The following is a 144,179-nucleotide window of genomic DNA, read 5'->3' on the forward strand; positions in this document are numbered from 1 at the left end:
AGCTTCTCACTGAATGTAGAAAACTTTAGGCAGCAAGATGAGCAAGTCAAACTGACCATTGCTTAGTGTTTCTCTGAATATTCTAAGTTACCTTATCCCAGTGGTGGGATTCAGCCAGTTCGCACCACTTCAGGAGAACCGGTTGTTAACATTCTGAGCAGTTTGGAGAACTGGTTGTTGGAAGAAATCATTAGGGCAGAGAACCGGTTGTTAAATTATTTGAATCCCACCACTTATCTAGACTGTAACTTTATCTCAATGCTATCTATTCTAACAGCTTTTCATTAAGACCTTAGGCACTGGCTTTTAAAGTATCTGTTTATTTGGATTAGGGAATTTAGGAAATGAATCTATGGCTTTCTGCAGATAAAGCACATGCTTGACTACTGAGATATGGTCTGTCTCTCTCCCCCCCCCCCCCCGGTGATATTGATACTATGATCAAACTTGTTTAAGCCTCCAGAAGGAAATCTCTGTTGCCATAGGAACTTTATATATATATATATATCTATTTTTCTGGGTTTGTAACACTTTCTTCCTCTACAATTATTTATACAAGTAATAAAGCTATTTTTTAAAAATGATGCATTATTCTTTATAGTAATTAAAATCTAAATGTAAGGTTTTGGGATGGGATTAATTTTGATTTTTAGTGCGTTTAGCCGAATAGTCAAGAGGTGAATGAGAAAAAACAATGCCCTGGTTGCTAAAATACCTTGTGTCACGAGGAAATAAATCCCAGCTTTTCTTAGGGTAAGAAAACAAAATAAGTTTTGAAGCTCTGAGGAACCCCCATAAATAGCCATGCACAACAGCAGATATTTCATGGCATATATTTGTTTTGAGAATAGATTAGCACTTAGCAATAGCAGTTAGACTTATATACCAATTCACAGTGCTTTACAGCCCTCTTTAAGTGCTTTACAGAGTCAGCATATTGCCCCCAACAATCTGGATCCTCATTTTACTGACCTCTGAAGGATGGAAGGCTGAGTCAACCTTGAGCCAGACAGAATCGGACTCCTGGAGTGAGCAGTGAGTTAGTCTGTAGTACTACATTCTAACTACTGTGCCACCATGACTTCATTCAGATTCAAATATTTCTAATCAATTCATAAAACAAGAGTGGAAAGGAAAAATTTGTACATCAAAGTTTCTTTTAACTAATTTTCCCAAAACAATTACTTGGAGTTTGATGATACAAAAGTAAAGAGATAAAATAAAGTTTCTTCTCTGTGGCACTGCCTAAAAGAAAGGCAATCTTTGATCACTTTACTGTATGTGACATCACTCTCCTTGTATTCAAGTCAAACAGTTATTTATCCAGTAACCTTTCCTACTTCAGGATCCAATCTGCACCAGTCACCAGAACCAGAGGTTCAGTCTTCTGAGCTTCCAGACTCATACGGGAGCCCATCCTCAGGGAACTTCTCTCTCTCACCAGAATCTCTCATGTGTTCTGTTGAGAGAGAGAAGTTCCCTGAGGATGGGCTTCAGCACAAGTCTGAAAGCTCTGGACCTGGTGAATGGCCCAAATCTTGACAACAAATCTATTATAAACAGAACGTTGTGGATTATGAAATAAATGCAGGTTAAGTTAAAGATGTCTCACCTTGAATTATCCATTCTGCACTATTCTTTACAGCCATAGATACAAATCATCCTAATTTTGGAATCATCCCATGTACTTTTCTGGTACATGAATTTCATATCCTGCCACCTATCTACCTTAAATAATTAAATGTGTTGGCATGCTACACATTGACATTTAAACTTGACTGGTTCCATCTTGATCCCAGGGTAATATTTTCCAAAGACTTTTTTTTTTCCGTTTCAGGAGATTTTATCCTGATATATAGATTCACCAGTCCAATAACCATGTTAATGAAGTCAGAATTCTTTTATTAATGCTTGATAATCCTACTTTAAAAATTTTAACAATAAACTCAAAGATGATGAGACTACCGGTTGATGTCATGGTGAGAATGGCTGGAAAATAGCAGAGCTCTGCTGGGCTCCATGAAATGCAGTCAGTAACTGCTTGCTGGGAGATCCTATGGGGTTAAGCCACCCTGGCGGGGTGGTGAAGAAAGGAGAGGCACTTCATTGATCGCAAGGAAACTGCAATTTCCTCATTAATCTGAAGAAAGCTCTCCTGAATGGCAGCAGGGGCGACGGCCATTTTTGGTCGGTCACAAGCTGGGACAACTGGACACTAAGATCTTGTGCTGGAGCAGTGCATGGACAGAGCCATGAAACTGGGTGAGAAAACTTCCAACTGGGTGAGAAAACTTACCTTAGAGATTTAACCTAAGTTAAAAGTTCCAAAAAATGATCTCCAAACATTAAAAAAGTGGCAATTGGATTTATGGAGAAAGATTAAAGACTAAAAACTAAAGAGAAAGATTGAAGATTTAGAAGTAAAAGAAAAACCTAAAGGATGATTTAAAATATAGAAAGCCTGAAAAAGCCAAACAACATTGTGAAAAGTGATTATTGGGAGAAATTGCTTTTCCAAACTCTCTCTCTAACTTCCTTGACTGGATGACAATCAGCTGCTTCTGACTTTTACATTCTGTGGAATGCTGGAATTGGGAGCAGGGAAGCCATCTACTGGAGGAAGAAGATTACTGCAATGTGTAAAATTCAAAGGAAAGTGATGAGAGAAGTAAACAACATCTGGAAAGCTACTTGATCTTAGTAGGTGATTTGGATGCTGGGAAATATTTACTGAACTTTTTGAAGATTCAGAAGGCAAATTAAATTAAACACTAAAATTCTATTGCAACTGTACACTGAAAAACGGATTTGAAATATTTGAAGAAACCTGGTGGTTATTAACATTATGTGATAGATCAGCTTATGAAGCAAAAGAAGAAAAGTGAGAAGAGGGAAAAGAAAAAGAAGAAAAGATAAACAAGACTTTAAAATCTGTACAATTGGGAAGGTGTAAATTGGAAATTATAAAGACTGAAAAGCACAAATTTATAGACATTTTGGGGACTTAGAGAAATAACTTTGGGAGTGATCAAATCTTGCTAATAATTTATATAAATTTTTTGGAGTTTTTAGATATCAGGATACTGGGATATTAGAGGGATATTAATTTGTTACAAAATGACCCAGCAGGAGACAATAAAGTTTTATGAAGAAATGCTAGAAATAATGACAAAGAATTATAAGAAGTTGATGGGAATATTTAAAGATAAAGCCGTGAAAGTATAACATTCTCAACAAATGGTAGGAAAGATGAATATAACACACAGAAGACAGCTGAGAAATCAGAAGGAGTGGTGGAGGGGACAAAGCAAAATAAATTACAAAAAGATAAAAACAAGTTAAAAGCAGATAAAAATACTGAAAAGGCAGCAATAATAAATACTAAAAATCGAACAAACTATCCCTTAAGAGCTTATAATAGAATAGAGGAAAAAAGAAGATCTTCCAAAAATAATGAAAGGGTTATGGATGGATATTCAAAAGATGCAGCAGAAGGAGATAATGGATAAAACAGAGGGAACAATCAGTTTGTGTAAAAATGCCAGAAAGACATGTATGATTCCAAGAGAGAAACATAAAAGAATTACCAAAAAAAAAATAAACGATGAAATTCTAAAAAGGCTGAGAGATGATGAGATATAATTTTTTTTTTTGCAATATAGTAACAATGTTGAAAACCAATAGAAATAAGTGGAAAGTTTACATGTAATAACAGCTGCAAGGATTGTTTATGCACAACATTGGAAAGCAGAGAAAATACCTTTGGAAGGAGGAGTAATTAAAATTTTTTTAGATTGTGCAGAAATGAATAGATTGACTTTGATGATTAAAGAAAGAGAAGATTCAGAATACTTTAAGATATGGAATCAATTCTACTATTGGTTAGAAAAGAGATACAAATAAGTAAATTAATAGTTACATATAAAAATGCTATAACCAGAATATTTTGTTAGTGATGAATTGTAATTGATTGGATGAGAATGAAGACAGAAGAAATAACAAAAAGAAGAGTAATAGGAGACAACACCGAGATGTCACATGGAAGGAATGACTGATGTATTAAATGTTTGTTTGTTTAAAAAATAAAAAACTTTTTTTTAAAAAAAAAAGAAATAAGTGGAAAGTTTAAATTGGGAAAATAGTAGCACATATATGGACCAACAGTCCCTACTCACAGTCACTCATGCCTTAGTCACTTCCCGTCTTCACTACTGCAACACGCTCTACCTGAATTCTATAAATTCAGGGGATTTAGAGATATGATCATGGGACTGATTAAATCTGACTGATAACTGGTTTTATTGGTGTTTATAGAAAGCTGAGATATTGAAAATGTGTGGAACACTGAGTGGTATTTATAATATTAAAATGTTAGGAGTTAACAAGTATATTGTATAAAGAAAGGTTATTTGTTTACATATACTTTTGGAGAAAGTGATAAAAAAATCTCAAAGAGAGAATAGTATTGTTTAAAGATAATGAGGTAAGAACTCCAACAAATGGGAAAAATAAATAAGTATAAATTGGGAAAAATAGTATAATATAGATTGATACATAAAAGAATATATAATTATAATGAGCATATTAAGGTTAGAAGTTGAAAGATAAAAATCCTGTATATATAATTGTATTATCAATTAATAATTGTATTAATTATTATTATTAACTGTATCATGGAGACCTGGTTGGGGCAGGAGGGGGGAATCCCTCTCTCTGATTTATGCCCCCTGGGCTTTCGTGTGCTGCACCAGCCGCGACACCAGGGAAGGGGCGGGGGGGTGGCAGTGGTTGTTAGAGAAGGTCTTAGTCCTAAGGAGGTCACTGTCCCTCAGATAGGCGGGTGTGAGTCTCTTCTATTGAAGTGGGACCCTGGAGTTCAGTCGGGGTTCTTGGTCACATACCTATCTCCCAGCTATGTTGCCACAGCCCTGCCTACACTGCTTGATGTCTTGACTGAAGTGGCACTTGAACTCCCCAACCTTTTGGTTGTGGGAGATTTCAATCTGTCTTCGATTAGCGAGTCATCTGAGACAGTCCGGGAATTCATGGCCTCCATGGCAGCCATGGACCTGACTCAGGTTATTCAGGGCCCAACTCATAGGGGAGGACACACACTCGACCTGGTTTTTCTCTCTGGGCAGTGGATAAATGGTCGTGGTAGGGGGGAACTTTCCATCGCCCCCCTGTCATGGACCGATCATTCCCTCCTTAGACTGGACTTTCAATCTGCCAACCCTTGCCGCTGGGAGGCGGGACCCATAAAATGGTTCCGCCCCAGGTGCCTGATGGACCCAGAGAGGTTCTTGATGGAGCTTGGAACATTCCCCACCTCTCAATCCTGAGATTCAGCTGAGGCTCTGGTGGCATCCTGGGAACGGGCAGCTACCGACACCTTGGACCGAATTGCACCTTTGCAGCCTCTGACCTGACGCAGATCCCGGGTCGCTCCTTGGTTTTCCATGGAGCTCCGGGAAATGAAACGTCGGAAAAGATGCCTAGAGGAGAGTTGGAGGTCCTCCCGGTCTGAATCTGATCGAACACAGTTAAGAACCCATATTAGGTCTTATCTAGTGGCGATGGAAGCGGCGAAGTAAGATTACTTCGCCGCCCTCATTGCATCTGCAGAAAACTGCCCAGCGGCCCTGTTTCGTGTGACCCGCTCCCTCCTCAATCAGGGAGCAAGGGAAGACCCTTTACAGGGCAGAGCTGAGGATTTTGTACAGTTTCTGCATGATAAAATCGCTCAGATCCGGATCGGATTGGACTCTGACTGGGCAGAACCCAAGGGGGAGACTAGGGTAGGTCTTGAGACTAATATCTGGGTTGAGTTTGACCCTGTGGACAGGATTATGGGTAAACTTGGTTCCTCCACTTGCTTATTGGATCCTTGTCCCTCCTGGTTGGTTTCGGCTGCCAGGGAGGTGACTAGAGACTGGATCCAGGCAATTGTCAACACTTCGTTGAAGGAGTGGGTCTTCCCCGCCTCTCTTAAGGAGACGGTGGTTCGACCTCTCCTCAAAAAGCCTTCTCTGGATCCAGACTCACTTAATAACTATCGTCCCATCTCCAACTTTCGCTTCATTGCGAAGGTTGTTGAGACTGTGCTGGTGCAACAGCTCCCACAGTTCCTGGAGGAAACGGAATACCTAGACCCGTATCAATCGGGCTTCCGATGCGAGCATAGCACGGAAACAGCATTGGTCGCTCTGGTGAATGATCTCTGGCGGGCTTGGGATGGTGGTTGTTCCTCCATCCTGGTCCTACTTGACCTCTCAACGGCTTTTGATACCATCGACCATGGTATCCTACTGCAGCGACTTGTGGGGTTGGGGGTGGGAGGCACTGTTTTACAGTGGTTCTCCTCCTACCTCTCAGGTCACTTGCAGTTTGTATGGGCGGGGGAGCAAAGGTCCACACCGAGGCCCCTAAATTGTGGGGTGCCTCAGGGGTCAGTTCTCTCCCCCCTGCTCTTTAACATCTATATGAAGCCGCTGGGTGAGATCATTCGTGGCTTCGGGGTGAGATATCATCAATATGCTGATGATACCCAGTTATACATCTCCACCCCAGACCATCCCAGAGATGCCCTTTCCATGATGTCCCATTGCCTGGAGGCGGTGCGGGCCTGGATGGGTAGAAACAGACTCAAACTCAACCCCTCCAAGACTGTGTGGCTGTGGATCCTGGCATCTCGGGTTTCAGAGGCCCCATCACTTTTGATGGGTGGGGAAAAACTTGCCCCCGTTGATAGGGCTTGCAACTTGGGTGTCCTCCTGGATGCTCGGCTGTCCCTAGAAGACTACCTGACGGCAGTGACCAGGGGGGGCCTTCGCACAGGTTCACCTGGTGCGCCAGTTGCGCCCTTTCCTGAACCGGGATAACCTTTGCACTGTCACTCATGCCCTGGTTACTTCCCGCTTGGATTACTGCAATTCCCTCTACATGGGCCTGCCCCTGAGATGCACCCGGAGTCTCTAGCTGATCCAGAATGCAGCCACACGGGTTGTTATGGGAGCCCCTCGTTACTCCCATATAACACCTCTCCTGCGTGAGCTGCACTAGTTACCAGTGGTTCTCCGGGTCCGCTTCAAGGTGCTGATTCTCATCTATAAGGCCCTACATGACTTAGGTCTGGGATATTTGCAGGACCTTCTCCTGCCTGCCTCCCACCATCCTGTTCGCTCACATAGGGCTGCTCTCCTCAGGGTTCCGACGGCAAGCCAATGTCGTCTGGCGGCGCCCAGGGGTAGGGCGTTCTCTGTGGGTGCTCCCACCCTCTGGAATGAGTTGCCTACTGAGCTCCAGACAGCTCCTGATCTCCGCTCCTTCCATCGGGACCTGAAGACTTGGCTGTTCAAGCTGACTCTGATTCTGGGTTTTATTATTTATTATTTATTAGTTAATTTGGTTTAAAATGGGATTTTGTTGTACATGTTTTTAACTTGTGTTCACCGCCCTGAGTCCTTCTGGAGAAGGGCGGCATATAAATACATGAAATAAATAAATAAATAAATTTGAGCACTGTGTGAAAAACATGTTAACCAAGTCATTACACTGTCCACAAAAAATGTTGGTTGTTAAAGAAAAACTGCAAATAAAACATATACAACCCCCCCCCCAAAGATGACTTCCAGACTAAATGCGGGCTGTATATAATGATTGAATACAATGAGGGCTGTTTGTGAAAAGTCAGGTATTATTTCTGCCAAAAAGCACCTTTCCTCAAAAAGGTGCAGAGGTTTGTCAGTCCATGGCTCTAATTGGGGAGAGGAGGGGAAATAGAATTCTTACTCACTCCTATATTTAATAAAGCTCAGCAAAATGGGGATTAATAAAGGGGTTAACAATTCTAGCAGCAGGTTTTCCATTCAATCTGCCATGGGAAGAAATGAATGCAAAGCCAGACAAAGGAGGATTTTGTTTTACTTGCTTCTATACTTAGCATAGTGAATGAGGTTAAAGGCAGAGGTAGCCTACCTTTCTGTCAACTGGGCCTGAATGTGAGGGCAGCCTTGTGAATCTGACATCCACATCTCATGCCCTTCCGCTCCCCCAACATAAAGTCACATCTTCAGATAATGAGGAGTTGTGTCCTTCAGAAAAGCAATCATTGGAATGAAACATGATCCAAAGTCACCCTTGCTAAATTATCCATTGAGTAGCCAACATTTCTTTTTCAAAACTAGAATATCAAGTTTAACCAATTTCAGTCTTCATCTGAGAAAACTGTTGGTTTATTTGGTTGATGTCCTAAATGAGAATTGCTTCGATCCCTATGTTGGGAGCATTTATAAAGCATTGAGGGCTGTGAAAATATTTACAGACCCCTCACATCCTGGACATAAACTGTTTCAACTCCTACCCCAAAAATGACACTATAGAGCACTACACACCAGAACAACTAGACACAAGAACAGTTTTTTCCCAAACGCCATCACTTTGCTAAACAAATAATTCCCTCAACACTGACAAACTATTTACTAAGTCTGCACTACTATTAATCTTCTCATTGTTCCTATCACCCATATCCTCCCACTTATGACTGTATGACTGTAAACTTGTTGCTGGTATCCTTAAGATTTGTATTGATTGTTTCCCTATGACTATCATTAAGTGTTGTACCTTATGATTCTTGATGAATGTATCTTTTCTTTTATGTCCACCGAGAGCGTATGCACCAAGACAAATTCCTTGTGTGTCCAATCACACTTGGCCAATAAAGAATTCTATTCTATTCTATTCTATTCTCATTGGGGAGGTGTATTCACTCTTACCTTTGAGGAAGACATTGGAAACTGGAAGTCTTGGAAAGCTAATTTTCCTTTGTTTGTCCATTTAAATTTATTGGGAGGAATGAGCTGCAATTTTGCAGAAGAAAGGCAGAGAGGCGAAGCCAGTACTGTGCCTTGAAGATACTGATGATCAGAAATGGATATTAGATGAAGTGGGACAAAACACACCATGCATTTTCAAATAAAAATATCATGGTCATTAAGCAAAAGGATTCTTTGTCAGATTACTTCCACATGGACATCATAACATTTTATCTGACCTTCATAGGAAATCAAAATTAAAAAAAAAATTAGACTTTAAATTTAGGGGTTAGCTCCCTACAGGAGGTAAGCTTATTGTTGAATTGCACCACATACAGTTCATTTGCCTGACCTATCTTGAGGTCTTCTGATCCCTTGTGTAGACTGCACAATAACCAATAAGGGCCTCTGGTGAAAGACTGAGACATCTAGAGTTTTATGATTCATCCTTCAGACTAAATTAATTTTAACAAGAATAGTATTGCCTTTCAATTATTTTTAGCCTCTTACATAAGAGGCTTCCTAGTTCTTGTATAAAATAGAAACATGTCCATTGAGTTTCTGAATCCAAGGCTTAAAACAAGCACTGCCAAAGAAACACATTAAGAATAATAGTTCTAGGTGTGCAATAAAGAAGAACTGCAATTAGGTACAATTCAGGTTTTAGTCTAGTATCTCAGCCAACTTTTTGAAGGAATCCAGTTGCAAAAGGCTGCTATTGAGAATTTAAGTAATCTTTCAAGAAGATAAGGAAAGGCAAAGTTTTGGAGAGGCAGTTAAGAAAAAGATGCAATGATCCCTACTTACTTGTAAGTCAATGCCATTGAATTCAATTGAGCTCATTATAGATTTTACCAAAGGAATTGATTCTTCTCTTTTCCTCTATAAACATTGGTGGGATGATCTTTGGAGTGGACCCGGGGACACAGAGGAAAAAACTGAAGAAGAGACCAAGAAGAGGAGTCTCATTGTGAATAGCAATGTACTTAGAATCTGTATTTTCAATAATTTTTATATGCACAATTAAAGGAAAGATTTAATAAAGACAGGATGGCAAGTGGAATTGAAAAACATAAAATGGGATTTGAAAAGGAGTTATGTACAAATAATGAGCATGAAATTGCAAAAAGTTTGTTAAGATTTGGAACGGAAGTTCAGGATTGTATGATAAAATGGACCATCAATTTTGAATATAATATATGGGAAAGAATGTGGGTAAATGGGATAAAATTTATATTGAGTTGTAATTTTAAAGAATTTAAAAATCTAATTTAATTTAAAAGAATGTTTTCGTAAAATGAGATATTGTTGGTACACGCCACCAAAGAAACTGTCAAAAATGTATTAAGGTATCTCAAATCAACATTTGAAATATGAAAAACTTGAATGGACATTTTATCACGTGTGACATATCTGTTGAAAAGCCAAGACATTTTGGATGCAAATATATATATAATGAATAATAAAGATTAATATTGCAGAAACCAGAACTTTTTATTAGGGCTTATGGTACTGAATTAGAAAAGATTAATGGAAATTTAATTTTGTAAGTAATAACTGAAGCAATTTCCTTTCTGAAGGAGGAGACAAGTGGTGCAAAAATGTGAAAAATAAATAAAGTAAAAATTATATGCACAAAGATGGAAGAGTATTGAAATACCCACAGTGGAGGAGTGTTTGTAAAATTGTCAGAATTAGCAGAAACAGCAAAACTGACCTATTTTGTCAGGGAGAAAGCAACAAGTTTTTTAAAAAGTTAAACTTTTTTTAAAAAAAGACTGGAAAACTTTTGAACTTTATGAACTTTTTGCTAATAGAAGAAAATAGAAGAAAAAAGTTTGAAGTGATTGTGAAAATACTGTGAAATGATGATTTTTGGATTTAATGTTTGAAAAGGATGAGAATTTTATATGAGGTTGATGGAATTTCTGGAAGAAATATCCGGAAGAGGCTGAGTTTGTAAATATCCAATGAAGAGAAAGTAGGAAGTTATTATTTTTCAGAACTTTAGCTTTCTTTTTTTCTCTTTTTTCTTTTCTTGCACCTTTAGATTTGACATTTATTTTACTTTAAATTTGTAATAAATATAAATAAGTGAGTATCAGTCTTCTTTAATAATCATAATCATATGCAGGGGAATAAATGTTTCTCCCAAGTGCCTTGCATTACAGGTAGTCCTCAATTTACAACAGTTTGTTTAGTGACCATTCAAAGTTACAACGATACTGAAAAATATGATTTATGACCGTTTTTCACAGTTATGACCTTTGCAGCAGCTCCATGATCTTGTGATCAAAATTCAGATGCTTGGCAATTGGTTCATATTTATGGCCGTAGCTGGGTCCCAAGGTCACATGATCCCCTTTTGCAACCTTCTGATAAGCAAAGTCAATGGGGAAGTCAGATTCACTTAACAACCAGGTTACTAACTTATCAACTGCAGTGATTCACTTAACAACTGTGGCAAGAAAGGTTGTAAAATGGGACAAAACTCACCTAACTAATGTCTCACTTAACAAGAGATTTTGGGCTCAATTTTGATCATAAATCGAGGAGTACCTGTACGCTGTATGTTACTCCTGTCTTTTAAGCAACTCTTTCATGCCAGCAATAATTGCCCTGCTCATGTTATAGCAATAGCACTTAGACTTATATACCGCTTCACAGTGCTTTACAACCCACTCTAAGCGGTTTACAGAGCATATTTCCCCCAACAATTTGGGTCCTCATTTTACCCACCTCGGAAGGATGGAAGGATGAGTCAACCTTAAACCTGGTGAGATTCAAACTGCCAAATTGCAGGCAGCCGGCAGGCAGCAGCAGAAGTCTGCAGTACTGCGCTCTAACCACTGCGCCACAGTAGCTGCAACCATTCACTTCACAGCCACATAAATCCTAAACCTCTAATACTGGAGTGATATAAGTCAGAGCCTGCTGAATGGAATTACTTATGAGGACACAACAGGGGGGAAATGACAAAAGGAGCATGTTGCAGGGATGAAATGCTCCCAGTTCGGACCGGTTTGGCCGAATTGGTAGTGATGACGGCCGGTGGTTTGGAGAACTGGTAGTGATGGTGGCACGAGCCTCCGCCGACCCGCCCGGTCATCGTTACTTCCTGGTTTTAACCAGGAAGTAACCTGTTTTTTACCCTCTGCGCATGCGCAGAAGGGTTTGCATGTGCGCAGAGGGTCTGTGCACCCATGTGACACGTGTGGGGGGCGCATGCACTTCTGAACCGGTTGGGAAGGTAAGTAGATTTCATCCCTGGCATGTTGGGAACCTAATCTGCCTCTGTGGTGTTTCAGAACATCAGGTATATGTCTTCCTCACAAAGTCTCTCCTTCCACTAAATAGCGTAACTTTGTCTTTTAAAATGAGAAGGAAGTTGGGAACCAAGGCCAGAAAAAGCAGCCTCGGAATTATCTGACTGGTGGCTTCTGGGATCACCTGCAGGTGGGATCCAGGAATAGTCAAGGCTGAGGGAAATCAGGCTCTCAATTATCTTAAAAAGAATAAATTAAAAGCTATAACTAGCTATGACTATATTACTCAGGAGAAATTTACATTTTCTTTTCCTTGTGGTGCCAAGTCTAATTTATGTCTCTGAGATTTATTTTATTTTTCTTTAAATTTGTATTGTTTTTATGTATGTTGTTTATCTTCAATAAAAACATTTTTTTACAAAAATGAAGAAGTCCAAGTTGCCTCTCAAATTCAAATTCAAGTGGGTTGGAAAGCATGAACTGGTGTCACCTACGTTGTTATGCATGTGTATGAAAGTAGGAATCTGTAAGCTAAAGAATTTTGCATTTTATATTTGAATGAATTGGGAAAACCAGAGATGAGAAATACAAACACTCTGCTAGAGAGAAGTTCCCTGAAGGTTGGAGTCTAGCATGAATCTGAAAAGCTTTGAAGACAAAACCTCTGGTCGCAGTGACAGACCCAGACTGGATCCTAGAAATTTAAAAGGTGCAGAGGCTTGCAGAAAAAAAGTGGATACGGTGTGGTATGATCTGTTGCAAGTAGTAAACTGATTAATGCGGTGGGAATTTTTATTTTTTTAAATCCCATTTTTATTATGTTTATAAGTAACTCAAGACAAATGAACATACCTAATTCTCCTTCCTCCTCCTGTTTTCCCCACAAGAACAACCTTGATTGGTTGAGTCACCCTACTAGCTCTGTGATTAAGGCAGGACTAGAACTCACAGTCGCCCGATTTCTAGCCTGGTGCCTTCTGCACTAGACCAAATTGGTCTTTTGGATACATAAGAGGTCTGTGGGTTAGAACAAGGAGATAGAATCAAGAATTGAATAGGTGATGGATGAAAATGGACAAAGTACAAAAATTAAGAGTTCAGTATTAAAGTATAAAAGGTGATTTATTCTTATAGAGACAATAATAAAGGTTGAATAGAAAAGCAACATGAAAGAAGAGAAAATAGGTTGAGAGTAAAGGAAAGATTCTTCTGAGCCATGGTGGCGCAGTGGTTAAAATGCAGTACTGCAGGCAGTTCGAATGTCACCAGCTCAAGGTTGACTCAATCTTTCATCCTTCTAAGCAGGGGTGGGTTCTACTTACCTTTACTACCAGTTTGCAACGGAATCACCTCTGCGCATACGCAGATCACTGATGATGACATCTGGGGTGGTGGGCGGGGCCTCCTGCCGGTTTTACTACCGGTTCTTACGAACCAGTCCGAACCGGGGGCAACCCACCACTGCTTCCAAGGTTGGTAAAAAGAGGACTCAGATTGTTGGGGGCAATATGCTGACTCTGTAAACAGAGAGGACTGTAAAGCACTGTGAAGCAGTGTATAGGTGCTATTGCTATTGCTTCTTGCATGAAGTTGCAAACTTAAAGAGAAATGAGAGGGATGTGACAAATTTAAAGGACAAAAGGGAATACATGTCTCTATATAGGGATGTGGTAAAAATAAAGATAAGAATAGAAAACTAAGCAAAGACTGAGTGAATGGCATTAGCATAACTTAATTTAAGCTCTATCTCAGAATAACAGAAAACAGAGTTGGAAGGCACGTTAGAGGTCTTCTAATCCAATCACCTGCTCAGGTAGGAAACCCTATGCCATTTCAGACAAATGGTTGTCCAATCTCTTCTTAAAAACCTCCAGTGTTGGAGCACCCAGAACTTCTGGAGGCAAGTTGTTCCACTGATTAAGTGTTCTCACTGACATAAAATTTCTCCTTGCTTCTAGATTGGTTCTCTCCTTAGTTTCCATCCACTGCTTCTTGTTCTACCTTCAGGTGCTTTGGAAAATAGGTGGATCCCCTCTTCTTTATGGCAGTCCATAGATATTGGAACACTGCTATCATATCACCCTTAGTCCTTCTTTTCATTAAACTAGACTCAATTCTTGCCGCTGTTATGTTTTAGCTTCCAGTCCTCTAATCACCTTTGTTGCTCTTCTTTGCACTTTTTCTAGAGTCTCAACATCTTTTTTAAATTGTGGCGACCAAAACTGAATGCAATAATCCAAGTGTGGTTTTACCAAGGCATTATAAATAGGTGTATATCCTCTTTTCTCCTGCCCTTAACTCTTTGCCTTAATGTTTCTTACCCCTTTTCTGCACTCTGCAGGGGGTTCTTTAACCCATAGTGTGATGGGTATGTAGAGCCTGTATGCAGGAGCCTGGAGGCGCAGCAGACTAATAGCCTGTTATTAACATTCAGCTGCCTGCAATTACTGCAAGTTCGAATCTCCCCAGGCTCAAGGTTGACTCAGCCTTCCATCCTTTCTAAGGTAGATAAATTGAGGACCCAGTTTGTGGGGGCAATAAGCTGACTTTGTATAAATATACAAAAGTATGAAGGCTATTGCTTAACGCATTGTAAACCGCCCTGAGTCTCCGGAGAAGGGTGGCATATAAATAATAATAATAAAAAAATGTAGATACAAGAAAGCCTCAGACAAATTGAGAGTTCTCTGTCAAACCAGAAGCATAAAGCATAATGTTATATGTTATTATTACATGCAAGATTATTGCATCCAAGCACTGAATTTGTGGGCAGGTTTTTTTTTCCTATTTGGAACATTGATGTTTAAAAGGATTGTTACTATGGAAAGGAGTTCTTCCTCATTATGAAAAACATTGCAGATGATATCTGGAACAGTTTCCTTTTCCATCTCCATCCTCAGAAACCAAACTCTGCAATACACAAGAGATCACAAGAGACTATTCCAGGAGGATCTGATAGTTTCCAGCACCTTTGACTGTTTTTCTTTTTTTTTTTCATATCATGTGCAGGAAATCAAGTACAGATGAAATGAATGAAAACAGTGAATGAATGAATGAGGAGAAGCCAGAGAAGCTGCAGGTGTTTTAAAATATTTATTTGGGGAGAAAGGTTCCGCCAAGAAACTGTATAAACAAGATTCTCCCTAGCAAAATCCCTGGAGGGTAGCCAGCATTTGCTTGCATGGAAACCATGCTCAGCAGTCATAGAGGCCTCCAGAAAAGGGGGGGGGGCAGAGCCAATATGATAGCTCTGATGTGCCCACTGGTTGTAATGGACCACAACTACAATCCCCAGTAGGGCCATAATTGGAGCTGCATCCAAACATGTTGAAAGAACCAGGTCAGAGGAGATTTCTTTTTTCTGTTTGAGTGTTCATTGCCCTTCCCCTACAGACACACCTCCTCGTTTCAACGTCTTGCCAGGACTGGTTCTAGCTCCTTCTGTGCATCTCCTAGCATCCCCAGCGCTCATATTCCTTCCTACCTTTCAGCCACAGAAGGATGTGGGCTGCAGCTCCGACGAAGGACATGCGCAACATTTGGCTTCAGCTTGAAGCAAAGCGCACTCACCCCCCCTTTCTTTCTCTCTCTCTCTCTCTCACACACACACACACACACACACCCTTGACTTGGAGAAACGCGGAGGGCGGGAGGGAGGTCGGGGACATACTCTTAGCAACTGAGAAGGGGGAACCGATTTGCTCTTGGTTCCCCCGCGACGCGGGGCGGATCTAACAGGGGCCGCCTCCTCCGAGGCCTTCTCATTGGTTGCTCAAAGATTCCCGTGCCTCCCGGTCGGTCCGTTAAATGGGGCATCATTAGAAAGGAAAGCCCGATTTCGGAAAGCGCGGAGTGGAGAAGTGTTGGTTAGGAGCGCGTGCCGGCAGGCTGGCCTGCGGAAAGGGTTCAACGGGCCACAGGGAGGCGCGCTATATACGCGAGTGGATTATTCCTTCCCCAAAACCTCACCGACGGCGCCTGGGACGCCAGAACAGCGGACGCCGCGCGGGGAAGTGGCGCCCCGCAGGACTCGAAAGGCCGGAGCTTAGACGCAGAGGCGTTGGGGAGGCGGGAGCCTGGCCTCGGAGGGTGGCGGAGGAAGGCTCCATGATTGGCAAGGACGGCAGAGTTGAGCCGCTGCTTTGCCAGCCTCCGGCCTCCAGCCTCCACCGCCGGCTCTGAACATGGCTGGCTCTTCTCCTCCGCGTAAGTAACTGTCTTCGGGGCTGGGCTGACTCATCTCCTCCCGCCCTTTGGCCGGGCCGCAGGTGAGCCGCCTCCATTGTGCGGCCAGACAGCACCTGAACCCGCTGGGCTAGGGCTAAGCGCCCGCAGTTGCCCTTCGGCCAACAACTCCGTCGGCTGCTGCGGATCGCTCCCGGCCGACGCCCGCTCCTTTTTCTCACGCTGCGGGGACGCGGCACGCAGCCTCTCGGCTCCTTTGCTGCGGTTGCCGGCCTCCCAGCTTGCGTGGCTGGCGCCGCTTATCTAAGGCAGAGATTTCGGAACGAGGAAAAAGCGCCCCTAGCCGGGCGGGGCAAAAAAATAATAATCGCATTTCTACGAGTAGTTCTTAAGCCTCAATGCTGCCTTTTGGGGCTCGTGTGAGCAAACGCCGAAGGTGCCTAGTTCGGGCTTTATTAGCCATATCCGCCTTCTCGGCTTTCAATCACAATATGGCTTTCCGGCGAGGAGCTGCAGTATGACTGAAGTGGGCAAAAGGGGCGGGGGAGGCGGCCGCCCAGGGTGGCTGGAAGCGGGCCGAGGAGGACGGAGCGCGTGAGCGTCTGGGGGCTTTCAGGCGAGGGTGTGTTCTGCGGGAGGGAGGCCGCCGGGGGAGGGAAAGCCGGCTGGGGAAACCGGGTTTCCCTATGAAAAGGGCCTGGGGGCTGGGTGGGAAGGGAGACTTGGAGAGGGCTAGCCGGAGAGGGGCGGGGACGCGTTGGAAAGACCCTCGAGAAAGCTGGGTTTCTATGAGGTGCGCCTCGGCGGCCGGTGCCTGGGATTCTTTTTTGGGGGGTGGGGGTGTTCTGAACTAACCTTAGAAAGGCGGGGCGACCTGCATTTCAGTGGGACAATTCATCCTGGGGTGGAACTGCAGTCGCTCGGTTTCCCTTGAACGCACTCACCCCCCCCCTTACCCCCCCTCTCCATAAGAGGCTCTCGCTCTCGGTCTTTCTAACAGTCGCGGAGAACCAGGCGCCGAAGGGCTTGCATTTTAGCCCTCCGTTCCCCTCGGGGCGGGGCGGCTGGAGAGGAGCGACGGTGAGGGGGTTTAGGAGGCAGGCGCTATCAGGCAAGAATTCCGATTCCCGGGGTGCTTTGGCGGGAGAGGAAGGCAGGAACGGGTAGCAAAGCTCCCGGGGCAGGTGGCGGCTGCCGCCGCCGCCGCCTTCTTAGCCAGGTGAGTTGATCAGCAACGTCAGATCCGAGCGCCTTTGCTTTTGTTTTGCCTCGCAGCTGCTTCGGCTGAGTTTCCGCACGAGGATGCACCGTGATGACTGCCACAAAGCGGGGACAGCATCTCGGGCGGCGCGAGCAGCACCATCTTTTCCAGCAGCCGCCGAGAGCTCGGTTGTAATGGAAACTGGGGGCGATGCCAGCACAGCCCCTCCGCGGAGGGGAGGCGACGGCGAGTTAGCAACTGCTGGTGTAGCAGAAGCCGCCGGTTTCCAAGCCGCCGCCGCTCGCCCACCGGCTCCTGCGGGGGGAAAGGATATGAATATGGATGATGGGCCAGGCAGCGCTAGTCGAGGCGGCGGCGGCAGCGTGGATCCTGCTGCAGTGCCGAAAGGCGGCAGAACCGCGGCCCCCGCCCCCTTTCCCCGTGTGCCTTACGCCAAAGATCCCAAAACAGCCCACCAGCGCTTTCTGCGGAGGAGTGTGGTGGATTCCGATCAGGAGGAGCCCCACTTTGAACCCGCGGAGCCGCAGCAGCAGCAGCAGCAGCCCAAGAAGATCCTCATCCTCTCCAAAACCAGGCGGATAATCGCCGAGAAGGGGAAAGCGGGGCAGAGGCCTGTGGTGGTGGAAGAGACGCGACCGGGAGAGGAGCCCGCCGGCCAGGTGAAGGGGGTGGCCGCCGAGAGGCTCTCGGCAGGTGACCAGGCGAAGGAGGGCGGCGGCAAGGAGGATGCCGGGAAAAAAGAGGTGCCCGAATCTTCCAAGGATCAGGCCAAGTCCAAGAAAGAGGAGGCCGAAGAAGAGGAGGAGGAGGCTGATATGAAGGCGGTGGCCACCTCCCCCGATGGCAGGTTCCTAAAGTTTGATATTGAACTTGGCAGAGGATCTTTCAAAACGGTCTATAAGGGGCTCGACATGGAAACATGGGTTGAAGTTGCTTGGTGCGAACTTCAGGTAAGCCCCGTCAAATGTCTTGCCTAGGCTTAAATGCAGTAGGCGCTGGGGGACAAAGTGCATATGTCATCTATGAAAGGTTTGCTGGAACAATCTCCACAGTTTATCCTCCCGGAGCTAACTATAGCTCAGTGTTTTCATTGGTTCCATCCTTCCTCTCTCCTCCCCTGCCCCCCACTCCCGGTTATGCATACACCCACTCCCCCTAGGGTTAACCCCTTATGTTCTGGGTTTTGCTAAGGACAAACTACTTTCCCTTGTCCTGTGTTTAAGATCAGCAAATTTTAGGAGGTCTGCCAAATCATAGGGCCTTTGAATAACCCTTGTTTTATGCTGCTGTTCAGTACTATTCTGAACTTAAAACTCTTGCTAAATTTAGCAGGGCAACACAGAAAAGTAATTATTTCAGAGAAGTAACAGCATTTACAATGTCATGCTGACCTATCTGTAGTATATACTACTACAACTCCTGAATCTATTTATTTGTAACCTTCAGTTGGGGGAAATGGGAAGTTTGAGGGGTAACAATCCCAGATAACTCAAATGTGTTAATTTACAGAATGCCAGGATCCATGACTCCTGGTGGATTGAAATTTGGGGAAGTTGTGGCTATTTCCAATACTACCACGTCTTCCAACTATACTTCCCAGAAACCTTAGGTTGCATGACTCAAGGGAAAATTAGGGGGCCATACCCTCTTTGCTGCATCCTCTGCAGCACCCAGTTGGCACCCAGTTTGTTGGTGCCAAGAGGCAAGTGGCAGGAGAATGTACCAATTACTGCTTTTAATATGCTTATACAGTACAAGTGAAGATGGCAATATTTGCTAGCATTATGTCTGTGGCACAATAAAGGTAGCTGATTTGGAACCAAGGTTGAAATTTGAAATCTCTTAATGGTGATGGCAATGAGGTAAGTCTGAAGGAGCAACTTCGGTGTTTGCTGGGGTGCACCATCAGTCAATGGCAGAGCCCTCTCTTTCCTTGTAGGGAGGGGCTACTTGGGGTCATGACAGGATGGGAATTGGGAGTGGGGTGCAGTTTTATTTATGGTCCAAGTTCCCTTTGTTCTCACCCCAGCAAAGTCACAAAGCAGTTCTGCAGGTCAACTGAAGAGGAAGGAGTGATGTTCCCTGGCAGCTTCCCTCAAGTAATACCGGTATCAATTTGGAAGCCAGCAGGAAATCAGAAATCTGTTAACACTACCCTTTTGCCTATCCATTCCATTACACCCCCTCTCCCAGCAAAGTGGCAGGTAGTTCTGCATGTCAGCCAAGGAAAAGGAATGATTTCCAATGGTCCCTGCCAGCTTCACACAAAGTCAATGGGGAAGCCAGTAGGAAATCAGAAGTTGCTCTTGCTCCCATTGCGTGTTTCCCGTGCTTCCCGTGATTATTCTGATGCTGTTTAGATGAAGAAATATTTCTGAAAGGATGACCCAACAGATCATGGGTTGCCTAGTATATGATATTTTCAAAGTGATAAATCCTATTCTTTATGCAGTAGCAGGCTGTTTTGTTTTAATTGTAGAATGTGTTACATATAGGAAAGACAGGCTCGTACATGCTTATTCAGAAGTCCTACGGAGGTGAGTAAGTTTGCATACTTGAGTGAGAATAATGGAGTAATAATGGGAAAAACCAATCATTGGTTTGTTTAGACTTGAATTAATTCAACTTTAAAATAGCCTGAATGAATGAAGAAAATTGAATGTTGATGTTTCTGGAACTAGTTGTATATATAAAGGGATTGGTTTATCATTTCTGTTTTAGACACAATAGTGCCACTTTCTCTCATTAAAAACTTCTTTACTTAGTTGGTAAAAGGAATGACTTGTCATTAAACTTCTACTGAAATGCTGGCTGATGTTTTATTTACTGAAGTCACAAAGCTGTGGCTAATGCTTATGTTAAATTATATGAAAACATGACTGGGTGATTACTTAAGCATCACTTTTTTAAAAAAAAACTCTGATGTGTTAATCTAGGCAATATTTTCTTTAGCACGATGAGAATTTTCTATACTTTGGTGGTAATATGTGCGTATATATGATGAAGAAATCACTTGTCAGCTCTGTTTTGCTAACCCATCTACCTATAATTACGAACTGGTCCCAAGATTGCCATGAAAACAGGCTGGATTAATCACATTTCCAAGAGACAGTAAAAGCATCCTTGGGGGATTGTCTCACAACTGCTGTTTCTTCCAACACAATATGCATCCTTCCTGCCTGATAAATCCCTATCTAAGTAGTAATTGCAAATAAATTTCCTGTCCTTATAGATAATTATTCTTTTCCTGCCCCATTTACTTTTTGTAATTAGAACACTTGAAAAGACCAACTTCAAAAGTAATTTGGCTGGCCCCAAAGCTACAAAGTTCAGCCCTTGCATTGGCTGATTAAGAGTGTCAACACAATTTTTTGTCTCTAAAACATCTCTTTTGGAAATCAGATTATCCTTACAGTATACTTTTATGACCTTCTTTCGATGTGATAATAAAACAGTATTATGAGGAATAACTTGGATGAATTGTGCACACTTTTGTACTTCACCATCTTCAATATACCCACTCAAAAGATTCAGATGCATTTTGTTTGAAGACAAAGTTAGTGTTAGTGCTGGGTATCTCATAAACTGCCTTGTGAAGATGGAAGAAAAGGAAATAGGTGAATTTCTAATTTATTTGGCCTTGTTCTTATAGAATTTTGGTTTATATAATTTCTATAATTTTTATTGATTATTAGCTATCAAATTGTTTTTTACTCCTAGCAACCACATAGATATCTCCATGGGCAATCTATTTCTAATCTAGTCTTTCAGATCTTCCAGTGATGCACTCATTACTACTGTAATTGAGTCTGCCCACCTTGCTGCTAGGTTTCCTCTTCGTTTCTCTTCCACCATTTCCAACATTAAAGACTTTTTCAGAGAGATAGAATTTTGCCTAATGTGACTGGATCTCTACGGTTAGAGCTAGTGAAATGTTTCTGCATGCATGTATGTATGTATATACACATAAATGAATGATATAGTTCAATAAATTCAGTAATATTTCCATAGTCATAGGCTGAATAACATTATTGCACTGAATAATTGAATGTGTTTGTCAATTCCTCTAGTAAGATGAAATGTGTTCCAGCCATGTAGAAATTATTGCAAAAGGAAGCATTTTTATTTGAAAAAGAATCAGCCAGTAGATTTTTGACAAGTGGTACTTGACAGTATTGTTCGGCCTTGTTTATCAGTATTTGTGCTCAAAAACTGTGTCTACTCTTCCTTTAGCCCTCTGGCTACAGATAGGCTAGACTCTGGAAGTACCTGGCAACAATGCAAGTCACTTTTATCCTTAAAAGTGAGATTTCCATTTTAACATGCCAGAGATTGTTAAGGAGAGTCACAAGGCCCATCTCTCAACCCTCATAAAATGTGAAACTCATTTTTCTCTCTGTAGACAATTCAGAAGAACTCTCCACTATGGTCTTGTACATTAGAAGAGGCTTGGGGAAGAGCCCCATTGATTAATTAAAAATAATCACAGGGCCACAAAGGGATACCTGGGATGATAGTCAGCTGTTCTGCAGCTAGCAGAACAGTGGATGTACTGGAGGAGATTCAGCAGTGAGGTTGGGAGGTTTGGAGGCATTCAGCAGTATGTTTTTTGGGGTGGCGGTGAATTTATTGTCTTGATAAAACCCCGGAGGATCGCACAAGTCTGCTTAGCAGACTGCTTGTTGTGCAAATCTGCATTAGAAGCAGGTGGCTGTCAGGAAGTGACTTATGACTAGATGCTGACCTCTTAACAATTTCATTGGTAAACTTTGTGTGTGTCTTAGGAATACATGGAGCTAACAATATGATACTTTCCTTTGCGTAAGAGTTGACCGAGGCAAGAAGATATAATTTTATTGGCTTCATCATTGCATTTGGATATCTATAAGTTGAGTGGGGATAGTGTGTAATAAAGCTTCAAATGTGTTATTATAAATAATCTTTGTATGCATGTAATCACATTATAATTTTACTGACTTGTGTGAAATAGATAAGATATGCCCAAAAAATGTAATGTGTGAAGCTATGTTTAGGTTTCTGTTGCCTAATGAAATGTAATTGGTAAAATAATAATGCTACCTTAAATGTGTCCTTTGGATTGAATATATCATGTCTCAATATAGATTCAGTGTTTAAATAAGCAAATAGCTAGCAGCTTATATTTAGATTTTGTGTATAGCTGAGATGTTAAATATTAAGGGAATGTTCAGGAATATGATGTAGAAAGAGCTATATTCCTTTTCTCTTAACTATTCTTTCTTCAGAATAGAACATTTTCACATGTATCTTACATGACTTTTGATGTTTTTCAGAATATTATGTTGATATCATTTGTTAAAAATACAACACTAATTTCCTTTCACAGAGAAATGTTTATTTAATTGAAGATAGTGGATTTATTTAAGAACAAAGATTTTGCCATATGAAACTGTTTTATAGGCTACTTTAAAATGTTATTTTTATAATATACCATAACTCTTTGAAAGCAAGATACAATACATTATTCAGCCATTTATCTATTTCTGAAGTTTTGTGATTAGACAGACAATTTCTCTGTCAATACCCGCTTCTTTGAGTTCCAGTGATTGTATCTAGCTATAAACGTTTCAGTCACTCTTTTTAAACATTATCTTTGATTTTTCATTGTCAGATCTTTTCCTGATCTTACCTTTGCATTATATAGTATGTCCAAGATATTTAATCTTTAGCTTTATTAGTAATACTTCCAGTGATCAATCTGGCTTTACTTCTCCAAGAATTAAATGATAATGACTGTGTGCTTATTACAGTATAGTATCACTTTCTGAAAATAAGCTCCTGTGGTCTTTGGGAAGCTATACCGTATCAGGGATGAGAACTTGATCAGAATAATATATTTACCTTTAGGAAAGAAAGATCTACCCTTTCAAACCACCTTGTTGCAGGAATAAAATCCTTTGGCATCCTTAGTGTTTTGAATTTAGAAAGTAAAAATGTAGCATTGGATAATCATAGTGTTAATCTTCTTGTTAGTCCTTCAGCTCTGGAGCTAGTTTAATACCCTGGGTGGAGAGAAATGCAGCCCCCCCCCGCCCCCCCCAAATTAGTACTACTATATCCAGAGTGCAACAAATCCAGATAATCACTAGATAATGGCGAAGAGAGCTTTCTGTATCCTTTTGTTTTTAACAACCAATCATCTGGATTTTTGCAGCCCAAATATGGTAACCTGAGGAAAAGACTTCAACTCACGTTTCCCTTGAATAGTAACATTGCTTTATAACTCTTGTAAACACAGTAGGGACACCAGAGAAATCCAAATAGTTATACTTAATGGCATCCAAGGGGCTAATGTTGAGTAGCAGCAGATATTTAGGACAGGAGGCGAGCAGTCATTTGGCTGGAACGCTGATGTCCATATTTAGGGATAAATCAAGCAAAGCAGCTACATAAGGTAGTGCATCTGTTTCTGTCATAAGAAATTGGAACTGTGAGGGATAGTAAGGTCTCAGGTGGTGAGTTTAAAATGAAAGACTTTAATAAAGAAGATCTTTCCTGAATACAATTAAAGCATTAAATTGATAAAGAATATAGAGGGGTCATTTTTTTGGAAACATGAAATTAAGCTATTGTATTTTTTTGTTGTTGTAAAACGAAAAATGCATTCCCCAGTTTAGGAATTGAATGTTCCCGTTTTTTGAAGGCATAATGTTAAGCAGATGAAAATATTTTAGGTCTTTACCCTACTAATCTACTCTGGTTATTGATCTTCTGCTTTGCTTTATGTGTCAGTTTTCTATTTATCAGGGAGGTTTTTTCATAATATGAAATTTAAATATCTGTATACAATTTTTGTTAAAAAAGAAAAAAAGCGCTTAATTCTATCAAGCTACAGTGATACAAATTTTTGTTTTAAAAGTTCTATTTATAATTGTGTGGATTTTACAACAGGGTTCAGTTCATTTTTGTTATGTTCATAATCAAAAGGAAGGAACCATTGTTCACTTATAGGGCATTTACTGTACAGAAAGCCCTATATCTGCCATTCCTTGGAATTTTCAGGTAAAACTGGAAGGAATCTCAGCCTGGAATCCTGGAGACCCGCTGCCAATCAAAATAATATATTGAACTAGATAGAACAGTGATCTGGTACAGTGTAAGGTAGCTTCTTTCCTCCCATAGAATGGTAAACAACAAATTTGAGCAATTCTATTTCACCAGTTTGGATGCCGTCTATTAACCATTGCAGTCATTTCCATATAGATTTCATGGGATCCCATTATTTTGTACCAATTTTACATTTTATACTTTTGGAAAGTTTTTAAAGACAATAGCAAAAAAAAGTATGCTGAGATTCAATCTCAAGACAATGGAATCAAGTTTTTTGATAATATAAATGCTAGTTTTGTACTGTCTGTAAAGAAAACAGCTATGGGATTTGTCCTTTATGATGCAGCCAGATTTTGCAACACAAATTAACATTTGTTCCATCAGTATTCATTATGATATAATTATTGATGCAACCATGATGTATATAGGTATACATACCTATATAGGTATATGTATATGGGTCTATTCCCCCTCATACCCCAGCAACATATGAAAGGTTGTGAGAAGCTAATGAAAGTGCCTGGCTATAGATAAGACTATGTAACAAGAAGCTGCACCAAAATTACAATTCTTTATCTAGAGATAAAAGTAGGTGTGTCCAAGATTCCTACAGCAGTTTCAGCAGCTTTATGGTGGTTTTGCTTTATTTATTTTATTTATACCATGCTTATTATTTTTATAAGTAACTCTCAAGACGGCAAACATACCTAACACTCGCCCTTTCTCTTCTCTCTCTCTCCCCCCCCCATAATAACCTTGTGAGGTGGGTTGGGCTGAGAGAGTGACTGGCCCAAAGTCAACCAACCAGCTTTCATGCCTAAGGCGGGACTCAGTTTCCTGCTTTCTAGCCTGATGCCTTCACTGCTAGGTCAAACTGGCTCTCTGTTTGCAAAAGTTTTATAGAAGAGAGTTTAAAACATAGTAAACATTTATTTTTATATTATAAACCAGAGCTGTTCCTCAATAAAACAGTGCAGGCATCTCATGCATGCTGCAGAACTGCTCTGAGTTCCAGAGAATAAGAGCTTTGAAATACAAAGCTGTGTCTATAAATGCATTTTCTCATCAGAGTTGTATTGATTTTACTGCAAAAAATCCTAACTAAATTAATAGAGTTAAAATGCAAATGACAAAATTTAAGGGGAGTGATGAAGTTGAAAATTGTTGCTTAGATGATGTATTTCTATATTTTATTGTATTGGCCTTTGCGCAAGGAAATGATGCCATTTTGATTCTGCTTCAGGAAGCAAAATGTCTGAGGTCAGCACAGATGTGGGCTAATATGATAATGTATCAAGTGCTTGAATTATCAAAGTAAAATGTTTCTCTCCTAGATGAATAATAGGAAGCCTTAGAAGGAAATACAGAAGCAAGGCTTGCTGTTCAGACAAATGATTCTTTCATGCTTCATTATTTGATATGCGTACTTTGAGTTAGTTTCTTTAGGCAAGTTTTAAAGTAATGGAACAAGTAACTTTTATCAAAGAAAACTATTTCTGTAAAAGATATAAGCTAATGGTGAATAGGTTTTTAGAAAACAAATGGAGAAAGTCAAAATGTCAATATTTTCATAATAGAGGAGATGTGGTGGTTAAAAAATAATCAGCTTGATAGAGCAGAGAGTTAAACAAACCGAACCCGATAACTGGAATGGTTCCCTTTTGATTCACAGCAGAATAAGATATAGCTTTTGTTTTGTGCTTTTTAAAATTTGTTTGCTTAGTAAAAAGCAGTATCATCTGCTTTTATTACTCTAATTAATTACTGATATTTTTAAAAATATTTTTTTAAAAGAGCAGGCTATAAAGCAGCAATTTTTCTAGAGAATACTTTTGAACATGGTAAATTGACTTTACTTATACTAAACTATGCAGTCACAATTGTTTAATTAGCAGTATTTCTTTCTCCCTGAATTTATCGAAAACTATTTTAAAATATATCTATTTTTCTGTAAATGTTCTTTATTTATTATTTGATTCAGAGGTTTATTTTTCATTGCTTCTTGAGTCCATCAAGTATATTTCATTATATTTTCTATTGATTAAGATTATCAAAAATATGCTTAATTTCTGAATTTGACTGGATTTGATTATTGTAATTACTGTGATTTGGCATACGATTTCTCATTCTGAACTCTTGCTTTCTAATTAATTTTTACTGCTACACTTTATTGGCTAGTTCTTTCCATTTCTGATACATTTTATATCTGTTCCTTCCAGTGGTGGGTTTCAAAATTTTTTACTACGGGTTCTGTGGGTGTGGTTTGGTGGGTGTGGCATGGTTTGGTGGGTGTGGCTTGGTGGATGTGGCAGGGGAAGGATACTGTAAAATCTCCATTCCCACCACACTCCAGGGCAAGGTTGCTGCAAAATCCCCATTTCCTCCCGATCAGCTGGGACTCAGGAGGCAGAGAATAGATGGGGGTGGGGCCAATCAGAATTTTTACTACCAGTTTTCCGAACTACTCATAATTTCTGATACTGGTTCTTCAGAACTGGTCAGAACCTCCTGAAACCCATCTCTGGTTCCTTCTTTTCCGGCATATTACTAGTTTTCATATTTTAATGGTATTTTCCTTCTTGTCATATCTTAAATCTTCTTAATTTCATTTTTTTCCCTTTAATCCTGTTGATATTCTTTTAGGATTAGAGAATCCTTAAGATTTGTTTTATTCAGCATTTATGTACTTATAAGATTGCTTTCATGTTACAGCTTTCATTAGACTTTAAATAGCCTACAAGCCTCAACAAACAAATATGTAATTAAACAATGTTGAAAATCAATTATAATCATAGAAGCCATGATCCTGTGTGTCACTAACTCAAAAATACATCCCATACACAGGAAGTTCTAAAGGTTCCTAAATAAATGTTGAAAAAGCCATGTTTTAAAATCTTCTTAAATGTTAAAATTGAGAGTGCTATCTTAGTAGGAGGAGAGTTCCTATGGAGAGAGCTTGTGTCCAAATCATTTCTCATTGCACATACAGGGAGCGGGGTCTTTCAGCAAGTACTCTGTAGAGACATGTCTTGCACAGATGGACTCTCTGAAGGAGATGGACATATCTGAAGAAAGCTTCAGATATGGCCAGATTTCAAGTCATGTAGGGCTTTAAAGCATCTTGAATTGCACCTGGAAACCAACTGGCAACCAATGCAGTTCCATGGGTTGTCATGATTAACATATGGGCCACTGTATTTTAACTTTGCAGTTTCTGCATGATTTTCAAGGACAATCCTATGTAGAGCATACAGTTCACCTGTGAGATGATGAGCTAATGAGAGAATGTTGCCTTCTGCTGCGGCTGACAAGGGCAAAGTCCTCCTTGGCCTCAACTTTCTCTCAAGCAACTTCATATAGATATTAAATAAGATGAGAAAGAGGTTGGAGTGGACTTGAATTCTCCTTTCCCATTCAATCAACTGGAACCATCTGCTTCTGAAGGAAGCAAACCTCTGAAGTATACCCAATTCTCAACCATCACAGATTATCTGGAAGAATATCATGGTTGATAGTGTTGAAGGCAACAGAGAAATCTAGAGGGACTGGTAGGGTGATTACATAATTTTAAAAAGGGATTGTGGATATAAGTGCTACAAAGAATTTGTGACAAGCTGGCTCAAAAACAAAACCTTTATTTATATAACTGAACTGGAGTCAAATCATATCAGCCCTAATTCTGGCTCAAAGTGTATTTAATGTGTTAATTTTATCATTCAATTCACACTTACAATGTGAATTAAGAACTTTTATTTTAATGCATTATTTGTGTACAATAAACTGTCAGAAGATTATGTGGAAAACATTATGAAGAACATTAGGTCCAAAATCTGGTCACGTCAGCTAATTACATGGTCTCTCGTGGACAGTCTTGATTGTTTCAGCAGTTTAGTGAAGGAAATTAAAATCTAGTGTCTAGACAAACACAAGATAGAGATAGGTGGCAGAAATACTTAAAGTAGGAAATGAGAAGAACCTCTAGCAGGTAAGGGAGTTTACGAGGCCCAGAGATAGGCAGAGGAAAATCAGTCATGAGTCTGGATAGGAGTATTCAGAAATAATCTCAGTAATAACTTTCATATATTATTTTTTGACATATAGTTTATTAAAAAGATGTATGTTAACATGAGCAGATGATAGCTAGGAGGCTTTTTCTGCATAGGGGAAAACACCTGCCCTTATCCTGTGTTGTACTTTTATAAGCTTCTGTGCTACCTAGAATGCAGTTAAGTGGCTCTTACTCCTGAGAAAGCCTGAATAAAATTAGTTTAGTAAGCAAGAAAGTGTGCATGTCATCCAGGAGTGCTGTTGGTGTGCATGTTAAGTTTCTAGTATTATTTTTTTTTTTAAAAAAAACCTCAAATTCCTGCATTGACTTTGATTAGCTGGGTTTTAAAATCTTACACACGTAAAACATAATTTTTATTTTTAATATATGCTTCTTTTGTGCAATGACCTTTAGATGGCAATATCCATGATTCCATTTCATCTTCTGGGAGATTTATAGTCCTGTCAAAAAAAAAAGATTGATATACCTCTATAAATCAATACCTTCCACCAAAATGAATGCCTGAATGGGCAACAAAGAAACCTGAACCAGAGAATTCTCTGTACCATTGTGTCTTTAACTTTCTTTATCTCCTTTTTTCTACTGATACCTATTTCTTCAAGTTTATTTTATTAATTAATTAAATGTATATGTCGCCCATCTCACTAGCAAGCAACTCTGAGAGGCTTAAGTTTATTGCAAGTTTTCCCCAAAATTGTCTGCATGTAAAGTTTTGTTCTGAGAGAAAAACTAAATATGCTTCTGGACTGTGTGCTGATAGTGAGATGGAGGTGACATTAAATGGACATGCACTGCAAAAAGCATTAATGAAATGCCGTGGCAAGCAGAATGTTAAGATGAGTCCTGTGTTTGTGAAGTTTGGTATTTCCACCAGATTAATTGGCTGCTGTCCTGGGAGGTTAAATTGGCAGTGCACTCCCATAGTGTGTCATTATTTAGTAAAAATGTTGTTTAGGCAAGCAAGCATAAATGTGTAATTTTAATGAGATGCCCTTAATTTATCTGACCTATCCAATCCATTAAGCAAGTAGGTTTTATAGAAAAAACTTTTCCTTCTGAAATGTTATTTTCAATATTTAGCTTCCTTGAATGCTGCACAAGCACTGCAGAATTTTATGTTTTATATAAATAAATAAAATAATCACTACTTTTGTATAAATATAAAACAGTAATCAGTTTTGTAGCTTAAGTTGTCATTCTGTGAGTTCAGGCCTTCTATGACTTGTGTAAGCTCTGTTTTCATTCTTTGCAAATATCAGATTCAATAATTGGATTCTGTTTGTGCAAGCTTGTGTCCAAGTGCTGTTTCCTATAATTGTGTTTACACTATTCTGCTGTCTCATCATTGTAAAACCCGTAATGACCTGGTTCTAAAATAAATCCATGTTTACTGCTAACATTTTCTAGAGTAGATCTGTGTTCAATATAATGTTTGGAAATATTTTGGGAGAATGGAGAATTGGTAGAGTATTGCCAAAGTATTAGAATTAGATGTATCTCTTTATTTATTATTTGCCACAAGTTAGAGTGGGATATTGAAGTTCAGTTGATTTATTAAGATGTCTTGTGAATGGTGTGTTGTAGGCACTTACAGAACAAATATGTGGATTTCTGAACTTAGTAAAATAGGTTACATGTGGGAGCTTGAAATGTCAGAAAGAGAATGTGGTTCATTGTGCTTTTTTATTTAGAATGTGAAAATACTCTACTTGGCTGTTGCTTACAGAGAATAGGATTTATTGTGGATACTATGTTCATTAAACTTTACCAAATAGAATTCTTATGTAGATTAGTCTAGATTGTCTTCCATTAAGTTGTGTAGTAAAAAAAAGCAAAGGGTACTCCTCCTTCCTTCATTGCTGTTACCAGGAAAGTGGTAAAGGATAAAGCTAGGCTATTTAAATGTGATATGAGAAAAACACTACCACATTTCCATTCCATCCTAAAGCTCTTTTCTTTCCAACAAATTAGCCAGGAATCATATTTTTATTTGCTGCATTGTCTACTTACTCGCTTTTTGTAGACGGTTCTTGGAATATTACATAAAATTGAATACAGCCCTCATCCGCCTATCTACTAGCAACTCATTATGTACTAGAAGATGAGAGGTTAAATAGAGGTAATAATGCAAGGTCGAATCTGGGTCAGTCACTGGGACCCGACATTTACTCTTCCAAGCTTTCAGACTTGTGCTGGAGCCCATCTTTAGGAAACTTATCTTTATTGGAATACATGCTTTGCGCTGTTCTGTGAATCGTATTTATGTGGTGCCTTTCTATTAGCTGATTGGTGTGTTTATGGCTGGTGATTGGCTGTTGTTTCCTTCTGCTACCGAACCCTCAGCTCCTAAGTACAACTTAAACATGACTTATAGAAAACCCAAAGAGTGTACTGAAGATGGACTCCAGCATAGTCCAAAAACTTGGAAGAGTAAATCTCTGGTCCTGATCACCAACCCAGATTTGATGTTGCATCATTATCCTGGGACACGTATATTTGCCTTCATTCATGAAAGGTAAATAGTCTTCTGAAACAATCCACCATTATGACCTTAAAAAGTTGCAACAGGATATAAGTGGTGCCACTAGAAAGGATTAACAACAGTACTGTAACAAAAATTATTTTATGGGTAAGGGGTTTTAAATTGGGGAAGCCAAATGGATTTAATTATGTTTTAAATTATTTTAATTTTCATATTGTATGTATTTTAATCCTGGCTGTTCACCACCCTGAGTCCCTCTGGAGAAGGGCGGTATAAAAATTTAATAAATTCAATTCAATTCAAAAATGTCTGACCAAAGTTCTTAATTCCTGCAAGGCAGTTTCAATGAATTTCTGAATTCCAAAAGCATCAGAAGATACATAGCAACTTAGCACTTTTAGATTGTTCTAAAAGAAAAAAAAATATCTTAAAAGGGATTTGGGAAAGGAAAACTATAGTTGACAGTTTTCCAAGTTTCATAGGGAATATTTTATCTATTTTCAAAACCAGCTGTATTTGAATCAAGATAATTTGCTCAGATCAGAAGGTGCCTAGTCACCCAAAATATGTCTTGTATGCCCTAGTAACACCTCTGCTTTGCTAGCTGCACTGGTTGCCAGTTTATTTCTGCATTGCATTTCTGAGCAAAATTACAAACAAGGCATTCTATATATTACAGAATATTTCTGCTGAAATATTACCAAGACAGTTGAATTAAGTTTGTAATCCTTCATGCTGCTTTTTTTTTTTGTTTGTTTGTTTGCAATTGAAACAACACTGAAGCATTGTCCTTGGCACTTGTGAAATGGCTGCTCACAGGGCTCTCTGGGAGGCCAGGAAGAATGGTTAGCTGATCAGCAAACTTGGCCTCTCCTAGGAAGACTCCTTATCACTAGCTGCAGTAGAGTAATTGCTGGACAGACCACATTGGCTGTTTGAATTTTTCTGGCCAGTGGTCAGAACAGCAATCATTGATTTGCTGTTATGTGATGAAGTTAGACAAATGGTTTTGGTACGACAGGACCTTGTTGATAAACTTTGTCTCTCTGTACATTTTTTACTTAAGAATGTGTATCAAACTAGCCAAGCTTGAAACCATACCTAAAACCCCTACTTACTGGTATATTGATAGGACCTGCAAAGAGTTATAAAACTCAATTAGCAAAGATGGAAAAAAGACCCTTCAAGATCTTAAATGCTGAGAAAGTGAATAAAGCCTATAGCAATGTTACCACCCCAAAAGGAATTTTCATGGTAGAAAGTTTTATGTGTTCTATTGGTGCCACAGAGTCCATCATGCCACTCAACTCCCCTCAGTATTTCCCACATACAGAAGAAATGAAGTTGCAATATTATAATACTAAAATCAGCAGAATCCCTTAAGCAAATCTGCACAGGATTTTGAAAAAGAACAAAGTACTTCAAGCCCCCTGATTCAGTTTCCTGCTTCAATTAATCTGTTCCTAATCTGCTAGATTATTTAACTACGTGAAGTTTTGTGCAGCCTGAATGACATTGTAATGATTGCTCAAATTTGTAGAGTGCTACTCTGATTACCTTGACCTTCAATAAATTTATCCTGTGCTTGAAGTCAATTTAAACATCACTTTGCTATACAAGAATTAAAGAGGTCTCATAGCCCCAAAAATACCATTGATAGTCCTTGGGATGGGATTAAATTCACATAAGATTTTCCCTGCACTATTTGAAGGACTCTTTCAGTAGTGGAGATTGTGGAATTGTGTCTCATCTCCATCACTGTTTACTTTGAAAGTTAGGTAGCAGCTCTGGTGAATGAACCCAGACCCATTGTATCTTATCCATGGTTGAGATTGTTATTCCCTGTTAGTGCAAACCAGTATTACTAAATCTGATCATTTTTAGCCTGTGACTTAATTCTTTTTACTTCTGTTTGTTCATATCTGATAGGAAAGATATACCTGTTATGGTATGCAGAATCATTCCCAGATGCTGCAGACTGCACAATGTGACCGGAAAACCAAAGACTTTGCTCATGGTTGATGCAAAAGTGTAGAAAAGATAACTGGACTATTTGACTGGATGTTTCATTTACTCTGTTGAAAGGAAGGATATATATAAGCAAGATCATATACTCTAGGGTTATGTGTGTACTATTTATTTGCAGTGGGCTACTATGAAAGCCAGAAGGATATTTCTGAATTTTCTGGGGACTAATGCCAGAACAAAGAAAAGGACAGCATATTTATTGGAAGTAGTGAGCCAAGTATTTGCATTTTAAAAAGTTTGGACAAGACAGGACAATAGGTACAAGTATACACATTTGAAAGAGATGCAGATGTGCTAATCAGATCAATGATTGGAGACAGTATAGAAAGAATGTTGGGGTCTGTATGCTGGAAATATTGAATGAATCAGATGACCCTTTAGAAATCCAAATTCCCTATGAAGAAAATTCAATGTCATTTTGAAAATATTTGTAGCAGTGGCACTGGTTATATGGACCCACTTGGTAAGTAGATGGTTGATATCTTGAAACATCTGGAAGTCCCATGATACCTTAAAACATCTGAAGATGAAATGAATTGTGAAGTACATCCTGGAGTTTTGAGGCATAGCTCTAAGATACTCAAGCACCAGGGCATTTGTAATGAAGAGGAGACAGCATATGTTGACTGGGTGAAGCCTGCCTTCTTGCTAGGCAATCTTGATAATCTTTGCTGTGTGAGCCACAGTGGAGAAAGTGTAACTTCTGGGCTGCTGCTGCTGCATCTACTGCTGCTTTGTCTAATAGTTTGACTCAAGGGGTTCTGTTTTCCTTTGTTCAAGTCTTGGTATGAAAGGAAAAAAAAGCAATGAGTTTGGATCTTGTTACCTCCTACTTGATGTTGAAGATTCTTAAAAAGTGAGAGGGAATATATTAAAAACTTTTTCATGGTGTCCAGAGCAAATGAGCCTTAAGGGACTATGGTTATATCTGGAGGAATGAAGGAAGAAAAATAAACGAAGGAGGGCTTTAAAAGTAAAGGGTAGGCTTAGCTAGGAGCTTCTGCAATGATTGGAGGAAGAACTAACTGGAAGTTATTCTCTGCTACCATCTTGGGGCTCAAAAGAAAATACAACAAAAGCTTTTAAATGTTGTGTGACATAGAATATAGTATGCATTCTTTCCACAGATAAAATATCTAGTGTGGTTCTGAAACAGATGCACATTTAATATGTGAACATTCATATATAATTTAAACAGGGAAGCTATGCCACTTCTATTCCTGAACATTTTTTGGCTCTGAATGTTTGAAGCTGATGGCAGTGAGTTGCTATAAAACTTGTTTTTCCAAATTTTCACTCACTAAAATCTGTATTACTTTTTTAATTTTTGAAAAGCTTGGAAAAATAAGATTTCAGTTCCCATGCTTTTCAATATACATGAAAAGGAGAGAATTTTTCCTTTTAGCAAATTTGAAGTGTCCTAGTCTACCATCGCTCCCATCAATAAACTATTGTATTTGACTTTATATTTCTCAAGTACTTTAGAAAATATTTAAATCAAGTTCACACTGTTCTGATACATGACATTATCATTATCAAATAAGCTGCTCTGGAGCTTATTTACCATCCAATTTAGTGCCTATCCTAGTTTAATGCATATGCTCAAATCCATATTTATTAATCATATTCCCAAAGTTTCACTGCACCCATTTATGTAGTACAGGTAATCTTTGTTTAGCAACTGCCTTGTTTAGTGATCATTTGCAATTATGATGGCCCTGAAAAAGTAACTTTGTGACTACTCAATACATTTATGACCTTTGCAGATTTGAAAAGCAAGGAAAGCTGAAGTAAGATTGTAACATACTCAGTTTACTTAATATTCAGGTTGCCAGTCCCAGTTGTGGTCACTAAATAAAGACTAGCAATTTCTTCAGTAAAATATTATTATGTAATTAAGTGAAGTCTACTGGAAATTTTGAATCAGACAGAAATACGCTGATACTGTTTAACTATGCTACAAGTTCTCATTAGAGTCTATGACAAATCTTGATAATGTCAAAATGTTAGCATGAGCATGATATCATTATCTAAATGTTACATTTATATAATTACCTTATAGTTTCCAACTGAAGCATATAACTCATAGCATTTCCATAATGATATCACTCATGTCAATATTTCTTACCCTATCCCTGATGGATGGCTATGATCTCTGCATTTCCTGAATGTAATCATGGAGTGGATGTGAGCTAATACAATTACGGCTCAAACCAGATCAAACTAGGCAGATATAGTAATGAAAACTAATCTGTGATTGGAGTATTGGTGATGGTACATATGCTGTGATACAAGCTAAAGGAGTGTTAATCCAAGTTTGTGGTCCTGGATTAGATACTGCTTTTGGCCTTTGTTCAGTTTTAATTGGTTCTCCTGCTTTATTTTTATAGAATTACCTGGTTATAGTGGTACACATTTTGGATCACTTCAAGTTTATATAACTGCAATGAGTTATGGGTAGGACTGTCCATTAAAAGCGTTTGGAAATTGTTTTGTTAAAACTGTAATATTCTGCTAACTATATTACACCAACTGCATTGATTTCTAATTCATTTGTATTCATGCAAAGTGCTGGTATTTAAGTATAAAACCTAAATCATTTAAAATACATACAATAAGGTGACCAGATTTTAACATTGGTAAAGAGGGACACCATTGTGGGCGTGGCTTATTTTGTGGGCGTGGCTTGGAGGTCATGTGACTGGTGGGCGTGGCTAGCTGGTCATGTGACCGGGTGGCCATGGCTATGTGTATAGGGACTACTCAGAGGGCTGAAAAAAGTCATTTCTGACAGGTCCTCGCACTTTTGACTAGTCCTCACACTTATGACCATCCTCACATTTATGCCCATGCAGCATTCTTAACAACCATGTCACTCATTTCACAACTGCTTCTCTTCACCGTGGTGATAAGATAGGGCAAAAAACGTAAAATGTGAGGACAGTCGTAAGTTTGAGGACTGGTCAAAAGCGCGAGGACCAGTCAAAAATAACTTTTTCAGCCCTCTGAATAGTCCATATGCATTAAAGGATACAGCAATAGAGAGGGATGAAGGAAGGGAAATTAGAGTAGGAGTGAGGGTAAGAGAGGGAGGAAGAGAGGAGGAGAAGGAGAAAGGAAGAGGAAGTAGGGAGGAGAAAAAGAGGATGGGGAAGAGAAAATAAGAAGGAAAGAAAAGAGAGAGGTGGTAGGTTTGAGGAGAAAGATTGCTGTACAATAAAAAAGATGAAAGGGAAGAAAGCCAACCCCAAGCAAATATAAAGAATTAAGATAAAGAATGAATTGTTAAACTTTAAAGAATAAAAGAGAACAAATATAAATAAATAGCAATAATTAGAAACACATATATAAACATACAATGTATTTTCTTTGAACAGAATATTTGGCTGGTTCACAAATTTAAACTGTTTAGTCATTTCAATTAAATTTACAATTTCTATATTTCCTTTTTGCCATATTTATTCCTCATCTATTTTTTAAAAAAAAACCAATATTACCCTTTATCCTCATTTCTAATCTTAATCAAATTCAATTTTTCCCTTCTATTCTATATTATACCCCTTCCCATTGTCATCTATTTTTATATCCATCCTCATATTGGTTAATTATGTAATTATGTAATACAGTTGTTTAATACAAATTCAACATTTTAATATAAATCAATTAGTTATATAACTATCTTTTTTGTATATTAATCAATATGAACATGAATATTCCAATTATTTCCATGCAATCCAATTTCTTACAAATCAATTAATTATATTTACCAATAATAATAAACCAAATAATTTCCCCCATATATTCCTCCAAACCACAACTTAACCATTTCTGCTTTCAACACAATATACAATTATTAATAGTATCTCAATTATTACAATTCCCTAGAGCTTTTTTTCTTTTGTGTTTTAAAATCCTGAACTCTCCTCTTTTGCCCTAAATTTCCCATTGTTTGCAGTTTTGTACCTACCTTTTTTGGTGAGGAAAAAGAAAAAGAAATCTCTCTCTGCCTCATTTTGTCACGTTGCAGCTTTACTTTCACTTTTGCTTTTTCAGCATAGCTAAGGGAAAAAAAATCTGCTCCAGACACTCTTTGCAGCCAATTAACCTATGCGGAAGCTGTAAGGGGCTGTTTTTTCTATTTTTGCAGGCATGGGTCTACTCATTTGTTTTCTTTTAACACTGATCAGCTGTAGGTCGGCCCTTTGAAGCCCCGTGGCAAGAGTTTAAACAGTTTTTTTTCCTCTAGCCATCAGCTGGGACTCAGGAGGCAGCCGGGACTCAGGAGGCAGAATGAAAAATCGGGACTTTTTTAAAACGCTGCGGGACGCGGGACAAATTGCTAAAAATCGGGACTGTCCCGCCAAAAGCGGGACGTCTGGTCACCTTAACATACAAGGACACTTCTTTCATTAACCTGTCCTTAGATTACAGCCACCATTGGAGGGCCTATTTTTTGTTATCACCTAGGAGGTTTGGATGAGAACCTAATTACTTCATTTCATTTCCAATAACATTTTTATGTTTGATGAAATGCTTCAATTTTTTATTATTTGAAATACATCAGAATAACAGAATTGGAAGGAATCTTGGAGGTCTTTTAACCCAACCCACTGCTCAAGCAGGAAACTCTATATTAGGGTTGTTAAACTTGTGGGCCGTGGGCCGGATGCGTCACGTCCTGTCCACACCCCTGCCTGGTTTAGCAAAAAGAAAAGTCTCGATACATCACTTGACGCCCCCATGACGATGCGAGTTTGCCACCCCTGCTCTATATCATTTCAGACAAATAGTTATCCAATCTCTTCTTAAAAACCTCGCGTTTTGAAGCACCCACAACATCTGGAGGCAACTTGTTCTACTGATTAATTGTTCTCACTATCAGGAAATTTCTTCTTAGTTCTAGGTTGGTTCTCTCTTTGATTAATTTCCATCCTTTGCTTCTTGTTATGCCTTCAGGTGCTTTGGAGAATAGGTTGATCCCCTTTTCATATCCAGTTCTTGCAACTGTTCTTCATATGTTTTACCTTCCAGTCCTCTAATCATCTTTGTTTCTCTTCTCTGCATTCTTTCTGGGGTTTCAACATTTTTTTATATTATGGCGAGAAAAACTGGATACAATATTCCAAATGTAGTCTTACAGAGGAATTAAAAAATGGTGAGAGGCTGTAGCTTAGAAGTGAAAAATGACCTAGAAAATTCATGCAATTCAAAGAAATAATTTGATATCTTACACATACTATATATATAACCAGACTAATATAACTAGTCTGACTGTTAAATATTTTGGCTTATGTTGAAGCACAGTAAACAGACTATGAAGACATATATGAATTATCTTTTATTTCAAATTGCTCCCTTTACACATAACAGCAATTTAATTATTAGAGCCACATAGGACATTCCATGACCTTTAAAATATGTATGTATATTTACATACATATATAAACATATTTATATATAAATATGTTATATTTCTGAGGTAGAAAATAAAGCATATATTATGTAGCTCTTAAAACTAAACACTTTCATATCTTTATGGAGCTCTTAATGTTTAGCATCTTTTGAAGGACATGCTTTTACCAAAATTAATTATTAATATTCATGGTAGATTTGATATTATTATTACAAATATTGAAAAGTCTTACATTAATTATAAAATTCTATCTATTTGTTACCAGCAACACCCCTTTCCTTTCACAATGACAATTCAGACTAAAATAGTTTAATATATCTATAGATAAAATTATGTGAAACATTTAGAGCCAAGAAAACACAATTTCCTTTTAACACCTAATATAAAACCTTCTAAATTAAAACCCTGGCTTTGTATGTCAAGACTAATGGTTTCCATTAAATTAATATGAAGCTTTTGAAGAAGCATGACAATTTATGAATTCACAATATGCAGGCAATGATTACAATGCTAAATCTTTTTAATGAAAGATTTAAACCTGTCATATTTAAAAAAGTATTTTCCTAATCCCCATTGGTAACCTTGCGGAACAAGAGCAAAACATTGTTTCAGCAGTCATGTCACTGAAGATCAGACTTGTTCTTTAGGGATTGTTCAAATTTAAGACTTGTACAGCTGCTAGGTAGGAGATAGCTTTAGCTCTGAACGTGCTGTTAGTGTTATTTCAAAATGATTGAACCTGTTTCTACTAAATGGTAATAAATAAAAGAAATACCTACAATGTGTGCATAGTGTTAGACAAGGGCTGTCAAACTCGTGGCCTGCGGGCTGGATGCGTCATGTGCTAGCCACGGCCACATCCAGTTTAGCGAAGGGGGGGAATCCTGATATGTCACATGATGCTGCGACTTTGACATCCCTGTGTTAGACCATCACTACTTAGTAAATAAAGCAATTACAAATACCCAGAATTTGAATATTTACTTGCTGGGCAGAGGATATCCAAGTAGTTTTGAGAATCTTTAGGAGCACAAATGAAATGAAATCACTGAGCTTAACAGTTCCGTGTTTACTTTTCTAAACTATTACCTCTAAACCCAAGTTCCCCATAGGCATGATTCTTCGTTTGCAGTGATACAGCTTTGTTTCATACATGAACATAATTTGTTTCATAAGTTTCTTGCCTGGAAATTTTGAAATTCTTTAAGACTTGCTTTATGATGGTTTGAGTCAGTGGTGGGTTGCACCCGGTTCAGACCGGTTCTCAAGACCCGGTAGTAAAACCAGCGGGAGGCCCCGCCCACCACCCTGGATGTCATCATCAGCAATCTGCGCATGTGCAGAAGCTTCTATGCATGTGCAGCAAGGCGCGTGTGTGATCCCATTGCAAACCAGTAGTAAAGGAAATTTCAGCAAGAAAACAACCAAGTTCAGAGAGCACCAGGGATCCCACCGTTAAACCCTGAGCTACAAATATTCTCTTCTATTGAGAGGGAATCCTTTCTGTCAACAGGATGTGTTCCATTTATTTCCAATGATTTTGTTTCATTGGAAATTCATTCAGTTTAAAAGCAGCTCCAAATCTTTGTGATTCCACAATATTGCTACTTGCTTTACAGTATTTATTAACACTGCCCTGGAAATCTGAGCTTATCTATTTCAGTCTAAATTAAGGTGTATTTGAAATCATAGTAAAAATAATCCTTCGTTTGAAATGTTGCAGTTTTCTTTATCTTGTGGATGATGTCTTGCCCCATTTATTGGAACTCTTATCCCACCCTGCTGCCAGTTTTAGGATTTTTCAAAGAAAAGGATACTCCAGTTCTTTTCATAGGAACCACTGGGATTATTCAGAAGGGCTGTTTTAGGGCTGCATTACACTAATGTACCTTAAATTATTGGGTTAGAAGGAATCTTGGAGGTCTTCTAGTCCCTACCCAGGGCAGAAATTCTCTGACCATCACAAACAAATGGTCATCTGACCTTTGCTTGAAAACCTCCAGTGATGAAGCCCCCACAATTCAGGAGGCGGGCTGTTCCACGGATTAATAGCTCTTTTGATTAAGAAATTTCTTTTGTGTGTGGATCTCCATCTTGTCTTACTCTGGAAGCTATGGAATATAAACACTGTTCTCTGTGGCAGCCCTTCATATATTTGAAGACAGCTATTATATCTCCCTTTAGTCTTCTTTTCTTTAGGATATACAAAGTCAATTCCTTTGACTATTCTTATAGTATTTATCTCCAAACCCTCTTAATCTTTACTCTGTTCTCTGCACTTTTCCTGGTTCTTCAATAATATTCTTATGCTCTTGAACTTGACACAATATCCAGATGTGGTCTGACTAGTACAGCATAGAGGATCCTAAGATCCTTCTTACAAGTACTGATAGTTCTTGACAAGTACAGATAGTTCCAGAATTTCCATTGGTAATCCCAAAATGTCTGTTGCTTAGCAAGACAGTTGTTAAGTGCATTTTAACCCACTTTATGACCCTTCTTGCCATAGTTGTTAAGTGAATCGCTGCAGTTGTTAAGTCAGTAACATAGTTGTTAAGTGAATGTGGTTTCCCCATTGACTTTGTTTGTCAGAAGGTTGCAAAAGGCAATCACATGAGTCCAGGACATAAATACATGCCAGTTGCCAAGTAACTTTTATCACCTGACCATGAGTTTGCTGCAACAGTCATATGAAATTGGTCATAAGTCACTTTTTTTCCAGTGCCATTTTAATTTTGAATTGAATTGTCACTAAACGAATAGTTGTAAGTCAAAAACTACATGTACTACCACTCCGCCATGTCCCACCTACCTTATATCCATCCTCTTTTTTCTGCATTCTGTTAGATAAAAGCCCAATGTTTAATTTTATCAAGTTCTTTCTTCACTTTGAGCTTCCCTTCTGATTTATTAGCAATCCGCCCATCCTCCCAGCTTGTAGTGTGCAAATTTGAGTCTATAATAATGATGATGAGTATCTGCAGTTTTAGATTTATAATTTAAGACCGGTGAAAGCTTAATAATTCAACTCCTAAGCAAGAATCTAAGAATTATTTATGTTACACCTATTATTTATTACTATTTTAAATTTATTGGCTGCCCAGGTCCAGGGGACTCTGGGCAGGGCACAAAACTAGGGAAAACATAAAAACAGCTAAAAACATTGAATCAAACAAACAGACCAAAATAAAACTATCTAACAGGCAGAAAAACTAACAACAACAACAACAACAACAACAACAACAACAACAAAAATGGGCCATTGAGCAAATAGTAAACATCAGCCTCAAGCCTGGGACCAAAGACAAATTTTCAAAGTTCTCAAAAATTTTCAAATCCTTATCCTTGTCTCTAGGGTTGCTCTTCCAGCAGGTTGGGGCTGCAACATTGAAGGCATGTTTCCTAGGTTCTACAAGTTGGCAGTGTTTAATGAAGAAGATTTGGAGTGTACCTACTCTGCTGGAATGTACTGGGTGGGCAAAAACAGTTGGAGACAAGCAATCTCTTAGTGATTCATGCTTTATGCCATACAGGCTTCATAGCTAATAACCAGCACTCAGAAGCCAACTGGCAAACACAGAAGCTTGGCTGGTAGTACCAGTAGTGATACATGGGCACATCAAGAAGTGCCCATTACTTTTCTCTCTTCTGAATTTTGAACCAGCTGCAGCTTCCAAGTGGTCTTAAAGGGCAGCCTCATGTATAGCCTTATTGCTATCATCCAATTGTGAGGTGCCAGGGCAAGAGTGACTATTTAAAGGTCCTCCTGATCATGAAACTGGCATAGAGGATGAACCTATGCAAAGACCTCTCTGGCCACAGCTGCTATCTGCTCTTTGAGCTATAGCTGCAATCCAGAAGTTTTGTACCAGTCTTGTCTGGGGAAGTGCAACCCCATCCAAGACCAGAGATAGTATCATCACCAACCCAGGGGTCCAAAAAGCTACAGCCATTCTATGTTGTTGGGAATGAGCAGAAGACTCTTCTTCCTCATACTGGCCCTCAAAATACTGGGGTAATACATTGACAGTTTCACCTATAGTCCTATACTGCTTGATTTAGAGATCCAAAATTAGGTAAATTTCTTGTTGATCTGAACCCCAGAGCTGCGGTGGTGCAGTGGTTGGAGTGCAGTACTGCAGGCTACAGACTGCAGGCTACTTCTGCTGATCACCAGCTGCCAGCAGTTTGGCAGGTCAAATCTCACCAGGTTCAAGGTTGACTCAGCCATCCATCCTTCTGAGGTGGGTAAAATGAGGACCCAGATTGTTGGGGGCAATATTCTGACTCTGTAAAACAGCTTGGAGAGGGCCGTAAAGTACTGTGAAGCGGTATATAAGTCTTAAGTGCTATTGCTATTTTTGCTACATATATTCTGATTTGTACTTTTGATTAATTTTCCTTATGCAACATTAGGAAGTGTTGGAAGTTTAGTGTTTATTCTAAACCTGCTGGCTGGCTGGCTGAGGAACAAAAAGCTTTCATTTATTTCGGTAGAAATTATATGGTGTCTCTCCCAGTGCCAAGATTCCATGACCCAGTAAAGATAAAGCTCAAGCTAAAAAAGAGCTAAAAACTGAGGCTGCCTTATAAGGAGAATGAAAAAACGCAGCTGTTTATGTAACATTTGTGTTTATATCAAGGGACATCATAGAAGTTTTTCTCCCCTTTTTAGAACAGCTGAGTGCATCTGTGTAGCATTAAAGCTATGCAGTGAAGAGAGACTAAATGGTGAAAAGAAAGGTTAATTTTTCTGGCATTTAGTAAATTACAGTTAGCAGAAGTAGTACTTTTTAAGCCCTGGAAGAGCTGGGTGTTGCATTGGATCTTAAAAATACTAGACTGCCTTAGAGTATAAAATTCCTTCATTATATTTTTTGGCCATATTTGTATGACGCTTCATTGAATGAATCATATCATAAGGCTAAAGAAAATAAACCCATCAATCCATACAGACAACTACAACAGCATTCTTGATTATTTACTAATTCACTGATGACAACGGTGCTATCATTTTGCTTTAATGAGGATTTTATGGAAAAACACTGCTTTTACAAAATGATATAAAGAAGAGTCCAATCTAAGTGGAGGGATACAAGCTTTTCAAAATCTAGGGGACTGTGACCATGAAGGCTTGCTTGCAGACCTGGGTCCTTTGACATCTTAGAGGGCAAATCCACGGCACCTTCTCTTGGCAGGCTGTCTTGGGTGAACAGATTCTGCCTTGAGCAGGAAATAATGAAGCTATTGAGGCTCAAAGACATGAGGGACTTTGCAGGCAATAAGTAGCTCCTTGAATTGAACCCAAAAGCTCTTCAGCAGCCAACACTGAGGTTATTCAATTAGCAGTTGGGTGGCTGCATTTTATACCAGCTGGAGCTTCCAAATCACCTTAAAGGATAACCTCATGTAAAGCAAATCCACACACAAGCTGATAAAGATATATGTCAGGTTCTTGGCAATTCATTCAGTCCAAACTAATTCTTCAAGAATCTTTCTTAAACAGATTTCTGAGAGAGAGATTACAAGAATCTCAGCAAGTGAATTATTTGCAATTTAGAACCCATTTATTCCCCCCCCCAAAAAATAATGAAGCTTGAATCTGTTTCCCTCAGGAAAGAATGATGTAATATCTAGAAAAAGGAGTTGACTGGTTTTTGTGCTTATCCCAATTGTGCAAATAGTTGCTGATGTTGAGGTATATAGTTGCAGTGGACAAATTGGAAGTTTGGGCTGGCATTTTTAAAACATAAAAATGGATGAATTGTGTGACCTTGATGGGGCTATTATCTTCTGTCCATTAAATTAGCAAGTGCATGCAACTGCTTCAGTATGATTTATAAATGGATTTACCTCTCAGTCTGACTTCTATCAGCTGATTGGAAAGATTACTCCACAAATCCTATAATCCTATTCTGGGTGACATTCAATGTATTTGAATGGATGATGTAATTGCGAAGGCATACATATAGTCCTCGATTTACAACCACAATAGGGACTGGGAAATTGGTTGTTAAATGGTTTGATCATTAAGTGAGTCATCATATGACGATCTTTTTTTCTGGGGTCATTAAGCAAAACATGAGATTTCCATTTCCGACCCCCTTTGTCTGTCAGAAGCTGGCTGAGAAGGTTCCAAAGAGTAATCATGAAACCCCAGGATGCTGCAATACATTCCTAATGTCAGGTACCCAAGTTATGATCCTGTGACTGGGGGAGATGTTGCCATTCATAAGTGTGATCATAAGTCACTTTTGTCAGTGCTGTTGTAATTTTGAATGGTTCCTAAATGAATGGTCATAAGTTGAGGACTACCTTTAGAGAAAAACTAAAGAATCCTATGGCCCATTGGGACATCCTTTGAGAGAAAGGTAGTACAGTCTGCTGTGGCCAGTATGAACATTAAATTTTAGCAGACCATGTTTTTTTTTTTTTTACCCCAATGCTGGGTTGACCTGTGATCATCTAAGGAGAATATATATCATAAATAGCAAAATAATTGTAGTGGCAAAGGAACTTTAATAAGTCAATATTTACTTAAACAGATGCCCATAGAGGGGCAAAAAAGCAGTGGGAGTGGGAGCAACTTCCAACTTTCTGCCACATTCCCCATTTGCTTTGCTTGTAAGAAGCTGACGGAGGGCCAAAAAATCATGGTCATGTAATCACAGGGACTTTGCAACAACCACAACTGTGCAAATAAAATGGGTCTGACTATCATAGAATTTCAATTACACAGGTGTAATTGATCCTGGATTCTGTACGCATTCTTTTAAGTTAGTGGATTTGAGTTACTTTGATTCAAAAATTGTTGTGGTATAATGCAGCATTTGGGCTAACCTGAGGGTACAAATAGACACACAGATAAAGACAACGAGAAATTTAGTAGTATATTAGATAACTCGTGATCTGTTGGGTCATCCTCTCAGAGGATTTCCTTACCTAAACAGAGAAACAGAATAACTTAACAAAAAAGCAGTGGGAGCAGGAGCAACTTCCAATGTACTGCTGACTTTTGCATTGACTTTGCTTGTGGCAGGGAACACCAGAAAACACGATTGCATGACTGTGGCAGTGCTGCAGCAGCCACAACTTTGTGAATACAACTAGTGTGAAGATCCTTGAAAATTAAATTGCATAAGAGTAATGAGTACTGAATTTTGAACTTAAAATTTTTAAATCCATGGATTGGAGGTGTATCTTGATTCCAAAATTTGGGGGGGGGGGGTAATTGAAGGTTACAAACAGATAAACAGATATGAAGGTTGTAGCAGTATCTAGATAACCCATGATCTATTGCTACCACTCACTCGTGTGCATTTTCCCTGGCTCTCACCATACTACTCTCATACTGTTTAATACCACTCTTGCTATATGCATCGCATCACAGTGCAGCCTCCCCACCCATGTCACACCTCTTGCACACACCCATGCACCCTTCCCGACTCTCACAGTGCCTCTCGTGTAACACTCTGCACTTTTGCCACAATCCTTCACATGCTCATGCACCCACTTTCCATGCACCCTCCACAATCCACACCTCTTGCCCCTATATACCCCTCATGCTCTCTGCATCTTTCCTGACCCAGACAATGTGTCTTGTGCAGCCCCTCGCACCCTCAAATACCCTCTCTGACATGCATGGTGCCTCCCACACACTCCTTCACTCCCTGTCTTACCTGGTAGCAGCCACTTATAATATAAAGCTCATAGAAATAGGAGTAAAAATCTGGAAACCAGCCATTTCAAAACCAAAATTCAACAACAAATATGATAATAAAATCATGCCTGCCCATCCATAAAAGTCAATGAAAATCATAGAAGTCATCCACACAATGCCCAGTTAAATAACACAGATTTCATTGTCTTGCTAAATACCAGTAAAAACAGTGCAAGGCATAGCTCTCCCATTGGAGAGAGCTAAAGTAGATGGGCCACTACAGAGAAGGACTGGCTTCAGGTGTACATTTTCCTGATTTGACCTAGGGAGAAGACCACAAGACTTTTTCCATATATGCATATGGGCTGGGCAGATTCCACTTGGACAAGACTCAATTGTCAGAAGGTTTTATATTGAAGGCACTTTGGGCAAATGACATAGGCTGTTCTCCAAACTGATTCCACCAGATATTCTGAATCAAAACTCAACGATAGTCAGCAATTTGTCATAGAGAATGGGAATGCAGGTATAAAATATTTTGAAGAACCCATGTTGGGGATGCTGTCCTGGTTCTTGATACTGCTGCCTTATTTTGTTCAGTGCCTTATTCAATATTCATCTTGAAAGATTTCCATTGAAACACAATGGATGAAATAATTTACAAACATCTTAATTTCTCCAGTCATTGGTTTATATGTTCAACATTGTTCATTATAACTTTCTTAACCCCGGGGGGCAGCATTAAAGTCTTTGGGCTACATATATAAAATACAGCCACTTGATGTACCATAGGACCCATCTTTTCAAGCATTTGCTTCATGTGGCTGCATGATTTATGAACATCCGTTGAAGTAGCAAAGGTTATAGCTTGTGGTCATGCTGCCTTATTCTTTGTGGTTATTTTGGCTTGCTCTTTGTAGTGTATCTCTCGGGTATTAACCACAACTAGGTGGAGCTGTTTTATGTTACATAGAAGTTAAACTCTTAAGCCTCTCAAGTATGTGATGTATTTTGGCCAACCTTTTAGTGTCATATTCACCCTTGGAGTGTTTGTGTACCCTTAATATGAACCTTAGCCAAGGGCGCTGAGCCAGAATTGATATATACACGTATGCTTTTTATGTTGGTGAATGAAAAGGAAAAAAAATCTTATCTAAGAGTACTTTGAGATATTTTTATATCATACATTTCTTAGAAACATTTCAAGTGTTCGTCTTCCCAAGTCAATTCAAAAAATGTTCTTCAGGGCAGTGTACAACAGCAAAAAACAACCTGAGACTTAAAATCACACAATTGAAACCACAATTGAGATATTTTTATTTATATCATACATTTCTTAGAAACATTTGAAGTGTTCGTCTTCCCAAGCCAATTCAAAAAATGTTCCTCAGGGCAGTGTACAACAACAAAAAACAACCTGAGAATTAAAATCACACAATTGATTACCACAATACATGTAGTACTCAACTTGCAATCATTTATTTAATGGCTGTTTGAAGTTACAACTTACATTGAAAAAAGAGATTTATGGCCAGTTTTCATACTTAATGACCGTTGCAGCATCCCCATGGTCCTGTGATCAAAACTTGGGCACTTGTCAACTGGCATGTATTATGACAGTTGCACTGTTCTGAGATCATATGATCACCATTTGTAACCTTCCCAGCTGGCTTCTGACAAGCTAGATTCATTTAATGACCCCATTATCCACTTAACAACTGCAGTGATTTGCAATAATTGTGCTTAAAAGGTTGTAAAATGGGACAAAACACTGTTGCCTTGCTTAAAAACAAAAATTTCAGGCTCAATCATGGTCCTAAATCAAGGGATATTTGTAGATGGTGGTCACTTGTGAGAGAATTCCACAGCTACTTCAGCAACAGTAAGGCTTCCAAAAGGATATCAACACATGGACAGATTCCAGAGGGTGACCCTTCAGTTAACCTGACACTTTGGATGGTGTGATGGGCAGCATATAAATTAAATAAATAAATAAAAGTTGTGTATAGGTTTTAAATGTGTATTTATCTTTTATCATTACAGTGCTCTCAGACAAGCAAGCCCACAGAGATTTACAATAACATCAAATATTTAATTATACTCTCCCTCAGAACATATATCTAATACCTTAAAACCATAAAACATTCTAACCATGTAACACAAAACAATAATCTGACATTGAGTTTACATTTGAAGCGCACACTGGAATTTGACAACAACATTAAAAAGGGCCAGAAAGCAAACAATTGAAAATACATTTTCTGGGTTTTTTGTTTTTTTTTTAAATGTCACAGAACAGGCAAAGCAGATATTTAGGGAAGGGCTTCTATTATAATATAGTCACCAACTAAAAAGGTCCCAACCTTTGTCAGTTCAAAACAAGCTTCCCTTTAGAGAAGCACTTACAATGGGCTAAAATGCATTTTAGCTTTTGTGCTACTTCTTATGGAAGAAGAAATGTAGAGTCAATCTTTTTAAGGACTTAGCTGTAAAAAAAAAAAAGTTAACACAGACAGAGCATTTCTCAGTGGAGACATGCCAAGAAGAGTTTAGTTACCACATTTTGGAACTACTGCAATTTTTGAAAGGCATCATATATACAGAATATTGCAAAATAAAAGTAGCAGGTAACTAGCACATGGATCAGAGTAGTTGAATTGGTCTTCTCCAGGAAATTAAGTACCCAATAAACAAATAGAGCTAGAAAAAGGTAGACTTAAGTACTAAAAGGTTAAATCTAAATGCTTATGGCCAACATAGGTCAAACATAATCACCAAACTGTGCACCTGGTTCTTCAAGGGAAGAATTTCCCCATCTGGAGAGGAGGGGAAAATCAGGAAAGATCTCTTCCAGTTGCTCGATTCTCCTGTAAACATCAGTTTCAGTCTGTTCTGAGCCAAGCAGGAATCAATCATAGAGCCTAGCACATTAATAGGGATCAGAAGTAAACCTTTATCCTCATAGCAGTGATGCCGAGCCTCACAACTTTGACAGTTATTCCTCAATGTAAATCCTACCTTCACTAGCACTGATTATGTTACCTAATTGGAAGAAATATGTGTAAGCAAATAACCAGTCAGAGAGCACCAAGGAATCCATGGATCGTAAGTGACTTTCCCAGAGAGAGGCAGAGTTGGGGGTTGTTATTAGAGAAAATAGGGGTAAGTGCAGAAAAGACACATTTCCTAGATCCAATAAGATGACAAGATTCAAAAGAAGGAACTTGGAGATGCCCTCCCTGTTGGATCAAGTTGTGTGGGCAGAAGAAAGCAGTCCTTCAAGTAACCTGATCTCATAACATGTAAGGTTTTAAAGGTGACACACAGCATCTTGAAACTTATCCAGAAGCCTATTAGAAACCAGTGCAGCTTGCTGGTTTCTGATAGGTAGTAATGGTATTACATAGGCCAGTGATAGCTAACCTTTTCCAGACTGAGTGCCCAAAGTGCGCGCACGCGAGCAAATGCACGCGCTCATGCCTGAACCCCCAAAATGCAGTGTGTGCACACACCCCACACATGCGCCCCTTCCATGCATGCATGCCCCGCAGCCTGCCGCACACACTTGCGACCCCCCACACACATCTCACTCCCCGCGTATGCGTGGCAGAGACCTGGCAACTAGCTGGCCGGCAGGAGGTGCACACACCCCACGTATGCATGGCAGAGACCTAACAACCAGCTGGCCGGTGAGAGGTGCATGTGTGGCAGAGCTGAACTGGGGCAACGGCTCGCATGCCCACAGAGAGAGTTCTGGGTGCCACCTGTGGCATGTGTGCCATAGGTTCACCATCATGGACATACGCATTATGACATGTGCCCATTAACTACCCATGCCTCTGCATCCTGGACCAAGTAAAACTTCTGGGTTGTCTTCAAGAGCAGCCCCCAAATAAAGTACACTGCAACAGACCAACAGGGATGATCTGTAGAACTATAGTGAAAAAACTATGCAAAAAAGAAAAAATTGGTATCTATAATGAAACTCTTAATGATATCATTATTCTGTTTTGATAGTTGTTGTTTAACCCTTTGATTTTTATAAACCTAGAATTTTGTTATCGTATTTGATATTTATCTAAAATATTTGCCATACTGAGTTAATGGCTGTGGCTTAGATCTAAAGATCCTACTTTATCAAAGATAATTCCACTTGCAAGGGAAATACATTTTATTTTCATTTGAATTCTCCTGCACCCCTGAAACCAACATTTTAATATCCTCCTTGGAACAGAAAAAAAAATTATGGACTTCATTTTTATGGCCAGAGGGCATAAAAATGTGAGCTGAAGTGCAGCAGTCCTTTTAATGCAGGGCATATTCCCAGGCTGTCTTCTGACAAGAAATATTTTCTGAACTGCAGGATCGAAAGCTGACAAAAATGGAACGGCAAAGATTTAAAGAAGAAGCAGAAATGTTGAAAGGCCTTCAGCACCCAAATATTGTTAGGTTTTATGATTTTTGGGAGTCGTGTTTAAAAGGGAAAAAGTGTATTGTGCTGGTAACAGAACTGATGACCTCCGGAACTCTGAAAACGTAAGTACTAGTTATGTCATGATATAGATAATTAGTTAAGTATAGACTTTGTATAGACAAAGTTCTTGCTTACATCCCTAACCCTGTTAAGAATGGAAATCTACCTTCCTTCTTTATAATAGCTTTCCTGACTGTATTTCAAATTAACTCAATTTAATTTCAGAATTAAGTTTCATTTCTGTTATATTCTCTATTGTTTTCTTCTGTTACTACTACACTAGTTCTGATTGTATTTTCTCTTCCTTTCTTTGTTTTACTTGGGTCATTTTGAACTTCTTGGTTAATCTTTCCCAAAATAGATAACATTATTAAGCTATAATCAAATAATCTTCCACCAATGATAAGGAAAACACTTGATTCAAATTAACATACTTGAATTATTAATCTGAATCATCATGTTTTATTATCTTACTGAATTTAATATTACCAATGGCATAATAAACTTTTTTCTCTATGTTTTTTCCACTTCTTGAGGAATTGCTTCAAGTTTCAAATCTGAAGCATTATTGCTGATCATCTGTATGCCAATATACATACAGTATCAGTGCACACGTAGAGTTTTGCATAAACAAGGATCTCCATAGAATTGTAACTCACAGCTTTTAGCATGTTAGTTTTTAAATGAATTTATAATTTACTTTCCAAACTGTCCTCCTCTTAAATTAGGAATGTATTTGAATGTACTTGGCTGAAGGCTGAATCAGATAAGTCTAATTGCAAGAGGTAGATTGCTTACAAAGTGCTCAAACTGACCTGGAAAGTGTCATGAATGTTTCAGGACCTTGTTGTGCTGCAGAAAGGCAGATATTGCCCACAAGTAGAATCTCAATGCATCTGTTTTTCTCTAAAATAATTTTATTCCATCTCACATGTTTTTATTTTAGCTATTTGAAGAGATTTAAAGTGATGAAACCAAAAGTTCTTCGTAGCTGGTGTCGGCAAATCCTAAAAGGTCTTCATTTTCTGCACACTCGAACACCACCAATTATTCATAGAGATTTAAAATGTGACAATATTTTTATAACTGGGCCAACTGGATCTGTGAAGATAGGAGATTTGGGTCTGGCAACTCTTAAGAGAACTTCATTTGCCAAAAGTGTCATAGGTAAGCATGACATGACATGACATAATAACAGAATTGGAAGAAAATTTGGAGGTTTTCTAGTCCAATCCCCTGCTCAAGCAGGAAACCCTATACCAGTGATGGTTAACCTTTTCGGCACCAAGTGCTGAAACTGAAGTGTGCGCATGTGCGTGTGCCGGAGCGCTGGAGCACCAGAACCCAGAAGAGAGCAGCTAGCCACTGTGCATGCGCGTGCCGGAACCTGGAATAGAGCAGCATGCCATCTCTGGCACACATGCCATAGGTTAGCCATCACAGCCCTATACCATTTCAGACAAATGGCCGTCCCGCCTCTTCTTAAAAACCTCCATATATCATTTACATCACCTCTTCTTATTGAAAACAGATGAATTATAGTATAGACTCACAAAACAATCAACCCATATTTGGTTTTCACTGGCAATGCTAAATCCTTGTCTCATACATTCTTCCAAAATTAATAAAATTTCAACAATGTTATTTTTTCTTAATCTGTAATTGTATGATGTATTGACTATTATACACATATGAACATGAATTATAATTTACTTTTGTTTAGAAGTTTATGCTTACATTAGATGTAATGTATAAATAAATAAACTTAGTTAGCAAGCAGTACTATCTTATATCAAATAAAATCAAGATGGAATTATTTTAATTCCCCCCCTCATGAGTTCCTCTTTCTCAAGATCATGTATCGCATGATCAAGAGCATATTTTTCCCCCTCTTCCCCTAGGAGTGCACTGCTCTCTTTTCTTTACCAAGGCAAAGTCTACATTCATATCATCTTGAATTCTGACTTCCAATTTTCTTGTGAAAATCTATAGCTCAGGGATTTGCCACAAAGCATAAATAGAAGTAGGGCATCTGTTGACAAGAGGCTGTTAACTTTCAAACTTACATTAAAAGTATATAACATATAATACTTTGGCATTATTATATTAGATCAAACAAGGTATTAAGTGAAATCAACTTCACAGGATATTTGATGAACTTGTCAAATTCCAGATATTTTTTCAAAAAACATGGAGATCCCTATGTTATTGTGGAAAATTATTAGAAAATAAGTGTCTAGGACCTGAAAATACCTTGAATTCTTAGTCTAGTTGTTTATTGGGATTCAAAGTATTATTTGAATTAATATTGCCTGGGGGGCACAAGATTGTGGAAAACTGTCTTTCTGTGAGTTGAGCATTTCTGCGTATAGAATGATACCTTTGGGTTCAACCCAAAATTCCATCTAACTATCTGTTTTACTAATTTCAATTTAAAATATAGAAGTTTCTTTTGAGTTTTATATTCATGCAAAGAATGTTCTCCTTTAAATGTTCTTTTTTCTAGTTGATGTTCTATATATACAAGTATGTTTTCTAAGATTGATTCTTTTCGTTCTGTTCAGGTACTCCAGAATTTATGGCCCCAGAAATGTATGAAGAACACTATGATGAATCAGTGGATGTATATGCTTTTGGAATGTGTATGTTGGAAATGGCTACCTCAGAATATCCATATTCAGAATGCCAGAATGCTGCTCAAATTTATAGGAAAGTAACCTCTGTAAGTGATATTTTTAGTATAATCATTTTGCTCCTTCATTTACACTGTTTTTTCCTTATTTAACATTGTAAGCATTGATGTACTATTATATAACATACTATATAATTTTAATAAAAGTATTGTTGAAATAATTCTTAAATTCTCAACATCATGATTATGTTGAATACTTCATTCTCTTATTTAGGTCTTACATTTTCTGGCAAGAAGAAATTATTTCTTTTTAAGACTAGGGTTGAGGTAATTCTGCATATCCTCTCCTTTCTCATACCCATCCCAGCCACTCTCTTCAAAACGTAGAAATGGCATCAGTGTTTTTCAGATTTGCTCAGTTTCCCATTTTACTAATGACATGTTTTTTTTACTTGTTTCAGTGTTAATTTATAAAAAATCTACATGCAGATTGTTTCTACTTCTTTAATATTTATTTTTCTCTATTTTTAAATTTCCAAACTGCATAATAACATTTTTAATAGTGAAGAATGTGGCACTTTGTCAAATACAAACGGATTATATAATATATTTGGGGGAAACCATCTATGCTGCAGAACAAATTCTGTCCTCCAGGCACCAATTTTATTTCTTGAGAATATAGAACTCTGGCATTTCCAAAAAATAAGGTGACACCTAGGGATATACCCAATATGATATAAAGATAGAGCAATTCCTTCTTAGTTTGTCATTAGAAGATTTTGCACATGTATGATTTGTATTTATTTTATATACAGTTTCTTGTACTTTTGGAAGCTTGCTTGCACTATATACTTACAATAGATAATGCATATGTTCATATGAATTTATTTATTTTTATAATACCTTTATTGTTTTTATAAATAAGGTACAAGCATACCTAATGCTCCCTTCTATTTTCCCACAACAACAATCCTGTGAGATGAGTTGGGCTGAGAGAGGGAGGGAGAGAGAGAGAGAGACTATGCCTAAGGCAGGACTAGAACTCTCAGTCTCCTGGTTTCTAGCCTGGCACTTTAATCACTAGATCAAATTGGCTCTATGCATTTGTATGAATGTTTGTCAATTCGCTTTTGCCTACAATATCACTTAGAGCTCTGTGCATTATTCTGTTTCCACACAACATTGTCCCATCTATCTTCTTTTGTTCAGCTTCAGTTGTCACTAAACATCTTTGATATTGAGCTGACATGTGAACTCAGGGGGCTGACTTTGTTCTTTTATCTTGGTGTATTCTTGATATTAAACTGTATGAGTTGTATTCAGGCTACATTATTTTATGCTCAAATCAGTGATGCCTCATGAAATCAGAATTGATTTTGCCACTGATTTGAGTGGAACAAAACTTATTTGGGATCTACTCTATTATATTAAATACGAATATATAAAGAGTGGTGGAGAGAATTCATCTAGATTATTCTGCAAAGATTCCTGCAAATACTATGTGCTTCTGTATATGTACACAGATCTTTTTACTTTGTTTTCAGGGGGAAAAGGAAATATTGGAACTAAACTGTACTGTCAGGTTTAAGATCAAACATGAATTGTGGAACCTGTCTATTTTTCAGTCGGTGGAAAACTGAAACTTGTGTGAACACAGATTCATACACTATTTAAAGTACAGGCTCTTACAGCTCAGTTCTTTGTTTTGATATGTGCCAAGATTACATTTGTCACGGATTGCATATTTATTGTGTCATTTGTTTTTGGATGTTGACATAGCAAAGTGCATGAGAAAGCTTCTTTCAGAGACTAGCTGGGACGAAAAAATAGTGTCAGTGGAAGGGGTTAAGAACTTCTAAACTTTGTAATATATAATTATAGCTAATTATTGCTTTTCCATTTAGAAAAGGACATCAAGAGACCATCATAGGTATCTTTCCACAAACACTTAATTGGATCCTTTACCTTACCTGCATCTGAAATAAAGCGATAATAATATTTGTTTGTCATGCCAATCTAATATAAGGATTACCAAAGAAATGGATTACTATTCCATTCAGACAGAAACCCATTCAGTAGAGTTCACAGAGGGAATAAAAAAAATGTCAAGATATGTCTAAAATAGGCACAAGACTTTGAGGCTGTCATTTATACTTTTTTTAGAGACCCTTCCCCTTTCCCCCAAGATGCTGTTATTTATTTGCAGCAGCAGAATGTTCAGAATCCTCTTCCCTCTAAAATGCAGCCACAATGTCAACATTGCTTTGCAAATTTGAGGAACTTTGTCGAGGAGATTATGGAGACAAGCTACAGAGAAAAAGTCTTGTTTTGTATGTCCCTTACGAAAAAATTGGCTGTTGTCCTTATATTGTAGGAAGAATGCACCACGAACATTCCAATTATTCTATTTCTCTTTCAACAAAGCCTTTGTCTCTAGTTGGTACATTTTGTTAATATTTTTTTTGTTATGTTTGTGCCTGATTCTTATTTAATATCCTTCGTAAATAGCCTAGAATGGAACTCTTTCATTAAATGATTAAATGTCCAGGAAACAAATAAGCTTTCCAAGTTTAAAATAACTATCTTATGTCTGTCCTTGCATGCACTAAACTCTTAATCCTAAATTCACTTGCTTTTTTGGGAAAGTACTGTTATTTTATAAAGTCATCGTGATATGGTTCATATTTTTTAAAGTCATCATGTGATATGGTACATATTTCTCAAGTTTGATTATCAGAACTGTTCATGCAGGTATAAGCTTTGCTTTCCTGCAAGGTTAGTGCGGAAAAACACAAAGCCCCAGCTGACCAATCATGTTACATAAGCACAGTTTGCATCAACTATTTTGTAAGATATTGTGTTAAATGCTTAATATGTACAAAGATTAATTTATATCATTCATATGTATTATTATACTTACTTTAAAAAGTTAATCAAGGACAGACTAAGAAGATTGGTATAGAGAGTTCAGAATGATGAAGTTTTCTGGGAGAATTTAACCCAACTAATCAAAAAGAATTTATGTTTTATCCAATTGATTAATTAAATTATAAATTAGTCATAAATTAATGGATTTTATTGTTGGTTGTTCACCGCCCTGAGTCCTTCGGGAGTAGGGCGGTATAGAAATCAAATTAAATCAATCAATCAATCAATCAATTCCTATGCCTCCTAAAGCTCAATATAAGAGCCATATAAACCAGGAGACTATGTGTTCTACTCCCACCATGGATACAAAGTCAGCTGGGTGACCCTGGGCCAGTCACTCTTCTCAGTCCTAGAAAAGCGACAATGGCAAAGTACTTCTGAAAAACCTTGCCAAGAAAACTGCAAGGACTTATTCAGGCAGTTTCTGAGAATCGAACACAATTGAACAGAATTAAATAAAAAAGCTTGATATAGGTATCCTATTTTTTGGATTTTTATTTTTAAAATATACATCAATATCAATACATTATATAGGTGTCTTATTGAGGGGATTAAGAAATTATAACCTACTGAGCAAAAAGTAAATATTTTTCTCTCCTATTATAGCAATGGATAGGACTCAAAACATCCTCCAGAACTGTGACCTTAATTGTCATTTTAGTGATCTCCTATTATATCTAATTGGCCAACTGATTGTTTAATTTTTTTATGACATTTGCTCAAATGTAGTGTCTGTTGTACTGCCAGAAATACATCAGTGGAAGAAACCCTAAAGAACCAAACGGTAATCTCTACCATCTAACTTCTCTAGATGGCTTTATTGGTTTGTCTAAAACAAGTACAACTTCCCACAGTTATTTGTGTAGCATGGATGACCTTTTGCTGCTTAACACGCCATTAAATGAATAATTTGTACAATTCTTTTCCATTGGTCCTCAGGTTAAAATGGTGCCATAATTTTATAGATTTTTTTTTTTAATCAAGATGCATTTTAACCTGGCTGAAAGCATAATGAATTGTTCCTCTTTGGTAAAATTATAATATATATAAATATATATAAAACCTAAAATGGTGCAAGGCAGAGATAATCTTTTTGGCAACTATTTCAGTCTTCATGCTTTTCCTGCAATTTGTTTCCATGCCTCAATCACTCATACCTAAGGACATTTTGTGTCACGTATAGACGAGAAAATCTTATGAATAGATGGCACCAATTCAAATAATGCATCAAATAGACCTTGAATAGCAATCACCTCCATGCCTGCTTTGGATAGATGGCCTCAGACTTGCTGCCTGAAAGTGAATGAGACCTCTTTCAATTCTAAATGCCAATCTCTTCAAGAGGCATTATTTTATTTTTATTTACAGCATTTATGAGGCAGTGTTATCTACAGGATGAAGTGTTTAAAATACATGTTAATAATCCTTTTTGATAGTTAAAATAAGACCCAAACTTAAGTACTATTAAAAGTACTATTAATTACAAGACATGAAAACTTAATTTTAGATTAAAAAATAAAGTTTAAGAGTCTTAAGGGATCCAAATAATCCTTTTTGGACCTCATCTCTCAATCTTAGAGATGGATCCATTAACCCGTTAGTATTGCGTTGTCAGATACTAAGAAATACCTGGACTATGGACTAGATCAGATTAATTAGGAAAATGTTCCAGAAGGTACGCATTTGCATATTACAGTCATGAAAATTATATGAAAATATCCATAGATTTACCTAGAGTTGAGCTCCAGTGAAAGGATCAAAATGGATGCCTTAAGCCTATGCCAGACATAAGGTATTCACTTCCTTTCTTAAAATATCCCAACAACATAAAAAGGGATAAAAAATAATTATACCTATTAAAACTATTCCAGAGAAATGTTTAGAAATAGAATAAAGCTTTCTATTTCAATTTCTTTACCTCACTAAAAAAAGCTTCTTTTTCCATATTCAACATACATAAAACGTTGCCTTAAATATCTTATTTCTTTTTGGGATTTTCAATTTGATATTGAGAATCCTTAAAGCTCACATCTTGTAACTGTCAGCAGGTGAAAATCTTTTTATAAGACATTCAAAAACTTCAATTAGAGGTCTACTCTGAAAAGAAAACTTGGTCACCTTACAGAGTTACTGTTTCCTTTTTTGTAGAATAGAAATTGTAAGGATTACCTTTAAATTTGGGGCAAAACCATAAGAGACACTAATTATTTTACAATATCTATTCCTTATTTTAAAGCGGACTGTATACTGGAACAGTATCAAAATATTATAAAAATCTATTAGTTAATTAGGAAAGCTGCTCTGAATCCTGGAAAGTTGAAGTATAATTAAAATAAACAAGTAGTTAATTAATAATTTGTTTAAACAAAACTTAGAAAAAGAACACCCCTTGATGTTGATCTTTCTGGAACAGAATCCCAGATAGTTCAGGATAGTTCAGTTTTTGCCTCCCAAGGCCCTTAATATTAAAATTTGTAATAAAAGTTAATGCTGACTTTAGCTTCATTATAGCATATATAATGGTCTATTGTATATTAGATTACATAAGAGTCCTAATTTAAACTCAAAGCTGTATAAGTCTAGAATGAAAATGCCACTTAATGAAATGAAACTTAATTATGTTTTTTTCCCTCACACAGGGTGTCAAACCAGCAAGTTTTGATAAAGTTACTGATCCTGAAATTAAGGAGATAATTGGAGAGTGTATTTGCAAAAATAAAGAAGAGAGGTTTGTTTCAAATAGTAAATTTCTGTTGTTTGTGAAACAGGTCATAATCCTGAGCACATTTCAAAGTAATTTCTTGGGGTGGAGGCAGAAAACTGACCACAGCTGGCCAGTACTGTTTTAAACTGATAGACCTATTCTAATCTAATCAGGTAGATCTCTTAGGATAGCTACTAGCTAGATAGAAACTAACATGGTTACTATGGGGAGATGAATTGGTACCCATTTGGAATCTGATTAGTGTGACTATAGTCCTGTGAATTTTGAGGACTTCTCAACAAATGTTGATTTTCAGTCAGAATGTTTTTCTGGACTGTATATCTATAAACAGAGCAGTATGAGACTTTCTTCAAGTATTCATTTTATATTTTTATTCTTATTTATAACATTTATACAGCGCCCATCTCACCTGAAATCTGGTTAGATTTACAAATAAAAACCATATAGCCATATAAAAAGAGACATAGTTAGAAATGCTTAACGCATTGTAAGCCACCCTGAGTCTCCGGAGAAGGGCCGCATATAAATCAAATTAAAAAAAAATTAAAAAACAGAATTAAAATAAAGATTAAAAGGTTGAAAAAAAAGGCAAGAGGGCATCCTCAAGCCACCAGCCATCTCCATGGTTGCATACCACTCTTGGATTCCCATGCCAGTTGGCAGAACCAGATCTTGACACCCTTCCAGAAGGCCAGAAGGATGGCACTTTACCTTACTTCTGGGGGCAAGATGTTCCATAGGGCAGAGGCAACAGTAAAGAAGACTCTCATCCTAGACCCTGCCAGTCAAAATTCTTTAATCAATGGCTTCTGCAACAAACTCACTCTGCTTGCCTGGGTGGGACAGGTCAATGTTATTGGGGCAGGATGGTTCTTCAGATAACCAGGTCCACACTATGAAGGACTTTAAAAGTTTTTAAAAGACTTTAAAAATCAACACCTTGAATTTGACCAGAAAATAAACTGGCATCCAATGCAGCTCACATAGTAGAGGTGTTACATGTGCAACCCTAGGGGTGCCCAAAACTGCCCATGCTACTGCATCAATTACAGCTTCTAGATACTCTTCAAGGGTGGTACATTGTACAGCACAGTACAGTAATCCATACAGAAGGTGACTAAGCCATGAGTGATCAAAAGAAAGGCTTCTCAATCCAGGTAAGTTCCAGAAAATGGTATGTGGAGATTTATATTTGACAAGTAGCTATTGGATGCAGTATCTCACAAGACTTTGTCTTAATCCTTCTACAGGTTTTAAACCTTACATTTATATATTTAATTAAACATAATTAAAGAGCCATGGTGGTGCAGTGGTTAGAGTGCAGTACTGCAGGCTACTGCTGATCACCAGCTGCCAGCAGTTTGGCAGATCGAATCTCACCAGGCTTAAGATTGACTCAGCCTTCCATCCTTCTGAAGTTGGTAAAATGAGGAGCCAGATTGTTGGGGCCAATATGTTGACTCTGTAAACCACTTAGAGAGGGCTGTAAAAGCACTATGAAGCGGTAAATAAGTCTAAGTGCTATTGCTATAATGGAAAAAGAAAAAATATGAAAAAGAAAAAATCCACCAAATTATATATATGTGGGTTTTCTTTCAAAGTTTTACACAACAGATTCAATAAAAGAAGCTTCATCACAGAGGCAGATCATTCAGTTTGTGTTGGCAGGGGGCAGAGGTCGACCTCGAGGCCTCTCATCTGTGGAGTGCCGCAGGGATCGGTCCTCTCGCCCCTTCTGTTCAACATTTATGTGAAGCCGCTGGGTGAGATCATCTGTGGCTTCAGGGTGAGATACCATCAGTACGCTGATGACACCCAGCTGTACATCTCCACTCCAGGCCACCCCAATGATGCCCTTAAAGTGATGTCCCAGTGCCTGGAGGCTGTGCGGATCTGGATGGGGAGGAACAGGCTCAAACTCAACCCTTCCAAGACAGAGTGGCTGTGGCTCTCGGCATCCCGATATAGTCAGTTGACTCCATCACTGACTATTGGGGGCAAGTCTTTGGCCCCCACTGAAAGGGCTCGCAATCTGGGAGTCCTCCTGGATATGCAGCTGTCCTTGGAGGAACATCTGACGGCTGTAACCAGGGGGACCTTTTGTCAGGTTCGCCTGATTCGCCACTTGCGGCCCTTTCTTGATCGGGATTCCTTGTGCACAGTCACTCATGCCCTCGTCACCTTTCACCTTGACTACTGCAACGCTCTCTACATGGGGTTCCCCTTGAAGAGCACCCGGAGGCTCCAGCTGGTCCAGAATGCAGCAGCATGGGTAGTGATGGGAGCAACATGGCGCTCCCATGTAACACCGCTCCTGCGTGAGCTGCACTGGCTCCCGGTGGTCTTCCGGGTGCGCTTCAAGGTGTTGGTCATCACCTTTAAAGCGCTTCATGGCATAGGGCCTAGCTATCTGCGAGACCGCCTGCTGCTACCAACGACCTCCCATCGACCCGTGCGCTCCCACAGAGAGGGCCTCCTCAGGGTGCCATCAGCCAAACAATGTAGGCTGGTGACCCCCAGGGGGAGGGCCTTCTCTGTGGGGGCTCCTACCCTCTGGAATCAGTTGCCCCCAGAGATAAGGAGAATCCATGACCTCAGTGCCTTCCGTCGTGCCCTCAAAACCCATCTTTTCCAGCAAGCCGGGCTGGCTTAAGAAGAATTTTTTTTAATTTTTTTTAATTGGTTTGTGATTTCTTAATTTCTGGGCCAAATTTATATATATTTTTAACTGTTTTTAATATTTGTATTCTATGTTCTTATTTTGGCTGTACACCGCCCTGAGTCCTCAGGGAGAAGGGCGGTATATAAATTGGAAATTAAATTAAAATTAAATTAAAATTAAATTCAGACAGTTGAAATTGATACCATCGTTGGTGATATCCAGCTTCATTCTTTTCCATCAGATTTCAGAGATGTAGGAGGAATCCTAAATCAATACTTAGGATTTGTAAAAGATTAAATGAAGACTAACAAGTGAAAGCTGAGACTGTATTGACTAAGGGATTGCCTAGTCAAATAAAAATATTGCATTATTGCCAGATTTGTACAGAGTGTAACATTTTAATAGTTGGTCTGACAGCTTTAAAGTTCTTGATTTGACTTTCACCTAAATGTTAGGTAATAGCTGCAGCTAGGAGAACATCATCCCGCTGCACACACTCCTAGAGAAAGCAGATCAGCCAGCAGAGGTGCATGGTTTAGTTATTTTTCATTTGGATTCTAGAAAGATTTACATAGGATTCATCTTTTTTTAAAAAAACACTACAAACTACATATAACTGTTTTTTTGCTTGTTTTAATCGGTTAGTTTTCTGGGTTAGTTTTCTGGGTAATCTGGTTTTTTAATACATTTACTACCCATTCCTGCTGTCAGAACTAGTTATGTTGGCTGCATTCAGGCTTCCTTAATGAAGTTCATATGCAATACTTCATCTGAATTATGCAGATTGTTGGCTCATCATGAATGAACCTTATGCTAATGTAAACAGATCCTATACCAACATTGATTACTAGATGGTTAACATGCAAGGAATGCTATGCTAAAAGATAGCTTCAGAATAGTTTATCTATGCCCATTGATGGATAGAACCAATAAAAAAGAAATGTATGGCACATATAAGTATACTAAGGAGAAAAAAAGGTGAGGGGGAAAGTATCTAAAAAGTATAAATTGGGTCTGATATGTTTCAGATAAATACCTTTTTCAATAACATTGTGCAAAACAAACACAGAAACTTGAAAAGGTATAGTAAGTATTTTAACTCTGTTAGCCACAAATGGCAAATGGGCAGCCATTGAAATTGAAATAAAAAAACTAATAAATAAATGTGTGATGTTTATTATACCACACATTTGGCAGTCACTGTAGAAACACTTGCTATTGTGCTACTGGGGTTTAAAAACCTTTGTGTTAAATATTATAGATATTGAAAGCAAATTTTGAATTGTTCTTTCATTAAATTTAGAAAGACATATAGTGCCAAGGAAGTTCTAATACATATATTCTAATACATATATATGTGTATTATCAACAGTAATACTAAAATAATACACAGCTAATTGGTCCTTAAAGAATAGAGGAGAAAAATGGATTTAACATTTACTGTTGTGTTCTTTTTTTCCCAGATATGAAATTAAAGATTTATTAAGCCATGCCTTCTTTGCTGAGGATACTGGGGTGAGAGTGGAACTTGCAGAAGAAGACGATGGTAGGAAATCCTCTATTGCCTTAAGACTCTGGGTAGAAGATGCTAAGAAATTGAAAGGGAAGTCCAAAGATAATGGAGCCATTGAGTTTACTTTTGAACTGGAGAAAGAAACTCCTGATGATGTTGCACAAGAAATGGTAAAATAAACTTCCCTTGACACTCTTTTTTTCCTTTCTGTTTTCCTCTCTTTCGCTCTCCATGTGTGTATGTATGTAACATAAATCTCAAATGACATCAGAGGCAAACCTGGAAAAGTAAATTTGACTCAAAAGATACAACACAAACTATCTTCCAAAGCCATAAATGGATCCACAGAAACGAAGTACAGTAATTTAAGTACAGAATCCTGCTTATATATAATTTTATATTGAATTTCCACAACAGCAAAACACATTCTTTCAGAAACTGATAAAACTTTTGATTGGCACTTGTTAAATTGCATAGCTTGAAGTTTTTGCAAATTATGTTTCCAATATATGTAAGAATCTGGAGTAGAATTTGAACCATTTTTCTTTCTTGGTGCAGCAAGATAAGTTATATATCATATATCTGCGGCCTGGTTGTAATCCCCTCATGGCTGCAGCCAACGGGTTGGGTACCCCTGCTTTACAGAACTTTCTGGGCAGTTTACAATGTCAGCCTATTGCCCCCAACAATCTGGGTCCTCATTTTACTGACCTTAGAAGGATGAAGGCTGAGTCAACCTTGAGCTGGTCAGGATCAAACTCCAGGCTGTGGGCAGAATTAGCTTGCAATATAGTATTGCATTGCAATCACTATGCCAGGGTATTTGGACATAACTGCCTATCATTTTGAAAAACTGAATTTACATGCTTGAAATATAGTATAGGAATTTCTTCCTGAGGAATTGCTTTTCTCAAATTGCATTGCAAATGGGAAATTTTTTATTTGGCTTATTCATGAAGCAGAAAATGAGATTATATGATTTTGATGCCAACTATGCTGGTTTAATTATTCCTAAAAATGCCCCCCTCCCTTTCACCATCTGTTACATTTGGACTAAAAAAATCCCCACTTACTTTATATAAAGTTCTAGGAATTTAAATTATAATAGTTCCAATAGTGATATAGACAATACCTATTCATAGCCAATGGTGACTAATAAAAATATTTATGACAATTGATCATAGTTTTGCAATTGCTTCTCTGCTTTATAAAAAAAATGTTTCAGATACAACTTGTATTCTTTTTGAAAATAATTTTATCAATGAAAACCTTGGAGCTCTAGCTACTATATTTAATTCTAAACAATACTTCTGCAACTAATCAGCCACACATATACAAAACCTCAGACTGGTGATTTAGAATCAGTAACTCTCTACTCAGTTACTAAAAGTAGATTTGGAGTGGGCGTGTGGGCACCAAGATGTGAAAACACAGCCAAAATATGGATTTGTTCTTGAAAATCTTATATTTCAGGTTGATGCCGGATTCTTTCATGAAAGTGATGTCAAAATAATTGCAAAATCAATACGAGACAGAGTAGCCTTAATACAGTGGAGAAGAGAGAGGATATGGCCCAGGTTGCATTCAGAAGATCATCGGGAGCCAGAAAGCTTAGAAAAAACGAAGGCCACACAAGCACAACCACTTCAGATTACACACCTTTCTCATGCTGGTCATCAGATTCCATCAGAACCAGACGAGCCTGAAGTGGACCAGCATCTTTCTCAACAAAATCTGCCCACAAGCATCACTTCACTTGCATGTAAGTCTAGTATATGTTCTGTGTTGGTATATAAGGATATAGCACAAATATGGTGATGGTTAAAAAAAGACGATCAACCATTATCTGACATGTTAATATAGCCAACTCTTTAAACTATATTGAATTTTCCTTCTAAAACAAGCTAATTATGCTCACTGTCATACACAGAACTACTCACTGTGTATGAAAGTGTGCCAACATGTATTTTGACTGAGAAAATACTGTTCTAGGTTTAGTCAATATAATAATTACAATTTTCTTATTCTGTATTAGTAAAAATATTTAAAGACTATGGGACTGCTGCTTGAAGACCTACATATATTTTAATTACATTAGATAAAAATTAAAGTCTCTGTTTTATAGCACAGAAATGTTTTACAAATAATCTTTTTTCTGAGTTTCTACTCTCAATTGGTTCTTTCAGTACTGTAAATTTTTGGTATCATATGTTGTTCCAATGCTTGCACAATGTTTTTAAGTCTAAAAGCCCTATAAATAATTTCCTTGATGCTGCTGATGATATTCAAATACAGCAGAAATGTACATAAATAATTTAAGCTCTCTGTAAAACAGATAATAACAGAATCCAAGTTTGGCTTCCAACTGCTGTTTCAGCTTTGTAGAGTTGTCTTCATTTTTGTGGTTAGATGATTCCTATAATTAATTATATTTTCCTATTCTATAAACATCTCTACATTATTAAGTATCCAACTCCCCCCCTCCCCATAAACTTAGCTAAGTAAAATTGAAAGGAGTTATTGTTTTCTAAATTTGGAAGGATGATTAAGTAGACATGGGTGAATTTTCATCAGTGAAAGATTGATTGAAAAATCCAGAAATGCAGCTTCCAAATACAAATGAAATGAACTTTTCCAAAATGTAACCCACATTTTTAATATTCTTAAGTAATAGCAGCAGGAAACAGTGCTTTATACTTTTTACATCATTTGTTGTTGTATATAAACAGGTAAAACAATGTCCAAATTATTTTATTTGGCATAATATGGGGGATACCCTTATTTAACCTTACTAGAAGTATACAAAATAAAAAATAGTTCATTTATATACTTTAGCAAACTCAGATATTATTTAGTAGCATTTTTTAATGTGGGCCACTTTTAGTGGTCCTGTGGTGCTTCATTATTCTCTCAATAAAGCAAAAATACGCAGAATCTCAAATAATTCATGCTGACTGCTCAACGGGGGTGTATCCTACTGGAGGTGGTTGCAGTATTAAGAGAAAATCCCAGCTCACCCCCCCCTCCGCCCCAAGCATCCTGTTCCCTTTTCCCCCATCTTTTTAATTGCAATTTTTACTTTACTTATATTAGAAATATATATTTTTATGGTTTTATTGGCTTTTAATGTAAGTCACTCAATGGTCGGTCTCAAGGGGAGATCGGTGGCAAACAAATCTTATAAATAAATAAAAAACTACTACTACTATAAATAAATAAAAAATTACTACTGTAATATAAAGAACTGGCAAATATCAGCCTGAACAGCGCTTTGAAACTCACTAACAAATAATTGGTAGAAATGTGTTCTGCCCCAGCTACGGATCCCAAAGAACACAGCACACACAAAGTTTGTACAAAACTGAATTTACTAAAATAACTCAGTCTTTTTCAAAACAAAGGCTGTTAATAAACTTTCTTAACAGCCTACAAGAAACCAAAGATAAAGTAAGGTTGGCAGAAAGCCCAGAAGCAATTTGCAGAGAATCCAGACGTGAAGTAGAGTGAACTAAAGTTGTTTCCGACAAATTGCTTCAGTCAGCGTTCCTCCTTAAATAGGCTAGGCTAAGGGAATGGCCAATTAGCCCCAAGCCTTACTCTCGAGGAGACCTCCTCCTGAGGAGCCACTCCTGCCTTTTGGCCACTCTGTGCCCCCGTGCATCGAGAAGAGGTTCCTCCTCTTCGTCCTCTTCATTTAAAGGAGTTTCTGGAGGTTTTGAAGGCCCTGACTGAATCCCTGCCTCTGGCACCACATCTTCTCCAGCCTCCTCATTGTCTGACTCGGGTGCCAGCTGCACAGGCTGCTGTCGCAACACCACACCAACCTTCTCGCTGTCAGAATCAGCTACAATTCCCACAGGCTGCTGACGAGCCACAACAAAATGTAGCAGGTAGTCCTCGACTTAGAGCCACAATTGAACCCAGAATTTATGTTGCTAAGTGAGAAATTTGTTAGGTGAGTTTTGTCCCATTCCACAGCTTTTCTCACCACATTTGTTAAGTGAATCACTTTTGTTAAATTAGTAACATGATTGTTAAGTGAATCTGTCTTACCCATTGACTTTGCTTGACAGAAGATTGCAAAAGTGTCCCGGGATCACATGATCCTGGGACACGGCAACCACCATAAATATGAACCAATTGTCAAGCTTCTGAATTTTAATTATGCAACCTTGGGGATGCTGCAACAGTCATGTGTGAAAATTGGTCATAAGTCACTTTTTTTCAGTGCCGTTGTAACTTTGAATGGTCACTAAATGAACTGTTGTAAGTCTAGAACTACCTGTAAAGTAATGTTACATTTTGTGTGTATGCATGTCTTTGAGTCAGTGTTAACTCCTGGCAACTGACTGGACCAATCTCTGTAGTTTTCTTGGCAATGCAGTCTCTGCAGTTATTTGGAAATAGCTTTTGTCTTCTTCCTAGGGCTAAGAGAGAGTGGCCCATAATTACCCAGCTGACTGTATGTGTAAAGTGGGACTAGAACTCATAGCCTGCTGCCTTAACCACTACACCAAACAGGCTCTCAAAGTTACATTTACCTATGAAAATGTAGACTGTTGGTTAGACTGCAGATAATGATAAATTCTTATGAAAATTTGAACGCTTATAGAAAGAAATATAGACAGCCAATTTTTCAAAATTTCTCCAGTCCGTCATGTCTGCATTTTATATATTCCCCACAGGCTCATCTCCCAATTTAGATATAATTGGGAACAACTCATTTATATTTATGGATTTGGTTTAGATTGTTTTGTTTCAACCTTTGAAATTTAACACTTAAACAGAAAAAAACCCCAACCATCCTGTGGTTTTAAATCTGTTCAGAAAGTGAAGTGAATCCCCTGCCAATCTACTCCAAGGGTTGCTAAGTGGTTTCAATTACACAAATTCCCAGTTCCTTCCTGCAGCCATGTTGAAGTGTTATGTAAATCTCTTTATCAATTTCTAATTTTGACTCTGGAAAAATAAGGGTCTCCCCCCCCCCCAATGCATCGCACACCAGATCTGATTCATTATTGATTCAGATTGACTGACTTCTGGAGTATCCTGACCCTTACATAATAAGATGTAAGCTCCAAATTAAGATCTCGAGTAAGATTGAATGGCCTTCAAACCCTCCAATATGAGTAATGCTTTGATTGCTTTCAGTTTATGAAACCTTTCACTGTTTTTTTAAAATCAATATTAACAATATTTCAGCTGATAGCACATTTGACAGTGGTCAAGGATCAACTGTGTACTCAGACTCCCAGAGTAGCCAGCAAAGTGTGATCTACTCATCGATTCCTGATGCAATACCTCCAGCTGTTCACCGTGTTTATAGCCCACCTCTCAGTGAGAGCCAGACTTTGCCACATGGTCTTCAGCAGATAGGGCCCTACCAGCAACCCACCGTAGTAAGTATGGTCTTCTTCAATTTTTCACAAATAAATTTTGAAAAAATGATTAAATTGTTGCATAACCTTGGAAGTCTGTTCAGCTAACCATTTTTCTTGGTCATGTTCATACAGGATGTATGAATGGAGTCACAAAGATATATATATATATAAGTTTGTTTACTTATTATTGTATGTAATATGAAGCAAAAAGGGTGGAAAATCTATTTTAGAAACTTTGTACATAAAGATTCTGAAAGTTATTTCACTCGTTGTGCTTTATTGCTATTTGTATAGTCCCTCAAAACCATGTTGTTCCACCAGGCTGGGCTATCAATGTAAAGATTTTAATTGGTTTTAAATGGGATTTTAAATTTGGAGTTTTATAAATTGGGCCTATTATTTAATAATTTTAATTATTTTAAAATTTTGTCTGTCTTTGTGTTTTTAATTAGGCTGTACACCGCCCTGAGTCCTTCGGGAGAAGGGCGGTATAGAAATAAAATAAATAAATAAATAAATATAGTCAATGACATATTTCTTCATTTTTTAAAAAATAGCATTTGGGGTCAGGTATTCTTTCAGCTGTGTTAAAAGACTTCTGCTTAGTACTTTTTAAGCTCCTTCTCGGGACAGAATATTTTTCAAACATGAAATGTGGTTTGTGTTCTAAGAACTCCACAGTTTAAAACAGGTTATTTGGGGAGACATTCACATTTTTTCTCCTTTTTCTGTTATAATGACATTAACAGCAAAATGAATAGAATATCCTGGCAGGAAGAAACACAGGAGGTTGTATATAACCCTTCTGATTTTTCCATTAATAAAGATGGCACATGTCTCATATGTGCTTCCTCAGAAACTGCATTGTGGCTTTGCTAAACCAGTAATTGTTATTTCTGATACAAAGCAGTACCTATAGCTGTTGCCATCATACTGACTCTACAATGTCAGGAAGCAAACCCAAAATTAGTCCAGGAAAGAAAAAAAAACAAAACAAAGGAAGTGGATCATACTTATCAGGATTACAGAAATCTTCACGTTTTTGCCTATTTTTGCCTATTAAAGCTAGTTGTTAAGAATATAGAAAACAAGTTCTTTTTTGTTTAAAATATTAATCTCTAAAAAACTGTTGAGTTGCTCAATTGTGAAGAAAAGTAACATCAGGGGACACTCAAAAATGCATTCATATTAAGAACAGATATTGTTGTTCCTATAAATCCTATGAGTTTAATCTGCGTATTCAAAAAAAACAACAATAGCTACAAGATTTGTGTTTTCTTCTTCCATAATGCAATAGCCATTCAATTGTATAGTTCTTGTGTGGACATGCATGTGTTTATCCTGTTGTTCCTACAGTCCCCTGGACATTTTTATTTTAATGGACATTGTCATAGCAATATATCTACTCAGCTAACCTGAATTATTAACATTAATTACTTGACTAAATAGTTTGAACAATTATACCCTGACAGAATGATAAGGTATTTTGTGGAGAGTTTTTATAGGCAATAGGTTTCTAAAGTAATATCTTCCTACCTACCTTCCCAGCCTGGATTTCCAGTGGTTCAGGGTCCAACTGCTGTTGTGCCTCCACGGCCACAACTGTATCCAGAACCAGCAATTCCATTTCCTATTGTCCATCCCGCCTCAGTTGCCCCTGTGCAGATGAGACAACCTCAGCCTGTATTAGTCAGCCAGCAGGTGAGAAATGATATATTCTGCCTTTATTCTCTCCTCCCCCTCTACACCTTCAAAATATACTCCTGTCTGGAGAACTTCCTGCGGAGTTGTTTTGGCAAGATTTTCAAAAATAGTGTGCCATTGCTTCCTTCCTAGGACTAAAAGAGAGTGATTGGTCCATGGTCAACCAGTGACTTCATGCTTTAGGCAGGATTAAAATTCAGTCTTCAGGTTTCTAGTCTGTTACCTTAACTGGCTCTCTTTTTGCCGTTTAGGTAACTGTTAAGCTTAAAACCACTATGTAACTTGCATTATAGGCCTGATTGTCCATTTTATAGTGTAATGAAAATATTTCTTAGCGAATTTTAAGTACAGCAATGGATTAATGAGTAAATTAACAAGTAGGACAGCAGTAGCATCTGTCATGAAGTATCAAAACAAGAAGGCAGTTGTGGTATAATTGAAGCCCTGCTCCTTTTGTATTGTAATTGACATTGCACACATGTACAAAGGACAGGGTTAGGGTTAGGGTTAGGGTTAGGGTCCAGCAGGACTTTTTAAATCTCCCCTATGGGTTGGAGGGCAACAGAGCGAGAAAGCTTTAATTTCTTTCTTTACCCTATAGCAAACTCAAAATTAATTCCTGACCTCTTTTAACTTTGTTTCTCTGAGTAGAAGAGATTGTCTTCATTCTTTGGACTTTTAAAAATGTTATTTCTATTATATATTATCTTGGCCTGACAATGGACAGCTTTATCATTTTCTTCTGCCATTCTTTCTTATTTATTGGGCTAATTTCACCAGTAGATGAAAATGATCATGAGAAAGGGAGGAGAATTTAGCCATGGGCATATCATCATTTCCAGACAATGTTTAGTTTGAGTTTGGGCATACATTTACATAAGTAAATGTATCCAAAGCAGCTTTGAAACTATTTATTTATTTATTTATTTATTTATTTATTTATTTATTTATTTATCAGTTATTTTACTTGTATGCAGCTTACAAACACACTAAAATCCAGTAAAACATTAAAATAATACAACAATAATGATAAATAAACAATTGGAATATTGGATTGGAATTCGATGATCATTTAACAATTGGCTTTTTTGTGAAACTGGTAATCATAGTTTGCCAGTTCAGAAATGGGAACCATGATTATTATATCAAGACATAGCCATCCAAAAGGCATTTAAAAACTGGAACCGATGTCTTTTCAGAATATAGCATAAAAATGGAATTGCATACATATACTGTACTTCCTTTTACTTAACCTCTCACCATGGCTTCAGACTGTTCATTTTGTAGATTTTCCATCTATTAACTGTATTTTTAAAAAGTAGTTTTGTTGTTTGTTTGCTGTTTGCCTATGACTGCTTCTCCAATCCATGCTAATAGCACTTCAAAAACTTATATGATCTTTTTTTAATTCATCAGCAATCCATCTCAAGCCCAGCCCCTTTACAGCAAGTTCTGAGCAACCAGCCCGTGTGCCCAGTACAGCAACCTGCACCTCACCTGTTGTCCCAGTTTCAAACGCCCAGTTCTCATATGGCAGCTACCAGTATACCACTGGCACCTCTGCAGGTCCCCCCTGTGCAATCAGTTCCACCTGCTCAAGTAAGTCCTTTGTAGCACTCAATCAGGTTTCCTCATTTTGGCATGGAGACTTCATATTGCTAGAAACATGGAAATGTTTTCGTATATCAGTTGGCTTTTGTTGTAACATTGAATTATAAAAAAATTCTAGCTATTTATTACCTATTACCATAATAAATTAAAAAATAAAATAAGAAATTCAGAAAAGTTAAACAATATGCCACTAGCTCAAAGCAGCCCAGCTCTTGGAATTTTTTCACAATGGACCAATGAGATGAGGAACCAATCAAGAACCAATTTTCTTGGGCTTCTATAACTTGAGTTTCCATAATGTGGACTGCCAGAGAGCAGCTTGCTAGGTTTAGATACATGAACTCAATCAGCCTTGGTGCCAAGAGGTACACCACAAAAGAGCCTCTGAAGATGCTAGCCATAGCTGCTGGTGGCATAGCATAGTTCTAGCATAGCTGCTAGCATAGCTGCTAGAACAAAATAAAACTAGATCATGACCATTCAGCCTGAAAGTTCATCACTCCTCCTTTGATGCCAGCCATGGAGGCCTAAGCCAGTATTTAATATATCACTTCCTCATATTAGCACAAAAAGGACAATTATATAAATATGAGAACTGTGTCATTTACATAGTAATAGTAACTTGATGAAGATTTAAAAAAATGACAAATTGAAAAGAAAAAAATTAATTTTAAAAGGGGGAAAGAACATGTCCTACCTACATAAGGAAAATTTCTTTGTGTGTATAATTAGTTTATTTATATATTTTGTTTATATAAACAAAAAATGATTTTTTTTTAAGATATTGGAAACTTCGACCTTTGGTTCAAATCGTAATTTGAAAGCATAAGCTCATTCAACATATTGTTAAATTGTGAAATGAGTGGTCTAGTATTTCATTTAAACTAGACCACAGCTATTTATTTGAACTAGACCACACTATCACTTACCGGTATAATCATTGTCAGAATCTTCACACAATTTGCGTTGAGTGCAGTTAATTCATTTATTCAGGTGACTACCACATTTTTAAAAACAAATTCTCATGCAATAAAAAAAAATTCTATGAAATTTGTTTTGACCATTTTTCCAAAATGCCTCACAGTCTCATAACAAAAATTGTTTATGAAATATGAATAGCAACTAAATTAAATTGGATTCTAGGTAATAACTACAGTAATACTTTTTTTTTTCCATTGAATCATGTCCAATTCTCAGAGGCTACCTGGTCAAGTCCCTCCAGTTTTCTTGGCAAGGTTTCTCAGAAATGGTTTGCCATAGCCTTCCTTCTTAGAGCTAGGTGAGAGTGACTCCAGCTGGCTTTATGCCTAAGGCGGGACCAGAACTCTCAGTTGCCTCATTTCTAGCCTGGTGCCTTAATCATATACAAACTGGCTGAATTATTATCATGTAATAATAGTAATGATAACAACATAGTAAAAATATGAATGGCGTCATGGCCTAGTGGTGAAGATGCTCGCCTCCTACTTGGAAAGTTGAGAGTTCAATCCTAGATAGTGGCAGATGTTTCCCTCCTAGGGCACAAAGAAAAAAAATATCTGCTGCAAATTCCACTTAGGCATCAGGAAGGGCATCTAGCCAGTAAATGCTCAGCTCCATCCAGTCACCCTAACTCTAACCCGAATTAAGGGATTACAGGATTGTAAAAAGGAAATTTTAACATATAATAAAAATGACCCCAGCATCATTATCTTTCTGGGTGGCCTTAAGACCTGCCTCATACCTGCCTTGGAAGGTAAGCGATTCTGTATAAAGTGAGCCTTACAGAGAAATCTACCTTTAGGTCTCTTCCTATCTTAACTATTTGGGTTGGAATACCCAAATAGATATTCTCAGACTGTTCAGGGCAGGCAAGCACATTTGATCAGGAAAAGCATTCTTTTAAAAACCCAGCCCCAAGTCATTAAACCTAGCAGTTTAAATTGTACTCAGTAACATGCTCATAACCAATGCGGCAACAATATCCAGTGGCAGTATCAAGACTAATAATCCACAAGCATTAAAAATGCTGAAGCTTCTGTGTGGCCTTCAAAAGCAGTCCCTCATAAAATAACTTTTAGTCATCTAAATGAGATGTAACAAATGCAAGAATCACTGTCCTCCATGCGTTTTAATGCCAGGTAAGTGTACAGGTGGAACGCCAGCTGAAACTGAGAAAAGGTTATCTTATCCACATCCTCACAAGCCCAGACCATGGTATCTGACCAGGTCATGGTATCTGCCTCATCCATTTTGGTCAGTGGAAGATGTGCAACTTTGTATCGTATTATCCAAATTGATATGATATTTCTCAGAGGATTTAGGTAGATGTTGTACAGAATAGGGGAGAGGACTGAGCACTGTAGCAGCCCATAATGAAGCATCTGAGAGTCAGACCTTTCCCCATCTATCATCACAATTCTGACATTCATATCCTGCCCAGATGAATCTTGTCCAGTATCAAGGGCTATTAAAAGATCTAGGGAAATAATGACAGTTGCACTGCTCCATCCAAATCCCAGTTTCAGGTCATCCCTGACAGCAACCAGTGTGTTTTTTGATTCATGCTGACCCTGAATTTGGCCTGACATTATTTGAGATAATCTGTTTTTTCTGTAACTGCAGCTCCATTACTTTTTCCACAACCTTCCCAAAGAAGGAGAGATTGGAAAAAGAATTTTCCATTGGATCTGATCCAGCCCTTTTGAGGAGTGGATGGATCAGCATCTCTTTAAGTGGTGCTGAATTTTCTTCTTCAGTGGCACATGCCTGGTCTGTCCTCTCATCCACAATTAAATCATATATGAGGCTAAGTTTATTGTCGACTGACATTTAAGACAATCAGCATGAGCCTACAATGCCCAGTCATGCAGTTGTCTGGCTTATGTGTCATGATTTTGGCATGGAAGTACAAATTTCCAATTCTTTTTCTCTTGAGGTGTCTCTTTCCCAGCCTCCAATCTTCTTTTATACTTTCCCCTACTTGGGCCTACTAATTAAGAATTTAAGAATTCTGGGAGCTAAAGTCTACATTTCTTAAAAATGTCAAGCTTGAGAAACACTACCCTCAGCTATGACTTCCCAATTGTGCAAAATTGCCATCTCTCCCACCGTTGGCTGTCAAGTACAATAGCTGGGCGCTGCACCCAATGCAATCATGCATTTCCAAGCTTTACATTCTCCAAATCCTCTTCAACCCAGTTCTCTTCCCTTCCATCCTTACTTAGCTCTCCCCTAGCTGGATCAGATGGTGCTAAACACACTACCCCTTTTTCTCATTCTGGAAAAGTACTCTTCCCCCCTGCTTCTTTGCCATTTAGAAAGCCAGCAATCGTTTTCTTTTTGGTGGTTCTGCTTTTCCTATGTCTCCTCTGGTACTTGATGTAAGGAAACAGAACTCCACTGGCCCATTTTAGTTGACACAGTTTCCTAAAGAACCTTGCTATCTGATGTACTTTTAGGCTTCTTCACGCTTTTATCTTATTTCTTCAGTCTTCTGTTTTTAATGTATTTTCCTCTACTATTTATTCCAGTTTTAATTCTACTTGTTCTGTTTTTCAAGAAAAACAATAGGTGGCAGATGGGTCTATAACAGTTTAATTATAGACTTCTAGTGCAATCTGGTATCAGATAGATAATAAGAGATAAAGCAGAATGTGTGATTCTTCTTCTGCAATCCCTATTTCTTAAATCTTTTTATATAATAAGAATAGCCCAGATTGACAACCCCAAGATAACAGAATAATAGAGTTGGAAGGTACCTTGAAGGTAGTCTAATCCAACCCCCTGCTCAGGCAGGAAACCCTATAACATTTCAGACAAATGGATGTCCAATCTCTTCTTAAAAACTTCCAGTGTTGGAGCATTTACAACTTTTGGAGGCAAGTTGTTTCCACTGATTAATTGTTCTAATTGTCAGGAAATTTCTCCTTAGTTCTAGATAGCTTCATTCCTTGATTAGTTTCCATCCATTGCTTCTTGTCCTTCCCTCAGGTGCTTTGGAGAATAGGTTGACCCCCCCCCTTCATGGCAACGCCTTAGATATCACTGCTACCATGTCACTCCCAGTTCTTCTTTTCATTAAACTAGACATAGCCAATTCCTGAATCCATTCTTCATATGTTTTAGCCTCCAGTCCCCTAATCATCTTTGTTGCTCTTCTTCTATCTAGAGCAGTGGTTCCCCAACCTTTTGGCCACTAGGGACCAGTTCCGTGATTTCATGTGCTGCCTGCATTCCATGGATGGGGCTTTCCTTGTTTGCATGGCCTAGTTTCTGGCATGCCGTGGATCACTGCCAGGCCATGGACTGGTGGTCGGGGACCCCTATTCTAGACTATCAACTTCTATTTTACATTGTGGCGACCAAAGCTGGATGCGGTATTCTACGTGTGGTCTTAACAAGGCATTATAGAGATGATATCATACAAATATTTTTGATTCAATTATTTCTGCTCCCAGTATCTGTCTAAATAGCTCCAAAAGCAAGTCCTGATTAAGGTCTTCAGAATACAATAAAATCAAAATTAATCCAGAGATTACTCTTTTCATTTGTCCATCCCCTTTTTTCTCCAGACTTTACCCTTAGTGCAAATGATTCCTCTTTTTCTTTCCAGCTGTAGCTTTGTAGCTTAATGGGGAAAAAATACTTTGTACGTTGATCTCCCTGTAATTGTGTAACCACATTTGCCCAAATCAGCCCTCCCAGACGCCTCAAAGAATATGTGATGCTCTCTGTGTTTTGACATCTTACTGTAGCTATTAGACAACTACAGATACAAAATGTTGGAGTATATGGACAGATACAAGCTCCAACTATGATTGCATTAAACAAAATAAAGGTTTTCACAAGCAGGATGTTTGTTGTAAAATCTGATCATATTCAATGAGGACATGGATATTATCAAAGCATCACTTATCTTATAAATGACTAGCCACATGTTTACCCATCTGAGATGTAAAAGATATGAGAGGATTGCAACTTCCAGAAATCCCAAGCTTCTTGGAAATTTTGGAGTTGCCATTCACATACATCTAGAAAGGACCAGGTTCAAAAAAGCTGATCTATGATATGGTGTAGTTCCAAGAACTCAGTTAAGTAAATCTAGTACAAATGCATTTTAATTATCCCTGTAACTTTATTACAGAATAATCCATTTTAAATCCCACTATCTTAATAATAGAAGGTTAGCCTTATTTTTAATGATGAAGTAAAAATGAGTATGCAGATTATTTTGTATAGTTATAATGAGTGAAACTAATATCTCAAATCAAAGCTATAGGATGATATCAATGAATGTATATTAAAGAGCCTTGGTAGTACAGTGGTCTAAGGCACCCTGTTATTAAGCTGGTTATTAAGACCAGCTGCCTGCAATTACTGCAGGTTCGAATCTCGCCAAGGCTCAAGATTGACTCAGCCTTCCATCCTTTCTAAGGTGGGTAAATTGAGGACCCAGTTTGTGGGGGCAATAAGCTGACTTTGTATAAATATACAAAAGGATGAAGGCTATTGCTGAGCACATTGTAAGCCGCCCTGAGTCTCCGGAGAAGGGCGGCATATAAATCAAATTTAATAATAATAATAATAATAATAATAATAATAATAATAATAATAATAATAATAATAATGGTTTTGTCAAAGTTGTATAATGTTGAACGTTGTTATGCTTACTTATTTGTATTGTGAATAGCATCATTTATATACACTTACAGCTGCTATCCTGCTTTAAATAATTGGAATTATTTAAATCCTTGTTCTTACTTTTTTGATAATGTATTCCAGTTTATCATTTTTAATATGCTCCTCCTAGCCTGAATCTCATTTGTTATGCTTGCTAAGTTCAACTAAGTTCTCTGTGTTGCTCTTATAGACATAATAAGTTGTTCTTATCCACTCTTGATCCTTGGCATACTTATTTCCTGCAGCCCCATATCCTTTGCACTGGTGATTTTTTTTTTTTTTTGCACTAATTCTAATGCACACTTAATCTGCATTCTGAATATTGCTGAATTTTACCATTTATTTGTCCAGCAACATATTATTCAAAATCATCACATGATTTCAATTTAGGAGGAAGATACTAGGTTGCATGTAGTATATGTATATATTAATTAATAGAAACTTTGAAACTATAACAGTTTTAGTGGAGATGAAGTGTTTGTGCTTATGCATGAGGTAGTTTATTAGTTGAGAGTTTCAGTTGAGAGAACAGCTACATAAAGAGGCTCCATGCATACCAAATCAGATACTATTAGTGCATGCCAGATATTTGCCTAAAATGTTTCTAGACATGCAATGAGTGATTATTAATAGGTTGCTGCATGCTTTATATATTTCCTTTTTATTAATTTTGGATTGGCAAAATACTAAATATAGTTAGCAGTTACTTTGAAAGCCTATCCTGCACTTATTCTGGAACAATTTACACTCATGAAAAAAATGAATGGAAACCATTTTTCATTTTATTGATTGATACGATTTACCCAACTCCAAATACTCTGGGTTGCTTAAAAAGAGGAATCATTTTATTAATATAAAGCAAATGAATTGATTTCATGTCATCTGGGAATTCTCTTGCGATTTATATAATATTATATTTTTTTCCAGATTCCTCAGTTTCCCATCATTCCTACAGTCACCCCTCTGGCAGGACTTGACAGTCATCCTTCAAACCTGTCTGATATACCTGCTGCAAATATGCCCCCCAACCCTGCTCCTTCTCAATATTTTCCTTCAACTGTGATAATACCTGTGAACTCAACTCTGCCACTGTCATCAAATTCCCCTGCCCTCCCCATGCAAGCAGTCAACCTTCCTCATACTAATGTGGCTTCCTTGGTCTTACCCTGCCAAACAATTGTGCCAAATATGCCGGCTGCTCCAGTACCATTACTTCCTATGCCTCCGCCGGGAGTGTCAGCTTTACCAACACATCATGCAGCAGCCCAGCTCTCCCAACAACAAATGTACCAGGCTACCCTCCAGCAAATAATGCAGAACGAAGCTATGTCTTCTCCCCTCCACACTCAGAATATGCAAGCAGTTTCACAACAGCAGCAACAGATGCTGTCTTCACTTCCACAGTCACTTCAGCCAAGCATAATTCATCCTTCAGAACAGGCTATGTCTGCTTCTGGGGCTGGTAATCAGGTAATCTATTTGATATTGGATTTTCATGGGTTTAGATCATAGGAGTAGTTCTCCAAGTGTCAGCTCTATAGATAGTTCAAATTTTAAGAGAAATTTGGGAGAAATTTTCCCATCAAGATAAGATAATGAAACCGAATCCTTAAAAATGAATTGATTAGAATAGTGAAACACTAAATACGAAGGGCATCTTGAAAAGGAAATGTCAGAGGATAAAGAATGCTTAAGGTGCCTTAATTAGAAATTTCTGTCCCAGGAGGCGACATTATTTCTTCTAAGAAATGAAGAACACTTAATTTCCAGTTACAGTTAGTGTTTTCCAATATGTCACTGCAGTCAGAGTATAAAATGATAATTTCTTAATGAAAGTAAATGGCTTATAAGTAGGTTTGTAGAATAGCGTAATTTAAGTGCATGCCGGCTTCTTTAAAAGTAGATATTTATTTTACAAAGAAGAATTTTAGAACAATTTAAGAATATTTAATGATAATAAATACCTTCTGACAATTACAAATTTAAACAATGGCTGAAGATTTATATATATATATATATATATATATATATATATATATATATATATATATATATATATGTAGGTCTTTGGTTATTCGGGTCTTCTCCCACGTAAAATTGGAAGTGTCTTGGCGACGTTTCGATGAAGTCTCATTCATCACACCCCCACTAGCAGTTAAAAGGAAGAGACAGCTGCGATCTCACATTGCTCCTGGAAGCACGAAGCCGAGAACACCAGCCTGAAGATGACGAATGAGACTTCGTCGAAATGTCGCCAAGACACTTCCAATTTTACGTGGGAGAAGACCCGAATAACCAAAGACCTACATACAAACACCCGCGAAAACCTGAGAAAACAAATATATATATATATATATATATATACACACACACACACACACACCGTATGTGTGTAGGAATGTGTTTGTGTGTGTGTGTGTGTGTGTGTGTGTGTGTATGTGAGAGAGAGAGAGAACATTTTTTTCAAGCTTAGGAGAATAGAAGCTTCTAATTTTAAATATTTATAAAATATTATAAGGTAATGTAATGCAACATAAGTATGGATTTAGAAGAAAATAATTTATAAAAAGATTGAATATTTCTTTTAAAAAGGAATGTTATAAGAAATAGCATTTTATCATCTTTCATCTACACCTTAAGAGCCACAGCATTCCATCTCAAACTATTGTTCTGTACACCCAACTTTACATCTTTATTTTCAGCCACATATTTGGTACAAAAAATTGTTTGTGAAGAATTCATAGTCACCTGGTCCTAGTCTAACCTCCAATGAATCAATGATACTTATTCTCAATGGCTTCCATATTAATTGTACCATCCAATGTGGTTCTTTAATTATTTGAGATATCTTTTACTGATGTTCTGTACCAGTTTTGATTCAGAGTGTAAATTTTGTTATCAAATGGGATCTGGAGGCGTTATTGAAAATCTATACAGAAACTTTATACCTTACTCTAAAAGATGAAAAATAAGGAAATTCAAGCTGTGTCCATTTTACTTATGTCGATGGTTCCTATTACTGCAATTGTTCACTTCACACCCAACAAAAATCATGGAAATTTGCTGGTATCATATAAAATGATTCAAGTCCCTAAATGTTTGTCATATTTCCTCTATATGTATAACAACTGATAAAGATAGATAGATAGATAGATAGATAGATAGATAGATAGATAGATAGATAGCATAGATAGATAGCATAGATAGATAGCATAGATGGATCGATCAGAAAAACAGACAACATTTATATTGCAGGATCTAATCTGGGTCGGTCACCGGGACCAGAGGTTTAGTCTTGCGAGCTTTCAGACTCATGCTGGAGCCCATCCTCAGGGAACTTCTCTCTAGCAGAATGTGTCATTTATATATAACATTTATATCCCACTACAACCAGAACTGGCTAAAATATAATATATGCACAATAATAATTTATGTAGTACTAAAAGTAATTTTCTTTTTCTTCTATGATTTCCTTTGCTGCTGTTACCTTCTCTATTTGTTTCTATATCCCATCTCTTCAGTTTCCTCTTCAGGTAAAGCTTGATTTAGTAACTATAGATTGAGCAAGAGTAACAATCTCCATAATGATAAATGAAAAAAATCTCATTTATCATTTTTATAAAAATGTAATCTTATAGATGCTATATAGATACAGATATAGTCTTTATGGCAAAGGTTTATTGACATATTCTAAACATATACAAAAAACTAATTAAGCCTTAGTTTAATTTAACTTAATTTAACTTAGTTTAATTTAATTAGTTTAATTTGAAGTTTAATTGTACAGGTAATACCATGACATAATCCACGATCTTAACTATGAAATAGATGGCACTGGATTGCTCTGTTTGGTCTCAGGTAAACATTTAAAGTTCCCTCAAATAGCTATCTCTGCTTAAAAGCCCAAATCCAAGGGACAGACTTCTTAAAGATTTCCTAGCATTCTGTGAAGATGTGAATGATATTATTAGCCCTTTGGATGTGACAAATCCAGTTGCATAGAAAGCCTACAATCCATATTTACTCAGTTTGATTTAAATATTATCCCAATTTACTGAAATAACGGCTTGAAATGAAGCTATACTTAACTTGGACTCTCTTGGACAGCCAATCTTCTTGGGTGTAACCTTTATACGAATTATTTATATTTTCTAACAAGTAGTTACTTCAGTTCAATTTACCCTAATGGATATTTAGGGTAATTTAAATATACACTAATGTATTTTGGTTCATAGCTCAACTTCATATTGTAACTGTAAATGTCTATAAACTTGATGTGCCAATTCAGTTATGTACATGTTCATTATAAGATATTAACTTGCACCAATGAGGCAAAAAAATTCAGATCCTAATAATGGATAGTTGTTGTGGTGACCAAATTCCAGTTACTTGCATTTCACACATCCATGAAATCATAGTTTGTGTGTGCAGAGTCCTCCCTCCCTCCCTCCCTCCCATTTCATTGCAGTATAACAAGGACCTATTTTTAATAATGTTGATTTAGCTAGTGAGTGTTTAGTGAACTTAGACTAATTACATATTTGATTTTTTTGAACAGATTATTGGACATCCTCAGTACGCTGTGGATATTGGAACCCATATACCTGCATTGCCACTGCAAGCTTCTGCCATTATATCACCACCATTGCAATTGCAGCCTGAAGCAATGCTGCCATGTATTGCTTCAGATGGACTTTCACAAAACAATCTTGGCACAACTAATTCAGCAATGTTGGTAGATCAGGGCTTGCCCCTTCAGTGTTCTATTTACCCGCAATCTCAGTCAGACAGTCACCAGCTTCCTGGCCAGCAGGTTCTAACTACATGTCCAGCTGTCCCAGTAGCTTCAGAACCTCCTCAAGAGACGGTATGTGTTTTCAAGTGCTACTAACTATAACAAAAATAATTAACCAAGTTAAAAGAGCTGTATTCCAATTTCATAGGTACATCCTCCAAACTTATTTTATTTTCTGTTTACTTCACTATCTCCAAACTTGAGTACTTTGAAATCACTTAATTTTTTAATTCCTGCATTTGTTTTCTTTCCACATCTTTTCTTGCCCTTAACTTTTATTGACTTGGAGTTTCAGTTTTCCCAGATAGCAATGATACATGCACTGCAATATATGGACACTCATGAGAGCCAGTTTGGTCTACTGGGTAAGGCACCAGGCTAGAAATCAGGAGACTGAGTTCTACTGACTTAGGCATGAAAACTGGTTGGGTGACTTTGGGCCAATCACTCAGACCACAATGCCAGGCTTGACCAACAAGTTGGTTGGGCAATTCCTGTTGTAACCAATGAATCAACACTCAATTGATCAAAAGAAAAGTGTTTCTGCACTTGCAGGAAAATGCTAAGAAGAAACAGAAAGTATATGGACATTTATATCTATGAAGAGGACTGAAATTTTGTTAGATTTTCACTAAAACCTGATTCTCCAGATACTTTCACCTAACATTTTGTACCAGGGGCAGTACATGAGAATTCTCATTGGGAAAATAGCCTCAGGGTCAATGTATCTAGTAATTTGCTCAGAGAAATTCTGCTCCAAAAGATAATTTGGACTGTTAACATAAATCTGGCTTGTACTTAATTCTAAACTCTTCAAATGCTTAAAATGGCTCGGTTTGTTGATAAAGTGAAAATGACTATACACGGATATCAATCTTCAAAATGTAACAAATTTTGGTTAAATAATTATTCTTTATAATGTAGGAGCAAGCAGTACTGGAGAAACAGCAGTCACTGTCACAGAGCTGCGAAAGGTACTTTTTCTATTTGTCTATAACCTGGCATAAAGCTCTCAAACCACTTGCAAAATTACATCAGTATCTAGTAAAAGAGTAAAAATCTTAAGTAATTTCTAAAACACATACTCATTTTGGGATGGCAATTATATCTCTTTTTCTAAGCTCTGGTGGTGGTGATGGTGATGATGAAGTGCCATCAAGTTGGTGTTAACTTTAGCAGCTAAATGCTAAAGTTCCATTTACCCAGGTCCCCAACTTAATTCTTCAGGTCTTTCAACCTGGTTTAATATACCCATCACTGTTATTGCAATCAAGTCAATAAATTTTGATGATGGTCTTTTTTTCTTTATGTCTGCCTTTTCAATAATTATAGGTCTTAATGAACCTTTGTTATTATTATTGTTCTCGGCCTTACTTCATCAAGAGTTAATATTTTGAGAACAAATACCTAATGGATATTATTGTCCCATCTGCTTTCAAGAATCATCTCTTTCTTTTCCTCTTGTCCCTTTACAACACTCTACTCCATTCCGTCATAAAAATATTAGGATACATAAAATTAGATTAAAGGTTATAGAGTGTTCGACTCTTAAGACTGAATACTGTCACTTCCTCTTCAAATTAAAAATAGTATGTACTGCATAATTATCATCCTTCATGGCTGCACATCCCTTTTTGCATGGGAAATAAGAAATAGTAAGGAAGCTGTTTTTCAGACAGCCTGGAAGCCTACAAAATCTGACACAATTTCTAAGAAAATGTTTTGGAATTCATAACAGAGATTCATAGCAGAAAGGAAGAATCTATAAACATGTATTTCCCCATTCCACCAGTTGAATTTCTTAGCTAGATCAAAAATCTCTTCTGGAAGGAAAAGGCTTTCTCTCCATGAGAGATTCTAGAGACAGCTGAATGGGTGAAACTTAGTGGGAACTTTAGGAGAAACATTTCAATTTAAGGAAGAACTTCCCATTGTTGGAACAGGTGGTTTAATCAGAGACTGGGGCCAACCTCTTAAGAGCATTGAAACTATATTTTGCATAGTAGTTCCTTCAAAGAACAACATCTCCATTTTTTCAGAACACTTTTATGAAAGGTAGCAAAGATATTTCAAATTGGGAGAAATAATTTTCTTTTCTACAGTTCTAGAATGCTGGAGAAACTGAATCATTTTCTTTTAGATTCTTAACATTAGAGGTTTCAATAGAAGTTTGATTAAATTTGTTGATTAAATTTATTATATGTATGTTATTTTACAAAATCCATTCCTCCCACAGTCTTGCATGCATGTAGTAAAATTGTATAAATTATACAATTACTTAAAAACCTCTCTTATATCTAGCATCATTATGATGGTGGATAAGGTCAAACTTTGCTGATAAATGTCTGATTAGTTTGTGTACTTTTGTGGACTTTTAAAGTAAGTCTGTATGCTAGTAATGTTTTGTCTTTTTTTAATTCCTGCTTTGTCATCTTACCACAAAAGTTATATGAGTCCTGATGTTGCTTCTGGTAAAGAGATGAGTGACAGTTTTGAAGGCACAAGTGGAGGTGGGAAACAAGAAGGAAAACCTTCAAAGAAACATAAAAAATCGGCACGTGCTCGTTCGCGCCAGGAAAAATCCAATAAGCCCAAGCTTACCATTTTAAATGTAAGACTCCTTCCTTTCCTTAGTTTCTAACCTATCAATTTTATTGTATTGGATCCAATGATTGGTTCTTTTTTACAGGTATGCAATACAGGGGATAAGATGGTGGAATGCCAACTAGAAACACACAATCACAAGATGGTCACTTTTAAATTCGATTTAGATGGTGATGCTCCAGAGGAAATTGCTACATATATGGTAGGATCTTTTCTTGATTTAAGAATTTTAAAATAATGTTAACATTTCAGTTTCATAAATTGCATGGATGACAATACTATTTGTATAGTTACCAAAAAAAAAATATTTCCAGTCTTTTGGAAATTAGCTGTTGAAGTAAAATTAATTTCTGACTAATGCTCCTGATAGTCTATGCAAAGGGAAATTAGTTTAGAATAACAATTAGTTTAGAATAAACAATAAGTGAACCACAACTTTTAATCTTTGTTATTTGGGACATTTGCCATGCAATTGTAGCCTTCTGATTTATTGATAACAATCTGTTGTCTCAATTAATTGGCTCTAGTAAGATCAAAACAATTGAATTACCTTCATGATACAAGAATGTTATGTGAAATGCCTCCTATATACTGAAGCAGTTATTTACTGTTTAATTGAACTAAGCACAAAATTTGTTTTTCTGCATGTAAAAATTCATACTATGTTTGTTTTGTTTTTTTTTAAAAAAGGATAAGCAATCAGGTAAAAGGGCTGTAGAAGAAACCCAGAAAAATGGCATTTTTTTAAAAAATATACTTTTTGTGTATTCATATAGGTTGAAAATGAATTTATACTACCAACTGAGAAAGAAATATTTATTGAGCAACTGAAAGAAATTATTGACAAAGCAGAAGATATGCTTAGTGAAGATACTGAAGGGGAGCGAAGTTCTGATCAAGGTGTCAGCCCTCAACAAGATACCTACAAGCTTGAAATCAATGAGGTATTTAAGTAAAATAAATATATTTAATGTTTCAACTACTAAATGTTTCAAACAATAAACTTTTCAAACAATAAATATTAACATAACTTATTTATGTCCTCCAGAAGTTATGGATTGCAACTCCCATCATCCATGGTGAAATAAACCATGCCTGTTTGGGATGGATTGGAATGACTTGTGGGTCTAACAGGTTATTTATATTAGTTGGCATGCAAAGAAGTATTTAATTATTTTTATGCTAGAATATTGGGTTTTTTGGTGATGAATTTGAGCAGATTCCAAATGGAAGTACTTTAATAGATTTTAGTAACACTGTTCTTTCATTTTAAATAGGAGAATCGCCAATCCCATGCAAGAACGCCCATCTACCAACAGAATGGTAAAAGTGTTTCCTTGAATATGCATGTGTATCACCCAACACTGTAAGGCAGCGTATCTCAACCTCAACAACTTTAAGATGTGTGGACTTCAACTCCACAAATTCTCCCACATAGGAAATAAATTTCACACATCTTAAAAGTTGTTGAGTTTGAGAAACGCTGCTGTAAATTAATACTTAATTATACTAATGACATATTTTAAGATTGTGTCAAGGTCAGCCAGCCAATAGTCATTGCATTGAACACACTAATTTTCTGTGGCACTGCATTTCTTCAGAGATGTTTTTTCGTTGTTCTGTGCCAAATGCTGTGATGAGAGCCTTGGCAGAAAATAAAATATGAAACTTAATTTGGATAAGTCTATGAATAGCTTTACATTTGTCTCTCATATTGGACTTCAAATGTTAATTTCGCAGAATGAACTTCGATCATTAATCTTCATTTGTTTTATTAACAGACATTATTTTTAAATGTGGTATTTGTCAACTTTGAAGCGAACCTGGCTGAAGCCATCTTTTGCTGCCTCATAGTTGCCACGAACTATGAGAGGGGAAAGGGAGGGGGGAAGATAGACCAGCTAACCGTCAAAACAAAAATGTTTTCCTGTGGGAACCAAGGTCATCTTAACAGGTGACTGTTGAAGGAGAGGAGTGACCAAGCAGCCTGCCAGCTGTATTCATTGGACAATGTGACTGGTGACATCTGGGAGGGGGAACTTTTGCTCTTTTAAATAAAGGGAAACCCGCGGGAACTTTTAGAGTTGGTTTTCACTGGCTGTGCTGATATGATGTATCCAATAAACATGTTTTTTGAGGAATCTACCTGCCTCAGAGTTCTGATTTCAATGGGTGCGTTACTCGGAATGCTGACAGTACCACATTACATTACATTACATTATGCAATATAATGCAATACAATATGCAATAATGGACTTTTGGCTAATTGTTGGTACAAATGTTTCTTCATTTTAATATTTCCTGTCTTTAGTACTGCATACTGGGAAACGTTGGTTTATCATTTGTCCCGTTGTGGAAAATCAAGCTGCTGAAGTACCAGAATTCTCTTCTCATGCGTCTCAAAGTGCAAAGCAGTCTGACGCCCCAGGTATCTGTGAGGTTTTGATATTGAAAAAAAAATTTTTTTTCAAGCTAGTTTTAAGGGGAAGGAAACAAGGAAAAATATGTACAAACCCATTTATAAATTTATGCAAGTATGTATACATGCTTCATTTTTCTTCTCAAGTGGATGCTCATATAATTGTGGTCTCAATTGCCATTGTAAGTAAAGGACTATCTGTATGGCTAACAGCGATTAATATGCAATGTACAAAAAAAATATACATTACAGTCAACTTTCTTGAAAGTAATCAAGAATTAAAAGAGTCATGAAAAAGATGTTACAGAAAGACTAGGGATGAAATATAATGCTTGGGACATTTGCAGATGAAGGACCTCTCCTAATAAGAGCCTGGTGGCGCAGCAGACTAATATCCTATTATTAACATTCAGCTGCCTGCAATTACTGCAAGTTCGAATCTCCCCAGGCTCAAGGTTGACTCAGCCTTCCATCCTTTCTAAGGTAGGTAAATTGAGGACCCAGTTTGTGGGGGCAATAAGCTGACTTTGTATAAATATACAAAAGTATGAAGGCTATTGCTTAACGCATTGTAAGCCGCCCTGAGTCTCCGGAGAAGGGCGGCATATAAATCAAATTAAAAAATAAGTAAATAAAAAAATTGCCTTGGAAAGAGAGTCATCTTCAGAAGGTTTCTTCTTCAGAAAATTCTGCACAACTCATAATGGGAGAGACAGTTTTTCAGATAATAAAATTTTGAATTTTAGAGATTAACACAATTGCACAAATTATGCTCAGCATAATACAAATTTGAACTAGTGCAAGGATAATGAGAACCCAAGTTAACAACCTATCTGCATTCTTCCGTATCTTTACAGTGTTTCAAGGGTAGTTTCACATGAAGTATACTGTAGGGGTGAAAACAGGATGTAACTGAAGTGTGAATCTGGCTCAGAAAGGATTGCAGCTGGTGCACCAGCTGCAATTACACTACCACACTTTTGGCTACAGCCACTATATATGAGTCGTATTGTCAAAATGAAGATGTATGCTTTCAGGATTAATGCAGTTCCACATAAAAATAAGTTGAGTGCTGTCCCTAAGAATAGGAGTTCTTAAACTATGGGTTGAGCAAAAAGTGGGTACACATAAAATTTAACTTCTATCAGAAGTTCCTCCCATTCTACCTAAAGAAATCAACATCTGGCTGGTCCACACAACTCTACAGCAAGTTCTAGCAGAGCTCCTTTAAAAATATATCATTGTATTGCCACTTAAAGTTCCATTAAAAAAAATTTCTGCATTTATCATTGCACCACCAAAATGGAAGATCAGGTTGGGAAATAATGGTAAGATCGGCATGCTAAGATCAGATGCTGAACAGATGAAAGAAAAGAAGCTGAGGAAGAAGATGACAAAGAATGCCTGATCAGTTCCAATAGTAATAGGTGCTTGGGAGCAATTCTAAAGCATCACCTGAACACCATCAACATTGACAAATCATCATCAGTTGCAAAAGGAAACTTTATTTGGAATAGCTTACATCCGGCAATAATACAACAATTAACATTATTAAACAACAACATCTGTCTCCCTCTGGTCCTTGGGAAGGATTTGATAAATGGACAAAAATGTCAAATCCAGTCTAAATATCTGGATTATTGTGTGACCAACCATAATAATATTGGGCAGCAAGATGGACTGCAAACAAACTAACAATTCATTAATCAAAGATAGCTAGTACAAACACAGAAGTACTGAGAACAAAATTAATCTCTGAAAATGCACATATTTATATCCCTCTAGTTTAGAAATACTTTAAAAAATACAAGAACACACAACCACACTCCATTAGCTATCAAAGCAATGATGTCATCCTATGGCATGTAGATTCTAGAAAAATTGTATAGTCATGAAAGAATGAGAGTAAAAGAAGGCAAATAATATCTATGTTTATTATGAAATTAATTTTTATCTTGTGGACCCCTTGAAAGGGTGTCAAAGATTCTCAACAAGTACCGAATTTTGAGAACTGCTGTTTTAGAAGGAAATATTTATTTCAATCATTTAATACCTATGAAGATTGAAATAGTTGGCGGAATCACTTCATTGTGAGAATAAGTATCATAACCTTTCTGCAAAAAGTACACATTTATGGACATTACCCTGAATCAGTTTTCTTTTAGACGTGTAGATGTAATTGAAGTTCTTGTCATATAAATGACTTTTAAAGTTTTATGTAATACACTGAATGCATTGATATTAATTTTGATTTTCCAATTGGTTAAAATGGGACAGGCTATTATGGTTAATAGCCAATGCAGTTCAGTAGAGTTGTGTTAGAAAAATCACTAGGATGAGCTGTCATATTCAGTGCAATTAAGCATGTATAATTGTTTGATCTAAAATAATTTAGCTGAGAAAATATTTCATCTTTCTTAATTTCTTTGGAAAAATGGCTAATGCTCAATGCTTGTTAAAATCTTTGTAGAAGTATTTAGATTTTAACGAAGTCATTTTCTGAATTCAGAAACATCCTTTTGCTTTTGTTGTTTATAGGTCTGGAGCTGTTGGATGACCAGCAACAGAGCTCTGCAGTGACAGAAAAACAAACAAGCATAGCTTATCAACATATTTCTAATCAACTTAGCTCCAATGAGTGTCCCAGGGGAACGCCTCCTCCTTCTCCTTTAACACAAGTTTCTGTTCCATCTTCAATAACTTCCCTTTCACAGGTCCATCCAATGTTAGCTTCAACCACACTAGAAAAAATTGCTGAAAGTACAAGTCACCTAGAATGCCCTTTGCCACAATCAGTCTTAGCCAGTCAGTGTGACACCCCTGCCCATTCTACAGCTACATCTGAAGAACGTTTTGAGGGTAAGGTCCCTCAAAATACTTCACAGCACACAGTACAAAAAAAAGATGAGAAAATTTGTTTTCCCAATGTAGAACATGAACGCAGCACAGCTGGACTGCCAAAACCATTTCAGTCTGTTCCTGTGCAGACAACAGAAAGTCCTTTCACTGTCATCTCTGATGCTCCTCTTTTGGAACTTCAGTCTTCAACCCAAACCCCCAGTTTGTCAGACAATACTCAACTTGGCCAGATATCACATTCTTTTGTAGACCAGATACCTCCCATACCTGCTGTCTCTGAACTTCCAGTTTCAGCAACATCTCAACTTTCAAGTCCTCCTCACCTCTCAACAGCTGTATCCCAATTGCATATGCCAACCCAGTCCCAGCCGGTTGCATCCACTGGCTCTGCCATGACTGCACCTCAACCACCTTGTATGGTAGAATCAGATGGTGAAGGGCCACCAAGAGTTGATTTCACTGACAACACAATAAAAAGTTTGGATGAGAAACTTCGCAACCTGCTGTATCAAGAGTATATTCCAACATCATCTGCTTCAGCAGCAACACCAGACCAAGTGGATGGTGAATTTAATCTGGCATCTTTGCCTGCACTTGTGTTAGATTTGAAAATTCCTGGAGTTGGCTTGGATGCTCACGTGGCTGAAGATCAATCCTCTCCAATTCTGGCAAGTCAAACCATTCATTTAGAAATCATGCAGATGCCTATTAAAACTGCTGTTCTAATAAATATTTTCAACATTGGTCCTATTGCTGACTTCTAAGGGTCAAACTATAATTGTTACCTATCAGTACTGAGGTACTAAAACCCCCCCAAAAAATTCTTCCATTTTTTTTTTAAATGTAAATCTTCCATGTTTCCAAAAACTTCATTAAAAAAAGAAATCAGATGCCCCTTACTTAAAATTCATCGCATTCATAATAATATCTTGTTTACATTGACACTTCTTCGAACTCAGTGTTATTGAATCAATTTTAATATCTTAAACTAAAAGATGATTAAGGGCACCATTGCAAAATAAGTAAATAAAGGTGAATCAGAACTCAGCCTTATTTATTTTATTGACCTGAATAGAAAATATATATCATGGCAGAATTTCCTTTTTCACTTAAAGTTGGTCTTTTCTCACTTTGGCCTTTATTAATTTTTTACTAGATCTGATGTGAATGAAGGCCAGTCGTATTATGTCACATTTAGTAGCCAAATACAATATGTGATTTTTAACACTAGATTCTAAAATATACTTGATAAAATGTCCTTCATGAGTAAAAAGCATAAACTTGTTAGAGTTTATACCAGATGAAACAAAAGAATATACCTTTCCTTCTCTCCCATTTTAATTGCAAATTGTATCAATTCACTCATCTCTATTGTATTGACAGACAATCTAGGCCTGTGATGGCGAATCTATAGCACGTGTGCCACAGGTGGCACGCATAGCCATATCAGTGGGCATGCCAGCTCAGCTCTGGTGTGCACGCGCGCTCTGGCCAGCTGGTTTTTGGGCCTTCTGGGCCCACCAGAAGTAGGGAAACAGGTTGTTTCCTGCCTCTGGAGGGCCTTGGTGGGGGGGCATGGGGAAGGCCTGTTTTTCTTTCTTACCTGGCTCCAGATCCTCTCTATGCAACTGCGGAGGGTGAAAACAGCCTTTCCCACTCCCTTGGAGGCCCTCCAAAGGCCTGAAACGGCCCATTTCCCAACTCCCGGTGGGACAGGAAGTGACTTTTTTGCTGTCCCCAGCCTCCAGAGACTCCTAGAGGGCCAGATAAATAGAGAGGATCTGGAAACAGGTAAGAAAGAAAAACGGGCCTACCAGACCATCACGTGCCAGGAGCAGGGGGGGAATTGTGTACGCAGGGCAGGGCGCATAGAATTATCGGTGTGGGCATGCGCACATGACCCTCCCCCGCCCCCCCCCTTCCTGGCACGCGATGGCAAAAAGGTTAGCCATCACTGGTCTAGGCAACACATTTCATTAGTATCCAAGAAAAGGTCTAAGTACGGTAAAGAACACCATCTTCAATTAATTTTTTAAAGTACATTAGTCTCAGAATGTCTTAATTCGGTGAATAGATGTATGTCAAACTTTATAAATATTTGACAAGAGAATATTCCAATATTGAGTCTTCAGGCAATAAAGAGAGCCTGATCCCTGGAATTGCTCAAGGAATCAGAAGATTTCCCAGTGGTTAGATTACTTATTAAACATCTGGCTCACAGAAGTTGTCCAGAAGTTGTACATGCCGTACAAATGCTTTTCATATTTTCTGGACCTCATAAAAAAGCAATAAATTCTTAATAAAGGAAGTGCTTCAGGATGGAAAGTATTCAATCCAATCCTTGCAATCCTATACCGGGGATGCATTCGCATGCACGCGTACATACACACAAACATTCACATACTTCGTTGGATCTTTCAAATATATCTCTGTTATCCTATCTATCCCTTTTTCTAATTGTTCTTAAGTTCAGATGCTGAAATTCCTGGCATACTTTTTGATTTGTCTTCGGATTCATGTTAGTATTCAGAATGAGTTCCAGTATTCTACTGTTGTAACTTCTTACAAGACATTATGTTTGCAGTAACCTGTGTATCTAGGGTATCTTACTGATTATGTGATTCATCTCATGATCTCAGTCTTCGAGATTATATGCTTTCTTTGTCACCTATAGAGCCCTAGGATTCTAGTTAATTTTTTAAAAAAATATATCTACAGCTTCTTTCCTTATAGCTGGTACATTTATATAACATACACAAATAAGCATCACTACTTAAGAAAGGAAGAAAAAATTATGCATCTTCAGTTATGTGGCTAGTTTCCTAGAAATCATTATTATCAACTTGAGATATCTAATGTGGGCCCAAATATAATCTACATCTCCAGTATGTTTTCAAATACAGATTTGCATCTAATACGTAGACCTCCTTTTACAATATATGATAACTTTCCTGGTCTGTGAATGTGCTCAATCATGTGCTCATGGATTTTTCATTTCAAAGCCAGACAGTAATAATGTCTAGATATGAGACTGTCAGGCTGGCAATTAGTGATGGCTAAAAATTATCCAAAAGAAAAATATCCCTTACTATGATCCTTCTGAAGGTCTAGTATTTTCTCCTAACCAACATGCCATAGAAGCTAAGAAGATGCTATGTATTGAGTCATCCTGTAAATATGTGCATAGCGTCTTAGCTAGCAAGAAATAAATTCCTCATAAATCTTTTCAAATGTTCAGTGTCCTATCTTCCTCAATGCAAGTTCTGAAATCTGTCCTGACAAAACATGGAAGCATATGTATTGAAACATGTGCGCATATATCTTTACACACAAGTTCAATGTACAATAATTTTTCACAATTAGTTTTGCCATCTATATTTCCTAAATGTAGTTTGCCCACCATTGGAATTTTTTTTTTTTTATAAATACTTTATTGAATTTTTCCAAAATAAAAAAGATAATAAACAATCTCTATCTTGATCAGAGGTACAGTGTTTATACAATTTGATGAATCATATGTTAAATACGTTCTTTCCTTAACTATACAATGTTCTATGCAATATAAATCCAATTCAAATGCATAACAAGTCATATCCTACAGTCATATTTTTATTTTGTTCTTCAACCAGTTATACCAATTTCCCCATACTTCATAATATTTAGAATTCTCCTCATTTTTTAACTCGCTCGTCAATTTTGGAAAATTATATCTTACTGCATAAGGCAAGCATGTGGGTGAATAAGATTATTACCCAAACTGGCATTATTGCTCTCCTCCTGAAATTCTGGTCTCAATCTAGTTCATCTTTGAAAACATATTTGTTCAAGAAAAAGTGACTATCCATGAATAAACCATGTAAAACACATTTGATTTCATCCTTAATAAATCCATATGAGACATGTTTCATTATTTCTTTGTAGAATCAAATGAGTGATAAAATTAAGCTATTACCAAGTTGAATTTAAACAGAGTGTTGCTTCTGCCTCTTGTTAATTTCAAAAACGTAATCCAACCTTTATTAGTTTATTATTATGTTAACTTCTCAATTCTTCTGATAAGATACTTCCTACTAGTATTTGTTAGGTGTTCCTATTCATCGGTGTTCTGTTAGGATTGTGAAGAAGAAAGTTCTTCCAGGAAAGGACTTCAATATTACCTTCCAGTCAAAAAATGAGACTTCCAACTATATTGAACACATGCTGGTCCACATGGAAAAGTTCTTTAGATACGAGTGTATTGCTGAACATTTTGAATAATTTAATGGCCCAGCTAATCCATACTTATGATCGTTTTAAACATGACATAGAAAATTCAAACAAGAAGGGAAAGAAACATTTGAACATTTGGCAAACTAAAATTCTTTAACCAAAGTTGGAACAGCATGGACCTTGTAAAGAGTAATACAGATAGTCCTTGACTTACGACCACAATTGAGCCCAAAATTTCTGTTGCTGAGTGAGACATTTGTTAAGTGAGTGTTGCCTCATTTTACAACCTTTCTTGCCACAGTTGTTAAGTGAATCGCTGCAGTTGTTAAGTTAGTGACCTGATTGTTAAGTGAATCTGGTTTTCCCCTTGACTTTGCTTGTCAGAAAGTCACAAAAGGTGATCACAGGACCCAAGATATTGCAAGTGTCATAAATACGGGTCAGTTGCAAGAAGCATCTGAATTTTGATCACCTGATCATGGTGAATGTTGCAACAGTTTTAAGTATGAAAGTAATAAATCATAAGTCGCTTTTTCAATGCTGTTGTAACTTTGAATGGCCACTAAATGAACTGTTGTATCGAGGATTCCCTATGTCAGTGTTTCTCAACCTTGGTAGCTTCAAGATGGGTGAACTTCAACTCCCAGAATCCCCCAGCCAGCAGCTCTGGCTGGGGAATTCTGGGAGTTGAAGTCCACCCATCTTCAAGCTTCCAAGGTTGAGAAACACTGCCCTATATGTCTTGGACATCTCAAACATAAAGCTTTTTTCTCAAATATATGCCGGATATATGTCAAAGATGAAATCATTATTATGTAAATTAATCTTAAAGCCAACATAAATTACGCATACAAATATGTGTGCTCACATGTGTCCATGTAATTTTTTTCAACTATGTTTGTAATTCTTCTACTGCCAAGAGCTATATGGTTGTGGCACTTTAGAAATCAAATCAATGTACTACTCTCTGTTTTCTGTGATTTTAATGTAACCACATGTGGTACAGTATGAACTAGAAACGTGAAAGAAGTCCACTCCCAAAATAAGCAGAAAAGGAAAAATTGACTCCTTTCTTTTGCGTAATGTCCCTCTTCTAGAAGACTACTCTACAGTACTGTGAACTCAGAGTACTAAAAATCAGAAGAGGGACTGTATAAATTTTACATATCATTTAGGTTGAGAAAACAGAAGTTTATATGACATAAAAGTATTTAACATATTAAACATTAACTATGTGGTGCCAGAAGGGAATGAAGTCTCCAAACAGTGAAATGCAAATCAATGACTTAAGAATGGTTTTCTTTAAGATGAAATATAAAAATAATTTTAGAGTTTATATATTTCTATACAGATTAAAAACTTGCAAGATTAATTTAAATTGTTATATTTTGCTTATAGGTAGAACAATCTGATGTTACAAGCACCGGAATCCAGCATTCAGAAATAAACAAAGCAGGTAGTAGAGCATAACATTAATGTCCATTTTTCTTTCTAAGAATATATGAACAACAATGTGGTAGATTATTAGATATAATTATTAAGAAAACTAGGAATTAGTGAATGTGTGTACCACAATAGCAATGCAGAATGTAGTAATTTCAAGATAAAATTTAATATGTAATTCTCATGGAAAATTTATGTATGGAAATTTATGATGATAATTTTAATATACGAAATGTTAAATATGAATGCTATATAAGTAATGCTTTTACTTCTGATTAGGAAGCCAAGCCATATAAATTATATGCATATGGTTTTAAACAACATGATGTATCTTTTACATATTTGTATACAAGCCACTCAGTCACTCAAGTAATTTTATCCAGGAAAATCCAATGGGCAAATTAGGAAACCATGATTTTGTTCCATATCGTATATGTGGAAAGCAGGGGGGAATTTTTTTCTGAACTGATTTTAAGTAGAAAAAATTGAAATGTCACTGTTTTTAATTATGAAGATCATGTATCATTTTTCTGTGATGCATATTTTAACAATATTTTCAGTAATGATTGTAAGAAACAAATATCTTATTTTTCTTTAAGCCTTTTTAATAGATTATATTAGACATTGCATAGAACGTTCTAAGATAGATCATGTTGTTTAAAACCATATGCATATAACTGAAATTATAATCTTTATGGTGATATCAAGCATTGGATCTACCACCATGATTTATGTTTAATTCATATATATCTGACCTATAGTCTTGAATACAACAGTGAAACTAGAGTTATGGCCTTTGAGGATTTTATTAAATAAGAATTTTTCATATTAAAATTTTGCCTTGCTCTAAAATTTACCAATCCAGATATATGCATGTTTTCTTTTTTGTTTGTTTGTTTTCAATATATTAAACAGGTCAAGATGTAAATGTCAGTTCACCTACTACTATCTTAACATCAGGATACACTCAGGTACTGTTACCTTATATTGGTTTTTTTTCCTACATCTTATCCCATTCCTCAGACAATTGCAGCTAATGAAGGCCACTATTAATTCCTATAAAAATAATGTTTAAAGGCAGGTAAGATATTAACTAATTAAGCCTTTCTTTCATTTATTATTTCAGGTTGTTTCTTCTTCACTTACAGCAGACCAGAAGGACATTGCCAAGAAAAACAAATATCAAAAAGATGGTTTTATAGACTCCAATGTCAAAGAAGCGGAAGCACCAGCAAAAACTATAGGCAGATTTTCAGTGATCAGCACTCAGGATGAATTAACTTTATCATCTGTGCATTCCTTGAGGTATTCTGCACCCCCAGATGTTTATCTGGACAATCAGCCTTCTAGCCCTGATACAAAGTCACCTCTGCGCCGTGTGCAGACAGCTTCCTCTTTTGATGTTCTTTATGGAAAGGATTCCAGTGATTCTGGAGATGAATCTTTTCCAGGAAAACAAGATGTGTCTCCATTGTCACCTCAGAGCAATAGACTGGGAAACGACAACATTAAAAAGACTTCATGTATTCTGCAAAAGTCAGTAAAGTCAAGTTCACAGGGCCTTAATTCTCCAAATGGTCATGGATCAAAAATCCCAACTATCAACATAACTTCTTTCCATTCTCAGTCATCATACGTGAGTAGTGACAATGACTCAGAGTTTGAAGATGCAGACATGAAAAAAGAATTGCAGAACCTGAGAGAAAAGTATGTTTCCGTTTTATCCAAACAAAGGGTTTTTTTGTGCATATGTGTTTGAGCAGCTTATCCAAATACACTTTGACATCTTTTGTCATTTGTTCCTTTCTTTTATTTATTTATTTTTATTTTTATTAGATTTTGAAAGCATTTATCTCAAGTTGTTTTATGCATTTGATGTACAATATTCTTTCCATGTTTTTGTTCTCATTTTTTTGATAAAAGCAACATTGTGCAGTAAAGAAAAATTGGACATCGTATATTACAAGACAAAAGTGGCTTTATTCACCAAGAGGCATTTAATTGCCTTCAGAACTGCCAAATAAATGGAATTCACATCGAGCAAGGACATCATATACTTAGGATTTTTTTTCAATCATTTACTCCTTGGAAGAATTAAATAAAAGATAGCACTATTTGAGCCAAAAAATACTTTCAGAAATATAATTTGTTTTGCTAATTGAAGTGGCAATAATTTTTGTCCCAGATATAGTAAAATTATTTAGGACAAAAGTATGCTTTGTCTATAGAAGACACATGAACTCTTGAGCCAACCCAGTCTAAATGGATAAAAATACTGTTTTGTGTCTTCTAGTGTCTTGCTTTTCTGTGGCTGGAAATTAAACTTGCGTCCACTGAGGCTTATTTGAGAATTTGTTGATTAAAGTATTGGTAAATCAGTCTCAGTGAAAGAGTCTTTGGACTAGGTAGTTCCTAGGTTCTTTATTTTTATTCATTTATCATTAAATGTATACATTGCCCATCTCACTGTCCAGCCTGGAAGAAATGTATGGTCTTGGATTTAAATTATTGTAGCTTCTCCATCTAAGTCTAAGTTGATGCTGGCACTTGAGAGAGCTACATATAGACAGAACAGGGACCTTGATTTACAGAGAGAGATGAATAAAGCTCCATATTATTGCAATTTCAACCTCTATATTGAACTTTTATTTTGTCCAGTTACTTTTCCAACACCACCTCCATCACACATCATCTGTTGTGTTGCACTAACCTATGCATCACCAATGGTATTTTGAAGAAACAATACCCTTGTTAATTAAATTTAGGGATTAGCTTGAAGAGATGAATTCTTTCTTATTGTGAACAGATTTGTCTATAAACAATTTATGGATATATGTTACATAAGTATCTTTATGTGATTGCATAAGACTCCAGGCTTTATATAGAAAATATCTGCACAGTATTTTTCTGCTGTTTGTACATGTTGTTATGCATTTTATTAATTTCTTGGTTTTCTTTTTTTGTTTGTTTGTTACTATGTTAATATCCTGTTTTGTTGTTTGATTTATATAATCATGTAGTTGGTGTGATCTCTTAGCAACAGCATAGGTAGAACTTCGGGATGACCTGTCTTCAATCTGGCCCCTAAAAATCTTATTAAACCATTACTGGTACAATTGAATCCATCCACCATGCAACCATCCACAAGGTTGCTCTATTTCCTTCCATCTTTCCCAGCATTATGGGCTTCTCAAGACAGCTGAGTAATGTGCCTTGACTGAGACTCTGTATTGATTTGTCTTATGATCTGTTTCCTTGTTTTTTGACTCCCATTCTTGGGTGTCTTTTCCAACACCAACATTGACTCTTTCTGTCTTGCTTCTTCAAAATCCCTTCCCCCCCCTTTTTTTTTGTTTCCATGGAGTGACATAAAGAAAATTATTTGCTGTATCATTCTGAATGTTGTAGGTATAGGCATATCATGTCCTCCAAATATCTTTTGCAAGGCCTTCATTGATAACTTGTCAACTGCCAATCTATGGCATATTTCTTGATTGCTTGTTTCTTCATTGTTAATTGCTGATAGTTGATCCTAAAAGGTAAATGCTATCTTTAGTGTCAATTTTTAGATTGGTTGCTGAACCTATTGTCATTAGTCTTGACTTGACTATATTTCATTTTATTCCTATGTTTTCACTTTCATCAGTAGAATTTCAGTTCATTTGTATTTTCAGGTGTCCAAGCATAGCACAAGTATTTTGTACTTTTGTACTTTTGCACTGTATTTTGTATTTTAATCTTTATTCATTTTGATAAAGTTTAATTTAACATTAATACATGATTATTATTTATTGTTTGCCTTTAATGGCAAAGTCTCCTTTGAGTTGAACTGGACTGCTAATGGCACATATGGCCACATTGTTTTCTTACAGCCAATACAGAAATGATTTCCCATTGCTTTCTTTGGAGATGGTAGTATACAAGTCTGGGACTTCACAGTCTAGCTTACAGTCTAGCTTACAGCCTTCATATCACCTTCGGATTTTTCATCCAAGTATTATCCAATTCTACCCTATTTAGCTTCTGAACTCTTGATGAGAGAACATCCCCTACTAACGCTTGAATCAAAATCATCAGTATTCTCAGGGCAAAATTCACAGGTCTCTAGTCTTCTGGTTCTTGTTTCAGTTTCTCATGTTTCAGACTCTTTTTTCCTGAGTTTCTTTATTCCTTATTCATTGACCATATTGCATTTGAATGAAGTAGGCGTTTCCTTGTAACTATTGCATTTTGTACTCTCCCATTGGTACCTTTTTTAAAAATAAATTTATAGTAAAATAGATTATTCTTCTGGTTCCTCTACCAAAACCTCTGTATAATATTTGAACTATTCTTTATCCTGTGTGGTGTAGCCTTTTCTTGAATTCTTTTGCTTGTCCTTTCACTATATTTAGCACTTGACTGTCAAAACAATTTGCTGTTCTCATTGTTTTGATCATGCAACTTCTTAAAATATATATGCTAGCTTCCTCACTCTTCCTGAATGATTCATAAGCTTACACAAATGTGCCTTCTTTTTCATCATATTAGGACCATAAACCATGGTAAAAGCCACCAATCTTCACTTTGAAATTTATCTCCTGCAATGTACTTTTTTAAAAAAAATATTTGGTAATGATGTGACCAAAATGTATATTCTAACATACGTTCTTAGAAATAGAGATGTCTTAATTTAAGAGTTACTTTCTTTCAATGCTTTCATGTTTATTCTTCAGACACATGAAGGAAATTACTGAATTGCAGTCCCAACAGAAAAAAGAAATAGAAGCTTTGTACTTCCGTCTGGGAAAACCACTGCCACCCAATGTTGGGTTCCTTCATTCTGCTCCACCAAGTGGCCGCCGAAGAAGAACAAGCAAGCACAAATTAAAAACTGGGAAATTGCTAAACCCCGTTGTCCAGCAGCTCAAAACATCAAGTACAAGTATGTTTACAAGTGATATCTTCCTAACATACATTCAGTGAAAGTTTCAAATTGTTCGATTATTTTCTTGGGATTTCGGGGTTTTTTTTGTTTGTTTTTTGCAATTGTATTGTTCAATCAAAAGAAAAGGGTAAAGATCTATATGATTTATTTTATTTAGTTTGTCGAACATGTACGAGATAACAGGTATAGGTATAAACATGGACATGAACAAGGAATGAGTACAAATAAAAGGGGACAGTAGGACAGGGACAGTAGGCATGCTGGTGCACTTATGCACGCCCCCTTTACGGACCTCTTAGGAATGGGGTGAGGTCCATGGTAGGCAGTTTAAGGTTGAAGCTGTGGGGGTTGAAGCTTTGGGGGTTAGAGGATGTAACAACGGAGTCAGGTAGAGCATTCCAGGCATTGACCACTCTGTTGTTGAAGTCGTATTTTCTGCAATCAAGTTTGGTGCGGTTTACCTTGAGTTTGTATCTATTGTTTGCCCATGTATTGTTGAGGTTGAAGCTGAAGAAGTTGTTGATAGGTAGGACATTGTAGCAGACAATTTTGTGTACTATGCTTAGGTGAGACCGTAGGCGGCGTAGTTCCAGGTTGCCCAAGACAAAATTTCAGGCCTGGTGGCATAATTGTGAGCAGAGGAGTGGAGTACTTTTCTAGTGAAATATATTTAATATTTAATATATTAATATTAAATATTTAATAAATAAATAAATAGATTAAATAAAGGATTTGTCCTTAGCTTTCATGGGGAAGGGAATTAAATTAGGTTGAACCATTAAACGCAACGTAGCAAAGCCATATTAAACCTTTCGCATAAATTCCTTTCATTTTTATTTTCTATGATTATGTCTCATTTATTTACATTGTCCGAAATATTGTTAGGATGATTCTTGAGTTTGGTGCATTACTTTGCAGTATGAAAGTAATGCAGCATTACTTTTCTTTTTATTCTCTTAATTTTTTTAAAAAAAATCAAAATAAAATAAAATTAGGTGAAATATGGACTCAATGGAGTCACCAACATTAGCGTCCGTGAACATCACATTGGAGACATTGATGTGGAGACACTATCGATAAAAATTGCAAAACTATAGCCATTGTTGATTTTTTTATATACAGTTTAATGAGAATTGATAAGAATGGTTGATTCTCTGCAGCTGATTTTCTGAACATGTATGGATTTTGGTCAGTTAAAAAATCTTCAGAATGTTTGAAGTTTTCTTCAGATAATAGTTTCAGATTCTTTTATTGCTTTCAAGCTTAATGATTTTTGCATACATCCTGTTTAGGCAATATATCAGAGCATAAAGACCCTTTGGCTAAGGGAAGCACTAGAGCTCAAACAGACTCTACTGAAGCAACAGGACTGACTGTGTCCACATCAGCCATACTTGAGAGCTCAGTTCAGACTCAGCAACCTTGCTCTGTCAAGGCTTCATTATCCTCTGACATTTGCTCTGGAGTAGCTTCTGAAGGAGGTGATGTCCGTGGAAATTCTGGCCAAGGTGATTTTATATCTTCAGAGTCATCTTTTACTCTATGTTAAAACAGTCATTTTTCCACAGGAGAACAAAATATGTGTTAAAGTGAGAAAAGGAAGTTTAAGGCTTTCTTTTTTACTTGATATACTGATTAGATTTTTAAACCACCTTTCCTCCAGGACCTCATGGTGGTATATACTGTATATATAGCACTCCATGCTCCATTTTTTCCTCACAACAGCAACATGTGAGGTAGGTTTAGCTAGAGAGAATGTCCAGCCCAACCTCACCAAGAAACATCTGCTCAGCATATTGATTCAAAGCCTGTAGAAATGATGCTAACTGTGATACAATTAGAAAAGCTGCTGATGTAAATCTAATAGCAATTTCACTGACCGTACAAGGGGTAGATGTCTTAATTTGCTGGTGTTCATTTTGAAAATGAGCCACGAGAGGAAAATCAGTAGAGTACAAATACAAAATGCAGTCAATGTTAAGGAAGAACCAATAGAGCATAGAGCACTTTAAAAAAAAAAAGATCAGTAAAATTGTCCATTGTAGATTGAAATTATTTGCAAACAGGGAAGCTGAGTCCTTTTTTATCTTGCTTCATATTCTTCGGTTCTCTTAAGTCCCCATCCTTTTCCTGCTGATGCAGAATTTTTCGGATTAAAGTGTATTACTGGCCTGCAAAAATGTAATTCAGAAATAATTACTCTTTAATCACTTGGCATAAATTTTGGCTTTCATTAGAAAGTCTGCTACATTCAGTAGTAGCACTGTTACCTCTCATAGCATAGCTTCATCATGGTATGGTGACAGTAGAGTCCTTTCACAGCTGCAAAGTGTTGAGATGATTACAAATGGTTGCCTCTGGTTTTGCATGTTCTGCCCAACTAATCCTATGAAGTATCTATTTTCTTCTGCTGTTGTTTTCACACCCTTTTGCTTATAGCCAATGAACTTACTCCTCTGGGGCAAGGTTAAAATGGAGGTGTGGATGATTAACTAACAAAGCTGATATGACTGATGGTGACATCTAATCACAGCTATTTGTACTTTATAAGTGTCTTTGTTTTCTTCCCTTTATATTCATTTGCAGGCTGGACGGTTTTCCACCAAACGTCTGAGAGAGTGACCTATAAATCTAGTAGCAAACCTCGTACCAGATTCCTCAGTGGACCTGTGTCTTTGTCCATCTGTTTGTATTTGTTCTTTTGTATTTTATCACAGCCCATCTTTCTTTTGTCATCTTTTTCAAAACTCATTTTCATCGATTTATCTAATATGCTTGGCAGGAAGCCCCTTCTTGTAGACAATCACTCCCCCCTCCCTTTTTTTAAAGTAATCATCTTAATTTAATTTATTTTGTTTCATATGGAAAGCTTTTGAACACTGCTTTTGGCTCATGCCTGGGTATCAAAAGCATGTGTGGAAGATCTCATCAATTTATTCTATAGTCTTATGGTAAATTCTTATCTTGGACGTATCTTTATGTGATTTTGCGTTAGAGTAATTTTTAATTTGCAATGTGACAGTTATAAATGTCTGCTGTCCTGATTCCGGTGATACCAAATCGAAACCCAGGCTTCTGTAGACGAATGGTCTCTTTCACACATGCTTGGACTATGAAGACATGCATGTAGCAAGCTGATACAATTCTAGAAGGTCACTGAAGGGTAGAACATCTGCACAAGGGCTGTATTCAAACAATATACAGTACTGTTTATATCCACTTTGTTGTTGTTGTTATTGTTGTTATTATTACGTTATTTCTCCTGTCCCTTGCATGTAGAAATGCTGAGAAATGCTCCTGCTAGCTCTTTAACACCATCTTTTCTAGGCAGCATTTTCCCCCACATTGTGTACTTTTGGGTTACTTCAAATGAATTTTCTTAAATGTGATTGTTTGGTTATCACAAAGTACAATATGACTTTTATTAGACATTCATCTAGCTGGAGCACTTTACTCAGTTAATTTTTTATTATGACCTTATGTGACCTCAGAGATGAAGTCAACAAGCAGTTCATCAAAGCACAGAATAAATTAAAATTCCTAATGCCACTCTCAGAATAGTCTATTGATATCATGTCCAGATGCCACTAAAACTAGACTGTTCTTGATTGTATGATTATACGAATTGGCTATTCAACCAGTTATCACAAATATTTATTTTTAAGTTCGTTTTTGTAAAACAAATGCTTATTATAAGGCAAAATACTTTGGGATATTTTGGTACAATAAGGCTATATTGTACTAATGAGAAAAATCTAGGCCATAGTTACAAACAAGATAAAATAGTGCCAATATATAAAGAGATATTTATATTTAGTTAACATTCAGCAAATTCAGTATTCATTTTCATCAAACTTTTATCATTGGAACTATACATCTCTATCATTATTACAAGGGTACAAATCAAAGGCACAAAGCTACTTAAAATTCATTCTTCTTGCTCTCCATTTTCAATAAAATAATGTCAACATTTTTAGGCTTAACAATGAAAGGGTATTTAAGTATTCATAAACATCTTTGTATATGAAAACCATAATATTAAAATTCAGTTATAATTTCAAGATAAAGAAATCTAATATTCTTAGATTATTTGGCATATAAAACTTATTTGGTAGTTCTATGTGGTACTCCATGTATGATACGTATGCAGAAGATGCAAGTTCAGTGTCTGGCAATTGCAAGGAGAACTGGAAATGTTCTTCCCTAGAACCTGGGACAATTAGTGCTACTTGCTATTAAAACTTGTGGGCATTTTTTCACCATCTATCATTTATAGGAGCCAATGATCTGACTCAATATAAGGCTCTTTCCAGTATAAGTATGTTCAGATTGATACCTTTAGTTGTTTTTGACAGTCAAGCTCTACAGAGCAATTATTAATGTTATGGTACCAATGTTATTAATTGCATTGGGTTTGTAGACCAATATGGTCAAAGATAGGCGAGGAACTGTTCTACAGGTAGTCCTCAATTTACAACAATTCTTTTAGTGACCGTTAGAAATTATAACGGCACTGAAAAAATTGATTTATGACCATTTTTTCACACTTATGACCAGTGTAGCATCCCCATGGTCACGTGATCAAAATTCAGAGGCATATCGTCATATTTATGACGATTGCAGTGTCTTGGAGTCATGTGACTACTTTTTGCGACCTTCTAATGAGCAAAGTCAATGGCAAGCCAGATTCACTTAACAACCATGTTAGTAACGTAACAACTATGGCAAGAAAGATTGTAAAATGGGACAAAATTCACTTAATAACTGTCTCACTTAACAGACATTTTGGGCTCAATTGTGGTCATAAGTTGAGGACTATGTGCATTCTGTTCCTCTTGTAAGTATTCATTCCAGTTCTTAGTAAGTATCTCACAGATTATAGGAAAATACTCAAAGGTTAACTTTTATCCCTAAACTGTGAAATTATTAATTGCTTTATGTGGTACAAAATGAGTCACTGATTTTTTTTGGGATGGGTACTAATTGACTTCTGGTGAACCAGCAAAGTCATAACGTTCTCCTTATACTTTATGGGCACATGTATGGGCACAGGGAATATAATTCTGTAGGTTACTTTAGAAAGTTGAAACCAAAGTTACACATAAGAAATTTAAGAAATCTCTTTAAAATCGGAAAAAATATTTCTAGAAAAAAATAATTTATAGTAGTTTGAGTAGAAGCTATTCTCTTTTTTTTAAAAAAAGAAGGATTTAAATCTGCACATAATGCTTGGAAATATTGATCGTAATTATAAACTCAAAACCTAATTATATGACCATCTTGGCTATATGTTCTCTTAAAACTAAATTGTTGTATAGTACTAACTTTAAAGACAGTGCAAAGTACAAACAGGTTGTGTTGATGGTTACTTACTTAATAAGATGGTTAAGGATTTACTGTCTTGTATATAAACAAAATTCATTTGCATATGGCTACTGCAAGGAAATTGTGAGAAGAAGCCACTGAAAAATTAATACATAGGAAAATATGTTAAATTTAGGCATGGTCTCATCACTGATTTTGACCATCTCTCCAAAAGGGTCCAAACTAAAATCAAAGAATTCGGTGATATTTATAGGAAGGAAGGAAGGAAAGAGGAAAGAAGGAAAGGATATATATCAACTGATCTTCTTTTGAGAGATTTATTATGGAGAGAAAGGAATTATGTCTAATCATATGTTCATTATAGAATGCTGTTCTTTACCACATTTTGATTCCCACATGGAGTATAACAACTAATGTAAACAATTATTTCTTTGGAGCTAGGTCCAATTCATGTGTCATATCAGCAGACATCAGTTAATCTATAGTCAGATTAATTAAGTATCTTTTTGATGTGCGCAAACAATATGGAGTCTGCTATTCCTACATGATTGAGGGTTACCAGTAGGTAAATTGAATGTAAACAGTTTAACAAGAGCCAGCAGCATCTACAGTAAAAGATGATGACACCAAAATGACAAAACAGCTGATATGCTCTTGCATCCTGACATTTTAGTATCTAGGTCACAGCATTTGTGTGATGATATCATGATGAAGGTCTCTCCCTTGGCTAAAATTAGAATAAAATATTCAGCACAAGGCTTAGTGAGGTAAAATGTGGTTTTCTTTCTGTTTGAAAGATTGTCATGTGTAACACTCAAGCTGATCAACACCATTGGGGTAGATAAATATAGACATATACACACACATATACATGCATTGCTATCAAAGTTTGGAATGATTTGGGTTGTATTTGCGTGCAAAGATGGGTAATCTTTGTACCATATCAGAAACCACTTTATTAATCATAGTGGACAGCAGTACCAACATGCACCTAATAATGAATAACTCCCTAAGATACCATTGCAATATTACAAAGGCAAAGAAGGTAGGTTATATAAATAAAACAGAAAAAGAAAAATTTAAACCAGCTAGAGCTACACCAATTAATAACCTTCCTGCTGACTTTCTGTCAGAATAAATAGATCTCCTTATTTTATCTTTTTAGCCTGTTGTTAACACTGCATTGGATTCAACTGAATATTCTTAACCAAGCAGTAGGATTTTTCTTCCCAGCTCATCAAATAAATAACAAAGAATGATAGGAAATGCTATCTCCTATACAGTAGAGCTGTAAGCGTCCAAATGCAGTTTGATGATAAGATCAAAATGAAGCAATTTGTTGTCTTGCATTTCAATATATACTTTTAATTTGATGTGCCTTAGTTCTGCAGAACTGGGTCTAAAACCTGAAATAGGAAGTTCTTGCTGCCAATCTATTCTTATTTTTATCATTAACTGAGAGAAATCAGGTATTCCATTTACTGTGCATACAGAATAGGAACTGATTTAGAAGCAATATTTATTAGAAATATTACTCTGTCATGAAAATTGTAGGAGCCAATTAAAAATTCTGCAATGTTTTATTTTTCATACCAATAAATTCCTATAGGCTTTGAGCAGCCCCCTTATTTCTTCTTTTACACCTGAACTGCTGACTTTCTGTCTGTTCCTTCTTGCATAATGGTTATTTTTTATTGTTTAAAAATGCAGAAGACTGTCCATCAGACTCTTTTATTTTTCCCTTTTTAGTCTTACCTAACTCTATATATCTTGTATCATTTACCTTGTAGGGTCCACCCTGAAACGACTATGTCTAGGCAAAGATCACAGTAGTAGTAACTATCCCTCTCTCTTTTATTTTTGGCTTTTTGGTATTTATTTTTGAGCATGGGCTGCTTTGTTTAAATACAATCTAGTGGTTTATTTAAGAGCAGACTGCATTGATGATGGCATTTAAATTATGCTGCTTATGAATTAAATATAGCTTTGCATGTCCGTGCTGTTTTTGGGTGCATGCCTGTTGCAAGATCATAATTTCAGTATGTACATGTGTATTTTAATGAGATAAAGCTGAGTCATATGCTTGCTAATTAACTCGGCTTCCTTATAATGCTCTTTTGTGGCTGGCTGACTAATACAGTTTAATAGTTCCTCTTCTCTGTTGAAATGCTTGAAGTACTGAACAGTCGGTGAAGAATAAATTGGGGGGAGCACTTTCACTGTTCTATTTTTCAACGAGCATAAGAATTCACATTAGTTCAATGCACGAGACGTTTTAAAGAAAGACGTAAGGTTTTATGTAAGTAAAAAAAATGCTAATAGTGTTGCTCGTGGTCTCTGCAAATTCATAATGTAGAAATCGTCATTTAGTACGTTAGTTCATTGTATGTAATACCGTTTCAATACAACTTCAAACTTTTCTGCTTCAAATTTTGGTCATTTTGAAATTAGGATACACGTTTTGAGATAATTGGGGGGAAATTATTTCAGACTCATTGGTCAATTGTCAATACTGCTTTATTTCACTTTGCTACTTAATTGGTTTTAATGCCTCTACCGTGACATATTTTGAGTAATGGTTTCAATAACAGTTGTTCCAATTTCAGGATGTATGTATAGATATTTTTATAATTAGATTGAATAGATTTAGTTGCCATGTTTGTAGTCTTTCAAATTATGACCACGTGTGTCATTCATTACTACCACCTTGAAAGTGATTTTTTTTTAAGAAGGAAAAGATTAGTAAAATCTTTTAAACTGCATTTCAGTTCAGAACAATAAGGAGGTGCTTGGGAATTCTGCAGAAATATAAAAATTTAAATGGCTGCAAAGATACCTTTTTTTTTAGCCAATTATGACTAAAAAAAGAATGAACAGGCTTCTGTGAGGAAAGAAGATATAATTCATCCTAGCTAAAATAATACTCTGAATAACAAAACTAAAATCCCTCTGAACACATATTTAAACATGTGTTTATGCTACTGAAGGGCCATTTTTGAAGCAAAAAATGTTCTTCAGAAGAAGCAGGCAATTGATTAAGCATATAGTAATTTCAGAAATACCATGAATTGTAATAAATATACTCAAAAGAAAATGCATGTTTATATATACATATAATTGAGTCTTCTCTTTCCACAATGTCTTAGGATCTTCAGCAAACAGCCTTGTAGCATATCCAGATCCTCTACCACAAACAACAATACAGGTTCAGGTACAAGCCAACAACAGTAACAACAAGAAAGGAACCTTCACAGATGATCTCCACAAATTGGTGGATCAATGGACAAGCAAAACCGTGGGAGCTGTACAAGCAAAGCCATCCTTAAACCAACTTAAACAGAATCAAAAACGGCAAGACATGGAGCCCAAGGCTAATCCCACGCAGACACAGAATGAGACCTGTGGAGTAAGTGGCACTCCTTGAAGAGCATTACGTTTTACTTTGGGTCTGAAAGCCATTGCAAAACTGATGTTTGGAGGAGGACATAAGCTTTTTTTTAAAAAAAAGCATATTCCATATAAAATCCATTTCAATTCATTGACTACTAAAAATAACTTAAGAATCTTTTTTTATCAACTTGGACTTGAACTTGACAACATATGTATGGTTCAGTATATAACTTTTTGCAAATTGAAAATTGTGGAAATAGTTTATACACAGCAATACGTTCACTGGTAATCAAATATTGCTTGTCTTAAATAATTTCAAACAACATTGATGAACTTTATTTTACATATTTTTCCCCAAAATATTGTTAATTTCCATAGTTGGTATATTGGCAGCAGCTAGTGGGTTTTTCAAGTGACTCTTCCAATAGTCCAACTTTAGAACAGAGTAGTGATAATTGTCAATATGATCTATTCAAATGTAAGTCCCCTTTAGTTCAGTGGCTTGAACTTTTACTTTGAAGAATGAATACCTATCAAGTCTGACTGAATACAGTAGGGGGCTTCTTAATAAAATGCTTCAGATTTCATTGTAAATGATCACTTTGAGTTGAATAAATGCATCACATTTCATATAAAGAAATATATTTAAATATACCAGAGTGGCTTGAAGAAAAAGATGGGTATAATGAATTCACTTCACCATACTTCCATTATCCATTTTCAATGCTTTAGCTTATCATCTTCAACCTTACAAATTCCTGAATTCATGTAAAATATACATATATGCAAAACTAGAACTATAATAGTCTGGCTTGAACCAATTATCATCCCCCTTCCTTTCTTTCCCACCTACAGAATTCAAACACAGCTATTGGGAGCAAGGCTGCTCCAATACTTTTTGAAGCTTGGTGGTATTTGAAATCAAATATAAATTAGATCCATCCTCTTTAGTATATAAGAATGGGGCAAGCCCACTGGCAGCACTGTAAACATCTGGACTGACCAAGTCATAAATAATGTGCCAGGGCCATTGAATCAGGGAAGTGTACTTATTTATTTATTTATTTGTATTTATGCAGAAATTTGTATATTTTCTGTTCCATAGAGGAGAAGCACGAGAGAAGAATCTTAATATATTTGAAAAGGAGGAGAAACATTTAATGAGTGTTGTTTATCAAGTACCAAGTGGTTTGCTTAAGCTACCTTCCTAGAATTTATTCTTCAGTCTAGGACTTCCTTGACAGATTATTGTTGCTTTTTTTTTTTTTTTGACTACCACAGAACCTGAAAAGCAGTAAACAATTTTTCTGTTAAGTTATAATGACAGAAAACAATGGCATTGGAAAGACAGGGATGTATTCATATTTATCCATGAGGAGCTAGGTGCCTTTCATTTAATTAAATTCATAGAAAACAAGTACACTTAAACATTTCTTTAAATCATAATTTTTAATTAATGCATAGTAAATTTTTAATTTAATTGCATAGTAGTGACTTCGCAGACTTCTGATATTTCATATTAAAAGATATAGATTGTACTGTTGAAAGTAGAAAAAGGATGGAACCAAATGGAGGGGTCTGCCTTAGCAACAAGAAAAGTTCCCAGAAACATATATATATATATATTTTCTATCTGGTTACTGCAAATGGTTATATGGATGATGCTCTTTTTGAACACTACATAGCTTCCATTTTCGGAAACAAAAAGTACACATGATGACATTATTGTTTTGTTATAGCTCTGAAGCACCAATACATTCACATCTGGGAGATTAGTCAGTGCAAAAACACTATAATAACACAAAGGTTCTTAAAATTGTGAAACCCACTAAGAGATAATTTTCTATATGATTGTTTTATTCCCTTGTCAGTCAACTAATTAAATGGAAGAAGTAGGCCTGCAGTTCCCAAGCCTGGGCAAAACGAGAGTAACACTTCAGCAACCACAGTTGCAATTGTACCGGCCCTCACATTTACTCCCCTGATACAGTCAGGATTTTGATAAAGCGGTGCCAAGCATTTCCAAAGAATGTCTGTGTATTCTAGTTAGATCTAAGAAAAGAAAAAAGTTGAAAAGTACTGTACCAGAGGAAAACAGAATTTTTATTACCGAGTTTTGTACATTCTTACAATATATATGTATACATAATTGCTGTGCAAGCAAATCTAATCACGAAAGTTGACTGCATGCTGTTTCAATGCAACTGTACTATTCTTTTCCTTATCATACACTATAAATACTACATATGTTATTTTTATTCAACAAATGGCTCTGTTCCTTTTAGCATCATCCTTTTCTCTAAGGAAAAAAAAACTTTGTATATTTTACTTGAAAAAGCCAGTGACTCTTGGATCAGTTTCATAAAATCTTACAAGAATTCTCTTGTCCTGTTTTATTTGATATCCAAAACAGTATAAGCAGTATAGCCCACACTTCCTCCCTACTCCCTGACCCTGTGTCTAAACAGAATTTACTTTGCTTCTTTTGCACTAGGAACTCCTACAATAAAGGGCATAATTTGTCAACCTGGTTGAAAAGCATGAGCATCAGCCAACAGAGATGTGGTTTTTTTTGTTTTTGACATCAGTCATGCACAAAGGGGGCTACTATAGCTCACTATTCTTGGAATCTAATGGAATATGTGTAAAATATAACTCATACTAGCTCATGAGTTCATCATATGGGGACTTTTCACTAATATCACTTAATCTAATAAGTAATAACTGTTAAAACAAAAAATAAGAAAATAGCATTTTGAGCTGCTGAAGGCAATTTCCTTGATTGATGGATAAGTGTAAACAAAATATAACTACATATGATGTGTGTGTGTGTGCACACAAGCATGAGTGTAGCTAGTCGAATGAGATATGGACTTCCATGTAACTGAAAGATGGAGAAAAAAAAATAAACACAAAGTAAAATACAGGCTTGTAGCAATGCAGTAGGTACCTGTAGTCAGCACATAAGAATCACAGGACCAGCAACTCCATTGCTAAATGACAATCATTGCTAAATGACGGTGGTAAAGTGAGAAGTCACATAACCACACAGGTTTACAATATCAATTCTGGCAGCAGTCATTAAGTGAATCACAAGTCATTAAGAGCAATGTCACATGACCATGACTTGTGACTTCCTGTTGGTTTCCTTAATTGATTTTGTTTGTTGGAAGCCAGCTGTGAAGATTGCAAATGGCAATCATGACCACAAGTCATTGCAATTGTCAATGACTTGTGTGCTGGTTGCCAAGTACCTGAATTGCAATGGGATGCTGCAATGCCTACAACTTTGAGGACCAATCATAAATTTCTTTGTTCATTGCTATCTTAACTTCGATGAACACATGGTCAGTAAGTGGGGACTACCTGTATTATTTTAGGAGTAGCATAATATTTGAGTAGCATTTTGAATGGAAGCATAGTGCTGAGAATGAGCAAAACAAAGCAAGCAGTTCAAGATTCTAAAGTTTTCCTTTATGAATGATAAAAGGCCACATTCTTCAAACATAACTGGTTGTCTCAGATACAGATTAATATCCCATTCACAAAATAATATTTGCATCAGTCACGAACATTGGAGCACTGATGTAGATATACACAGTAACCATTTGAAAATATAACTCACGGATGAAATTCATAGATCAGATATAGTTACATTATATAGATATTGTAGATGCATATATGAATACAGAAGTCCATATTCAACACCTTTGCAAACCTCAGGCCCTCACCACTGACAATGACTACAGAATGTAAGCCAGAAATAATTAAGAATGTTTATGATCAATTGATTTCTACAAAATTTGAACACAATTGGTAACACAATTCTGGTTACCTTAACTCAGGCAAAGTAGTTTGAAAAATAAAGTTCATGCATATGGAAATTCCAACATTTTTATAGCATTGTCTTCCTGTATTTGAAAGAAGAATCATGGTTAATATAAAATCTGGCTACCAAGATCTTTAGGCATAAAGATTCAAAAATTAAAATTCAGGACACAGGACAAAGGCCTTAATTCTTTAATTTTTATTTTTCATAGCTGGCTTTCTAGCTCAAGGAGGCAACAATAAAAAGTAAAACAAAAATAGTGCAAATGTTGGAAAAATTGTGAAAAATCCAACTAAAGATAACCCAAATTGAACACACAAGAATTGGAAGGGATCTTGGAGGACATTTCTTCCAACCCAATACAATAATCAACTCCTTTGGCATCCCTAACAGCTGGCCATCCAGCCTCTGCCTAAACACTGCCCTGAAGGAATTTATACCCTTCCAAGGCTGTCTACTATTGAAGAATTAGTTCTTGCCATTAAAATATTTTTCCTGCTGTCCAATCAAAATCTACTTCCTTATCATTTAAACTCTGTTCTTTTTATGACTCCAGGGGAAAAAACTCTAATCAATTCTACCCCATCTCTTCCACAATTGTTCCCCAACTGCAATTCTTGACACCCTGAGCCAATAAATGTGAAAGCTTTCTTTCTTTCATCTATTCAGGTAGCTGTATTTTATTTTTCTAGCCTTCAAACTTTCGTCCTTTGCAGTCCAGTTAAATATCTTGATCTTTCCTTCTCTCTCTCTTATGCCTTTTTAACTTTCTGGCTTTCTTTTTTATCTCTTCCATTTCCTCAGACTTCTGTTACTTAGACCTTCCTACTTCTGTTACCTAGACCTTCCTAAACTATATAGTTTAGTCTGTAATATTTTATCTTTCAGAGTTTCTCTTTTTCATTTTCTGTATCTGATGAAGACCCTTGTGTTTGGTAATTCCACTATTGTGGATATTAATCATAGATATTGTACAATGCTACTTCATGTGGCTTGCTCATTTATTCCAGCTAGTTTACCAGAACTGGAAATATTGGTGGAATTTAATTGGCATTAATCTGCATTTAAAAGCCATGAGTGAAAATGGGAAAACAGTAATTTCCCTTCCTCCTATGATGTAATGTGTTCTTAAAACGGAGAATCGATCAAATCAGCATGGGTAGTGGCCCAACCATTGCAAAAGAGGAATAATGGCCAAAAATAATCAAAACACAATTTTCTGTTCCATGGGTAATAGACTCCAATGAAAAGCCACCTACAGTGTACTGTGTTATATAAAAATGTGATTGAGTGTCCTAATGGATGATGTCATAAAGAATGAGCTTGAAGGCAACAAATCTCTCAATGTTTCTTCTTACCCTGGAGGATTCCCTCCCCCCTGGTATCATAAATCACTGATATTTTTCCTTAGCTCTGAATTTTCTGGAATAATTCTTTGCAAATCAATCAACAAACAAAGACGTTCTGAAAAACAGTCAAATGAGGTTTCATATAACGTTCATATACAATAACCACATATCATCAAGATGTCAGAGATACGTGATGGATGATCACAGTCACATCTTACTCCACAATTGCAAAAGTGTTTATACATGAGGTCCTTGCTTAATAACCACTTGTTCAGATACTGTGTCAATTGCAGTATCTCCATGGTCGTGATTGCGGTTTGCAACTTTCTTTGCCAGCTTCCTACAAGCAAAGTTAATGGGGAAGCTGGCAGAAAATTGCAAATGTCAACCACATGACATCGAACTAATGGCATTCTAGGGTTTGCCTAATAATGGCAAGTGTAACTGCCAGAATTTTCATTGCTAAGCAACTTGTCGCATGAAAGCAGTGGTGAAATCTAAAATTCGTTACTACCGGTTCTGTGGGTGTGGCTTGGTGGTGGTGGGGTAATGTGACGGTGGGCGTGGCCAATTTTTTTTTTTTTACTTTTAAAATCATTTTTTACATGTAAAACCATGTAAAAAGATCCTTTCAAAAAAAAAAGAAATTTTTTTTTAGGGGTGTTAGTTTAATGATTGGTTATGCAATTTAGTTTATTGTTAAGGGTCAATAGAAATACCTTGTGTTCTGCTCTGGGAAGTCGGGGGGAAGGGGGGGGTTGGGAGGGGGGGTTGTGGGGAAATTGTGTTTGTTTTAAAACTTTTTCAATAAAAAAAAAAAAAGGCTCTGACGATCCCAGCTGAGTTGCCTGATCGTCAGAGGGTTTTCAGGCAACTCAGCTGGGATCGTCAGAGCCATTTAAAAGAAAAAAACCTTTTTTTTCTTTTAAATGGCTCTGACGATCCAAACTGAGTTGCCTGATCGGCAGGCAACTCAGCTGGAATCGTCAGCGCTTGGATCGTCAGAGCCATTTAAAAGAAAAAAACTTTTTTTCTTTTAAATGGCTCTGACAATCCCAGCTGAGTTGCCTGATCGGCAGGCAACTCAGCTGGGATTATCAGAGCTTGGCTCGTCAGAGCTTGGCTTGTCAGAGGCATTTAAAAGAAAAAAAGCCTCTGATGATCGTGTGGCTCAGCTGGGCATGGGGGGTGAGGGCAGGGATTTTTGCTACCGATTCTCCGAACTGCCCGCCGCCATCACTACCTGGAGCCGGGAGCATTTCACCCCTGCATGAAAGGCTTTATAAATGTGTTGCTTAGTGATGGAAATTCCAGTCCCAATTACTGTTGTTAAGAGTGGACTACCTGTATAGAAATAAGCTCTTTTGAAATGATTTTTTTTTTTTTTTTTTTACAGATTGAGGCTAATTAACTAAGACTAGACTCTGCTAGGGTTTTAAGCTAATGTAAACAGTTGAAGTTTATATATCTAATGGGCACCAAGGTTGGGGAAAAGACTCATAGAAACAATTGTGGTGGCACAAAGGACAGGCCCATCTGCCTCAATGAAGTAGCATCAGCCAAATCCATTCTGCAAAACAACTTTATCTGTCATTAAACAGCTTTTCCAAATATATTATAAGACCACAATAGCAAATATAGTGAAGTAGCCATTATTTTCAGAAGTTCTGACTCTGTGTTCATTTCTGTGGCACCCCTGTTTTCATACTTTGTTGCAAACACAAGGATATGGTTTCCATACACGTTGTTATTCTGCAATATTGAATATTCAATAATGAATATTCCTCAGATAAGAAATGTTGGTATTTTCCTTTATTAAAGAATTGAGAGAGAAAAACAGCACATTATTTTGCAGATTTAATTTACTTCTTCAACTTAGTGTTAGTCAGAAACATACAACTTTTCTTTTCCAAAACCTCTTGTCTGGAGAGTAGAGCATTCTCAAAAAAGCAAAAGCTGGTCATGGAGCTATAAATTATTTATCTTTGTTCTGCTTGCAAGACTTCATATCTTGGGCTGAGACAGTTATATCAGAACTGTTTTTTTCTTTCTTAGCAACAATAAATCCCATTCTTTTCTTGAGAAATTTCTCTCAGTATAAAAAACATGCAGTATTTTTTATACTGACACCTATAAATAATGTTTTCAGATTAGTATTTCACAACGCTAATTTTGCACAGGAATTTGCATTGTGCATTGGCTTGTCGGTCTGATCTAGGAATCAACTAAGTTAAATGGCTGCTAGCCTGAGAATAATTCTACAGAATACAGTAGGATCTACAGGTCCTGCTGTCCTACAAGTCGATCCTACTCGACTTACAACCATTTGTTTGGTGACCATTCAAAGTTACAACAGCACTGAAAAAAGTGATTCATGACTGTTTTTCACATTTACAACCAGTGTAGAATCTCCATGGTCATGTGATCAAAATTTGAGCACTTGACATGTATTTATGATAGTTGCACTATCCCGGGGGTCATGTGATCGCCATTTATAACCTTCTCAGCTGGCTTCCGACAAGCAAAGTCAATGGGGACAGCCAGATTCACTTAAAGACCACACAATTCATTTACCTTCAGTGATTCACTTAGCAACTGTGGCAAAAAAAAACCCCAAAACAACCGCTTTGCTTAGCAATGGAGATTTTGGACTAAGCTGAGGACTACTTGTACTTCTAGAAAATATGTCAAGAATGAAGACACCTTTACATGTTTTGCTTTTCATCTGTATACTTGTGTACTTTCTCTGCTTTAAGAATGGTTAGTCCCTGGGTGTAATTATCAATCTGATTTCATATTTACAGACCCTGGGATTTGCCTCAAAGAAAGGTTGTTCAGGGGTAGATGTTAACTTAGTGGAATCACTGTCAAAAGTTGTAAATCATTAATGAAATTAAAATTCAGATCCAGGGGGAACCAAGCAATCCTTTGGTCTATATTTAACTTCAGAATTCTCAAAATGTCAGCTGCTCTCAGTGATCCAAAATTTCTTTCATCTAGTTTAGCTATGCCTGGATATGAAACTGACTGAAGAATTCTGTGACTATATTGAAATGTCTATTCGAGTGGTAGAAACACACCTAGGGGAGAGCCTTTACAATTATTGCAGAATTACTTAACAAGGGCAGGGAAAGGGTTAACTACTTACTACAATTGGTTGCTTTGGAAACATACTTTCCATTTTATAATATTTTATAGATGGCTAGTTTTCCAAATTTAGCCATAGGCTCTTTAAAATGTGCATAGCCAAAAAGTTAATCCAGCTAATATCAGCTACTGCTGGAGCCATAGTTGAAGTTGCTTTAAGGAAAGCAGTGATTTGTCACATTGATTTGTTATCAGTTCCTGCAGGGAGAAATGATGATTATTTGGTTGGGGGGGAGGGAATCCTGCTGTGCTTAAAAATGCATTGTATTCAGCTAGAATTCCCTTGATGTTTATATCGGTAACATGAGAAGGGTTAGAGCCCCACCGTGAGAAGGAGTTGTGTGTTCACTCCCGCATTGGCCATTTTTGGCCACATGAGGGAGCATGTCCAGCATGTACCCTCCAAACAGGGTGAAAGAGATGGGTTGACAATGATAATTTCTATGAACTGCTCTGTAAAAGAGGAAACAAGAATTACAGCTACACTTTCTTATGTTTGCTTTTATAGGTTAATGCAGCAAGAACAGGAATGGGGAAAAAGTGTGTTGTTCCAGTGACTTGTCCACTGTCAGCTGCATTAACTTCTGGAGTTCCACCATCCCAGCCAGTGCCTATGCCAGGTACTCTCCTAACTGGCCCAGTCAAACCTTATGTGATGCCTCTTGGTCAGTATGGAGGAGTTCTCCCTACGACCTTCTTTGGAGTGCCCTGGTCGGGCCCAACCACCCAGCCGGGGATGAGAGGAGGCCAGAGCATTGCACAGTTTCCAGCTCTTGGCCCCAGTAGCTTCCAGTTGTTTCCGGTGCCCCTGCAGAGGCCCTAATTTGGAATGACCTCAGTAGCTGACTTCCAAATGGCAACCATCCAGTGCTTAGCTCCTAGGCAATCTGTTTCTCCCTGCTGGCCCCATTCAGGCTCACTAGTTCATTAGCCATGCCCCCCTCAGGCCGGCCCGGTGCAATGCTTTCCACCAATCTGTGTGCTCTTTGGCAATCCTTCCTTCTCCTTCATTGCCGAAGACGGTTGAGATTCTTCTCTGGTGTTTGAAACAGCTACGTTCAACACTAACGTACTTGAATGGATGGGTAGGAGAACAGTACTGATCTTACAAGAGTATAGTGCCTTGAATTCAAGCTTTTCAGTTCAAACTGGGAAGGTTAAAATAATCACAACAATAACTGAAAGGTGTACTTTATTTACAAACTGCTTGGGAAAGCTTAACTTTTTTATTTGCAAAAATGCAAAGATATAAATTGAATGGTGACAGTTTACATCTGAAATTCTTGACCAGTTTTATTTTCTCCTGTTAAATGCTTTTAATTTTAACCAGCAGTTAAGTGGCGTGTTTGGTAGTTTAAAGTTTTAACCCCCTCTCTGACTGGGGCTCCAGCCCTTTGAGTAAAGCATAATGAAATGGATCGCTTTGTTGTTACTGAAGAAACCTGAATGTAAGTTGTATCTCTGTGTTTGAGGGGAAAAAATTGTTATGTGGTCTTTCTGGAAAAGCAGTTGCAAGTGACAACCTCTCTTTTTCTTTCAAACAGCAAATTTGGCAGGCAGATGCCCTTCCCCCTCTGATATTCAACTGTAACATTTTTTGCCATCTTCTGAACAAACGATCTAATTCAGTTACATTACAAACCTTGCATGTTTCATGTGTGAAATACGCTTAACCATAATTCTTGACATTAGAACAACAGCCCAAAGTTATTGTAAGATCTTTGTAAGTACGGAAGTCTCCTTGCATGTGATCTGCCTGTCCACCAAATGCTTAAAATTCCGTGAAATGGAATTGGCTTTTGACTTGTGCTTCCTTCCTTCTTACATTTGCTTTATGTTACCGTATGTAGACGGTAGACGTATGTTGCATTGTCACCTGTCAGTCTAAAGGCACACAAGAGCCACTCACTATTTATTTGCAGGTTGGCAAGTCTTTGTTCCTTTGGTGGAAAAAGGAGCAAAGAATCCCATCTACAAATATAATGGCACACTCAGAATCACAGTACTAGAGCCGAAGGCACACTGCTTGCACTTTGCCACTCTCAATATGGCAGCGGTATTTTTAAACTGCCTGCTGAAGGGGTGGAGCTGTTTGGCGCTGCCCATCTGTTATTTGTATGAGTCTACTGTACTTTGAGCATTCGAGAACTGTCTGCAATATTTTGTTGGTACCATTGAATATGATGCCGTCAATTCTGTTAGAATTGAATTTTGTAGAACTTGACGCAGTCTTCTGCCTGGGGAGAATACATCTACAGTAAGAGATTTCTGTTCTCTGTAACATGTATCTTTACATTGTTTGAGACTTTATTTTAGATTCATGTATGTATGCTTTATGAGCATAAACACCGAAAATGTCTTCTCACTGTCTTCCCCCTTTCGCTTGCACTGAAACTTCCCATTTGCCACGACTGCCTGTTGTACAGCCTGTTTCAGCCCCTTGTATATGATGGTCAGTGGTATAACCTCTCACTACCAAGAGAATGTATATATTCAAGAAAAGGAAAAAAAATAAACATTTTTGTGCTTGAAAAAAAAATGTGTTGCTAAAAGTTTCAGCTATGAAGGAGTAATTCCACAGTTCACCTTATCCCCCCATCATCAGATACAGGTACATTTTAAAAGCAAATCATGCAGTCAAATGATAGGTAGGATATCTAGAATTAGAACTGAAATAGTTCATGCATATGCTTAAAGTGATACCTTGGGCATCAAAATGAGCAATATTTTAGAAGATGGAACCAGCAAATAAGCTCCACATACCGACAATATTTTTTCATTAATTCAAATCACATTTGATCGCTTGATCATGAGTGACTAGTTTTGTTACCAATATTCTGTCTATAACTACGAAATATTCCAAGTTTAGATAGAAAATAGCCATGGAAAGATGTTTATTATTTAGCAAAAATCAATACAATAACATTAAAATATGATCCCTTAAACTTTGATTATACATGTTGAACAAGAGAAAAAAAGATGTAATGGGGAATGAACCAGATGGAGGAGTTATGCTATTTCAGCATATCAAAAAGATTACTAGCATGACATGTTTTCCATAATTTTAATGCAGTCAATATAATGTTTTAAATCAGTTGCATAGAACTTGAACAGAGGCAGATGCCAACATTAAACTTGAAATCTTTTGTGTACCAAGTGAAGGGTTTCTATTACTGAGTTATAGATCTCATCCTAAAAGTTGTGACCTTTCAGAAGTAAATGTTGGGGCAAAGCCTAACTGAGGGGTAGCATCTTTATGTGTCTGTTTATTTCCATTTTAGAGAACTACCCATCAGATAAGGCTTACGTTAGAGAAATTTTAAAATACACAAGATTTTACTTTGTAAAGTAAAATTTGACTATGTGCAAATTTCGACCCATTTCTCTATTAGCTGAAGCAGAGCTTTCCAAGGGCAGATAGATCAGGAAGATCTTGACACATTTTGAAAAGCAATGGGCCAGTGCAGTGTTCCTCAACTTCAGCAACTATAAGGTGAGCAACTTTAAGACTTAGCATCCAGAATTCCTCAGCCAGCCATGTTGGCCGAGGAATTCTGGGAGTTGAAGTCCAGAGATCTTAAAGCTGAGTGGACTGGCTATTGAAAAGTTCCAAAGGGACAGTGCTCCCATGTCAGGCTACTGCCCAAGACTGCTTCCTGGGTTCCCCTGCTATAAATCTGGACGTGATCTCTTTAAGAGGTTATCCTTGGCAGATGTCACATTTTGCCATGTCACACTGAAAGTCTAAAAATATAGTTGAATTGAATTCGTTCTTTCTGCAATTGCACTTACAGAAGCAAGCAACTGTTTTCAAATACACAAATGTAACTATGCTTGCAGTGCATACTGCTTTAATTTTATTTGGGGGCCGGAAAAAAAACTTAACTTTCTACTCAAGCAGGAATTGTTAAACAACCTCAGTCCCCAGCAAGATAATAAAGTTATATTATTCTACATTACATTGGTTTTATTTAATTGACCAAATTAAGTAATAATTTTAATTAGCAATTTTATGATGTTTGTGTGTCTATATTTTTCTTGACTGCACACCGCCTTGAGTCCTACGGGAGAAAGGCAGTATAGAAATATAATAAATAAATAAATAAATAAATAAATAAATAAATAAATAAATAAATAAATAACAATTTGATAGTAAAGAAATGTCCTTACTTGGGCATGTGTGAACTGCAGAGCTGCGAGGCCTGATTGAAATACTTCATCAAAAAGATTTAATTAGTAATAAGAAGCATCCAGTTCATATTCAAAGTGCTTTCAAAATGCTAAAATTCTGTTTGAGAAAGGCCTTGCAAATGTAGCCCGCATTCTACTCTGCAAATAAAGAGCTGGCTTACCAGAAGCATTGGTCACAATCATTTGAAGTATATTGAGGCCTTGTTTTTTCTCCAGTTCAGCCTTGTTATGATTTGGCTTTTCACATAGACTTAGCATGTGGGTATAGTCAGCAAGTTATCCTTAAAATCATGGCCAGGAATAGAAAAGAAGCATTTCTCATATTACCTGGAAAATAAAAAAAAAAGTCAGAGGTGCACAAATGAACTGAAAGCAATTAATCATTTTGCTAAAAAAAGGATTCTGAATTAGTTGTAACCTTTAAAGCACCATGAAGGGCACTAAGACCTAAGGCAGTAATAAGCAGCATCAAAAACATGGGGTTCCTGCTTTGATATGTGGATTTGTGGAAAATCATCTTGACAATCTCATTAACCGTAAGCATCACAAAAGTGTGGACATTAAAGAAAGTTGCCAACAAATATTTCTTGCACACCAGGAGTTTTATCAGCCATTTCTTTTCTTCAGATTCATCTCAAACTGAATTCATCTTCAGTGAGATGATTTGTACCTTTCTCTGTCCATGACCAATGAATGAAGAAGCGTTCATAACACAAGTGTTGGTCCACCAAGCAGCATATTTTACTCTGCCTATTGCATATTGAAATAGAAAGAAAACTTGCAATGTAGGATCAGGAGGTCGCTGTTTGGCACATTGAAAATTGAACCAGTCTATTCCGTTTCAGTATCTCTGAATGAATGACAGTGAAATGCTGAATAAAGGACTGATAAATACAATTTAGCTAATTCTCAGATTGATACAAAAGTATTTGCCAGTACATTATCTCTTCACATTATTACAAAATATGATAATGTCTGAAAATCAATACTATAAGTACAAGTAACTGAAAATTCCTATTTTTATTCATAACATGCTCTCACTTTCTCTTTCATTATACACCCAAATTTCTACTGCAGTATGTTAAGAATGTCTACTATATTTCATTAACTCTTTTGAAAATAGTTGCACTGATGTAGACGCGACAAAATCAAAGTATCCAGAAGGTAGAATGGGCATGAACAGGAATCTTGTTGCTTGAGATCAAGAGTCTTTCTAATCCAACATAAAGGCAGTCCTTGACTTACAACCATTCGCTTAGTGCCCAAAGTTACAATGGCAATGAGAAAACTGACGTATGACCATTTTTCACTCTTATGACTACTGCAGCATCCCCACGGTCATGTGATCAAAATTCGGTCCTTTGAGAACTGGCCTGTATTTATCAGGGTTGCAGTGTCCTGGGGTCATGTGATCACTATTTGTAACTTTCTGACAAGAAAAGTCAATCTGAAACCAGTAACAACTGTGTTATTAATTTAACAACTGCAGTGATTGACTTAACAATTGTGGTAAGAAAGGTCGTAAAAATTGGGCAAAATTCACCTAACAGCTGTCTTGCTTAGCAACAGAAATTTTGGACTCAGCTGTAGTCATAAGTCAAAGACTACCTGCAAATTTTTGAAAAACAAAAAATAAGACGAGTGTTTCCATTCTGTTCCCAGCATTTGGTGTTCAGATATATTACTTCCAAATGTGAAGTTTCTACATATTTGTAGTGAAAAAAACCTTGAACAGCTTCCTCTTAATTGTAAAACATCATGATCATTTGTGATTGAGAATGGAATTAATTTCTAAATTATCCAGTTTAACTGCTACATTCTAGAAATGTTGTGTTCAGTATATTAATTTAGTTTGTATAGCCTTTATTTTTATTGGGGGGAAAAACAGAATTGTGACATGATTTTTTTTAGTTTGAAGTGTCAAGATTCAAGTACCATTCTTTCTCTCTCAAGAATGTGTTCAAATTAATTTTTATATACATATGTAAGAAAGTTAAAACTAATTTTATTGCAGAGGTTGAAACAATTTATATTATTTTTTCACACAAATCTAATAGATTCCCAAAATAGATGGTGAATAGATTAATTTAAAAAGTAACTTAATCTCTGAGAAAAACTAACATTTTAAAAATGCACACTCACACATCCACACAAACAAGAAATGTTTTTACTGCTTCCATTTTTGCTTCCTAATTAGTTAGTATATATTGCTATTTTGTTTTTTGTTTTAAAGATCCTTGTATCCATGAATTCTGAAAGTAGCTGGGATTCAGAAGCTTCAGAAAGCCATGCACAGAACATGTCAAGCATTAGAGGAGTTTACAGCCTGAATATTTATCTACCCACTGAAAATTACTATAAAAAAGTTGGCTATGTTAATTTTTCATTGAAAAAAAGCATTATATAAAGATTGATGTTCTGTTTCTTTTGGCTATGGTTAAAATTGGATGGGAGTACAGGATGACAACAGCCCTACATTAATGGCAACTTGTTCCAATGTGCTACTTTTTAATGGGGGGGGGGGGGGAAATCCATGTCTATTTACACATTGTGGGAAAGTGCAAAATGTAATGCTTTTCCTGGTTTCCATGTAACATTTGAAAGGTTTGCACCACTTTGTACCTGATGAAATGTGTGGCCTCTGTCTGCTGTTGATGGAGGGAGCAGCTGTGAGTTGTATATTTTCTTCTTGTCCAAGAAAGGGATGAAGACTTATTACACCTGCAACTTAAAAAGTTAGGACATGAACAGACAACAATGAAAGGGCAGAGTTAACAGTTATAGGAATCAATTTAAATTCTACATTTAAAACATATGATTTAATATGGGACAGATATAGTAAGTGGTTGATTTTGTTTGCTAACCGCTATGTCTGGAGTCCTTTAGGGTTCTCTGAGCTTGGATGCTTTCTTGCAGATGTTCGTTACCAAACTAGATAGCATCATCATTGCTAGTCTAGTATGTCTACCAGAAGATGCTAAGAAAGAAGTCCGCCTTAAGTACTTATTATACTTAACCTCCAGTATGTTGGATATATGTTGGATGTGTAATGTTTGTGGTGAAAATATCATCCTACCTTTCAAGGCCTGTCCACAATATTGCTATAAAGATTTTCTAGAAAGCCTAGGCTTGAATAAAGATTTTCTAGAAAGCCTAGGCTTGAATTTAAAAGTAAAACTAGTAGAACTACTGGCCTCTCATCCTCTTCAGGTTTCTACACCCATGAAGAGATTCCCTAGAATGGCTGGGAATGGGACATGGGAGCTGAAACACAAGAGGGAAATTTGAGAAATTGGATGAATCTACCTTGGACCACAGGCAATAATCTTCCCCAAATCAAGATATCTCCACATCCACCCTTAATGGGGCTTTGGAAATGGCATGGATATTTACAGGTTCAATATCCCTGCCAATTGATTTCCAGTCTACATCACTATGTCTTTGACTGCCAGTTGCCAGCAGTTTGGCAGTTTGAGTCTCACCAGGCTCAAGGTTGACTCAGCCTTCCATCCTTCCGAGGTTGGTGAAATGAGGACTCAGAATGTTGGGGGTAATAGGCTGACTCCGTAAACCACTTAGAGAGGGCCGTAAAGCACTGTGAAGCGGTATATAAGTCTAAGTGCTATTGCTATTTTGGTCAAGTGTTTACAATTTTGGTTTAGATACTGGACCACACAATTCTTTCTTGTGTGTTTACTCAGGTGTCAGACCGGTAGGGCTTATTCCCCTGGAAGTGAGCATGGAAGCCTGACAGTAATCTGTGCTTGTAACTCACTCAGCATGACAGCGCAATGGGAAACCAAGATTGCTTGCTTATGTGCTAATCCATGCTTTGTCTGCAAGTGCATAATGTCAGTCTATTTTGACAAAAATATGGAATGTTTTTGTCATTCTGGGAAATTTGATAACCATACAACCATGAATAAAATGGGCAATTAGAACTGATTGGCAAACATTTTACACTTTAAAAATAGTATTTGTATACTAGCTTTCCTGAGAAAATGTGTATTTCAGGATATTAATATCAATTAACTCTTTAAATCAATTTGTACTTATTGAAATGAAGAATATTGTCTATGTAAAACCACTGTTACTTAAGTGGGGAAGGAATTCCCATCTTTAGCACTGTGTAAAATATTTCGCATTGTTGGCAAAATCCATTAAATTTAGGGCTATTTGAACTAGATTACGTGTATCCTGGCAATTACTAGGTGAAAGCACAACTTGAGTTTTTGTATTTCTTTGTGGAAATCCAGGTGTTTTTTGTTGTTGTTGTCCAGCTCTACTAGCCTAAAATTGGAAATGTTCAGGAGTTGACCTTGACTTTACCTTTTTAAGACTCACATGATTTTCTTGATATTGTCTTGATATTGAGTCTATTTAAAAAGTCATTTTGTGAACATATATAACCACCCTGTCATTTCCTTATAAGTTTCTTGTTTTGCAGCATTATGCAAAATGCTGCAAAACAAGAAAGAGTAACAAATACTAAGCCAAAGGCATTAAAAGCCTACTATAAAAAAAGATACATAGCAAAAACTTTATACCATACAAAATTACCTGAATTCATATTTTGTTTTAGATTTTTTTTCTTGTACACACACAGAGAGAGAGAGTTCTTTCTCTAACCAACACATCATTAATAACACCAGAAGCATTCCTTACATAGTATGCAAAAGTACATTGACAACCAAGGCAGTATCATACATCCTTCTTTCTCAGTGCCGAAACCATTCTCTCCACATTCCATTTAATCTCATAATTTACCTCCATCGTGTACCAACTCTTAACACAGTCAGTAAAAACTTTCCATTCCATATTCATTAAAAAATACCCCTCTCCATAATTCAATTTATAATGTACTTTGTTTAAAACAAATTTACAGTAAAGTTTCTTAACTTTTGTACAATTCTCAATGTCCTGCTGAAGTACAAATTTTTTTTCACAACACCAGGCTATTTTCTGAATCCCCATAATTTTGTTAATGATTGCATCTTCTAATCATTTTATCAGAATTCTGCAAAGACCTTCCCAAGCATTCTTGACTATTGTACCCCACTGGAGCTTTAATTTAGGAGAAGAGTAACATCATTCTTCCTTTTATCAGAGACCGAGGCAATCTTCCCACATGTTAAATAAACAGCACAGCCACTCACAAACAAATATATCCATATTTTAACTTTGTTCCCATTAGACTATCTACATCTATAGCTTTACCATTTTTGAATTTTCATACTATTAATGACTTGCTTTTCATCATTTACCTTCAACACTTAATTTTATAGCATTCATATGAATTATTCTCTCTATCATCCCAAAATATTTTCTCATTTTTTTTTAAATTCCATCCATTCTCCTTACTTAGCCCTTTTCATTCACTTTCTGAAATAAATGTTTATTTTCATCAAATTCACTCTGTCAAACTAATTTTTTCTCCCCACTATGGAATATTCCCATTTTTGCAGAAAACTTTCTCTTATATGCAATTTTTCTTATCCACAGTCTCTTTTACTTCATCATTGTACCAAACATACTTTTTCATTTTTTTCATATTTCCTATTGGTGTAACACCAGACATCTCTGTGGTACTCTGTAACATAACTCTTTTCACTCTGTTCGGAGTAGTTTCCACATCTTTCTCTACATCTACTTTCTATCTTCTATACTGCATTTGTACTTCTTCCTGCAATCATTTTATTTTCACCCTGATCTCTTTCACTTCATTCTTTTTCTTCCATGTCCATTTTTCTTTTAAGATCCACTTTTGACAGTCACAAGGAAAGGTCTGTCACAAATTTAGAGCCTCTCATCTGCCATGTGTATCTATGAAGAGATTTATGCTTAATCCATATGGATAATGGATCAATCCATAATCAAAACAAATGTTTTTCTAAGCAGATAGTCAGTGAACAGCCTTGGATCTTCAAATGACCCCCCACAGTTTGTCATTTCATTTACCCCTTACTGTTACCTAGCAGTTTTTGGTCACATTCATTCAGACTGTTGTGCAGCATTTCCACAAAACCATAGTTCTTCTATGATCACCATCCACTGGAACCTAATATGCAATATTGCCCACCAATATTTCTTACATTCCTACATACCCAAAACAACCTAGATAACACCATTTCATACTTTCTGACATATATTTTATCCTTCCATTCATAATTAAACCTAAACTTTCATTTTCCTGCATGATATATGAACTCCACTTTTCAAAAGCAGATTGCCACATGCAGTTATCTTATCCTCCTTTCACTTAGTTTTACATACCCATTAGTTTTATTTGTTAATTCATCCTAATGTAGTATCTGTATGGTTCTCACCCCACTTTGGTGCTTATCCTTGGAGGATGGAAAAATTGTAGGTTTCCCCCTCTATGGTTTCACAGAAGCCTCTGCTACCTCCTCTTTCCAAGGACTAGAAATCCTAAGAAATGGAGGCTGCTTGGAGTAAGCAGAAGGCCTGTCAGGAGGTTCTGTGGAGCTGAAGAATCCGAAAAATGCTATGCTTTTCCCACATGCTTAACCAGAAATGTTGATTTAAATAACTGGAGGACTATTTAAACAAACAAGTACAAAACAAGATGTCTCTTCAGGCAGCAATGTTTTTGGATATACAGTATGTGTCTTAGGACTGTTCTGCCTAAAAGTAAGAAAGATAGTGACCCATGAACTGGCCGTGTTGTGGTTGTTCTCCAGATAAAGAACTGCCCTGTGTAAAAGAGAACACACAGTTGGGCGATCAAGCTCAGGAACTGAGGTTCTCCTTTCCGTATTATTTATATCATGCCACTGCAACTCTGCACTTTTCATACCTGTTTTGCTAAAAAAAAAAAAAAAAAAAAAAAGTATAGACCTGTCCAATCTAGGACTGGACTATTTGAAAAGAAATAAATTGTTCCGTCTATCGCTTCACAAGTGTTCATATAAGGTCATGTTTAAGTCATTCGGACATTTTGCTTCATCCCAAGAACTCCGTGGCTGAATCTGGGATTGGTGCAATTAATATTTGATTTCTTTTTACTGCCTTGTTTTCATTTTAAAAATGAAATCAAACTGTGATTTGCTTGCTATATCTTGTCACGTGCAGCCATTTTTCTCACCAATTTCTTTGGGATTTCAAGTACTCCATCCATATTCATATCCAGAGAAAATAAAACTCAAAGTGCATAATGACGCTTATGCCTAATGATCTCATGCTCTGTAGGGCATTCTGCTTTGCTTGAATCAGCCAAAGACTTTGTGGGTGAAAAAGAATGACATTTATGGAAGTTTCAGCATGGCACAAATGGATATGCTTGTCATAGCTTGGGTGAAGTTTTGTTTTCTTTCTTTTTCTGTATGGATGTATATAATCATTGTTAGTAATCTTTTTTGTTTGTTTGTTTCTGTTTATCTTTTAGATTCTGAGGAAGAGAATACCATTAAATGATACATGGCTAAATTCACCAATTGGAGGAAAAACTCACAAGATTTTATTTCATTGAAAGAAGAAGGGAAAAAACCCTGAAATTGATGTTGTTTGCGAAAATCCTGTATACTATGCCCACCTATTTCAGTTCAATTTTGTAGCCTCTTTCTAATGTTTTTAAATTTAAATGTGGAAATTCAAACATTATGCAAAAAAAAATAAACTATAATTATTTTGAGGAGAAAGCTTTTCTTTGCAAATAATCCATTGTTTCTTTTGATTAAGATTAATTCACATGAACAGCTACATAATTATTCCACACTGTCAGATTAATCACATTATAGTTTTGCTTCAGTCAGAAAACTCTTCAGTTCCACTATAGAAACAAATAATATTCCTTTTGTGGCAGTGCTAAGAGCATTCAATTAATGAGAAGAGCAATGCTATTGGGGATGTGAGAGGATTTGGCTATCAGGGTAATTAACATATCTGTTACCAACAGTTTTTTTTTAAAAAAGCAAAGATTGGCATTCACTATTGCTGCTTGGAATTGTGGGAGCAATAATAATGCCAGTCCAATTCTGTGACATCACAGAAAATCTTCCCTGACATGCCACATTTTCCACCATCACCACTATTGTAATGCCATTCTAACAAATATGATAGTAGAGACTGTAACTGGAGTTTTAGAAAAACTGGCAACTAAGTGTCATCCCACTGGCAGACTACTTACTGGGTCAGCAAAGTGACTTCCATGGCATACCACGGTTAATTCCAAGAAAAATAAAGAATTTCCCTAGAAGTCTGGTTCCTTTAGGCACTTGATAACCTAATAAATTTTAGGATTATACACCTTTCAAAACTGATTTGGAAGAATTGCTTTAGATTTTGCATGAGTACTGATTGAGCAATCTGATTTCTTCAGGCTTTGTATAAACCTGAAATAGGATGCCTCTATGTTGAGAAGTCAACTGGTTAAAATTAATGAGAATCTTAAACAAGCTGCACCAGAATCCCCTTGACAACCCCCCCCCAGGTTTCTAAAAAAAAAGTTTTAAAAAAGAAAACAAAAGAACAAAACCATTGGACTGTATTAACAGAACATGCAGTCATCTAAAAGTACAGCCCTACTAAATACAGGAGATACCCGTTGGTGAAGTTGTTAAATGCAGGGGGCCAGAAACCACAAGGCCATGGCTTCACCTGGTGACTTTGGGCCTCAGTCCCTCAGGCTCAGAGTAGGCAGAGATTTTGGCCTATCTCTGTCCAATCCTCAACAATTTCTCTACTCTCTAATCAGTCTCTCTTAGAAAATGTTTTGATTACAATAACAGCAACAAAGCCTCCATCACCTTCAAGATTGGAAGACTATTTTTGCTACAAAAGATGTAAATGATTATGATATGAAGTTGATGGCGTTACCCATCTCAACAACTACTGGATATCACAATATTTAAATATACATTCAGGTATCTAATTTGAACAGGTGCATGGGGGAAATGTTTTAAGACACAGAAGTGTCTAGTTGTGACAAAGTGCTAAATAAAGAATGTTATCTAAATCTTCTCTCTGGCATATACCGGTAAAAATAAAATGACACTGCAGCATTCCTACTAAATTCACATAGAAGTATGAATGTTTTTAAAAGATATTTCAGTCCAGCGCAATCAAGATAATATATGGATTTCATTAACATGGAAAATTAAGAAATGCCAGCAATAATATAGTGTTGTAAAATAAAATGTCAGTATAATGAAATTATACTGTTGTAGGTTGAAATTTTCATCTCGGTATTCCTGGAAAATAGGGCTCCTTAATGGAATTCAGTTTGATACAAATTATGGCACCTTCCAATATAAAAAGAATTAATTTGGTATTAAGAACATCTGCTTTGTTTTCACGCACTTTTAGATGAACAAACAAATCTTTAGGTGGTTAAATTATGTTTTGCTACTTCAAAAGTAGGAGGGAGAGGTTTGGTTTATTTTCTAAGTTGTACCAAACTTTGATTTATTAATGTTTTTGCTTTTGTTTCATAACAGCACCAGATCAGTTTTCTTAGGTTCTTTGTCATGGTGATTCAGTCATGCTTTCTTGTTGTCATGGCTGCAGTGTTCTATCAGAAGCCACAGAGTCTGCAAGCAACTTTGCTTTCTTATTCATTCCTTGAGTGCATAAACTAAGATTAAAAGAAGAGCAGTCTATTTTCAGTTCCCCGTTGTTCTAATACCAAATTTCAGATTCACACTTTCTGAGCATTCAAGAGAAAGAAAAAAAGTATCAAATAAAAAACACTGCCACGATACTTCATTGACCAGATAAACCTAACTGATCCTAACGGATGCAAAGTTCACCAAGCTTTTAATTGCCTACCAGAAGATATTCCTGGAATGGCAAACACTGATTTTCAAATAAAATGCTCTCTTCTGGACAGCTGAAAGAGAGACTTGCTTTTGAAACAAACTGCATTCCTTATCGTTGTTCTGTTGGTGGCTGGCACCCAATCAAAATGTTTGGTTTCTGAGTTCATGGAAAAACTGATGCCCATATAACATCCAGAGAACCTATCACAGACATGCCATTTGGTTAGCCTGATAAGCTGGGAGGAGAAGCAAAGCAGTCTCTCTCTCTCCTAAATGACAAGAGTGAACCTGAATGGTAAGAACAAGAATCCATTTTAGAACCACTGGACTACATTTTTAAGATACCCATCATGATAATATATTTCATAGGGAACTGGAAATACTATGACCTTTCAAATATGAATAATAGTGGGATGACTAACTTCACAAGAAGTTCCAACTATGCATTTCCTGATCTCTGAAGCATTATTTTCAACAGGATGACATCCAATTGCATCTGTTGATTATTGGAGCAATCTCAAGAGTATGGTGCATGTCCCTTTCTTTATGAGCATCCTGTGCTTTTCTGGAGAAATTGGATACTGCAGAAGTTAAGCTTCTCCAACTAGGATTCAACAATAAATTACTGACCATAGGTTTATCCATAGCTCAATTTTTCAGCTTTTCTTGGCAAAAGATTATCAGGCATTACTTGGCTAGGTTAGAATCTTTACTGCAGACGAGAATTAAACCAGTGCAAAAATGTGTGGGACTTGTATATGTCCTCAAGAGTTTAAAGTTAAGTCTCCTTCCTACCATTCTGAACTAATGGATACCTAGCATGGGGCTTTGTGATCTTGAAGCCAAGCCATTGTTATATGTTTGTACAATGGCCGCCACTGATCTGGCAGCTGCTTGTTTCCATCTTCTCTGCTTTAATCGTATAGCAGGAGATGAAGAAAACATCTTGATCTGGAAGATACTTTAGTTATGGAATTTAAAAACAGATATTTTTAAAGAAACCAAGTGTTATATTGATCTAAATTTTCCATAGAAAATTACGATTATTTCAACTTTAGCTACAATCTAGTGCAGTCTTCCTCTGTAATCTGGTGTAATCTGGTACCCTCCAGATTACAATTTAAGGATTTCTGTCTTCAAATTATGTATCTTTTGGCCATGATGGCTTCGAATTTTGAGATTTGTATTCCAAACACATCTGGAAAGTGCCAGATTTTGGAAACCAGCCCTAACTTAATTTCTGTTCGACACGGGATTCTAAACCAGAGCTGCTTGTGTCATTAAATGCTGGGCTACTGCCAGACGGTCCAATCTTCAGTGTTGTAGTGGAACAAATCAAAAGATCATCCATCTCATTTCAGAAATTGTCCAAAATTATTCTGCTATAACTAAGAGCCTTGGCCTACTGAGAAATAGCATTTTTATCACTTTGAGATGCATAGTTGGCTTCTGCAGTTTCATGAATTCTACCTCTTCAGTCTTCTTGTGGATATTTATTTTATCTGGAAATCTATCTTCAGGCTTGTCTATATTAAGCATAATTATGTGCATATTGCACTGCATCCAAGGGAATCTTTGGGGAGGGGGGTTTACATAGTTATTAGGAACAAAATAAAGTCTTATGAAAGAGTGAAAACGATTTCTCCAATATTTTAAAATGGAGACCATGTTTTTCAGGGATTGTGAGCAAAATATGGGCAGAAGACAGCGATGGGCCTCCAGTTCTCTATTTTTAAATCAGAGAAGCCACCCACAGAGTCAAGACTAACTTCCAATAGTGTCTCCCAAAGGAACACCATTGCTTCCAGACTGTGAGCAAGAAATATATTTCCCATCTCTTTAATTTTCTTTCTAATAAGCTAAGGTAAGTGTGGTTGGGAGATTCCTCTGCAGCTGTAAAAGGAAGTCATTCCTTCTATTGCCAAAACACAAATGCCTTGCTAGAAAGAGCAATAGAAACATGATCCATTTTTCTTCACTTTTTCTATTCCCTGGATATAACAGGATCTCTACAAAGCCGGAATGGAAATTGGGGGCTTTCATCCCCAATCTGACATGAAAGGTTTTGCTTGTTCTGAGAGTGGTGATCTGAATGCATGATCAGACCATGTGTGAATGGCCGAGTGCCACAGAACACTAATCAATTCTGACGTCACAAGTTTCAGCAACAGGGTCCTCTGTAAATGATACCACAGCCTCCTGTTAAAACTTCCACAACATTCTGGAATTCCAAATAAGTGTTGCTACTTAGGTGGTTTGGTACAATCCAGAGATGTCTTTGTAAATGAGATTTTTGAGATTCTCCCAGAGGCCCTCAAATAAAGGGATCTGGCCACCGATCTTTTTTTTTTTTCTTCCCAGGTATGCATGCTAAATTGCTTCTTGTCAGTTAATGAGTTGCATTTCCCACGCTTTGGTTACTCAAAGATCACAGCAATCTCAACTCGACTACTTTCGGTCAGGCCTACTCTAATTAGAATTCTTCTTAACAGGACAATGTGCTGCTTTTCCCTAACAACTGATCTATCTCACTTTTATCATTGCCATTAATCTGTGTTTTCCTTAATCTCCAATGTGATGGCATCTAATAATGTGGAGCTGGAGTGGAAAAAGGCATGGTGCAGTTATTATTTGTTTAAGGTGACCAGATTTTAACATTGGTAAAGAGGGACATTGTGGGCGTGGCTTATTTTGTGGGCGTGGCTAGCTGGTCATGTGACTGGGTGGGCGTGGCTAGCTGGTCATGTGACCGGGTGGCCATGGCTATGTGTATAGGGTAAGGTGAACAGATTTTAACATTGGTAAGAGGGACACCATTGTGGGCGTGGCTTATTGTGTGGGCGTGGCTTGGAGGCCATGTGACTGGGTGGGCGTGGCTAGCTGGTCATGTGACCGGGTGGCCATGGCTATGTGTATAGGGACTACTCAGAGGGCTGGAAAGTCATTTCTGACAGGTCCTCGCACTTTTGACTGGTCCTCACACTTATGACCATCCTCACATTTATGCCCGTGCAGCATTCTTAACAACCATGTCACTCATTTCACAACTGCTTCTCTTCACCATGATGACAAGATAGGGCAAAAATGTAAAATGTGAGGACAGTCGTAAGTTCGAGGACTGGTCAAAAGTGTGAGGACCAGTCAAAAATAACTTTTTCAGCCCTCTGAGTAGTCCATATGCATAAAAGGATACAGTAATTGAGAGGGATGAAGGAAGGGAAGGGAAATTAGAGTAGGAGTGAAGGTAAGAGAGGGAGGAAGAGAGGAGGAGAAGGAGAAAGGAAGAGGAAGTAGGGAGGAGAAGAAGAGGGGGGGAAGAGAAAGTAAGAAGGAAAGAAAAGAGAGAGGTGGTAGGTTTGAGGAGAAAGACTGCTGTACAATAAAAAAGATGAAAGGGAAGAAAGCCAACCCCAAACAAATATAAAGATATTAAGATAAAGAATGAATTGTTAAACTTTAAAGAATAAAAGAGAACAAATATGAATAAATAGCAATAATTAGAAACACACATACATACAATGTATTTTCTTTGAACAGAATATTTGGCTGGTTCACAAATTTAAACAGTGTTTAGTCATTTCAATTAAATTTACAATTTCTATATTTCCTTTTTTGCCATATTTATTCCTCATCTATTTTTTTAAAAAAACAATATTACCCTTCATCCTCATCTCTAATCTTAATCAAATTCAATTTTTCCCTTCTATTCTATTTTATACCCCTTCCCATTGTCATCTATTTTTATATCCATCCTCACATTGGTTAATTATGTAATTATGTAATACAGTTGTTTAATACAAATTCAACATTTTAATATAAATCAATTAGTTATATAACTATCTTTTTTGTATATTAATCAATATGAACATGAATATTCCAATTATTTCCATGCAATCCAATTTCTTACAAATCAATTAATTATACTTACCAATAATAATAAACCAAATAATTTCCCCCATATATTCCTCCAAACCACAACTTAACCATTTCTGCTTTCAACACAGTATACAATTAATAATATCTCAATTATTACAATTCCCTAGTTAAAAAGAGCTTTTTTTTCTTTTGTGTTTTAAAATCTTGAACTCTCCTCTTTTGCCCTAAATAATTTTCCATTGTTTGCACTTACCTTTTTTGGTGAGGAAAAGGAAAATAAATCTGCTGCCTAATTTTCCAACGTTGCAAGCAAACCGCAAAGCCAACAGCCTGTTTTACTTTCAGTTTCGTTTTGAGCTTGGTTTGCACAAAGAGGAAAAAAAAACTGAGCAATTTAGCAAGAGCAGAGCCCTGTGCAAATCAGCTGAGAGGGGGAAGCCGAGCTAATTAACGTAGGGCGGCCCTTTGAAGCCCCGCGGCAAGAGTTTAAACAGGTTTTTTCCCTCTAGCCATCAGCGGGGATTCAGGAGGCAGCCGGGAACCAGGAGGCAGAATGAAAAATCGGGACTTTTTTAAAACGCCGCGGGACGCGGGACAAATTGCTCAAAAGCGGGACTGTCCCGCCAAAAGCGGGACGTCTGGTCACCTTATATTTGTTAGTTTGTGCCCTGTGGAACTGTGTCTTTCCTATGTCAGCTTCACCCTGAAAGTGCAAGCCTTGATTCAAAAGTAAACCCTGAGTTGATGAGACTTCAGTTCTTAGTACAGCACTTTTTATGTGGAGATATATAACTTGGTCTGTTGTGTGGATGTTTGGGTGGTTTAGGGGTAGGAAATTTGTGGTGGGTGGGGGTGTGTTTGGGGATTGTTATGTGTGTTGGACCTAGTCTTTGGGTGTTAAGTGAATTTCGTTGTATGGGTATACTGTGTATATACGTACAATGACAATAAAGTTGTTATTATTATTATTATCAAGGCTGTTATCAAGGCTGTTAAAAATCTGTTCTCCCACAGAGGCCCTTTCAGATTGTTGGATTAAAGCCCCCATTTTTCCTAGCTGAGAAAAATGGCTCTCTAGGATTGGGATGTGATAAACAGCAATCAAACACAACTAGAGCCATTGGACTGTGAAGGCTATTTGAAAGTGACAATGCTTGGCTAGAGACCAGGAGACTGTGAATTCTAGTTCCATCTTAGGAAGAAAGCCAGCTGGGTGATCTTGGTCCAAGTACTCTCTCTCAGCCCTAGGAAAGAGACAAGGGCAAACCACTTCTGAAATCTTGCCAAGAAAACTGCATGGATTCATTCAGACAGTCCTCAAGAGTCAGACTGACTTGAAGCACCCCTCAGCCACAAAAAGGACTTGAGTGTGGGATTCCTGTAGGCTAAAGACAGACGTTGGGAGAAAAAAAGACAGCAACATCATATGGCAAACAAATTTCACTATGCTGTGAAGAAACCTGCAGAAATGCAACCACTAGACATTGAGATAGACTGATGAGTATCTTCACCTTCATGTTGCCTTTTCCCAGGAAGCCTACCACTTATCAACGAAGAAAACAATGAAGAAAAACAAGGAGGGCTCCCTTTCACAGGCACGCACAAAGTTTTGGTTTTACACTCAAGAATACAACTACAGATGCTTTAGCAAGATGCTGTTCTTGTCTGTGGTCAGTCCTTAGATACAGTCCCCATGTTCATGACATAGAAATGCCTTTGGGTGATACTTATGTGGCTGCTGCCATACCTGTGCCCTTATGAGTGATTGGTGAGGATGTGCTCACTATTATGTTTCATTCTGTTTTACTGTTTTAAGCAAGATCATGATACTGTAATAGCATCTGCATCAGGGGTGGGTTCTACTTACCTTTACTACCGATAATATCCCATTGAAATCCCATTCTCAATGGGATTGCGTGCGCATTAGCTTCGCGCACACATACGCACGCCTTGCTTTAATGCACTTTTCAACCTTCTTAATGCTGCGACCCTTTAATACGGTTCCTCATGTTGTGGTGACCCCCAACCATAAAGTTATTCCTAAGAACATTGAAAATATGTGTTTTCCGATGGTCTTAGGCGACCCCTCTGAAAGGGTCGTTCGACCCCCAAAGGGGTCGCGACCCACAGGTTGCGAACCACTGCTTTAACGCATGCACAGATCGCCGATGATGACATCCGGAATGGTGGGCGGGGCCTCCCGCCAGTTTTACTACTGGTTCTTGCAAACCTGTCCCACCACTGATCTGCATATAAGCAGGAATTAGTATCATGTCATTTGGCAGCTATCGAATATAATTTTTATCTAAAAATAGCATTAGTTTTGCATTACCTATAACTTGCCAACAGTTTTGTCTAATAAAATTTCAACACTAATGCTATCTAATTTGTGGTGAAGATACAGATGAATTACTCAGGTTCCATGGCTTCCAGTTTAGAAGGCCATTGAGCATAATACTGTTACTCAACTAACACTGCCAGCTAGCAGCAGCCTGAACATAACACATAGGTCTGTTTCACAGCATTAAGCCAGGAAGCTGGTTGAACAAGCCCTATTGGTCAAGTGTATAATGTAATGCAATAGGCGGGATCGTTCATTAAAAAGAAAAAAAAGTTCCTTGAGTCAAGGTCACCTCTGAGTGATTTCATGGATCTGTCTGTGTAATTATTTTGTTGCTTCTCTCCTCAAGTATGTTTTCTACCTCATTCTGCTTTAAGTTAGTTTTTTATTTCCCAAACTTATCTAAAACCTTGGGATTTTCCACTGGCCTCTTTTTTATTAAAGTTTATTATAAGATAAAAAATACAAAACAAAATAAAATTTAGAAAGCTAAGAAAAGGAAAAAGAGAAGTGCAATGGATAAAGGAAAAAAAGTGACTTTTTTTTTTGGTGCAATAGAATACAAAAAACAAAAATGAAGAATTATAACCTCAACCTTTTGCTTTGCATTTCTCAACATTTCAAGCCATTTCCAAAACAAGAATACCATTTGCATCATCAAAACCTAAAATCAAGGTTTATTTTTTGTCAATTTTGAGCAAAAAGTTCAGGAGCGATTTCCAAGCAGAAACAAAACTAAATAAATTCTTCTTTTTTAATTGGTCAGTTTTGCTATCTCTTCCAATTCTACCACCTTTACCACCCATTCTTCCATTGTGGGAATCCCACTTTTGACACCATGTTTCAAGTAGGTTTAATCATCAATAAAAGTGCCTTAACAAGCCATCATTACAGGTATATATCTACATATGACAGGAACCGGAAATACCTCACAGACACAGCTGAAGGCAGCTCCTCGAGAGCCAAGGAATACATCTCAAACTAATCCTGCCAAGACTCCAGACATAACCCTTGTAACAGGAATTAATGTGTCTTTCCATCTTTATGCATGTAAGATTCTCGCCACTGTCATCATATATAGTGACAAATGTTCCAAATGTTCTTTCAAGATTTTCTCCTTCAAACCTAGGAACTTCCAGTGGCCTCCTATCTAAGTATTAAATCTGATCCTGCTTAGTTTTTCTAGATCAGTCAAAGTTGAAGATGCTGCCTTCTAGCTTGACAATCACATTAGGCTAAGTCATAAAGAAGCTGACTGCATTAATTAGGGCAACAGTTTATGTTTTTCATTATCTAACTTTAGAAAGCTGTACAAACAATTATGACACTGTTGCTGAGGATTCATTGACTTACTGTGGAGGCCAATGCTAAAGAAGCATATATAACATGGGTTTAAATTGGTTTATCTTTCATGGAAATGCCTACCATATTGCCCTTCGGTACGTATAAACTTCAGTCCTGGAAACATCTAGGAGAGGTCTAGCAGCAAGTTCAGCAACAGCCAAACATTTTCTCTCTGCAAATTAGAATAAAAGGAAGATTTGGCATATAGGGGCAGGATGTGTGTATGTGTTTTATTCCTAAGGTCTTATACATGCAAGCTACAGCCCTAGACTCTGATCAATCATGTTGGTTATGAAATATCTCCTTATTTCTATATAAATGTAGGCATTGTCTACTACAAATGTGCCAACAGAACTGGAAGTAGGCCTAAGGAGGATTGTGCATACTAAAAATCCTAGCCTCTTTCAGCAATGAGCAGTGCTGATAGTGATAGTATTGTTGTTTTTAGTTCCTACATACACTGAGTAAGGACTTGCCCTGTTCATGTCTTTCACACACACCCCACAGTGAAAGCCCATACAGAGCAATAATAACAACGAGAGACTGTCTCCTACTAACACAACTCATTTGTCCTCATATATCATGTGGGAATACAAAGTGATGATTAAAAAGCAAGTCTATAAGAAAACAGTTTCCTTCTTTGGGATGTTGATGAAAACTGTTGATGCTATTTAATATCCTTCTCCTGATTGTCTAACAAGATAGACAAACCACATTTTCCTCTTGCAGAAAATAGTCCCCATTCTACAAACTCGACCACAAACCAATTTCCCAACTAATTTTGCAGCAGCTTTTCTTGGAGCAGACATTTGGTCCAGGTGAGGTATGAGTTGCTGGACAATTGTAAGCACTTAATCTGAACTGCAAGAGGCCTTTTATGTAATGGGGTCAAAGACAAAGCTGTCAACTGAATGGGTGTCATTTTGACAGACTATATTTAACAAACAAGATTGTGTAGCAAATGATAACTTTTATAGTTCACTAAGCTTTCTTCATTCAACTTACAACATATGAAAGTTTATCTTCTTTCAAAGGATGTCCTTGAATGATGAAGGTAGGACTTCTTGGCTAGAAATAACAGGGGTAACAGAGAGAATATATGCATTAAGTATAATAGAAAATATTTGGTATGTATTTCTTATGGATATTCACAAGGGTGGCATTCTAGCTAAAAATTTAAGTTCTGGGCTCTGACCCATGCAACGTTTTGGATCTATTGTGGGTTTCATTACTTTTCATCTGACTATTGGCCTGCATGTCTGTTTGTCTTTACAAAGAGTTAGGATTGTCACTTAGCCACTGCTGCAGTCAAGTTTCTCATAGGAATGGGATGCAGGGCTCACATAATCTTTTAAAACCATTTTACTGTCACCCTATTTTTTCTTTCTATGAATAGTTCAAAGTAGTGAGTTATAGTTGGTTCTCTAATGCCCCAAGTTGCTTAGAACCAGGAAACCCAACAGATCATCTTCAGTTATTTCATTTTTATTTTTTATATTACCATTTTCTGCAGTGGCCTCCTTGGAAAGATTTATAGCTCTTTTCAACTTGCATTTAGGAGAGCAGCTAAAGCTTTTCTCTGTAATCAGGCTTTGTAGTCCGCTCCTTGTTTTTTGGCTTGCTAAAGGTTTTGGTATTTACTGTTGCCTGTTACATCTTTCATTTATAATCTAATCTTTTTAGGCAGATGAGAAGGATAGAAGTGATTGCAATAATAAAAACATTTATGACAAGAAGGCAGCACTCAGGTGTGGTAGCTACCACCATTTCTGAATGACAAGTAATCTAAGTGTCTCACTGCCTTATTTTGCTGAAACGCAACTCTGCATTGTTTTTGTTCAGCCATTCATTGCTTCTGATGCTTCACGACTGGATGGACATCTTTTCATCCAGGACTGTCTGCCAGTAAATGTTTCTCATGCTTTTGTCATCAGTGATAGCATCTTATCTAGCTTCTTTCTCTCCTACTATCTTCTTTTCTGATTGCCTTTCATTTTTCCAAGCATCAAGGTATTCTCCAAACATTTTGTGCCATTTTACAAGCTTCCAGCTGCATGACATCTCCTGGGCAGACTTACTAACCAGGAGAGACATGGATCTAAGAAGCAGGTGGCTAAGCTCACAGTCATTAGGAGCCTCTCAACTTCCTAAGGTCCAACAAGATCAAACTGTTTGTTTGTGCAACTAGATTGTGCCCAGGCATTTGTACTGTATCTGAATCAAAGCTGGTGTCCAAGCTGGAATGCATACAAACAATTTTGTCAGACAGATGTTCTGCAAATTCCTCTGCATGGCCTTGAATATGAACCTCTGAGTCCTTTTTTCCCCATGAAGAGTCATAGTCTTTTTTGAAAGAGTAGAACAGATTTTGCTTATTGGGGAGGGAGGCAAAATGAGTCTTTGGCCACCTAATTGGATGTTCTGGGGGCCATGAAATAGATATTGAAGGTGACGGCCATTCCTTCTATAGCATTACCGGTATCAGACATGTTACACTTCTCACTTGTCATGGCTGAAGGAGATGCCATGTATTCAAGAAGTGCTATTTTCCTTTTTATTGCCCAACCCACATGTTCAGGAGGGAAAGATACTCCCTGTCATGTACAGAAAAGGCTGGTGGGTGGGATGGGACACAGGACAGAAATCTCTGAACTAAGATGGCAAAATGGAATTTACCATCCCTATTCCTGAAGAAATGGGTAGCTGTTTAGCCAGCAATCTGTTCTAGGGTCAGCTTCTGCATTAGAGTTTTTTTTATAATGTTTAGGTTTAAGTCTTTTCTTTTATTTCTTGATATCTCTTAGAATTGTGTCTGTACAGTATACTCAGTCTTTCCATTCTTTAACTTGGCATGAGTATTTTGATGTAGAATCTTTTTTGAACTGTAACAATAAATTGGCAACCTTTTCTAGCATCTTTCCAGAGATTCTGGCAGAGACAAGCTAGTTGTAACAGATCAACAGGATCTTAAAGTTTGCCAGCAGCACTTTATTTTATTTTCTAGATTTTCTTTTTAAATCAAGCTGCTTTCACATAATCTGAACATCTCTGTTATTTATCTCCTTCAGAACCAGTTACAATTCTTATTTTCATTTTAGATTTCTTCTCTAGTGATGGAGTGTTGATAATTAGATTCTTTAAAATGGTTTTTTTTTAATTTTTTTTTAATTTTTATTTTTTAATTTGATTTATATGCCGCCCTTGTCCGGAGACTCAGGGCGGCTTACAATGTGCTCAGCAATAGCCTTCATCCTTTTTGTATATTTATACAAAGTCAGCTTATTGCCCCCACAACTGGGTCCTCAATTTACCTACCTTAGAAAGGATGAAAGGCTGAGTCAACCTTGAGCCTTGGCGAGATTCGAACCTGCAGTAATTGCAGGCAGCTGGTCTTAATAACCAGCTTAATAACAGGGTGCCTTAGACCACTGTACTACCAAGGTTTACCGTATATTTCTACAAAAGGAAAAACTGTGATTCCAAAAGGTATTGGTTTTTATTGAAGTGAATCAAGTCTGCTACCCTGATTCATTCTTATATTTACATCAGTATCTTTTTTTCTTAAAATAATAAAGAAGCCCATTTCCTGCCCTTGAGAACAATACTTGAATAAATGTAGCATTTTAGCATTTGTTCATTTCTTTTTATAATCAAGGATATTCTAGAAAGAAAAGAAAAAAGAAAAGAAAAAAGGGAAAGACAGAAAAAGAGGAGGAAGGGAGGAAGGAAGGAAGGAAAAGAGAAAGAAAAAAGAAAGAAAGAAGGAGGGAAGGAAAGAAAGAAAGAAAGAAAGAAAGAGAAAGAAAGAAAGAAAGAAAGAAAGAAAGAAAGAAAGAAAGAAAGAAAGAAAGAAAGAAAGAAAGAAAGAAAGAAAGAAAAGGAAGTCTAGAATGCTTTGAACATATCCTTCTGGGTCTCCCAAAGGTGCTTTTCTAAAAGGCAAGTGGGCTTACTTGGTTTTTTTCCTTGAAAATATTTTGCTTCTCATCCAAGAAGCTTCTTCAGTTCTTCTTGATGAGAAGCAAAACATTTTCAAGAAAAAAACCAAATAAGCCCAGTTGCCTTTTGGAACAGCATATTTGAGACAACCATGACCTGGATGACTGAGAATCTCCAAATATCTTCTGGGTCTCCTTTGTAAAGTAAAATCCATGTTTAGTATGAGATTAAAACTGAGCTCAGTTCAATTGTGTGTTTTATCATTTAAGGGCTTTTTTCTTTTTATGAATGCCTTCTACTTAAGCAATTAAACTGAATTAACCTCTGGTGGCTTGATAGTATCAATATCCAAGACTTAGCTAATCCTAAAATTCTTCATCCCAATTCTGTTCCTATGAAGGAGGGTACCTCTCCACGCAACTACATAATATGAGACTGGAAATGAAGGGTATCTGATTATTTAGAGTGGAAGCAGATTGCAGAAGCTATATTGATGAACTGGGGGAGTCACCTGAAAGTGGTATATTTTCACTTTACCTTTGTTGTCCTTCCATCAATTTAAGCTGATTAGCAAAAAAAATCAGAATGTGAATTCATATCCCATATTATGGTGTACTGGGGCCCTTTTTCAAATTTAGACACTAAATTTGAAGGAGTTGTTTTGACACAAAACCTTCCAGGACTGGCCCTAAGATCATTCAGACAGCTTAAAATTACCTAGTTTGTAAAACTCTGTATAAGGCTTTGTTACTCTTTATTTTGGAGTTTCAGAATACAGATGATCAATTTCATGCTGTCAGTCATTTTCTGCTAACTCAAGAATGGTTGGAGAATCTCCATCACTACAATGTGTGGTGGTGTACCACGCAAGTTATGTTCACATACACAAATGCCTGTT

At 37.0% G+C, this 144,179-nt stretch overlaps 1 protein-coding gene across 1 annotated transcript; it reads left to right on the plus strand.

Moving 5' to 3' along the window:
• Positions 1–17,012: 17,012 nt before the first annotated feature.
• Positions 17,013–118,939, plus strand: WNK2 (WNK lysine deficient protein kinase 2). The gene is made up of 29 exons (XM_070936977.1): positions 17,013–17,057; positions 17,540–18,436; positions 50,591–50,763; positions 51,648–51,868; positions 53,266–53,423; positions 58,901–58,989; positions 63,112–63,331; positions 64,635–64,923; positions 68,364–68,560; positions 70,091–70,243; positions 71,663–71,845; positions 78,446–78,988; positions 82,077–82,385; positions 83,238–83,287; positions 84,759–84,924; positions 85,003–85,119; positions 85,694–85,861; positions 86,195–86,240; positions 87,229–87,345; positions 89,875–90,867; positions 95,807–95,860; positions 96,763–96,818; positions 96,974–97,554; positions 100,563–100,771; positions 102,067–102,282; positions 103,361–103,459; positions 107,890–107,934; positions 109,246–109,505; positions 118,323–118,939. Exons 2-29 carry the CDS (start codon positions 17,567–17,569, stop codon positions 118,635–118,637), a joined length of 6,897 nt encoding a protein of 2,298 aa, XP_070793078.1. The 5' UTR covers positions 17,013–17,057; positions 17,540–17,566; the 3' UTR covers positions 118,638–118,939.
• The last annotated feature ends 25,240 nt before the right edge of the window (positions 118,940–144,179 follow it).

Source organism: Pituophis catenifer, unplaced genomic scaffold (assembly GCF_029215685.1).
Source record: "Pituophis catenifer annectens isolate HBS135680 unplaced genomic scaffold, rPitCat1.0.hap2 SCAF_2, whole genome shotgun sequence".
Classification (NCBI taxonomy): domain Eukaryota; kingdom Metazoa; phylum Chordata; class Lepidosauria; order Squamata; family Colubridae; genus Pituophis; species Pituophis catenifer.

Excerpts from the sequence above, each read along its gene's own strand:
- WNK2 (XM_070936977.1), top strand. The coding sequence starts at position 17,567 with ATGCACCGTGATGACTGCCACAAAGCGGGGACAGCATCTCGGGCGGCG. Across the intron at positions 85,862-86,194 it reads ACAAGCTTGAAATCAATGAG|GAGAATCGCCAATCCCATGC; the intron begins GTATTTAAGTAA and ends CATTTTAAATAG. Across the intron at positions 86,241-87,228 it reads GCCCATCTACCAACAGAATG|TACTGCATACTGGGAAACGT; the intron begins GTAAAAGTGTTT and ends TCCTGTCTTTAG.